The following is a 124,850-nucleotide window of genomic DNA, read 5'->3' on the forward strand; positions in this document are numbered from 1 at the left end:
CCCCATCAAGATTCCAATTAACAGGATTTTCCTTAATTTGGCTGTCTAATCCATCTTAAATTAGGTATGAAAGAAAATTTTTTGCTCGAATTCTAGAAAATTAAAGCAAGAAATGAAAGGAAATTTTGGCCCGAAGTGCTCCGATCGACCAAACAAGTCCCGCACCTTAAGCTGGTCAAGACATCTCAATCTCAATCTACTTTTTTCTGTCCAAATTTCATTATATTTGAAAGAGAAAATTTGGAGAATCCATCCACTCCAAACACAAGGCAATAAATGGAGACAGTTTGTGAAGCTCGTGGACGTCAAATCAAATTAGTTATCTAAAGGATTGTATTCCAAGGGTACGTACACAATTTCTTCTCATAATTATAAGCTATGTTTGGCAAGAGTCGGGCCCGGTACTGTAGCTGGAACGGCACCGTTCCAACTACAGTGCCAACTGACACGTGGTAGTAGAAATTGATTTTTTTATCTTAATTTTTTTTAAAAAAATCAAAATATTAAAAAAAAAAAAAAAAAAAAAGGAGAACGCTGGGGTGGCTCTAGCCACCCCTGGCCGATCTGGGGGTGGTCGAACCACCCCCGTGGCCAAGGGGGTGGCCGGACCACCCCCAGATCAGTCAGGGGGTGGCTCCAGCCACCCCCTTGGCCACAAATAGGGTGGTCCGGCCACCCCATTTTGGCCAAGGGGTGGCTGGAACCACCCAGCGTTCTCCTCCTCTTTTTCTTTTTTTTTTTTAATATTTTGATTTAAAAAAAAAATTAAGATAAAAAAATTAATTTCTACTGCCTACTGCCACGTGTCAGTTGACACTGTAGCTAGAGCAGTGCCGTTCTAATTACAGTGCCGGGCCTGGCTCTTGCCAAACATAGCTATAAAGAGAGTTAGGTGATGCTTAGACTCTGTGGAAAAGTCGCCTTCTTTTCCACAAAGGAAATTAATTTACGTCGCTTTCTTTCTATATCGTTGCATGAGATTGGGGAACTGGGCCGGTTCTACCGGCCGTTGCCCAGTCAAAGACGGCAATGTTAAAATAAAGTTGACTCAATGCTTTTTTTATTTACATTGTTTTGCCTTATCCCTTGATCTTAATTTGTTGAATATACAATTTGGTGAGCGTAAAATATTAATTAATTTGAAAATGTGTTTAGTCAAACAAAAAAAAAAAAAAAAAACTTCATAATGAGTAAAATTGTTTATACTTTTCATCTACGTAACTCATTTTTTACCGCTCTCCAGACAAGGCATACTATCCAAACATGTCTCGAGTTGCCCAAAACACATATCCGGTAATATAAAAAAAAAAAAGAGTAATATTATTGAGTAGACTGTTATATATATGACTATCATACAATTGGGATGACATAACTAGCTATAAAAATCTGCCTTTATTTGTCTTTTTAATTTTTTGTAAGTGTTGATCTAATTAATGACTAATTTTTACTACTACATCATCAAATTGTATCACAATCGTATAACCATGCATTACTCTAAAGTAAAAGTAAATTTTATGGACCTGTGGTATGATAATTGACAGGAATTATTAAAGATTATCTTCAATTCGGCTGCTTGGAAGTGATGTGCAGGCATGAATATCATATGCATAACGAAAAAGATGTTGCATGCTTTTTCAACAACATCGCTCTAGAAGATCTCTTACTGATCAACTACTTTAATTGACTTGAAATATAGCCATGCAGTAGGATGAAATCAGACTTTTTTATTGGGACCAAAATATGAATGAGATCGACCTTAATTAAATTTAATTTTGATAGGGTCAAGTTTAATTTTTAAGGCGTAAAGGAAAAGAAAAGAGATATAGACAGCATAATGGAGCTGGTTGCAAATATTGACTAGTAACAGATATACATCGGTGTCTCATCCAATCATTTAAGAAATAAAAAGATGATTCACATAAAAATAAATAAATAAATAAAAAGATGGTTAAATCTTGAATAGAAGTAATTTATTATGGCATGAGTCATTTGCAAATGACTCAACTACTTCACACAACTTTCACCAATGGCCGGGATGGCTTGTTGCTTAATTAGTTAATTAAACATCACATCAGGTTTTCTCAATCAGTGGCCGGTCGCCTCTCTCTCTCAAGGTATACTTTCTTGAGTAATGTTAAGGAACATCTTTTTATCCTCGACCCTAAAGTTGATGTGGCTTTCAAAATCACCATTGGATCAAAATTCAAGTGTGATTCATCTAAAATTTAATGATGATTTTAAAAGCTACATCAGCTTTTAGAGGATAAAAAGATGATAAAAAGATGGTCCATAACATTACTTTACTTTCTTAAAAAGAAAATGATAGATTTCTAATTATTTTACAATTTTGGACATATTTTAGTGAATTACGACGTTTCTCTAACCACATTCTTACACGTGTCAAAAGTTAGTACTGTTACTCATTCGGCTAGGATGTAAATCTTCTATACATGCATGTGATGATACTCTATATATATAGTCTTAACCATCAATCATTTTTTTGGTCTATTCCATAAGAGAAAATGTTATAAAGATGGTCTTTCTCGCTCATTCATTTGAATAGAAGAAAAAATGATAAACTAATTGAAAATGCTTTTAAACACAAAGCGTGAGTAGCCCACTTAATTAACAAATTAGTTCAAAACTTTCAATGTTTGAAGAGAAAAAGTAAGTAAAAATATAAATCAGCTATAATGTTGGGAAAATTCCAATCAGCGAAGAGACTGGGGCTGGTGATCATGGCCAAAATGATAGTTAGAGGATGATCACCTCAATAACCAGACAAGAGGGGGCAAATGATCGATTCCTCTCACCATCTAAATTTTAATGAGCCGAACTTTTAAAGTAGAGTGGCTTTCACTTGACCGCTATAAATTATGGAAATCCAACATAAATTATTTAACCAAACAATGCGTAAGTAGGGGCGGGTCTTTCGATTGATTGGGAGCTATAGGTTGTTTGCAATTAATTTGATTAGAGGTTGCTTACTAGATTTCTTTTTTAACATTATTGGCCCTTTTAAAATCAGATTGAATTTACTTTAGGGAAGCTATCGCAGGATTACAATAGATTTGATGGGATTGTGTGAAAAGAATCTTTTGTCCAACTATTCAACGATTTAGCTTCTGTACTGCAAAAAACAACTACAGATCGAACACGTAACAACTTGACCGCTCCTAGCTAGGATAGAAACCGCGTTTGTTTGATACTCGTACAATGAATTTACCAAACAAATTAAAGGTACTAAAGTTGTACTACTTTCAATTAAAAGTGAAAAAAACATGGAAATACTTTTGTAGATCTATCCCATGCATGCATGCATGTTCTTCTTGTTCAAATCAAATTATACAGTAAAGATTCTCTAATGGGACCTCAGTTTTGACAATTAGTGTTGCAATCACTAAACAAATTGAATAATTATCTCTTAATTAACAAAAAATTGTTGCCGGCGGCCACCCCAAGTCTTTGCGACACTTATTCAAAAGCACAAAATGTCAAAAACGGGTTCTCATTAATGATTTAATTATCTCTATCTTTGATTTTTCACTTCCTATGTTTTTTCCTCTAATTATGCGATTCCCATGCATTAAGAGTCTACGTGTTAGGTGACCTGTCGAGCCTCATCACCTCGAGAAGCTGTTTATATAAATCCCACTTCATTACATCTTCTTCGCAGTACTACTACACAACAATCATATTGCTGACGTATATATACACAATTCCTGCTGTTACAACAATGGCCGCTTCCTCTTCTTCTTTCGTAGCCGTACTTACTTTGGCTTTCTTTTTGGCCTTTTCTGGGAGCGTCAATGCTCAACTTTCCACTAATTACTATTCGAAATCTTGTCCAAAGCTCTTTTCCACTGTGAAATCCACCGTGCAATCCGCAATATCAAAGGAAGCCCGCATGGGGGCTTCTCTCCTCCGCTTGTTTTTCCACGACTGCTTTGTCAATGTAATTTTTCTTTTCCTTTCTTTTTCTCTTTGAATGTTTCCAGAGTGAATTTTTTGGACCTTAATTATATAACTTATATATCTATACTACATGAATCATGATGATCATAGGGATGTGACGGCTCCATTCTCCTGGATGACACATCCAACTTCATTGGTGAGAAGAATGCAGCTCCCAATCGGAACTCTGCCAGAGGATTCGATGTCATTGACAATATCAAGTCGGCAGTGGAGAATGTGTGTCCGGGTGTGGTCTCATGTGCTGATATAGTTGCTATTGCTGCTCGAGATTCCGCTGTCACCGTAAGTTCTTAATACCACGAGATTAACTATTCGAGTAATCACTTAATTAACATATATATAATTGTGGGCAAAGTCGTGGATTGATTAGTCATGATATGTAGTTGAGAAATTGACATGTTTTTTTGTTTTCTTTCTTTCTCATTTTTTTGGTTTTGTTGTAATTTTGCAGCTTGGAGGACCCAATTGGAATGTGAAACTTGGAAGAAGAGACGCTAGGACTGCAAGCCAAGCTGCAGCCAATACCAGCATTCCACCACCAACTTCTAACCTAAACCAACTCGTCTCTAGCTTTAGTAAAGTGGGGCTTTCCACTCGGGACATGGTTGCTCTATCTGGTTTGATCTCTCTCTTATTATCTTAAAAAGTAATTTTGTCTTTCCATTTTTGACTTAGGAATATTAATTTGGCTAATTCAAATCATGTCTTTTTTGTGATAATTCTAGGGGCCCACACAATTGGCCAAGCCAGGTGCACAAGCTTCAGAGCTCGCATATACAATGAGACCAACATCGACAGCTCGTTTGCTCAAACAAGACGATCAAATTGTCCGAGGACGACCGGGTCAGGGGACAACAATTTGGCACCTCTTGATATTCAAACCCCCACAGGCTTCGACAATAACTACTACAAGAACCTCCTCCAAAAGAAAGGACTTCTCCACTCCGACCAACAATTGTTCAATGGTGGTTCCACCGACTCGATAGTGCGTAGCTACAGCAATAGTCAGACTAATTTCAATTCTGATTTTGTGGCTGCAATCATCAAGATGGGAGATAACAAACCACTCACTGGATCACAGGGAGAGATTAGAAAGAACTGTAGGAAAAGAAACTAAGAGTTTTTTTTTTTTTTTTTAAATTATCGTTGGATTCAGAATAAACTGTCTAGCAGTTTTGCTTTAAGCATATATTATGTGCTATATTGTGATCAGGGGCGGAACTATGTACTCACACGCCTTCGGTCCATATATAGCCTCCTGAATTTTTCAAGTTGTCTTTAAATTTTATACTTTTTATAATATGAACCCTTTAAAATTAGTTTTTGCTTCTGATTATGTTAGTAGAAAGTTACACTGATGTGATCAATTGTGGGATTGAAAATGAAATTTGGTACTTTTCCTCATAATTTATATATATGGAGATCAAGTCTTTAGGCCTACAGACACTTCTCATTGTATTGTATGTCAAAGTAGCTCGCACTATATATGTGAGAGGTTTATATATATATATATATATATAATTGAATTTAAAAAATGAAAAATATAACATTCTATATATCACTATATCTAGCATATATAAATCCTTAACATACTCATGGGTCTATTTAAATGCTCTTAAAAAGAAAGTTATCAAAGAAAAATTTAAAGTGTAAACCAAACTAGGACATTAAATGCTCAATCTACAACTAAAAGGTTAGACTAATGAAAATGGAACTAAATAGTAACTAACCAAATGCATAACATGCTAATATTGGTACTAAAAATGAGATTAAGCTAAAGGTTTACCTCTCATTGAAGACAACCCACAAAAGAATTCATTCTCTCTCCTAAACTCACTCTCTCTCTCTCACACACACACTATAGGGTTTACTCAGCAGTGGCAAAAATGGAGCTTAAGGGCGTAAAGGTGATGTTTATTAAATGCTCCTAGACTATCATCGAATGTTCACTATCAATTATTTAGGATTCAACTTCGAACGATTACAAGAAATTCTTAAAAGTCCAAAATTTCAAATCCAACCACTTTGGAACAAATCCTGATTAATGTCTTATTCTGTTTCATTAAGAGGGGTGTTACACTCACCAACCAAACAAAACCCCAAGTTTTAACTCATTGGAAAGATAGCCGGCCTTCAAGAGACCCACATGCAATCAAGCGTCAAGGTCATTTTTAATAGGACACAACACAAATTTTCTTCAAATAGGTTTGGAGAAAAAAATTTACGATCTATTTTAATAAATGCAAAGTGTCCCCCAACATGTGAGAGACATATATTTTTTTTAACATTCTCAATAGTCATTGATTACCGTTAATTCTACTAATCTCTAAGAACTCAAATATTGATTTTCAAAAAACTCAAACATATTAAATGACACTTAACATTTATTAGAGTGATCATTTCCTCCAAAATAATTTTTTTTTAAATTGTGTTCTGTAGAAAATTTGGGAGAATTGCACCCACTACAAACGCAAGGCAATAAATGAACACGGCTTTCAGTGCAGAGACGAGTTGTACGTGAAGCTCGTGGACATGGCGGAAAATAAGTTATCTTATCAATTCATTTCAAGTATTCCAAGGATACGTACACAATTTCTTAAAGACAGTTAGGTGATGCTTAGACTTTGTGGTGGAAAAGTATATATGATTGCTTCAAAACGAAACATCACCTTAACTACTCATGTCGGCTATACAACCATTGGCCAGTCAAATATAATGGAAATGTAAAAAGAAGAAATTTGACTCAATCTTTTTTATTTACATTGTTTTCCCATATCCCATCACTTCATGAGTACAACTACGACCATATCTTTGTTGGTCGGATATAAAGATTTCGATTCGTGTTTATATGTTGATTATATAATTTAATCTTAATATATTTAATTAAATGGGTTAAATGACATTTTAACCTTAACTCATTAATTTTATGTAATTTGTGTACACTTAATCCTATATGAGATTATTGTTCCTAATTAACACCGATAATATAAAATAAAAGTAAATATTTAAGTTTATGGACTTGTGGTGTGGTATTTGACAGGGTGATACTTAATTAGAAGTGATGTGGAGGAATGAATATGAGATACATGCATAACGAAATTAAAAGATGCTGCATGCCTATTCAACGACAGCATAGTACTGGAAGATCTCTTACTGATGAACTACTCGATCTAATTGACTTGAAATATAGACATCATATATAACGGAGGTTGCAAATATTGACTATTAACAGATATACATCATAACATCAATGTCTCCACTCCACTCATTTTAAAGAGAAAAAATGGTTAATTCTTGAATATTAGTTATTTATATATAATGGAACAAATCTTTTGCAAATTACTCAAATACTTCATCTGACTAGCTAGTCACCAGTCACCACTGGGCTGGCTTGTTGCTTAATTAGTCAGACATCACCATCAGGTTTTCTTAGTGTGCATTACTTGGGATGCAATCCTTGTTAATACCTTTTAAGTGGGTGTGCATGATTCGTTGGATTAAGATCCCCTACAATTTCTTTAAAATTATAGAGTTTTAAATTACATAATTTATATCATCATGCATTAAAACGGTTGAAAAACGCTACCTATTAAAAATGTGACATGTTATCGAGGTAATTAAAAAGAATTTTCCTCAAAAAAAACTTCCTTCTTCATTTTTGTAGAGATGTTTATTCTTCATAAAATCAAAAGATAATTTTTTGCGCAGTTTTTTTACAAAATCGAGAGCAAGAACTTGATAAAAATATATTCAATTTTTAACTGTAATATACTACATTTTTAATATGTGGCATTTTTCAATCTTTCGATTTCTAAGAATAAGCAAAATTACGTAATTTAAGAATCTACCATTTTTAATAAATTGTAAGAAATCCTAATTATGGTTCGTCCACTCTATAAAAAAATACAATTTGGAAATAGCCGAACTATTATCAAAGCTATCTAGAGTAGTTTGGCCACCTGACAAACACCAAGCCACGGTAGCCAGTAGCCACCCTCTTTATTTTCTTTTCTTTTTCCTTTTATAAATTTATTGTTAGAATATTATGAGCCCTTCATTTTGAATGAAGGGCCCAGATCAAATTTACCAAAACAAAGGTACTAAAGTTGTACTTTCAAAAGTCAAATATCTTTATGAAGTGAAAAAGTACTGTGTTCGGGAACTATCGCTTCTCCTTATTTTTATTTCTCCCAAAAAGAGTTAACCTTTTTTCTTTTTTTTCTTTTTTTTTTTTTTTTTTTTTTTTTCTATTTCCAATCAATATTTTTTTCTTTTTCTCTCACAATAAATTTAAATTTTTTCTCTCCTTTATATTGCATCAATTACTTCTTATTATTATTCAAGTAAAATTATTTGCAAAACTTTTTGTAGATATATTCCATGCATGTTATAGTACTTGTTGAAACCAAATTATATATATACAGTAAAGATTCTCTAATGGCACAGTTTTGAAAAATTGTGTTGCAGACCATAAGTCTTTGCGACACTTTTTCTAAAGCACAAGAACACGCGTACGTTCTTGAAATATCTATCTTTGATTTTTCTTCACTTTGTTTTTCCTTCAAATTTCAATTATGAGACTCCAAATTTCCACATATACAATGACACCAACATCGACAGTTGATTAGTTTGCTAAAACAAGGCAATCAAATTGTCCGAAAGAGGAGAGGGGACAACTAACTCAGGGGACAACAATTTGGTACCTCTTGATATTCAAACCGCCACAGGTTTTGACAAAAACTACTACCTCCAGAAGAGAGGACGTCTCCACTCTGACCAACAATTGTTCAATGGTGGTTCCACGGACTCGATAGTGCGTATCTACAGCAATAGTCAAAGCAGTTTCTATTCTGATTTTGTGGCTGCACTGATCAAGATGGGAGATATCAAGCCACTCACTGGATCAAAGGGAGAGATTAGAAAAAACTATAGGAAGATTAACTAAGTTTTTTTTTTTTTTTTTTTTTTTCCCTTGGACCGCGAATAAATTGTTAGGCAGTGTTAATAATATTTTATTCTCTAGTTTATTTCCTTTCCATTCTAGAGTTTATTTTATTTCCTTAGTTTACTACTCATATATATATATATATATATATATATATATATATATATATATATAAGAGTTAATCTCTCTCTCTTTCTCTTCCCTGTCTCCTTTATCTATTCTATATTTTATTCTTCAGTATATATATTCAATATGGTATGAGAGTTACTTTCTTGTGGCTTCAATATTCTTCACGTTTTTCGGGCATCCTTTATGTGTTTTATGATTGTCTCATAATTCCAGTAGTCCACACGCTACATCATACCTCTAAAGTTGTTGCCCGTCTCTTCCACGCCTTCATCGCAGTTCAATATGTTGAAAAAATAATCTAATAATCAAGCTTGTTTTAATATGTAGAAAATCTACCGCCAACGCGTCTAGACGTGCAGCCATGCTCCGCCCAAACTTTATGCCCATGCATCCACGTGCTGCCAAAGTCTTCCAATTGCCTTGGTCGTAACTCCACTCGACAAATTGGTGGCCAGTGAATACATTACTGCCGAGAACAGCCTCAGTAGCGCTCCCACGGGCCTTTCCTATGTTCGACAACTGTCCTTCACTCGCCCACGCGCCTTCATCACAGCCAATGCGTCATCCAACGCGCATGCCTTTCTCACGCGCATGCCACGTGCTCCAATGGATCCGATGGCCAAGTCAACTGGGTCCAGGCCTAATCAATCCCAATCATCAGATTCAATTCCTCAAGCTTCAGACCGGTTCAGGCCAGCCTGTCAACCAAGTTTGTTGGGTTAGACCCGGTCCATCCAGACTAAGGCTGACCGGCTCCATTCATAGATCAGCCCATTAGGCCCAATCCACAACGCGCTCCAGCCGGTTCAGCCCCGTTTTCAGAGAAGGATGAGATCTACAATATGTGATTGTGATTGTGATTGTGATCTTTAATTGTGTAGAGCCTGCACAATGAATTTACCAAACAAATTAATGCAGGTGCGCTAGCTAAAGTTGTACTTCCAATTAAAAGTCAGATATTTTCGTGAAGTGAAAAACCAGATTTTAGTTTTTGTAGATCTATATCATACATACATGTTCGATCAACTTGTTCAAACCAAATTATACAGTAAAGATTCTCTAATCTGATGTTATCACTTAATTAATTCACAACAAAGATATATCTACAATATTATCAAGAGAACAAATATGCTTCTTGCTAAACCAATCACTTCCCCTAGCTATGTCAGCCACCCATTCGATCTCTCTCATGTACATATGTTTTGAAGGTGATCCAATGTATGATTCAACACTTTACAAAAGTACAGTTGTTGCATTGCAATATATCTCTATCACTTGCCCTGACATTGTCTTTGCAGTTAACAAGATCTGTCAATTCATACACATGTCTACTAATATTTACTAGAATTTTTAGATATCTAAAACATACAATATCTCATGGTCCCCTCATTTAAAAGAGTCGTTCAATTCTCTCCCACTCATAACTTATTATGACGTGGATTGGATGAGCAATCCAGAGATCATCGCTCTATAAGTGAATACTGTATTTTTCTCGTTCCTAATCTAATTTCTTGGAGCTCGCACAAACAATCTACAGTTCCACTAAAATCTACTCCAATTTTGTATTGCCATAATGTTGGCTTGGGATACTTATTTGACTTCGAATGAGAATTTCATGCATGCTCGAAACACATAAAAATTGATTATCATTTTGTTCGGAACAAAGTTGCCTCTAATAGTCTGGTTCCTCCAGTTTCTCTCAAGTGAAGATCAAATTGCAAACATTTTAACTAATCTTGTACTACATTAAGTTCAAACAACCTCAAGAGCACAAGTCTTATTAAGTCTCTTTACAAATTAAAGAAGCCACCAGATAACGTAGGTGACGAGTGGGTGACGAGTAAATGACGTAGTGATTGATCAGATCAGTGAAAAACTTTTTATAAATAAATTGAAGTAAAGCTCGATCGCCCAGAATATTCACGGGAGTTAGCATCAATTCAATGACAGTATACGCTTTTCACGGCATCAAGTCGAAGGAAGACAAATAATGTGCATCCAAAACCTTTTATTGCTGTGGACCTGCCACTCAAATTATTTATCAGCTTATAATAAATGCTTCTGCAGACTGCAGGCAGTTTTAGTCGGGATTTAGGAGGGCAAAATTGTAAATAACTGTTTGAACTTTGAAAGCCCATGCTTCCATAAATTTGATCAATTCCAACAGCGGCCAGTGACGCCATGCCACATCACATTGCACTCAGTCAAACCAAAGCAGCATGAAACGTTTCCTCATGCATGATGCAGCTAGGCTCTTCTATTACTCATTTCCAACAATTACGGAGAAATAACTATATATATATATATATATATATATATATATATATCTTGGACCACATAAAAATGTTCCTTGATAAAAAGGAAAAGAGAGAAAGTTCCATATATTCCAAGGTCCTTTGATTATGAGATTCCACACGTACGTAGAAATTCCATGCCATGCATGCATGAAGTGATGAACATAAGTCAGTGTTAGGTGACCGACGGAGCCTCGTCACCTTGAGAAGCTCTTTATAAATACTACTTCATTCCATCCATTGGTCACATACACTTCAACTCCTACTCTTATACCAATGGCTGCTTCCTCTTCCTCTTTCGTAGCCATACTCACTATGGCTTTCTTTTTGCTCTTTTCTGGGAGCGTCAATGCCCAACTTTCCACTAATTATTATTCGAAATCTTGTCCGAAGCTCTTGTCCACTGTGAAATCCACCGTGCAATCTGCAATAGCAAAGGAAGCCCGCATGGGTGCCTCTCTCCTCCGCTTGTTTTTCCATGACTGCTTTGTCAATGTAATTTTCTCTTTCTCTTTTAACGTTAATTTCCAGAGGGACTTTAATTTTTTGGGACCTTATATATATGAGTGCATCATGAATCATGATGACAGGGATGTGACGGCTCCATTCTCCTTGATGACACATCCAACTTCATTGGTGAGAAGAATGCAGGTCCAAATCGGAACTCTGTCAGAGGATACGAGGTGATTGACCATATCAAGTCGGCAGTGGAGAATGTGTGTCCGGGTGTGGTCTCGTGTGCTGATATAGTGGCTATTGCTGCTCGAGATTCCGTTGTCATTGTAAGTTCTTAATTAATATTGCATGCAATATCTTGATAATTAATTGACATGTTTTTTTTTCCTTCATTTTTTTTGGTTTTGTTGTAATTTTTCAGCTTGGAGGACCCAATTGGTATATAAAACTTGGAAGAAGAGACGCTAGGTTTGCAAGCCAAGCTGCTGCCAATAACAGCATTCCTTCTCCAGCTTCCAGCCTGAACCAACTCATCTCTAGATTTAGTCAAGTGGGGCTTTCCACTAGGGACATGGTTGCTCTATCTGGTTTGATCTCTCTCTTCTTATCTTAAAACTACTCTCATATTTAGACTGATCATTTCTTTTAATTTTATATTTTTATTTCTTTTAATTTTATTTATTTTTTCTGCATTTTATACCATGCATTTGCACTTATATTGTAATGATCATATAAGTACGTCATGTAACGCACTCCAATATTACATGCATGTTAGAAAAAGTACACCGAGACAAGTGAAGTACTACATTACTAGCTAGGGCAATACCTATTATACCCCCAACATGCATTTACTACATTAATTACATGTATGGTTATATATATATGTTAAGGAGAACCATTGGGATTATAGAGACATTAATTTGATTTTGGCTAAGTCAAATCTCATGGCTTTGTGATAACTGTAGGTGCCCACACAATTGGACAAGCAAGGTGCACAACCTTCAGAGCTCGCGTGCACAATGAGACCAACATCGACAGGTTGTTTGCTCCATCAAGGCGATCAACTTGTCCAAGGACAACCGGCTCAGGGGACAACAATCTGGCACCTCTTGATATTCAAACCCCCACACGTTTCGACAATACCTACTACAAGAACCTCCTCCAAAGGAGAGGACTTCTCCACTCTGACCAACAATTGTTTAATGGTGGTTCTACGGACTCCATAGTGCGTGGCTATAGCAATTGTCAGTCTACTTTCAATTCTGATTTTGCGGCTGCATTGATCAGGATGGGAGATATCAACCCACTCACTGGATCAAAGGGAGAGATTAGAAAGAACTGTAGGAAGGGAAACTAATTAGAGTTTTTTTTATTATTTATCAATCCTTGAAATATATATATATATATATATATATATATATATATATATATATATATATTTTGTTAAGAATATTATGTTATGGTTATTTATTTCTTTATGTATTATAGGTCTACTAGATTTACTTTTCCCTAGTCTATTAGGTTAATTACTTGCTTATTACTTATAACCTCTCTATAAATAGAGGTCTCTGTAATCATTCATAATCAATTAATATTAATATAATATAGTCCATTATGCGCTTCCAATCTTTCTATTATTCTTCTGCTCTTCTATATTTCTCCATTATTCTAACATGATATTAGAACTATTCTAAGATGGTATCAGAGCATATTTAACACACACACATGTATATATATATATATATATATATATTGCGAATAAACTGTTTAATTAGCAGTGTTGCTTTAAGCATAAATTATGTGATTAATTATGATCTTTAATTGTAGAAACAATCTCTTTATGAAATTTGTGACTTTTCTTTAATTAATCGTGACTCTTTACATTGGGTCTGTGTCGGTAAAGTTCAGGATGAAAAATAATCCGTTTTCAATTATGCCCAATTTTGAGATATATATTGGTGTCGGTTATAGTTTCGCCACGTGAATATGAAGCTTCAATTAATTTGTCAAAAATATTAATCAGAAGACATGGTACGTAAGAGCAAAGTGGGACACTGTACAAGATATGACGAGACGAACGTAGGGATCACTTGGGCTACATCCCTGATCCCTGGCCCAGTTTCAACTTTTATCATTTTTTTCTTATTATATTCCGTCTTCTGTCTGCCATGCAATTATTACGTGAACAATAATTGCTCATTTTGGTTTCACAAAATCAGAAAGAAAGAAAAATGATATTAATATCTTCATATATATATATATATATATATATATAACTACAAGAAACAAACAAACAAGAACAAAATATAAAGCTAAAAGGGGTGGATCTTTTTCACTATAAATGGGAAAAGAGAAAAGATAGGGTAGCTTAGTGAAAATGTACCAAAAAAAAACTTTTGCTCCGACTCAATAAACAACATGGTAGGCATAGAAGTTTGCCCTCTAAGAAGAAGAGGAAGGAACGAAGGAAATGGAGTCCAAGATGAGATTCATATATTTTTGATTCAATACGTTTGTGTCCATACAAATATATTTGTATAAATTAAAAAACATCTAGCTACCACATGATCGCATCAATATTAATTGTCATTTAATGTCAAAAGATTTCTCAAGCTTCAATTACGAGATTACACTCAGCCCGCTTCTGAGCCCATGGGCTCAGCCAGCGAGTCCAAAACTCATTCTTTTCTGCACACGAAGCCCAAACGTTGGCACAATATGACAAAGAAGTTGAACCCAAATGATTTGCCAAAGTATTTTAAACGGCCCTTTTGAACACATGTCGGTCTAGAAATCATAATGAAATAAATAAGCAGTAGATGGAACCGAATTTTATTATAAGATTGATTAATGGTTTCAGACCATATAGTATAGTTGGAGGGTTAATATTTTTATTGGCTTGACTTTATATACACTTTCGCAGCAACATTTGCGCTTGCTTCATGATTTATATATATATATATCATTCTGTAATGATATATATTAATAAAAACCAATTTGAGAATCTTTCATAAATACGTGGGGTCTAGCTAGAATTAATACTTCTAAAAAATAACAAAAACAAAAATTAATTATTGCATGAAAAGCCGTAGAGAGAAGTTTTATAATCCTGTTGCTGACATGCATGGTATTGTAGCAGATGCAAGATGTGAAGGAAGCCACATAAATGCCACGCGATGTGAACAACTTTTATATATATCTTCTTCAACTTCGCATGCATGCTCATGCATGTGTTCCTGCTTGTTTCATATTCGATCAATGTACAATACAAGGCCTTAATTAGTAATTACCCAAACTAATTTTATTTATTTTCCTTAGAATAATGTTAAACATTAATTTGTACGAAATATTCCTGGACATTAATTACAACCAATATTAATTTCCCTTTCCCCTCGAGATTCGAGTGCAAACATATGATCATATGAGAGAGAGAGAGAGAGAGAGAGAGATGCTTAGACATTGGTCAACTGGGTATGAGTTCTAAATTTTAAGGCTCAGAAAAATTAATTTGTTTAATTACCATTAATTATAAGCTGAAACCTTCTTTTCCTTCCTTCTAGGATTAACCATATGAATTTGAGCTGAGGATGAAACTTATATTAGTTTGTTTAATCAAATGATCAGCCAAGCTTGAATCGAGCTTAAACTTGGTTGATTTATCATGTCGAGTCTAATTCGAACATGGTCTTAAAGCTCGATTCGAGCTTAGCCTAGGTATAGCTTTTTAAGCCAAACTTGAACAATTAATCAATACTCTTGATTATAGCCTTAATTAAACAAAGTCATATTATATTCATTGGGCAGGAGGTATTCTCTATTGGATCTGGCATGCATGATGTTATTAAAATAACAGCATGTATACTGTATTGTAAGCAACGATTAAGATTGAATCTCAAAATTGACTTAATTTTAGAAACTTTTAATAAAAGAGCGAAAATGAAAAAATATTTTGAAAGATTCAATCTTGACCAAATCATTCTCTGTTATATATACATTCAGACTAAAAAAAAAAAACACCTATTTTAATGCTTTGATGAAGAAGACTACGTTTACTATCAATTATGTGTCATATTCATCGTCTCTTTTAAATGAAAGTAATTGTCAAGTTTGCCGACAGCTTAAGAAGGTAAAAAGAAAATGTATCTGGCTGGAATGGAGTGAATTAGGTCAATGACCATTAGAAATTTACCTTGACCCCCTTCCCCCCTGTCACTAACTTTTTTCACTTGGTGCCTTATAAATCAATTGATCATTCAATTAACACAAAACTGACTAATTCTAAGATATATATATATATATATATATATATGTTCTGCATGTGCAAAATTATTATTTTTTTAATCGAATTGAGCTAGTGGACCATCTATAGTAATTTTTTTAATTAACAAATGGATTGACATAAGATTAACATATTTCTTCTTCTTCTTCTTCTTCTTCTTTTTGGTGGTTATTGTTGTTTGTAAACTTGGATGTTTGCAAGGAGTTGAGTAATTTAAACATAATGGTCGGTGAATAGTTAAGACATTGGAAATCCTCGCTAGCCTCACATGCAACAAGAAGTTCGAGATTGGAAATAAATGAAGCTTGTGGTTGTGATAAACCAAAACCTAATAAAGTGAATGTTCCCAGCAATTAATAATTGCCTTAATTACTTAATTGACTCTATCTACCTAGTATACATATATATATATATATATATGTACAATTAATGTTCCCATTGCATAAAGGTGGGCCAAAATATAATCTTTTGGGAAACAAAGAGAAGGAAGATAAAATTGTGTACATGTTGATGATTTTAAATAAGGAAAATTGAGGGAACATGTAAAGAGATCGACAAGGAAAGATGCGACTAGCTTAAGCAACCATGACCCAAGACCAAATTCCATCACATCTATGATATAGCTAGCTCTTATATATGGTTTCTAGAGAGACTTGAATGAGAGAGAGAGAGAGAGAGAGAGAGAGAGAGAGAGATAAATAAATAAATAAAATTTTAAAAAGCAAATAAATAAAAGAGCTAGAAATAGTGAAGGCCAGCAATGAAGTTCCTCATTATATAGCTTTCTTGCTTATATATCCCACTCAGGCTGAAATCCACACGCCAAGGAAACCCAGCAATATTGAGAAAATAATAGCTGGCTGGACCATTCACCACCCAACAAATACATACGTCTACTTCATTAAGTGCTGTAGCTAGCTTCAATTATTTATATATATAAAATATATTCTGAAAAATCGTGCCAAACTTATAGTAAAAGTTTTCGTCTGGCTAAGAAACACGATCGAATTCGTCCATGAATCCTAATTAATTGTTTGAAGGGTATTCATGTATTGATCAAGATTCTTAAATATCTGGAGCAATTCCTAGACAAACAAGTTTTTCTTTCTTAACGCATTAACAGTACTCAAATATATCTGGATTAATTATATCGTTGAATTATTTTAATAACCAACTTAATTAATTTAATTGGATTGCTTCACGGAGTATATTGATTTACAACGTAGGTTCAATTACATTTAGATAACAAGATTTTGCTCTTGGGTATTGCCATAAGTGCTTAAATTATTTACTTAATATTCAATAAATTTCCAATAAAAAAAAAAAGGTACTTAAAAAGGTTATATACACACACACATGCATATACTAATTACCAATATATAATTGTTATAATCGCTAGCTAGCTACTATCAAGCTGTTTAGTCATTCCATAAATAATCTTACTCGGCAACCTCCAGCTAGCTATAGCTTCTATATTATTCAAAAAAAAAATTAAACCGACATAATTAAAGTAGTCAATTTTAATCAATTTTAATTTTAATATTTTAATATTCTCCCTTTGCAAAAATATTTTAATGGAAATGGAAGTAGACTGTATTGTCAATGTTTTAACTCAGAACTCATAGTCTAATATTATATTAAATTATTAATTATTTTAACATTTAGATTGCCGCATTTCAAACTGATTAGTCATTCTTGAGAATATGGTTCAATGGAAAGGAGAAATAAACAAGGTGTGAACAACCAAAATAAAAATTATTACTTCTAACGTGCTCTAATAAGATCAGAAGGATGTTAATATATACACAGCCAACAAAATAGAAAAATGAAAGTGTTGAAACAAAGTGGAACAAATGGCATATGTTGCATATGATGTTCACCTATGAAACCAGAATCAAAGAAGCTTCTGGCCTACACCTACATTAATTGGGAGGATCACAACTATACCTTCTGTCTCCCCCAACTTCAAACAACAACACATATATTATTCCCTCAAATGGCATGGGCTAACATGTGCAAACAATATATGTACTGAACTCATCATCCTGCATCTGCAGTTACTCTCTACTTTTTAATCCATAATTCCCACCTATGAACTAATGTCGATGTCTAAACCCTCAAATGAATTCATTTTCCTAGGTTTTTCTTATGCTTAATTATTTTCATAAAATGTGAACAATCAACAAAGAGAAGTGGAAAACGACCGGGAGATCGATTCAATATGAAATATAATTAATATATTGCATGATGAATATTAGAACAGTAAGTAAACGACCAGAAACATCAAATAATAAATTTCTCTTCCTCATTTTATTCGACTTAATTGATTCATAATAAAGGGGAGAAAAAATGGGATTCTTTGCATGTAGTAGTCTAGGAAATTAACCAAAATAGGAAACAATATTATCATTTGAAAGGGTGCTATAGTCGGAAGCACTGGCTTGTTGGGTGTACATAGAAGAAGAGGAGGAAGCAGGAGGAAGAGGAGGAGGCGGCGGTGGAGGCGGAGTTGGCGGAGGTGCAGCAACCGAAACAGCCCCGGAAGCAGCGAGCAAAGCCACATGATGATGATGATGAGAAGATGGCATGATATTAGCTTCCCGATATTTATGCTTAAGTATCTCAGCCCTCACTGCATTGAGTTCAGCTTGTAGAGATTGAACTTGCTGCTGCAAAGCTGAGATGGCTCCCATGCAGCCGTAGACCGGGTCTCTTAGCCTCACGTTCGCCTCATAAACAAGACTATTTGCCGCGTCGGCTCTTTGACTCTCCGGCACCTCCTGAGTCATACCATAACGAAATTGTTAAATTTGATCAACACTTTTTTCTTTTTTTAATTCATCCAAATTAAGAAAAGGGGATTAGGATAATCACCATTAGCATCTTGGAGACGTTGCTAGCACCAAAGACTTTATGAACAGAAGCGAACTTGTGGGGTTCATGGGGAGAGAAGTATGGAGAAAAGGGGCATTCTTGAGCACACCTTCGTCTCAAGAGCTTACAAGCAGCGCATGGAGTAATGGTGTTTAGGGTTCCAGGAGGACCTAACATGTGTCTTCTTCCCATATGAGAAGAAGAAGCATCGGTCTCTCTCTTTATCCTCTTCCCTATCTCATCAAATCTCTCCCTAGTAGAACAAAATAAAAAACCATATATATCAAAATTATGATTCAAAAAAAAAAAAAAAAAAGAGAGAAAAAGAAAAAGGAATTAAACAACTGTGCTGATGATGTGATGGAAGATATATATTTCTTACCTGAAAATGGCAAAAAAAGATCAGAGAGATATTTCTTACCTTTCTCTGGACATTCAGGCATGCTCTCTGGTGTGGACGTGGACTTGCTCAGAAAGAGAGAGAGAGATGAGGGTGAGGGCTTGAAGGGAAGAAGAAAGGACAGTAAGGGAAGGATAGAGTGTGCTTAAAAGGCAAGGAAAGTGGTCCACTTGTGTTGTTTATTAAAGAAATTGAGGCTGAAATGGGAAAGAAGCTAAGAAGCTAATAAAAACAATATGTTAGTTTTTTGGTGATCGATCGATGTTTATGAAGCCCTCTGCTGGATAGATGTACGAGGAGGATTTCAGAAATTATACTGTGTTTTCCAGAGAAACAGACCACTTTGACATGCATTGAGCATCAATGGAGAGAGAGAGAGAGAAAATGTATAAATGCCAGCTGCTGTGTGACCGCCATGCTCACGTGTGAGTCCTTAAATGTGTTTTGACTTTTTGAATCAACCTCTGAGTTGCTGCATGTGGGTCTTGCTTCTTTCTCAGGGGAGACCTAAATAAATACTAGCTAGTGTTTTATAATCATCAGAGATTTGAACATGTTTCTGTTAATTAATCACTTTAAATTAACAAAGCATTAGAATTTAATGGGTACTGTTGAAGAGAAAAATTAAGATGATCAACTGTACTTTACTTGGCATGTTAGTTTCTTGTCAAAATCAAGACCCACCTTGATTAAAAAGACCATATCTGGGATCTAGTCACGAAAATGATGTTTGATATCACCATCATATCGCCGTGCAGAAACCGCAATCCTTTCTGTGAAAGGCTATGACTAAATGCACACCCAGTGACTCTCACAGCCATCATTTAAAACATCTTGGAACTCTTAATTTACCATGCGTGGATTTCTTTTTTTCTATTAATTAGTTCCGTTTGATTCGACATTTTTTTTTTTTTTAATATTTTTGGTGTTTGGTTTGACAAAACACGTGATGAAACCGAAAACATTTTTTGTTGAAATTTTTTATTATTATTATTATTTTAATTTCTGTAAAATGGTTTTCTTTTTAAAAAAATAATAAATCATTTTTTGAGTTTGAACTTTTTGTTCTCATACATTTTTATTATGAGCCAAACACCAAAAAATATTTTCCGACAGAAAACATTTTACATCGAAATAAATAGACCCTTAACATGTATTGAAACACAAGTCTTTTATGTTTGTTAATGTGTTAAGGTTTCTTTTATTTTTTATTTGAAGACTGTTCTATGTGGCATGGTGAGAACTAGCTAGTTATTTTTGTGTTTTTAGGAGTATTTTTGTGATTGAGTTATTTGTTAATGTTTTTTATTTTGGTAAGAGAAGACAAAACAAAAAAGAGAACAATAATTTTAACACTGATTGATCCTTTAATGAAGTACCACCCTGAAATCTTTGAAGTTTACTGGCACTTGAAAGAGCTTAGTTTATAAACTACACTAGGCTTTCACATGATGTTAAGAGAAAAAGATTGAACACCCTTCAGGATAAGTTAACCATCTTTAGTGTTTATTAGGGATAAATTGATAGATACAGCTGCTGATTTTAAGACATCTCACCCACATTATCATGTAATGAAATCATCGTGGTTACAGAATCTTGAATAGTAATTTTTATTCCAACCACTTGGATTTCGCACCTCTGCGCCGTGCATAGAGCTGTCAACTTCTTCCAACTGTTTCCTCTTCATTCTCTTTTCTTTCCTCTTTTTCCTTTTTCTTTTCATCAACTCAATGAATCAATTGACTTCTAATAACAGGAACATTAACATGGCGCACGCATGCTTTGATATTTTACACCAAACAGATTCAAGAAGACAACTTCTCTAAGCAATGGACTCTTCTTCTAAAGCCGAATCTGTCAGTAACCACTAATACATATTGTAGCTTCTTGATCAGCCTGTGAGGTTTAGCTTGAATGGTTGATTCGTTTAGTTAATATCACGAAATCGGTTGTTTGAGTCATCATTTAACCGATGACGGGCATATTCAGATGCAAAGTGAACTTATCTTAAAAGGGTTTTACCTCATTAAAAAAATAAAATTTTAAAGAAAGTTGTAGTGAGGTAAGGGGGAAAGAATCTAGCTAGTACTTAATGTGGGGCTAATTTTTTATAGAGAAGACAGAAAAATTTTCTCTTGGCTGTGATGTTGTGGAGTGTTATATCAAAGTGGGTGATGAAAAGGAGGGAAAAGGAAGAGAAGGAGGACTACTTGGAGGGCATTAAATTAAGTGAAATCCGATTTTTTTTTTTTATTATTATTATTATGGGCAAGGCGAAATTTGCTTAGAATGCAAGGAAATGGCACCATCGGTTCTTGTTTGACCCGTATTTTAAGGCTAGCACGTCGCCCCGTTGTTCTCTCATCTCCAACCTAACTTTTTTCTCACTCTTTCACTCCCTCTCTTCCAATTGCACCAAATCCAAAACCACCACCCACCCACTTCCACCATATTTGTTCATATTTACAGTCAATTGCTTGACCTTCTCTTAACCTTAAACAATTAAATCCTCAAAAAAGGACCTCCAAATTCATTCATTCACGGTCTATCTTCAAAAGTCTTATTAGATCCAAGACAGACGTGTCAACTTTTTTAATACCAAACAAACATTCGTTTCAAATTTCCAATGGTCAAAATTCATGGGAGCCATGTCAAAGACCGATTAAACCTTTATTTGCGCATGAACCTGGGGCCTAGCTATTTCTAACTATCTTCTACTGCAGCCTTCCCGCCCCATCAATAGTTTACCAACCCCCTTCCCATTTGCAGGTGTAAGCTGCTGAGGCATATATGACGGCAGTTGGGACAAGTTAGGACTCTTATTGGTAGAATATTTCTATTTGATTGGCCTGGATTTAGCTAGGGTTGATAGTATTTTTCAAAAGGTTGAATTAATTAGTTGGATTTTATAAATAACAGATTTTTGGTGGGACAACCGTCGTAGAGACTTTTAGCAATTTTTTTCCTTGAATTGTTAGTGAGGGAGTCCTTATGATACCGAAACAAACAACAAATTATTGAGGATCCAAATTCGGACAACAAAGCCGCCAACAATATTAATGCATAGTGTATCCATCTATGCATAAATAATATAAATAATAACAGTAAGTTTGAGTTTTATGCTTTGTGATGTAAGAACTTTATAGTTTAGGGCTGGCAAAGCAGGTACCTGATACATATCTGTTTATTCTATGCATACTTTTTTATAATAAGATTTTAGATTAGATGCATGAATTATTTAAAACCTTATTATAAAAAAACATGCATAGGATAAACGGGTACTTGTTTTGTTAGCCCTGTTTATACTCGTAATCCTTCTTCTATTAATGAGACCGGAATGATTTCCCTTAAAAAATTTTTTTTTTTTTTTTTTTTAAAAAAAAGGTTAGAGTCTAATTAAATATGATTAGCCAAAGGAGTGCAATAACATAATATAATTAATTAATTTGCCACAGTCGTCTATGCCTTTGATAAGACACATGCCCAAAAGAGTGAGTGTCCAGAGAAGGAAGAGAGATTTACAAATTTCCATTTCACTAGATGAGGACATGTTTGTAATCTGCTTACCATAAAGTATGTTATCTTAGTGCTATGAAATCAAATTTATGCTTGAAAAATACGTAAAAATCTGTTTATTTAACTGCCACGTGTTTTGTTTCACAATTTCTTTTGTTGGGTTTTGTCATTTTGTGATAGCAGCATCACATGGAAGGCCCTCGGCCCATTAGGTCAATTGGGATCAATAAGGATGAGGCCAGGAAGAGGAGGTGCTTTTGAACAAAATGAGGCCCAATGGGATAGCATGGCCGCGCACAGTTGCAACCCAATCGATTGGTAATTCTATGGGGTGAGACTCCCTAAGACCACAAGCGGATGTATATATGCTCAAAACTATAAATAATATACATGTATTTCACTATATATATATATATATTCAAAACCCGGGGAAAGGAGAGAGGGGCCAAGTTTGTTATTATTAGAGCAATTAATATTTTACATTATATATAAGGAAGCGGTTTACGCACTGGAACCATTTCCCTTATACAAGCCCCAAACAATAATAAAAAAGGGCTGGCGGATAAAAAAAGAAGGGCTAACGGATCCAATATCAAAAAAGAAACAAAATTGCAAGAATAAACCACATTCAATATAGATCCTCATGGCCGTTGGTATTTGCCTTTTCAAGTCCATTTACCAATTATAGATTGAAAGCCCCTACAAAAGGTAAAACAAAACACGTCACATGTATGTTATTTCTTTTACATTTTCTTTCTTTAACTTTGCTCATATGCCCTACCAAATCCATTGTCACTAACTTAAAAGCATTATACGTGATTTCGTCATCACTCCCAACGTTCTACTATGACCCTTGGCCCTTTATATATCTCTCACTTTGAACGTTCGTTGTGATTAGTCACTATATCATCATTATGTCACGAGAAAAGCTACAACAATGACAAATTGTGATTAGAGGAATGTTGAAGAAATAAAATTTTGGTAATAATGCTTATGGCATAAGATATTATTTATAATTATAAAGAGTCTGGCTTTGATCAAGTTCTTCTTAGAAATGAACCAATGAAATTTGGACAAGTGTTGTAATTCCAACTAATTCCATTTCAATTGAAACAGTGTTGAGCTTTGTTGATCCAGACGATTATTTTACTGCAGAGTGTGAAGATGAATTGAGAGGTCGAAATTTTTTACAGCTTTAGCCGTTAACGATTAGATAAACGATTTGGCGTTTTGGCAATAGAAAATTTGACATTGGAATTCGTTCCAACTTTTTGCTATTTGGGGGCGCTTACAGTCTACAGACCATCCACCATTATAGTGAGAAAATGCGGGATGTCGTTTTATGAGGAAATACGGCACAGATGGGCCTACCAACATTTACTGTGTTTGCCCATAAAGCACGCACAGAAGCAATCATGACCATCAATGTTGGCTCGAGATTTGGCCCAAAACATGTTGAATTATTAAGTATAGGATAAGGCGGTGATCAATGATGAACGCTGGGCTCAAATCAACAAATAACCCATTTCAAGTGGGAATGGACCCTAATTATTTTATGGTTCAAACTTTATTTTATTGTATTGTGTGATATGACAATATATTGTACCTAGTAATATATATACTACTAAATATATGGAAATGGAATCTAATCTAGATGATGAAATTGTTTCATCTCCATATTTCATGCCAAAAACAATATCTAAAATAGCATTTAAAAAAGAAAATGTTATTCAATGAATATTCATAAATCTCTTGGATTTTAAAGCACTGAATGTTGTGTATAATGGAAATTAGCAATGACAGTTTTTAATGAGTAGCTCAATCAACTGTGTATTATATCTCATGAAGCAGAGGTTACTAGTTCAAATCTCTCCTCTCCTTTTTTTGTATGGACATAATTACAAAAAAAAAAAAAAATCATCCACAATGGCGGCCATTTAAATCTTTTGAGGCATGGATCAATTGATTCAATTAAAATGACCTCTCATACTGGAACAAGTACTGGGACATAGTACAATTAATGCTAACACATGCTCACACTAAATGAAAAGGGAATCAGTCTTCTTTTCTCTTCGATCCATTCTCAGTACTGCACATAGTTCAATTAATGTCTCTGTGTCTTCCAAATTTTAAAACCCAATTTCAAATTGAAGCTAGCTCCATCTCTTCAATTCAATTCAATACCCAGACGAACCATTATTTTAATATATTGACTTATAATCAATATAGTCAATATAGTAAATATATTCTACCACTTTAAAGCAGGAATATATATATATATATATATATATATATATATATATTTCGTGTGAAACTCCTCCAATGGGTAACATGCATGCATTGTCGAGACCCATGAGTTGAGCTCTCTATCTCCTATCTATCCTAATTAAGTATCCTTTCAGTCAATAATTTTAACAAAACATCTCCTACAAGCATTGTCTATGTAATTAATTAAGCACCTAAATGAAAGTTATTGAAAGTTGGTTTAACCTCATTATTATTTCCATTAATTCACCTTTAAAACTATTTATATATTACAAATCCAATCAAAGAATATATACATATACACACACGCTTGTTTTAAAAAGGAAACTAAACTAAGATATCAAAAACCAAGGAAAAGGATCTGCATCAGGTTTTGATAAACGACAAAGAAGCAAGCACTTTGTTTGTGCGTTTTTACAAGATCTTCCATTCACGTTTATTATTTAATGACAATGGTGGCCGGCGACACAGACGACGTAGAAAATTTGGAAATTAACATGAATAGTATCAAGGACATCATCGTTTCACACGATCATGAGAAATGACGTTGAACACAACAACGTACGTAGCCCACAAGAACCCAAAAAAAAAAAAAAAAAAATCATAATCATATATAAAATAAAAGTCACTGCTAATTAGATTTACCTTGGCCTGATCGATGACCTACAATCGCCAAGAATGCACTCTTCATGTTCCCCATTGAGTAGCAGCCTCGGAACCGATTCGAACCTTTACGCCTTGCACCAAACGACAACGTTGAAGTAGGCGATCTATGATATTTTGGCGATACTGAATATGCTGACGACGACCACGACGATAACGACGAAGACGAAACAGACGACAGCGACGACGACGGCGACACAAGAGCCTTCCTCGGAGACAGCTTGGGGAAAATGGCGTACAAGACGTTTGGCTTCGAGCTCTTTTTCATGGAGTTGGAGATGGAGTTAGAATAATAGGAAGGAGGGGGCGTGAGGGGAGGAAGAGACGCCGCAGAAAGGGTGTGCTTAGGTGTTCCCGGCTGTGACTCCCACGTGAAGGGAACCGCACCGGAAGCGCCTCCGTAGTAGAGCACCCTGCAAGAAGAGTTGGCCAGAGAGGTCTCCTTTGACAGAAGCCTTGGGAAGATCTTGCCAGCTTCCTCATTGGGAAAGTTATGGCTTCCACTGTGCATTTTGGATTGTGGGGGTTAATTTCTTGGATCGATCTTCTCAGTTTTTTTGGCAGATCTGAAAGATTCAAGATCCGAAAAATGGAGCTCTGTTTGAGAACAGGGGAATTAATATTAATTTGCGTACGTATATAGGTCTTCGGTAGCAGTTGTCTGGGGATGACTATTTTATTGTTCTGCAATAATCTGCACTGCACCTCATAAAAATACAATAATTAATAAAGCTTGCGCATTAACTATATATTAAAGAGGTGGGGACTTAATATTAATGGAGTTGGATTTCCTCATTTTAATTAGGAAAATATTAGGTGTTCTTCTAGTGTTTACCTGATGTGCTCTCAATTGTGATGTGACTTTTAAAATTATCAATAGATTAAAAGTCAATAATAAGAATCTCAAATTTAACAATAATTTTAAAAATCACATCATAATTAAGATAACACAAAAAAAAAACACTAGAAAAAATCTAGCATTTCCCTTTTAATTGATTGTGATGAAATTTATTATTATCCACTGAATTATGGGGTAGCTATAGATATTCTTTAAAAAAAAATTAATATGGTAGATGCGTGTAATTAATAATTATTGACGAATCTGGGTGATTGATGGGAAGATTGACGTGGACTTACTTGGACGGTCGATGATCACTGCGATGACGAAAAACAGTTGAGCAGCAGGGAGGGAATTTGGTGATGGAAGAGCAATGTTTAATAAATGAGAACCTGTCCGGGTGCATGACTCCATGAAAAGCTGTACGTATTAATGGTGGGGTTGTAACTGTAGGGGAAGGTAGACGATGCTGGCCCAGTAATTACGTTTTATTGCATCTTCTAATTGAGACCCTCTTTGCTTCTTATGAATGATTTAGAGCCATTATTAATGGGTTTTAATTTGGTACGTAGCAGCGAATTTTTAGGATAATCCACCGTGTAATTGTTTATGCCAACATGTTCTTGCTCATTAAAACCCTAGCAATTAATACATACCAATCTTTGACACCCACTTTAATTGGGAGGGTGGCAAATTGTACAATTATGATAATATAGTGTTGTAAGGGACCGCTTTTATTTGTCATATCAGTCACTAAATAATTAAATTTATTTGTCATATTTTATTATTTAAATTATAAGATAATTATAATAAGAGTTGTAGTATCCAAATATTTTCCATTATGATAACTAGCTCCTCAAGGAAAAAAAATTGTCATTATTAAATTTTTTAATTATGTGTATATAAATTCTTCAGCTCTCTTCTCCCCTTACAAGTTGGCCGTTTTCAACAGTGAATTCTATTGAATGTTTATATATATGACTAGACTTATCTCGTCGTCAAATATGGCCGACCGGGATTGAATGGGTTACCAAGATGATAATTTATAGGCTAGATTAAAATATCTTCATATATATATATATATATATATGTGTGTGTATGAATTTAATATGTAATTATTGAATATTGATAGGTGAGTGGAGACGTCAAAAAATAAATAACATTGAGTCCGTGTATATAAAGTGAGACACCGTGACCATCAATGGCAAAGCACGATGATATGTTATGTTACTATCCTAATTAAATAATATTCCACGTGGCTTTAACACCCAATTCCCTTACTAAGCCGTCATCAAAATTGATATCTATAAAACATTAATAAACAATATCTCGATCTCGTCTCATCTGTGGGTCGACCCCTACACTAGGAAATAGTGACAAAACTGTACAAGACTACAAGAAGAGACAACCACCCTTCCAGTTGGTGTATCCTAAATTCTAAGGTATTGCAGGGTGATGGCCCACGGGCCACGGCTCTAAAAGGCCGTGAGTCACGTTGCCCTGCAGCCCTAGTACTGTACAGCAACGTAAACTTAATGCAACAACTTTTCACTTCTTTATAGGACGGCATGCATTAATTTCTCGGCACACTTAATTAGATTAATTATAAAACTGAAGCATTTATTAATTAGTTATTGATTATGAAATGTGAACATTTGAGTGAGTAGTAATCCTGCGACCGTGTCGCATTGCGGATTCTACGGCAGGCAGCAGAGACCGAGACCACAAAATCATGTGCTTTTTCTCCGTTGATTAATTCGCTTGGATCTTTCTTTTTTTTTTTTTTTTTTGTTGTCTTCTCGATTAATATATATCTTCCTCCACCACAAGTGGGAAACTGTTGCTAGCAAAAGGTCGAGCAGATAAATTAATGTTGTTTAATATCCGCAAGTTTGACTGACCAATATTGTCGTTTAAAGCACCGGCATTATTTGCTCAAACAAATCTATGTATATTGTTCTACCGACTGAAGTGTAGGGAGGCCTTAACTTTTTGAGTTATATATTGAATAATATAAAGAGTAATATGTTACACCTACAAGATTTAATATAGGAATAGAAAAAAAGAATAACATATATAGGTTTTAAGTTACTCTTGGTCAACATTAATTTGACGTGCTGAATATGATCATCACCCGATATATATATATATATTATCATATTATATTATATTATATGAATTATATATAGCTTAATTACAAGATGATTGCAGGCCGGGGATTATTTGACTACTAATTTCTTAATTTGTTTTGGTTTCATCGCAAAATAGTCTCCTAAACGTTATCTTCCCTAATAGAGAATAACTTTAATTCGGTCAAGGCAAAACCCTTGTTTTTTGCCCACTACTCACAAGCTAACACCTCAACTTAATACACAAACTCAAAATGAGAACAAAACACCATATTATTTCTCGCACATTAACTTGCCGCCCACTGCCACCCAAAAACGCGGCTCGTTTTCGCATTTGTCTCCGTCAGCCATGTAGGGGTGGAGTGCGGCCACCCCAACCACCCCTGGGGTGGCTCGCCGACCACCCCAGCCAGATCTAGGTGCCGCATAGGCGACCCCATATAGCTTGGGGTGGTTGCACCGGCCACCCTGTGGCTTGGGAGTGACTGCACTAAAACACTCTCGTGGCCTGGGCGCGCCCACCCTATAAGGCTTGGGGTGGCCGTGTCAACCACCCCGTGGCCTAAGGGCGACTGGCGCGGCCACTCCAATTGGGGTTGCTCGCCGGCCACTCCAATTCCTCTCCTTGTGGCTGTTCTTGTGGCCCAACTCTTTTTCTTGGGCTACTCTCATATATGATTTGATGTTTTGTTCCTACTTTAATTTTTTACATTTTTTCTTGAGTTGATGACATGTGATATGTTGATTGGTGGGCAACAAACCCATGATTTTTGCCAAGATCCAATAGCTCCCCAATACATAAGTGAGTTGGTGATATTCACTTGGCACAACGCATATAAAATACATAGAATATCTAGGTTTTTGAAGTACGATTGTCAGAGGAGCATCCTATGCCATGCCCATGGCCCCATGGGACTGTCTTCCTTGTTTAGGGTTCATCGAATAGTCTAGAATACCCTCTTCAAATAAAAAATAAAAAATAAATTGAAAATAAATATTCACTTTATTAAATTTAGATATTCACCTTTAAAAGAAATTAAATATCAAACTTTCTACATGTTTATCTATTTTAATTAAATATTATTTTTTATTAGTGTTAAATCATTATATAATAAGTTGAAATGGGTCTTTCACTTTGTAACTATGAGAAAGTAAATAAATAATCTTAAAAACTTATATATATATATATATAAAGTAAATAAATAATCTTAAAAACTTATATATATATATATATATATATATATATATATATATATTTTCTAGGGAGTATATTGTCAATAGTTAAAAATAAAATAAGGAATGGAGCTTGTTAAAATTGGTCTTTTGATGAATGTTGTTAAATTTGTAAAGAAAAGCTAAATATAGATGCTCTAAATTGGTCAATTCAATTTAGCAACAAACAAAAAAAACCTCTCCTCCCTTGAAACCTTTTCCCGCATTTGATACAAAAAAAAACAAAAAAAACCTCACTTATTAACATTTATGGTGTAGTATTATTAGGTATTACAACTTTTATCACAAGTTTTTTACGAACTTGCTCAGAAAAAGGAAAAAAAAAAAAAACTTTACAAACTTACGTGATACTCCGCAATGACGTTTATCGTGTTAGCTACTAAATAATTTAATTTATTACCTATCAAATTTATTGTTTAATTTGTTCACTCAAATTACCTCGTAAATTTGTAACAAAGACTGTAGTTATCTAAACATTTTTTGATGGTCCATAAAACTTTTTCTTTTAATGGTCCACATAGTAAAGCAAGAATTAATGCAATCATGGCGAGATATGATAAAGGGATGCATAGATTGTAATCATGGTCACTTTAACTTTGGTCTAATTAATGTAGCTCTTTCAGTAAAGTTTAATTGTAGGTAAAGTTTGTCAGTCTTTTTTTTTCTTTTTGCTTTCCTTACTATAACTCTAGCATTGTAACAAAATATTTCTCGTTTGCCACCCACAATAATTCCATTTTCTAGTCCACATGCTTACAACCATCAAGAAGAAAATTCCATTTCAATTGATATTTGATTTTAAATTGTTCAATATTACACATAGTTTTGTTCATTACTCCTAATCCCCCCACTGATTCGTCTCTGCATAGATCTCTTAAAGATGGATGAAATAAAGAAATTACATCAATGCAAATTAATGGGGTAGGCAAATTGAGATAGTCGGGATATTACAATTTTTATTATAGGTCTTTTATAAAATGATGTGACAATTCATAATTGATGAAATGCTTAAGAAAAAAATTTGACTCATTAATTTAATTAGTGAGTAACTGATTTGTCAACAATACTTAATTATTATTTTTAAATTAAAAATAGTTAAAATTTTGTTACACTAGCATTTTATCAGTTTCGAAACATGATAAATAATATAATCTAAATTAACAAGTAATGATCTGACAAATTTAAAAATTATAATTAAATTTTACAAATCTATATAATAAAATCCCTAGAAAAATTAAATTTTGATGGACCATGGACCATCCATCATCCTCCGATTTCATAACGCATGTGGATAGGAAGGTTGCCTTTCCAAAAAATTACCCGGCAAAAAAGTCTATCATAACCGCAACCACCAGCGCGCTTTTCTGGTACCGCAATTCACGCTCAAATTAGCACACAAGCCCTCCTCGAGCTTACTGAGGCTCAGCACAGTGTCAAGCTTCCATTGGCCTAAACCCAAAATTCAACATTCCCTACCCTTGTCTTGACTTTACCTTAGCCAATAATACGGATCCACGTCATAAGTTTCCTGAATCTAGAAACCACCCAATCCAACCTCGAAATCAGAAAAGATGCGCGTGGACCCGGTTCGCACTCGCGCACTCAATCACTCTCTTTTCGCCGGACCACCGAGTCGTGACTCGGCACCAACACCATCATATCACACAAACTCCGGAATGCCTTTTTTCGCCGATGGGGCCGCCCCAAAAGTCCAAGCCTCTAGCCTTTAAAGACGCCCTCGTTTTGGAACATCTCGTCAGCTTTGTTTTCCGCAATGGCCGAAGCCTTAGACTCCGCCACCGACCAGGCGGTTCCGGGCACGCCTGGTATAAAAGAAATAAGATCCGACACAGGCCCGGAAAAGCTCTCGGCTCATGGAGCGGGTGGAACCCCGAGCCCGTGCATAAGGAGGTTTGGTTCGCGAGCTGTAATCGATACCTCTCCGCCATTTGGGTCGGTCAAGGAGGCCGTGACCCGGTTTGGCGGGAGCGGGCCTTGGTTGCCGCTTTACAAGCTCGGAGAAAACTATGTAAGCAGTTCTTTCATTCTCGTTGGTTGTCTTGTGATTATACTTGTTACAAAAAAGTCGTTCGATTTGAACATTTTGTCACATTTTTGTTGACATTTTGACGTATCCGATCACATAGTCACCCGCTTTGACTCGTTTTCTCTGTTTGTTTTTTTGGGTCGTTGATTCATGCCTAGGTGTTGATCTTTACACACTTGTTCTGAATATTATCAAAGAGAAAATATTTGCAACAAGAGAATAATGACACTTACTTCATATCACTTAAAACAGTTAAATTAACCGGTGTGAAATTGATCTTCAACAAACTTTTTAGAGTTACTGTGAAAACTGTCACTGTCACTATACTTGATCTCAGCAAAAAGGATTAGAAATGTACGTTTATGGCTCTACCAATAAATTCTCAGATAATTATGTTGAATAGTGCCTTAAACCTAGGTTGACGGAATTTTCTCGTGTTCAAAATATATGTGAGATCTTTGAAAGTCATGAGAATTACTTGCATTTTGAAGGGAATTTGTTCCCTAATAGCCATGTTTCTATTTGTAATCTTAAAATGGCATGAGCATGTTGTGCCACTATGCTTGTTGCTGAACCTTAAGACAATGACAAACTTTAGATAGGATGTTTTCCACTACAAACTTTTAGATCCAAATGAGAGTACTGTGTAGATTTTCAATTTTTTTATTTTATTTTTCATTTTGTCTATTCTTTTTGATTGCCAAAGGAAGCTTGGTAATTTCTTCAAAGATACAATTTTCCAGTTCAAATTTTTTTCTTAAAAGTTTACTATTTTGTCATTATTATTTCTCAAATTATTTAAATAAAAATGTTAAATCACCATTTATTCAAAAATTTAAGAATAAATTTAATTATTTAATCTATATTCTAACACTCACCTTCACATGTGAACTCAAACTTTCTCTTAATAAGTAAGGCTGAACACGTGGATATACGGAGATAAGATTTGAACTCGGAACATTTGTTTTGATATTATGTTAAATCACTATTTATCTCAAAAGCTTAAATTGTTATGATAAGATGAATTTAATCATTAATCAATATTCTAATATGAAAAGTAAATATTATAATAGGAAAAGTAATTTTCTCACTGCAAATTATGCTTAATTCTGATGGCATATCATTTGCGGAAATGCATTTGAAACCCCCCACACCATTTCTTTCCCCTGCCTCTTGTTAGTTAGTTGGCTTGTGATTTACGATAGGATTGTCATAAGCAGAATGGCATTGAGGAGTTTGACATAAAAAAAGTGGAGGAACAGGCAGCAGAGTTGGAAAAGGATCTGATTGTGAAAGAACTGGAAACACTGGATGTCCTTGAAGAACTGGGAACAACAAAAAGGATCGTGGAAGAGTTAAAGCGGCAGCTGCAGAAAGAAGCATTGAAATGCTTGACGGGCCATGACTTCCACTCAAATGAGCAGATGTCAACTCCTGCTATTAAGGAAATGAACAAAGAAAATCATAGAAATATGTTCAACAACTACGAGCAAATGGTGGGATGTTCAAGCCCATGCCCCACTTCGTCTCCTGATTTGATCTTGATGGAGTTGAAGCAAGCAAAAGTTAACCTTGGCAAAACCATAGATGATCTTGGGGTGATTCAAAATTCTGTTGAATGTCTAAATAAGAAAATGATGAAAGAGAAAATTTTACTCGAGAAGACTCGTGAGAGGCTGACGTCAAAGTTTGCAGGGGTGTCATCTCTGGAGGAGGAGCTTAAACAAATAAGAGTAATGCCACAAATAGCAGACAACAAAGAAGCTTATTGTGCATTTGAAAATCCTCCAAATATTATCAGGGACTTTAAATCCATGGCTGGGCAGCATAGGAGAATGGCTGAAGCTGCAAGATCTGAAGTTTCACTAATGGTGTCCATGAATGAGCAGACAAAGGCCAGTATGAAGACTGCTGAAATGAGGTGGGTTGCAGCCAAAAAGATGGAGGAAGCAGCTAAGGCAGCAGAAGCTGTTGCGCTTGCTGAAATCAAGGCCCTTTCAAGCAATGAGAGACCGCCGGAGTACATACTGCCAGAGCCGGAGAAAATTACCTTTTCTTTTGAAGAGCGATCTCCTTTAATCTCCAAAGCTCAAAAAGTTGAGGGGCTGTCCAAGCTCCAAACTGATGAAAGTAGTATCTCTAAACTGGCCATTTTGAAGAAGTTGAAGGAAGCAACAGAAGAAGTTAAACACAGTAAACACGCCTTGGAGGAGGCTTTGAACAGAGTAGAAAGTGCAAATCGAAAGCAAACGGACGTTGAAGAGGCTTTCCGGAGATGGATTCCAGAGGAACAGAAGGGACAGGGTCTGTATACCACTATCAAGCGCAATGATTTTCACCCATTAGATCACTGTCAGGTTTCTCCACTAAATGACGTGAACAAGCCAACAACCATTTTACATGATGATTCAAAGCCTGTTTTAAGGTCAACGGTTTCAATGCGAGATATACTAAGCAGGAAGCAAGCTCTGTCTGATGACTATAATATAGCAGGGAATGAAATGGAAGGCCACATTGAAGGAGGAAAGGTGGCTCTGAGTCAAATGCTTCATGCACTGAGGGGGGACCTGGAATTTTCTTCAAAACCTGAGAAAGATGGAAATACTCATAAGCAGTTCATGGCACAGCGAAAGAAGTTTGGGCTCATCCATATATCCTTCCCTCTGACAAAGCCAAGTAAGAAAAAAATGCAAGCTTTGAACGCAATGTGACTTACAAATACCCTCTTTTTACTGACGTCTCCTTCATTGTTACTCCATATTGGTCATGTGTGGTGCTTTCTTAGCCTATAAATTGTGAGAAATTGTGCTTTTTTTTTCTTCTTTCTTTTGAAAAAAAAATATATATGTCCATTATTCGTAAAGATGCTTCGAAATTTGATGATCTTTGTTTGCAATGAGCGTCAAACTAAAGCTGGGGTGGTGGGGTGGATCATGTATTGAAATGATGGTGAAGCTTTCACTGTTTGATGCTTGATGTTGTGATGGTTGGTGAAACAGCAGTTTTCAGCAAACTGGAGACATGTATGTAGTAATGTAAACTTGATTTGGTTCTTAATGCTTTCCATTATTGGTTTCAGACTCACTTAACTGTGTATTCTTTGAACTTGGAGCAAACGAGGAACCATCAACCCTTGTAATTCTTATGTTCACTCAGCTTACCAATTTGTTCGAAACCTTTGCTTTTGTTGCAGATGTGGTCTGCACATAAAAGATTCTAGTGCATCAAAGAGCAACCTCTGTGATTCCAGATGGAATTGGACCCTCAAAATCCGGGAGGGGGAGCATGGATTGGGGCCCATAATAATTAAATTTTGGACAATTAATGTAAGAAATTATATATGAGACCTAAATGAACAATTCAAATTATTAACGGATAGAAATTTTCTCCAAACCGGTATAGAGAAAATATCATCCAACCCATATAAAATAGTGCCAAGTGTCTATAAACATTTAAAAGACACATTAAATTTTTAACCTCATTAATAGCAGTTTACTAATTTAAACTAAATTTAATGTGCCTTTTAAATATTTATAGACACTTGACATTATTCTACATGGATTGAAGGATATTTTTTTCATACCAGTTTGGAGAAAATTTTTGTCCATTATTAACGATTTAGATAACTAATTACGGTGAATCTAAATTCGGAGAAATTGCCCTTTTTCCAAAGAAGGCAAATCCACCAAAGAAAGTGACATCACTTAATTTCCTTGCAAATTTTCCTGGTCCAGCACAAACCCAAGTCGTCGCCATTTCGAGTCAATCCAAATGCTTGATCCCTAAAATACCCCAATACTCCATTTTGGTCGTCACAATCGAAACTCAAACTGTCAACTGTCAAAAAAATTTAAAAAATAAAAAACATAAAAAATAAATAGCTACCTGAGTTTTTAGAAGTGTGAATTTTGTTACTTAAATTTTACAAAGGCTCTGATTATTAATATATTTTGGAGTGTAATTTTTTTTTTTAATTTAAAAAAAATGTTTTGACTAAAATTTATTTTTGTATGTTTGAAAAGTGTTTTTTATATTTTTGATTATTCGTTAATGTTTTTTTGTTTTCATAACAGAACATAGAAAAGAGAGAACAAATGTTATTTAGTTAATGTTTTTTTATTTTCATATTCCTTGGTTGGTTTAAAACCAATATAAAAAAAATAATATTTAACAAAAGTAGAAAAAAGTATAAAGAGTTTAATGTTTGATAATTTTTTTTTTCAAATTGAATTTTTATTTGAGAAACTCATTATGAATTCTCTCACGTGCCTACCAGGCTATCGACGAAAAGCCAAACAAAGAGCTTTAACCCCAAACAATTGGATACTAACATTAGGGGTGGGTATCGGTCAAAATGGTCCGATTTTAGCTTTTATCGGTTATTAACTGATAATTTTCGGTTAAACGATTTCTTAACCGATTCCGAGCCGATAAGGATTTTAACTGGAATTATCGATTATAACAGTATACGGTTAAACGGTTCAGTTAATTGGTTATAAATCTCACATTCTTCATTTTTCTCTACTTCTATAACCTCCAAGCATCAAAAGGCAAAAACTCTTACCTGAATTAAATCTTCGATGCTAAAAGAGAGGTTTATGACTGTGAGAGCAGATGTTGCGAGAACTGGAAAGAGAATAAAAAAAAAAAAAATGGAAGAAACCCATTCTCCTGCAATAGTGAGAAGGAAAATTGGAAAAGAAAGAAAAAAAAATGAGGAAGAAACTAGAAAGAGTCTGAAAGTGAAAGAGCTGCGTGCTTGCGTGGGAGGAGGAGAAAAAAAAAAAAAGAAAAAAGAAAAGAAATATGGAGTGTGTGTGAGCGGGATTGTCGGCCAAGTGGGAAAGAAAAGAGAGAGAAAAGAAAAAAAAAAAAAAAAAAAAAACAGAAAGGAAAAAGAAAGAAAAAAATGGCCACCGTAGCAGCTCAAATCCAACTAGATTGACTTTGTTAATAGCCTTCCTTCATACCAGTTATTATCGGTTAAAATGGTTAACCGATAACAAATAGTTTATCGAACTAGACTGGATCGATAAGAATTTTAGTACAAAATTTTTAACCGATAAGAATATTGGTTAAACGGTTACGGTTAATATTGGTTCGATCGAAATCGGTAGACGATCAGTAATTGGTAACCGGTTAATTTGCACACTTCTAACCAAAATGGCAAGATAGCAACTATGGTTTGGTTAAGGTTACATGTGACAATTTTATAGTCGAAGATGTGGCCACGTATGCATATAGGAAAATAAGACCGTTAATTAATTTACCAATAAGGCTCGGTAACTATTTGATAAAATTGCAAATCACATAAAATGTTATTAACCCTAACCAAAATCCAAAAAGGTACTCAGTTCAACTCCAATTTAAGGGTTTTTTTTTTTTCTTCTTTGCCCATCAAGGGTGATTTAGTCATTAGAGCCAGCACCTTTACCGTACAAACACCGATTAATTAAGGAAAGGATGTCTGTTTAGTTTAGTGCTGTTTACCTTTGACACGTGCCCCGCACTTCGAAAATCAACTTTTACGTGTAAACACTTTATTGGCTCAGTTTGTCTTTGATACTGTAAAATCGATCATTGTGCGCAATTTGCAAAAAAAAAACTATGCGCAATTTGGGCTCCCGCGGGAAATTTTTTTTTTTTTTTTTTTTTTTTTTTTTTTCATTTTTACCCTCCCGACTACTCCCGCGCAGGAAATTGTTAGACCTCTAGTTAGCTTTTTGGTAATTTAGCATTATAATTTATAATTAAAGTTTTCTTTCAATTAGTTGGAAGATTTATTTTTAATTCAATTTATAAAATTAAAATTTATCATTAAAGCATATATATATATATATATATATATATATTCAGTTTCTGAAATTTCAATCATTTTATATTCAGATTTTTTTTTTTTTGGTCTTATTATTTATCACACATGAAAAATATAAGGTATTATTTATTATTAAGCAAAATCTTAAGATTTTTATTAAAAAAATTAGAAAAAATATTATTTCTCATTAATCCTGATCGTATCAAAATAAATGATGGTATTGGCACGATTAACTTTTGGCGTAAGTTAGCAAGACCCAGAAAAAGCAAAATCGAGGAATTAATTAAAGTGAGGTAGCCTTTTGAATAAAGCCCCAATTAGAAGAAAACGCACGGAGAAGCTAAAAAGTTGCAGGGCAGAGCTTGAAGTAAATGCTCTAATGGCGAATCCACCTAGGACCCGGAAGAGGGTCCTCGCAGTTCTCCGTGCCTCCGATGGAAGCGCCTATCAGAAATGGTAAATACCCATGTTCGCGTACATACTTATATACATTTACGTAGCATGCTATTTCGTTTTTTATTTCGTTTTCCTTTTGGTTTTTGTTACTCTGTTTTATTCTGAACGTTGCAGCAACAACTGTGGGGTTTCGATGGCGGTCGCTTTGGCTGATATGCACGAGTGTGAAACCAAGAAGGAGGTGGTGGTAAAGAGGTTCAGAGGTGTGTGTGGGAAGCAAAGCGTTGTGAAACAGAGCTTTGGGGACCAACCCAGATCGCCTTTTCGGATTTTCATGTGAGAATTCTTGTCTTTGATTACTTTATGGGGTTCCATTGTTTTTCTGTTCTCGTTATTCTTTTGTGAGTTCAATTGGACTTTAAGATTGATTTTTGTTGTGCTTTATGGATGTGCATAAATTCATGCATTTAATCATGTAGAGTGGGGAAAAAAAAAATCATGTAGAGTGGCATTTATGCGTATAGAAACTAGAAAGTGTTAAATCACTATTAGAAGAGATACATTTAATCATTTAATCAATACTTTAACACTTGTTCGAATCCCCAAGAGGTAGTTATATCGGATGGGACCACGCTTAATGAAGCGGAGGTCATTAGTTCAAATCTCCCTCCCTCTCCCTCTTGTGTAGACATGTAAATAAAAAAATAAAAAATAAAAAACATTTGTCCTCACATGTATAGTCAAACTTCTTTTTAGTAGGTGAGAAATATTTAAATGAAATTGGATGAATTGATGAGAATCAAGATTTGACCTCAGGATTTTTGGTAAAGGATCCTCTCCATTTCAAATCCCTTCAATTTTCTCCGGTTAGTGCATTTAGAAGGGTAGTGTTGTCTAAAAATTTTAACTCCAAAAAAATTTGGACAATTTTGCCCTTCTAAATGCACTAACCGGTGGAAATGGAGAGAATTTGAAATGAAGATGATCATTTTTCAGGACCTTTGGCTCTAATATCATGTTAAATTATCACTTGTTCCAAAAGGTTAAGCTGAAAGGAAGATATAAATTTAATAATTTAATCAATACTTTAATAGAAATGATGTATTTGCACGTTGAAGAACCCTAATGTAGATGTTTGTTAAAAGTTTTGATTATGTTTGGTTGCTGGGAAAATGGAAGATTAAGAAAAATAAAAATAATATTTGGAGTTTAAAGTTTTAAATGGAATTTATTTCCAGATGTGGAAGTGCAGCTCAACATAAAAGGTTTGGAGTTTCTTTGAAAGATATAGCGCATATTCATGTTTGGAGTTAATGAATAATTTCATATCTTTTTTTGGGTGGGTTTTCTAGGGAAAGCTTTGTGAAGACCTGCGAGACTAGAAATTCAATTAGCATTGATCAAGAGGGGTTTGACACTTGGAAAAACATGTCCAAGGAGGTAAAGGTCTTAGGGATTTCTGATTAACCCTACTTAATTATATATTTTAATGTGATTGTCATAGTTCCTTGACTTTTCTTCAGGAGAGGAAACCATACATCAGTGAAGCGGAAAGGGTCAACACTTCTTTCTTCAAAACTTTGCTTGAAGAAATAAAGACTATGCAAAAGGTAATTCAATAAATCCAGGTGTTGGTGTCATTAATTGATAGACTCCTATATCACCTATTCCCTGCTTGCTGGACGGAAATAATCTGTTGGAAAAATCATACAATCAGTTCAGATCAAGGCTTCAAAAATGTCATTTACAAGTCATATGCTCACATTTTATATACCTTAGGCCCTTGGTTCAGAACTTGAGAATTCATGGCCTTGGTAACTGTTGTTTTCATTCTTTATTAATTCTTCTGTTTTCTGTTGAGGCAAGTGATTTGTTCTTTGCATTGTTCTCTGGTACGCAGGTTTTAAAATTTCATCTGCAATGTTGCTTAGTTTATAATTCTGTCTGTTTCTAGTACTTTAGCAGGGGATTATGTTTCGTTTGTTCCATTTCATTCTAAATTTTCTTGATTACAATAACTAGAAGGCCATGCCACTATATATGATACTGTCTATGTATAGCTAAGAGACATTCTTTGGAAAACCTTGACCTGTCAAGCTTCCCTCCACAGAATTGTGTTATTTATAATGTCCTAACATTATTCCAATATATTGTTATCTGGTTTCGATTGTTAGAAGTTAGTAATTTCATAAAGGTAGCTTATTTTTTTTTATATCAAGCTTAATTCCTCCTATTTCTTATATCCTCAACTTGTCATTCCTTGTATCCTATTATCTTCAATAAGAAAAGCTGGCTTTCTTTCTTCCAAAGTCGAGGTTTTCTGGACTTGAATGATAAGAGATTGATTGTAGGTCGATGACGAGGCAGATTCAGTTACGGTTGGGAAGTTTGATCAGGTTTGTCTACTTTGGAGGCTCAGAGTGGGATGATTATCTTTATGACTTTTAGTTAGCTTACACTTTTGAGACAAGTCATGCTTTTAACATTGCTTTATAATAGTCTACACAAATTTTCCTATATTTATTATTTGGGGGCAATCACAGTTATATGAAGACTATGAAGACAGTGAAGACTACGAGAACTCTTATAGCTATGACAGTTCTCAGTGTGGAGAAACTGAGAGTTTAGACACTTATGGTGGTACCTCTCTCTCTCTGTCTCTGTACATGTGTTTTTGACTAGATTTTTCACTGGTGTGCAAGGATTGAGTCAGATGGCCTCTACCTCTATCTACTAATGGTGCTAACTTTTTTGTTCTGCAGGCACTACCGATTCCTGAAATTCATGAAATCAGAAATGGTGCAATCATGGATTGTTAAGAAATCTGGCTGAAGTTGAAGTTTTGCAAGTGAAGGCCCCCTTCCTTGTCAATTTTGGGTTGAAGGGGGCCAATCAATTTGGCAATGGCAGAAATCTAGATCCTTACAGGATTTGTGCCATTACCTATTTTCTCAAGGCAAGTCCATTTGGCTATTGTAGAGTGCGTTAGGGGTTTTTGATTGTAGCCAGTAGATATCTATTTTCCTTCATAGTGTTTGGAAGGTTTCGCATTTGCAGTTTTTTTTTTGGCTCTATTTGAGATAGAAAGAGCTTGGTACTTCAGTGGAAACGTTTTGTCATGTTTTTGTTTTGAAATGTTCCCTTCATATGCAATGCGATGCACCGAAGGTATTCTGTTGTGAGTTCATATTTTCTCTCTGGCTGAGAAGAAACCAATGTCATCATCAACAATTAATTATTATGTTTTGCAAACCGACTTTCTCTTCCTCCTTGGTCATATCACGCAGCTCATCCATTCAGATCTTCAGGCAACCAACCAACCAACTACCGACCATGATAAACAAGTTGATCAACGCACCCACACTAGCAAGCCTAAATTTAAGTGTAACCAACCTGGTATTAAAGAGACATATTTATATATAATTTCATATTGGGTTTGTGGGTGGTGTAAAAAATTGCAAGCTTTACCTGTCGGCATGTGATTGGAGTCAAGTCAACTTTTAACTATTTTTTAAAAACTCTCTAATCATATGTTGACACATGTCAATAATTTATAAAAGAGTTTGCAAGTCAAATGCTTTGAATACTATTTTGTTCTTCTTCTTAGGCAACATTCCATTTCCATATGTGGAAAAATTAAGCAATAAATTTTAATAGAAAATGCTTGGGAGTTGGGATATAACTTTTATTATAAAGTCAATTATCATAATTAATGAAATAATTAAGAATATACGAGAAGCAATATTTTGTACTTAGTTATTTTTATCAAATTATGGTTTGTAACAAAAGTTATAGAACATTAGCATATAAATTTAATTAGGTAATGACTTGCGTGATATAGTGTCACACTGTCACATGTTTATATCAGATTATAATACTCCGTACGTGCATGGTCGCCAGTGGACCACGAGTCACACACGTGGTACGTAGCAATAGAATAAAAACAAAAAGACGTAATTGAACTCCAAAATAAATTAAAAATAAAAGCAGCTTCTTTCTACGGGCTTCGGAGCCAAAACTGAAAGTATATTCCGCTGGTTGTATCCTAATGGGCTGTGCCACTTGCGGCAATTTCAGAACCTCTTCTCTACTACTTCCATGGAGGCCCTCTTCGCGGATTCCACCGTCTTCGTTCCCTTCGAACATCAGATTAATGGTCTGCCTTTATTTATTTATTTATTTTTGTGCTGCTATCATTTAATTCGATTATTAATTGCTTTGTATTTGACAGAAATTCAGGCGTTTGAACCTGGTTAAGCATAACCTGGTGGTCAGGAACGCTTTTGGGTTCGACGAAAATGGCTCCTTTAATGGGTTTCCCATCACACCCAACAAGCTTTTCATGCAAGAGGTACTGATTCTCATGCCCCTTTTTAACATTTTATTTATTAGGAATATCTGTTTTTGTTTAATCAGTCTGTTTGTTTCTTTAATATTATTTACCGGAGCTCTAAAAAAGATCAATTTATCGTTTCTGGGTTTGCCTTAATTTGCATTTTTGTGCATGGGAGATGTATTGGTGAACCTATTTATGTTCGAGAGAGTAGAGCCTCTGGGTTTAGCTCTTATTTGCTAGTTTTTATGTTTGGGGGTAGTAATTTGGATGAATTGGATATTTGTGTTCACCTTCGTTTGTGTTTCAGACGATTGGAGCTGAATATGGAGAAGGTTTTGAGACTTTTAGACCAGATGGGCCTCTAAAGGTTGATGTGGTAAGGAATTTGGCTCATCTTATATGCGTGTTTCAGTTGTTTTCTCATATATTTGTTGAATTTGGTTACCATGTTATTCTTGTTGAAGCGGGATGAGGGGTAGTGCATTGTATACGACTCACGGTTGTTAAATTCTTATTGCAAATAGGATTTTTTGAACGACAGATTGCAAGAAGGTTTTCTTAAGCGAATACGCTATGCAATGAAGCCAGATGAAGCATATGGTCTTATTTTCTCTTGGGACAATGTGGTGGTAAAATTCCAAACTTTGGCAGTGTGTTTCATGGACTCATATGGTGGTGCTGGATATATTTGTCACTGGATTTGTCAATTTTTTTTGGTAGTATGGAACTAGAGTGATATTCAGATGGAGTGAACCAGTTAATGATGCAAATCTTGAATACACATGATTTGACAAGGCTCAACATCATAATTAAACATAATTTTTGCAACAGTCTGCAAGAGGCCATAAAATGCCCAAGTGCTTTCCATATCTATTGTTAGTCTTCACGCACAGAAGCACACTATTCCTAAAATGCAGTAGATTTATTTTCCCCATGCAATTGCATGTATAATGTGTTTCAGGCAGATACTCGAAGTCTAAAGTTGAATGCTTGGAAGCAGCTTGCCTACGAAGAGGGTATGTGACAACTTTTTCTAATGGCATTTTTCCTTTCCTATTCCCTTTTTGGGGATTTTATTTGCTCTTTTCTTTTCTTTTTTTTTGGGGGGGGGGGGGGGGGGGGGACGGGGGGGGAGGGATCTGGATAGTAAATATATATTATTGGGTGTAATTCAGCTGATTTGCAAAACCAATGTGAAGATAAATAACACTACTGGTTAAGTTGTATATCTTGTTGAGTTGAATAAAAAATGAGCAAGCGTATGCAGACATGTAAGAGCGACATATATGCAGATAAAGAAATTGGTTTTTTTGGAGATGTTGGGTGAAATTTTCTTTTTTGCTTCTTTTGTGTTTGGACTCAATGAGATTGATTCAAAATGTTCTGGCACTATGATTATGTATTTGGTTTTTGAATTGTCATGCAGGAAAGGAAATTCCTGAAGATGGTGATTTGCAAAGATTGATGCTTTATGCAGCTGCTGATCATGTACTGCATAAGGTTTGGAAATTTATGGTCATTTTAGGATTTTTGAATACTTTTTTTTTTTTTTTCTGGTCAGGATTTTTTCATACTTAACCTGCGGTATCCGTTACAATTATGACATAGTGTTGTCTCAAGAATGTGTCTCTTACTATATTAGAAAGAAATTGGTTTTCAGAGATGTTGTTTCTTATCAACGGTGTTCCTTATTTTTTTATATCAAATGTCTCTAACAAGTTTCCTAAAACTTTCAGTTTTTACTACTATGGGATGAATCAGAAACAGAACTGGAGAGATTGAAGTTTAGGTTTTCGGAGTTGTATTTTGGGAATCTTCTCGAAGTAAGCACTTGCTTCAGTTGATTCTACTGGTCTTATGTTTGTGCCTCAGGTGCAAGAACTCATATCACCTCCCTTTTCTTTTTCAGATTAAAGAACCCGTGGAGGGTCTCAAAGAATGGCTGGATGCAGTATCTACAGCTCGCATCCCTTGTGCTGTTGTTTCAAATTTTGATAGGAGAAACATGGTACAGGCCCTAGAGAGAATGGGGCTCAAGAAGTATTTCCAGGTTGGTGATATTTTTTCTGCCATTCGATACAATGAAACTGCATTGTTATTGGGAACCATTATCCTATCAAAGATCTGGTTGCATATTTCTTTTGATTCTGTTTGTAGGGATATGCTGGTTTTTTTAAAAAAAAAATCATGAAAATTTTCTTTTTTTTTTTTGACAAATATCTAATGAGAAACTTTGGTGGATTATACAGTATGCCCCTGTCACTTGTGATGAAAATGCATGAAAAGTGAGCTTGAGATATATTTATTTTGATCAGATGGCAAGAAATTCTTTTAGGTTACATTAAATAGTAACTCCTCTTAAATTCACTAGAGTGAATGGTCGACCGGCATTTATCTCAGCTAATTGTTATCTTCTTGGAGTTGCAGGCAATTGTGACCGAAGAAGATGGTATGGAATCAATAGCTCACAGGTTTCTTTCTGCAGCTGTGAAGGTATAGTTTGTAAGACATGCTTAAGATCGCTGTATTACAATTATCATCATTCGTTCAGAGCATATTTTTCTCAGTTAAATTACCACGTATCCCAAAAGCTTAAGTGAATAGGAAAGCTTTGATTTAATTATTTAATTAATACTTTAATACTTTCCTTACGTGTAGGACTAGACAATACATAAGACTATTTTAATTGAAATGGGGGTAAATGATGGAGAAACAATTCAAATTCAGGACCTTTGCTCTGATACTATTTTAAATCACTAATTATCCTAGAAGTTTAAGTTGATCGAAAATGGTTGATTTAATTATTTAATTAATACTTTAACAATAATCCTCTTTATCTTTTTCTTTTTTCTTTGCCTTAAATTTTCACTTAATTATGAAATGGCTAGTCTGGAGTCATTTTATTACTAAAACTGTGCGACACAATGCAACTTTTGATTTTCTTAAATGTAAATTTTAAATTTCGATGCTGGGTCTCTCATATTTTTGTTATAGCTGGAAGTTATTGCAAGTGAAGGTTGGTTGCATAGCATATGAACAGACAAGATTTTAATGTCTGTTTTCCTAAGATATGGTATTTGTGACATGACTGCTGCTCTATAGTCCTGCTATTGTTTTTGACATAGTTGCATATATTCCTTGCAGCTTGATCGGAAACCATCCAAGTGTGTGGTGTTTGAGGATGACCCTAGAGGCGTAACTGCCGCTCACAACTGTACAATGATGGCCGTGGCACTAATCGGTGCTCACCCAGCGTACGTACCCATACTTTTACGTAGGGAGTCTTAAGACGACTCTAATAAAATCGGCATGATTCCAGTCTGTTGTTCATTGATTATACACATGAAAACATGCAACACTTTTTTTCCGGTAGATATAAAGATGCATAGAAGTTTAATAGCATTCAGAGGAGTCTATATCCAAATGTTTTGAGAAACAAATGACTCTAATTTCACAGTTTATCAATGTTTCACTTTTCTAGTCTTCTCTGTGAATCTTGAAAAATATGTCAAAACCCTCACACTCTCGATTTTGGAGCATGCAGGTACGATCTGGTGCAGGCTGATCTTGCAGTTGCTGGGTTTAATGAGCTTTCGGTTATCAACCTGAGAAGATTATTTGCTAATAATGGTTCCACGTTCATGGACCTGCAGAAGCAGATTGTAGAGAAGTCTCCTCCGAAAAGGAAGCTTACCATTGATACCATTTTTTGATTCACTTCTACTTCCCACATATTTCTCCTTGTGATTAAGTAGCTGATCATCAACATGGTTTTATATTTTTTTGATGTCCTGTGGAATTTCTTAATTTATTTCATATTTGATATGATTACAATTTTGCGCTCAAGCTCTTCAACTCAAATGTTAACCCCTATAGTCTGGCGTTTGTTCTTTCCATGTGTCTTTAATCATTGTACCATGCATTAACACTTTACCAGTTAGTTTGTAAATCTACATGTTATTTACTACGTTAGTCATTGTTTCTTAATTTTTTTAGGTGCCACGTGATATTCATAAAAATTGTCACGTGTTTTTATAAGGGATTGTAATAAAAGGTGAAGTATTCTAAGCATTTTACTTTATGTCATTAGAAGGTGAGAGGGTAAGGTATTCCATTTTTGGCTTTAACACAAGAGGGATCGTGTTTTGTCTATTGTCGGCTGGAAATCTTGTTGTGGATCAGGTGGGGCACAGCTTATTTGTCATGTTCTTGTATATATTTTTTTGAAATGGCTTCTTCTATGGTCGCTTAATTTTATTTTTTTTAAAAATGCTTCGTTAATATAAGACAAACCAAAAATAAGATAACTTTAGAATGGTTTTTATGAATTGTTTCTACTTAAACAAGTCAGTTAAAATGGTTAGAGCTTCAGAAATTGTATTGCTAATATATATATATATATATATATATATATATATATATTTACATGTCCACACAAGAGAAGGGAGAGGGGGGATTCAAACTAGTGACCTCTGCTTCATTAGACGTGGTCTACAGCCGATTGAACTACCCCTTTGGGACTAAATTGTATTGCTAATATTGATTATGGTCATAAATTCAATCAAATCAAGAAGAGTTTACAAACACACACACACATATATATATATGGCAAAAAAAATCATTTAAAAAAAAAAATAGATAAGAGGGAGAAAATGAGTGAGAATTTTATTGCTATCTATCATGCTCTTTTCTTCGTAAGATATGGTAACAAAATTAATAACAGTCTCTCTCTCTCTTTTTTTTTTCTTTTTTTTTTGTGTATGTTTATTGGAGTGATTTTTTTTAATATTATTTACCCAATAAATTAAATAATCTCTTTATTTTTTTTATAAAAAAAAATGCACAAGTATTTCTAACCGTGCCATATCTAATTAGGAGCAGTCTAGATCATAAAGTTTTAGATTTTTAAAACAACTCTATATTGGAATTATTAAAATTATAATGTTTTTTATGGGCTAAAATTTGTAATATTTATTTGCAGATGAAAAAAAATGATTAAAAAAAAAAATGCACAAGAATAAACAACCATACCCATAAAAATGTTCTGATTAATGACTTCACTGGTTTTAAAAAGCTCAGCTTAGCTTAGGAAAAAATAAAAATAAAAAAAAAAGCTTAGAGAAAAAAGAAAAGCTGAGCTGGAGCTAACCTGCTCTGACATGGCGAAAGATCGGTGGCCACTGCCCACAAATGAATTGTTAGGTACCGTAGAAGCTCTTATCTTCTGGTGTCCCCACTTCCCCTTTCGCATCCATTCCAATTTCCCATTATCTTCACCTCCGAGTCGGACTTTTTTACTTGTCTCCTCTTCAGACCTTCGATACATATGAGAAGTAGCTTTTGAGTCTTTGAGCTTCTGATTTCTCAAACAATGTCTTGCTGCTTCTATAGTTGTGCCTCCGTACCTTCTTTCTCTGCTCCCTCGGCTTCCTTTAGAAGCTCCAGATTCGCTCTCTCCTCCAGTTCAAGGCCCCGTGTCCATTGTGCCCTTCGAGGTAATTTCCCACCCATTGGATATCTCTATTATTCTTATTATGATTATCCCATTTGGTAATTTTTAATGTTTCTTCTGGTTGCTGCGAGAATTTGTTGGAAAAGTTTTGATTTTTGTCGAAATTTTTCTGGGAAAGCAAACGGTGGGGAATGTTCAATTTAGATTCTCAGTCTTGTAATTATTTTGACTCAATTCTTGGGCATGGAATGGGATATATGTTGAAATTGAGATGTCAGGACTGTTAACAAGTTAGCACCCAAAAAGCTCAGATTTTTTTTTTTTTTTTTTCTAATTATAATTGGAATATAAATGTAAATGGTAATAATACATTGCTAGTGCTGTATAATGTCTGAATTTCGGACCATTTGTGCATGTGGGTCCCTCGTGTAATGGACAATCTTTGAGTTTATTTAGGAAATGTTTTGTCTTCTGTTGCAAGAGATTTGATCCCTTGACAACAACCATGTCTTTCTTTCTTTTTTTGGTATATTTAGTATAGTTGGTTAAATTTTGCATAAAACACCAAGTATGTTTGGAGTCCATGAGTATATTCCTGATTGATGAACATCATATCCAGGGACTGTGGCTGAACCAAAAGTGACTGCTGCTACCGAGCCGCTGTTGCTTAATGCTATTCGTGGGGAGGATGTTGAGAGACCCCCGGTTTGGCTCATGAGGCAAGCAGGGAGGTACATGAAGGCAGGTTTATGCAGCTACAGCTTTTGTATATCATTTCTCATGTTCACTGCCGATGTTCAATAAAATTTGTTTATAATTCATGCCTTATTGAGGATTGTTGTTAAAGGATAATACCAAAATCTGTAACTTCAGAATGTCTGAGTATCTTATGTTTGGTGTTTTCTGCTTGTTAAACCCTGTTTTGGAATAAGTTGTTGGTATCGTTCATATCCTTTTATTGCTAAAATAAACCTCTTTTACCACTGGATGAGGATCATGTCACTACTTGGAAGACTAGGCATGGAACTTTCTAGGTTTTTTAGGTGCTCTGAATACTTCAAATGTCACAGTTCTATATTCCTTAGTATGTTTTTTCTTTTTCTGTTGGCATTATGCTTTGTTGTTCATTCTGGTCAGATACATGTCTTGTTTTGTAAGCTTCTTTTCTACATAATTTTGGATGTTAATATTGTCTTTTAAATATTAAATACACCCTGAGAAAGTTAACTGTTGTGCCTGTTTTATAGATGCACATAATAAAGTACAATGTTCTGCTTTACAAGATCAGCTATTTTAGAACTTTTCATAATTTCCTTGCAGTATCTGTTTCTTTTAAATCTTTTGTAGCTAAAAAGGTATCTCATGGTTATCTGCTGTAATCTTGCATTTCCTATTTCATAGTGATGCAAATGTCATTTTCGTTTTTTTTCCTACATAACTTGGATCGCATTTATCGACAATTTCTTGTGACAGAGTTACCAAATTATCTGTGAGAAGTATCCTTCGTTTCGGGAAAGATCAGAAAATGTTGATCTTGTTGTGGAAATTTCACTACAACCGTGGAAGGTTTTTAAGCCTGATGGGGTAAGATTGAATCATTGTTAGATTCTTGTTATTTAGGCAATTTCATGTTATACTTATCTTATCCTTCTGAGTTAGTTGGCTGTTATTATTTCTCTGATTTCTCTCACATTGATTATGATAGGTCATTTTATTCTCGGACATTCTTACCCCTCTATCTGGGATGAACATACCTTTTGACATTGTGAAAGGTAAGGGTCCTGTCATACCCAATCCTCTATGCACGGCTGTTGATGTCGAACAAGTGAGAGAATTCATTCCTGAAGATTCAGTCCCATATGTTGGGGAAGCCTTGACAATCTTGCGGAAAGAGGTCCTTGGCATGTTTCCTTTTCATTTTCCACCTAAAACTGTCTTTTATTCATTATTTCTAGGACCATTTCTCCTCTTCATTCATTTTAGTATTTTACAACTAATGCCTCCCAGTTCTGTTATGTACCATAAGGCAAGGTATTCTTCATTTACCTCATTTCAAGAGAGGGACATTCTATCTTCCCTGTTTATACCATACATGGATCATTACTAGTTCAATCTAAAAGGTGTGGGTTTGATATTTTCTGGAGAAATAATCAACAGGCTTCCTCATTAGGTACCCCAAGAAATGGAATTACCAAATAGTGTAGGAATCCCTTGCTTGTGGCAATTTTGAATAAGCATTTTCAGTTTTGAGTTGGACTCCATAACAATGACTCCAACATTTTAATTTATTTGCTAAAGGATGATTAATTCTAAATGCCCATAGTATGAACTTAAAATAAACCTTTGCATTATCTCATTTCTCTGTACAAATGAATGCTGTTATGTATTTTCGCGTTGCTTTACCTTAACCAATACTAAAAGTTGTGTTATGCTCATCTATGATGTCTTTATTTCCAGGTAGATAATAAAGCAGCAGTCTTAGGTTTTGTTGGGGCTCCATTTACCCTGGCGTCTTATGTGGTTGAAGGTGGTTCATCGAAGCACTTCTCAAAAATAAAGAGATTAGCTTTCTCACAACCCAAGGTAATTTTGTGCTTGTTGCCTTTTAGTATTCTGGAACCTAACGAGGTCCATAATGATTGCATACCAGCTGGAATAATACTTGCAATATTTGTTTCAGTGGGATGCCATTTTGATTTGGGTTTATTTCTGAAGTAGGTCTCAGTTATCAAAAAAAAAAAAAAATGTTTAGGTGCTCAAAAGATATCATGGGTAGGCTGGAGACTTGGGTGTTATTCTCTTTTTAGTATAGACAGGTATACAGAATTGGTGTATGAATAATGCCTCTTTGTATCATTGATCTGATCTCTTTCAATCAGTATAGTAATATTTGACTCTCGTGATCTGGAGCTAGTTTACTTAACCAAGAAAAAAAAAAAAAAATTCTAAAAACTCTACTATATTTGGATCATCTAGGAAAACATATGGATAAAAGACCAGTATGAATATCTATTTAGGTAATCCATTCTTATCATATTGAAGGGACAGTTGTAATTTTGTCCTTTTCCTACTGAAGTTTAAGTCTTTATTTGATCTCTGTTACTTGTACAGGTCCTCCATGCATTACTTGAGAAATTTGCAACGTCAATGGCAAAGTACATTAAATACCAAGCTGACAGTGGAGCTCAAGCTGTTCAGATCTTTGACTCATGGGCCACAGAGCTTAGCCCCGTAGATTTCGAAGAGTTCAGTCTGCCTTACTTGAAGCAGATTGTGGATTCTGTAAAACAAACCCATCCAGATCTCCCTCTAATCCTTTATGCAAGCGGATCCGGGGGCTTACTTGAGAGGCTAGCTTTGACTGGTGTTGATGTAGTTAGCCTGGATTGGACTGTTGATATTGCTGAAGGTAGGAGACGACTGGGATCAAATGTAGCAGTTCAGGGGAATGTGGATCCTGGTGTTCTGTTTGGTTCAAAGGAGTTCATCACCAACCGTATCAATGATACTGTGAGGAAAGCAGGGAGAGGGAAACATATTTTGAATCTTGGCCATGGCATTGTTGTAGGTACACCTGAAGAGAATGTTGCTCATTTCTTTGAGGTTTCTAAAGGACTCAGATACTAAAAAGCAGTCTGGGATAGGTTACAGTTTCCTCTTGCTTTTTGGAGTTTTGTAACATTAGCCTCCTTTCCAGCCAGTGATCATTCTTCACTTGAATTTCATAGTGCCCAGATGGTGGAGAAAAAGTATTTGTAAGCAATTATTTTAGCAGGCATAATAATTCCATTCCATATGAACAAGTTAAGGCTTGGATAATCTTGTGATGAAGCTGGGTCTCTGAATATATAATTAATAAAGGTATTAATATTCGTCGAACTAAAAATCCAAAACCATTTTGTGTGTTCTGCTCACGTGGGGCTTATGTGGATTCCAAGTGTAAAGTTTACATGCATAATTGGTATCTAACTCTAATATTATATTAAAAAGTTAAGTTAATAAAAAATAATTTATTTAACTATTTGTTTAATATTCTAACATGTTGCTTTATCATCATCAATTATATATGTATAACTCTAGTAATAAGTGTGCCTCAATAAATGACTAGCTACTTACTTGCAATGACAATGAAAACGTTGTAGACGATGATGAGCCCACATGTCCCATCTTGATGTTGGAGGCTGTGAGCCCACATTGTCCACGTAACGATAAAATACCCAGAGAATAAACAAAAATTGTTCTTCCAGTGTCTCATTCAAGAAAAAAGAAGAAGACACAGGAAAGAGATATAGATCATCTTGAATGGTCTCCAACCCAGATTGGGTTCCCCACTCGCTAAAGCATCAATTGAGTCTCCCACTCTTTGGAATTTGGATAACGTTATCCCTATTGTAATATCCCATGTGCTGTACCTCTTTACTTTCAATTTGCGCCTACCATCTTCTGCCTTTTGCAACATGTCCAGCGCCCAAAGTCTCGAGCAGGTAGACCTTATAAGAATTTATTTATATTTGCTGTTTGAATTGTTAAATAATACGTTTCGGAGAGGACTATGGCCCTTCGGCCCCTTTTTCATTCCAATTATTATCTTGTAAGAGTAGTAAAAGCTATGATTGTGAAGCAAAATTGATGAGTTAGAAATGGATATGTTAGGTCGTGAAGCACCCCAAGGGGCAAGTTAGCTTTATGGAAGATAAGAAAGTTGTTAAAAAGTGAAGAAAACCTCACATGATGCGTGTCAAGCATTTGTGAAAAGTGGTGAAGGGAGATCCTGACATCTAGAGAAAAAAAGAAAAAAAAAAGAAAGTAGTTTTTATGTCTTTTTGATTCCCTAAAACAACAAATGAGATAGAGAATTGGGAAATGAGAGACAATTTGAAGCAACTTGTACTTTCACCTCAAATCACCTTCCACTAACTCATATAATTCATACTCCCAAAAGGATCTCTCACCAGTACTTGGGAGGCCATTCAAGTCTCAGAGCATGATGAGAAAAGGGTTACAATTAAGAAAACATAAAATAAGAGAGGGCCCCTAGAACAACGTACACCCAAATAGCTGAAAATTAAATGGTCATAAATGATCCGGGTCCAATGTTTGTTGAATAGAATTCCAAGAAAATGGTGGTCTTGAGACTTGAGAGAGTTGTTGCTGTTGTTGAAGCAAGCCATTGAAGAGCTTGCTTAATTGCTATTGCAATTTGCAACGGCAACAAAGAAAGAGCGTGAGGGAATAAATAATTAATACTACCAAAAAAAAAAACTAGATTTAGATCCGTTGAAGAAGAGCTTACTTGGCTTATTGTGTCTTGACGACAAAATAAGGAGCGCACTCAACAAGGGAAATAGAGACGCCAACAAATACTCCACTTCTTTTTTCCTTTTGTGTAAAGTTGGGGTAGGATTCAGTGAAACCCATATGATTAAGGCATAAGAAACCAATTAATAATGCATTATGGGTGTCAAATTGGTATTTTAGCTCATTGATTTTATCATGTAAATGATTGCACAAGTGGGCAATAAATGGGGTCCGACTAATTGCATCTACTGTTGTGCCTCCCAACTCCTCCATATCTCCATCCGTTGCTAGCTATCGCTTTCCTTACAGATTGTAAAGCCCATTTTAGAAGGAAACATGTGCCCCAAAAATAATTAAATGAACAGAAAAGTTGTATCCATTTTTTTTGAATATTGTATTTTTTTTATGTAGAGATATATCTAAGATTGTAGAGGTTGTTGATTGGGTGATTGCCCGTCTGTTTAATCTACAAAAAATATTCAATGCCTTGTGACAAATTCCACCAAATACATTCCCTAGTGCTTGTCATAATCATCCAAAGGAAAATATCACATCACCCTCTTTTTTCTTTTTTTCTTTTTTTCTAATTAAAGTATCACATCACCTATTTATAATCTCACGTCGAGTGCCCAATGATGTTATTGATATCCAATTAAAGAAGTGACTCCTAACTAAACTTCTTACATTGTTATTTTCGTTAGATATTTTTTATAATAAAAAATAATAAGTCGAAGAGACCCATTATGATTATCCTATGGGAGGAGCCTAATCACTATGTCAACCCATCACAACAAATTTGTGTATTTTTTTTTTCTTTTACTTCCAATAAGATAAAATGGTATAGGCCATTGCACATGCAGGATGTGAATGCATTATGCATGCATGGGAAAATGAACTCGAATTATTACCGTTGATTTTATTTCATTTTTTTTTTCAAGTGGTAATTAAAAAGAAAATTGACAGCTGGGTTCAATGGTTGCCAACTTGGAAGTCGGAACTAACTCTTGCCATAAGAAAAACGTGGAGTATATTGTCAGATCCTTGAAAGGTGGAGATTCACTTTGATCCTCAGCTCACAAATAAATAGGATCATCTCCCGTTCAAATCAGTCAGATAATATCTAGTTAGTTATAGTGAAAAAATATTTTTGTCCTCATCAAAAAGTTAAAAGACAAAAATATATTTTCACTATAACTAACAGGATTATTTCCAGTTCAAACCAATAACCACTCAAATGAGCTATATATATATATATATATATATATATATATTAGGTGTTCTTCTAGTATTTTTTTAGTGTTATCTCAACTGTGATATAGCTTTTAAATCACCAATAGATTAAAAGTTAATAATGATAACTTCAAATTCAATAATAATTTTAAAAGTTATATCACAGTTGGAAGGACACTAAAAAAACTCTAGAATAAAACTTAATATTTTTCATATATATATATATATATATATATATATATATTGAAGAATTCATTGCATATAATTTGGTGGGCAGGGGAGAAACTGTTCTCAATTGGGAGGGTTTGACTTTCATATTATTAAACAAATACAAATAAAGCATCGAAATTTAAGAAATCAAAAGATTCTTTATACTGGTAGTAATCTAAAAAAATTCAACTTGTATTTTGAGAGAGGGTATTGTTAAGGGTTTGTTGCATCCAAGCCATGTGTGAAACCAAGTAGACTGCCCGCTGTTTCCTTCCAACGTGGGACACGCATCTTTTTGTAGAAAATAAATATATTTATATATGTTGAAAAAATTAAGGAAACGTAAGCATTGTTTGCTAATATTTTTGTTAATTCAACCGGTTGATTCGGTTGTGAATCATGCCTTATGAAGTGGAGGTTATTAATTTGAATTTTTCTTCTTTCTTTTTTTATGTAGACATGTCAAAAAAAAAAAAAAATAAATACTTTTGTACAAAAAGACTTGTTATTCTTTTATTTTTTTTTAAAAAAAATATGTAGAAAATTTTTTAAAAATATATAAATTAAATGAAGAATAGAAAAATAGCTATTCTCATGTGTGAACATTTTGAATAAATTTCCAAAGAGGAAGTCAACTCGATGCATTCCTATATGAGTTGTCTCCATCTCAGCCTTCGCAGTCAAAGTTGGAAGCTAATTTCAAGTTGGGAGTTGGAACCAAGCAAGCAAAACAATGCCACGTGTTCCACACGAAAGCTCTCTAGTTTCTGGAATCGAAAGCAATCATGTAACTTGCTATTTACAATTTTGCATCTTCAGCCACCCACTCAAATCCATCATATTCTCAAAACTCGGAAGAAAAGTAAATAAAAAAGTCATATTTATGGAGCTACTTAAAAAAGTCATTGGCGTTATAAGTTTGGACTCCTGCCTCCTCCTGTGATGTAAGTTGTTCCACGTGACACGTGATTAAGGAACAGTTACCATCCCCTCCCCCACTTTCAGATTGAGACTGGATTTTTGAGTAATTTTTTGCCCAAATTATAAATAAATTTATACAGAAGGGAACTAAAAATTTATTTCAACAAATAAATATCAAATGAAAATCTTAGAATTTACTAAGATGAAAATTTTTTGGAAATCCTTATTTGATAATTTACCTCACATAATCACATTAGTTATTAAATAATTAAATTTAATTATAACTAACAAATCAGAAAAATGCTAAATAAAAATAGTAGAATTTTCCTTGCCTATTAATTGGATGAGTTTTCTCGTTATTCGTCATTCAACGGTTTATTATTGAAAAAAAAAAAAAAAAAAAAAAAAGAGAAGAAAAAGAAAATGATCTTATATTCTTATCATTTCAAACCTGGCTGGTCGTTGTTCACATTTGACTTGGATAATTAGAAAAGGTGAAAAAAAAAAAGAAAAAAAAAATAATAAATAGAATCATAACCCAATTGGAATCCTTGAGATACCTTGCCTTATAAAAATAAAATAAAAAATAAATTCCCTTCCTCGGTAGAATCTAAAACTCTCCCCTTATTAATACTAATCATATTTACGCCATTATTTTTGCATCTCCCCTCCGCGTCAAACTGTTTTTTAATTCCGCTCCTTATATTCAACAGAACAGAACAGAGTATACACAAAGCATAACGCTTGATTCTTGAACAAAAGCTAAGAGAACAGAGTTTGTTGTACGTGGTGATGGAGGTTCAAACGCCACCGCCGCCACCTTCCCAGCGCTCAAACCCAAAGCCGCTGACCCGGCTGAACACGCACGTGGGCAACAGTTGGGTGGGCAAGCGCTTCAAGCTATCCGAGCGCAACACCACCTTCACCACCGAGCTCCGAGCCGGCACCGCCACCTTCCTCACCATGGCCTACATCCTCGCCGTGAACGCCTCCATCCTCACCGACTCCGGCGGAACCTGCTCTGTCTCCGATTGCGTCCCCCTCTGCTCCGACTCCTCGGTCTCAATCTCCAACTGCAACGGCTCCAACCTCCAGGTCATCCAGCCCGACGAGTCCTGCAAGTTCAACCCGGTCAATCCGGGCTACGAGGCCTGCCTCGAGAGAATACGCAAGGATCTGATAGTAGCCACCGTGGCATCGTCTCTCATCGGCTGTGTGATAATGGGTGCCTTTGCAAACCTTCCTCTGGCCTTGGCTCCGGGTATGGGTACCAACGCCTATTTCGCCTACACCGTCGTCGGTTTTCACGGGTCGGGTAATGTCTCCTACCAGAGCGCCTTAGCGGCCGTGTTCATCGAAGGCCTAATCTTCTTGGCCATTTCCGCAATTGGGTTTCGTGCCAAACTCGCGAAACTCGTCCCCAAACCCGTCCGAATCAGCTCCTCCGCCGGTATCGGTCTCTTCTTAGCCTTTATCGGGTTACAGAACAACGAAGGAATCGGGCTGATCGGGTACAGTTCGTCGACTCTGGTGACACTCGGAGCCTGCCCCGCTAGCTCTAGGGCGTCGCTAGCCCCTGTCATAACCGCTGCTAACGGAACCGTCAGTTTAATCCCGGGAGGCACCGTCTCGGGCGGTATTTACTGCCTCCAAGACACCATGGAAAGCCCGACATTTTGGCTCGGTATCGTCGGTTTCGTAATTATCGCTTACTGCCTCGTGAAAGACGTGAAGGGTGCTATGATTTACGGCATAATATTCGTAACGGCCGTCTCGTGGTTCCGTAACAGCAAGGTAACGGTGTTTCCGAATACCGATACCGGCAACTCGGCGTACCAGTATTTCAAGAAGGTAGTTGATGTGCATGCGATAAAGAGTACAGCTGGGGCGCTAAGCTTTAAGAATATCAGTAAAGGTTCTTTTTGGCAAGCCTTGATCACGTTTTTGTACGTTGACATACTCGATACAACCGGTACCCTGTATTCGATGGCCCGGTTTGCCGGTTTCGTTGACCAAAACGGAGACTTCGAGGGCCAATACTTCGCTTTCATGTCGGACGCCACGTCAATTGTGGTGGGATCGTTGCTGGGCACCTCGCCGGTGACGGCGTTTATCGAATCGTCAACGGGGATCAGGGAGGGTGGAAGGACAGGGCTGACGGCGCTAACTGTGGCGGGATACTTCTTCTTGGCGTTTTTCTTCACGCCGCTGCTGGCGTCAATTCCAGCGTGGGCGGTGGGCCCGCCGTTGATCTTAGTAGGCGTGATGATGATGAAATCAGTAGTGGAGATCGACTGGAACGATATGCGGCAGGCGATCCCAGCCTTCTTGACGATGATTTTGATGCCTTTGACTTATTCCATTGCTTATGGGCTTATCGGTGGGATTGGGAGTTACATTGTTTTGCACCTATGGGATTGGGGGCATGAACTTTTGGTGAAACTTGGAATGGTAAAAGGCGTGAGCCAGAGCCGTGAAGTCAATGACGCACATGATAATAGCAATGGAAAAGCGCTTGAAGTTTAGGAATCTAGGATTGTGACTGTGTCTACTTTTCTTATTTTCGTTTTTGTTCATTTTTCAATTGTTGTGGTAGCTAGGAGATTTGGAAGAAATGGATTCATATGAATAGTCAGATTATGTAAATATCATTTATATAGCTTTCGGTGCTTCTTTATAGTTTCCCATTTTTACTTTTTGTCTTCTTTTTGCTACCATTTGATTTTAAATTTGACTAAGCAATAGAAAGGTTGGCCAGTCTTGGACTATTGGTTTCTAATTTTGTTTTATTTATGTATCATGGTTTGACAATTAAATTTACTAACTAAAGTGGATGGTGATGGATTTTCAAGTTATATCAATTATATATGAACTTTAAAATTTGTTCTACAATTATGTCGTGGGCAGTTTATATATGGCAAGACAGATCGAGTTTAGAGGGATTCATGCTTAGCTTGGTGCTTTTTACCTAGGGGTGAAAATGCGCCTTTTTAAAGAAAAAATTTTAAAAGTTAAAAAACAAAACTATGGCGATTAATAACTGCCCACATTTTCATATTTTGCATAAAATATGTATATATGTTGTGTATTTGCTTCTTAATTGAAAATGACAAATATTATAAATGTTTGAAAACTTAAGGTTGTGGTGATCTTAGTAGATCTTTATTTGCGCCAGTCGCTTTTTCTTCTCAATATGGTAGGTAAGTGAAGCAATATTTTTCCAGCTGTTTTTCTAGGTACTTTGTCCTTAGTCAAGATGAGTTTTGAGTCTCTTTTGTATAATTATTATATATTTTAGCGGGGGAGAACTTTTCCCAACCTGACCATATTCAAAGATTTATATTTGTTTTGCACAAATTTTTCCTCAAGTGCTTCCTTTTATTTATAATTAGGCAGACAGTTACGAGAAACTTTTGAGCATTTGTTTGAACACGTAAAATTCACCAAGAACTTCTCACGATTACAATTAAACATACTGTAATTTAGACAAACAATTAGCCCCGTGGTGGGGGTGGGTTGAGAGGACCACAATCTAATTTGGCACCTAATGGATTTGGGAGTGCAACGAGTAACAAACATCGTATCAAAGAAGGCAATGTTTAGTGGGGAATTAGTGGGGAATTAAGTTTAGCCAATAGCAAATTGAAACATCTCAACAGGTACGGGAGAACATTAAACTTTGCAAGAAGCTTGGGTGGCTACCTCATATTTGCCACATACAACTTTCGGACATGAATGATTATTCTGTTTAATAGATGATAACATTTTAATTTGGCCAGAGAAAGATAAAGGATAAAGGAGGGTGGGTTAGAGAACAAATTCTTGCCTGCTTTTGATCTGACAAGAAACATGCTGCTGTGTCATTTTAAAGGAACATTTTCTGAGCTTCTTTATAACATCAATGTAACATTAGATCCACCAAAGACAACATAAACATTGTGCACTTGTCATATTTTTATGGATGATAGGACAGATCTTAACAATAATGGAGCACGTAGTGTCAAGTCGTGTTCATATGTCGGGTTTATATTATGTCGAGCTATGAGTATTAAATTATATAGGTCAATTATAAATACTTTATGTCGGGTTCAGATAATATTAAGACATTGGTATAATTGAAAGAGAACTCCGATATGATTCATTTGCCCGAATAAATGAGCCCCATCAAAACCCTATTTTCTATTACACGAGTCAAACGAACTGCTTGACAAATTTGAGCAATTCAAATCCAATGAAAATACGAGAAATTAAAAAGGATTTTTTGTTGAACCAAAAATATTTTTTGTTGATTATTTATTTTCTGTTGTACCTAATACCAAAAAATACGAAAAATATCTTACGCCAAAATAAACGAACCGTAGTCTGAAAAATCCACAGCTAATGTTTCTCTTTTGTAGTAGATTGTATCCTGGAGACAACCCAAAGGGAAAAAGGTTCTGCTCACTGTTTTGGCCCACAAATTTGATGCTGGTCTATGATGCGGCCCAACGGGCCTAAAAGGTTCGTCTCCTTTACATAATATCTAACCAGGCACCCAATCTCCAGAGTCGACGAAACAACGTTAAGAAAGTAGCTTAGAAGACGAGGTGTAAGCTCCAATGGGAAGTGTCAGTAACGCTTGGTTTTGTTCTTCTTCAGTCCTCATAGCTCCTATTGAGAACAAGAGGGTGTGCAATTTTGTAATGTCTACTTCGAGGAATGCCTTGAAATCGAGCAAGATTTATTGCAAGCTACCTGGGACTGAGAGTAGTGGGATTGAGCAGAACGCCACAAGCCGTAGACCCTACAGTTCCGAGACCAAGATGGACGAGTACAACATTGCGATGAAGAAGATGATGAGGAACCCTTATGAGTATCACCATGATCTTGGTCAGCTCTCTTTTACTCCCTAGTATTTATTCTGAATAAGTCATATCTAATTGGCATTCAGGATTTTGGTCTATTATGGCAGATTGGGTTTTGGGATTTTGTTCACATTGTTTAGTTTCATCGGTTTTTTTTTTTGTAAAGGTGTTTGATTCGTGTCTTTTTTAGTATCCCAATTCGAATCTGCATGACTGAAAATCTTTTTCTTGTTTCTTTTTCCCCTTTTCGGATCCTCGGATGTTCGGGGCACTTGTGATCTTAACTTGAGTCATAAAATATGATTGTGCCTTAAGATAACGATGCCTTTTAGAGAAGTGAATAAAAATAATGGGTGTTAATTATCTTTTTCAAAAAAAAAAAAAAAAAAAAAAAAAAAAAAAGGTTTGGTTAACCAATGAAAAATGCAGGAGATGCTAGAAGAGCAACTGCTTTAGTACATGTCGCGCCAGTTTTACAAGATAATGTATTTTTATTTATCCTTGAAAAATTTTTGGAAAGGTGCCAATGAAAAAGTACCGCATTGAGCATTCCTTTTGGTTTTCTTTTTCCTTGTTTAACAAAGAATTAATTCTTCTTTCTCTTTTCTTTCTTTTGAGAAAGGGTTTTCGACTGTTTGAACAAATTAGGATTGGATCGTATTTATCCAAAAGAAAGGGTTTTTGACTGTTTGAACAACTTAGGATAGGATCGTATTTATTCATATATAAAGTAATCATATGATTCATATATGTCTCAACAAGCATTGCCATTTTGCTGAACTTTGTTGATAGAAGAGATTCTGGGATCTATTTGTGGGAGCTAACTGGACAAGGATTTGGGGAAAAGGGGAATTATGGGATATGGATTATGCCTTTGATATAAATGGTAATGTGGATAGATTATTCAAAGTAACATTTCAAATAAAGAAAGGAAGTACCACATTATTTACTCAGACTTCCTAACTGGTTTATGTGCAGGCATGAACTATACTCTGATAACTAATAATCTGATAGTGGGCTCCCAGCCTCAGAAACCTGAAGATATAGATCACCTAAAAAAGGAAGAGAATGTGGCATATATTCTGAACTTGCAGCAGGACAAGGACGTTGAATATTGGGGAATTGACTTGCAATCAATAATTAAAAGATGTCGAGAACTTGGAATCCGTCACATGAGGAGGCCTGTGAGTAAAATTTTCTTTTAGCACTGCTATTTAACATACAATAGATCCAATTTGTTTTGGTATAACCTGTAGAAGGTCCCACCTTGCTGACTAACATCCATTATTTCTTGATCGACTTCGATGTGTGATGATTAGTTTCTACTTTCCATCAACAATTTCTATGCACTAGATGTAATTGTGAATATGAAGTTTGGAGAAAATTTGTGCTTGAAACTGGAAAATCTTCCAGGCAAGTGGTTTGTTAGGTTTTTCAAGTATAAGCTGAAGTAAATATATTGATTAATCAATTACATTGAGAGATTTCTGGTCCTTTTGGGTATTTGCCTTGGAGCATTTGTCTATGAATTGTAGGCAAGAGATTTTGATCCGGATTCGTTGCGAAGTGGATTACCTAAAGCTGTTTCATCATTGGAATGGGCCATTTCTGAGGGAAAAGGAAAAGTTTATGTGCACTGCACAGCTGGATTAGGAAGGGCCCCGGCTGTTGCAATTGCTTACATGTTCTGGTTCTGTGGCATGAATGTGAGTCCTTAACTCTTTAAGTCTTTTGTATGTCATTATACCTTTCCTTGAAAAATCCACGCATAATCTCCATATCCATTCCTTTACAATTTTTGGAAAAACCAGCAATTTCTAAACTTTTGACAACTTAGCATTTAGATGGGTTAAGTTTAAACTGTTGCATATACTGCTTTGAATTTTGAAGCAGGACTGTTTAACCGAGTTACTGAAATGTTCCACTGGTTTCTTAGATAAACAATTTGAATTTTGCAACATTCTTTGATTTGTGGTTATGTGACAGCTGAATAAAGCATATGATACGCTAACTTCAAAGAGACCTTGTGGACCCAATAGAAGTGCAATACGTGGAGCTACTTATGATCTGGCTAAGAATGATCCATGGAAAGAGCCCTTTGAGAACCTTACAGAAAATGCGTTTGAGGGTATAGCAGATTGGGAGAGGAATTTGATACAAGACCGTGTTCGTTCCCTACGTGGAAGTTGAGCACCTAGGTAAGTATTCCTTCTTTTGAAATTCAAATTGCTCTGAGCCTAATCTGAAATTTAGTTAAGTTGCTAAAAGCCTTGGGCCTCGGATATTGAACAAGCTTCATGGATGTCAAGATACCCTGTAAATCATGCAAACAGTTACGTAACAGTATTCAGCAAAGTGTTAGTAATGGATGAGGAATCTTCCAGGCAAGCATGCAACGGCCAACATCAATTAGGATTCTAAGTAAGGATGAACAATAGCAAATAAGGGGATATTATCCTCATTAGTATCAGTATTCAAACTAAGATGATTATTATTATTGTTATTTAAGATTAAGTGCAGTAGTAGTTCATCTTTATCTTGGAGACGTTATAAGGCTATCTAGCCTGTTGCTTGAAGAAATAAAGGATCAGAGAATTATTCTACACTCTTTTTAGTTTGCTTGGAGGCTCAAGGTTCCTCGAATCACCCTCCCATTCTTATTTTTTATTCAATTCACGACCACCATAGGAAATATTAGGAAGAAGGACCCTGCTTCCCAGTCAGTCCAACCCCCTAATTTAATTACAGAGACCCACGCAAAACTCCTAGTTTAATTCCAGAGGGACTTTCTCAAATATTAAGCATGACTGACTGCACATGACCCAGTTGTCAAGCCAATATTTAGGCTCATAATTCCAGATGGGATGCCTTTCTGCTCTCTTAGCTTAGTCTTAGAATCTCTTGGAATGTGCATCGTTGCTAGATCTTATATATGCCAACAATAGTATATCTTGGCTATAACAAGTACAAAAGCCAATGTAAAGAGTATGGTCTCTACACTATTCATTGCACAAACTTGAGAAAGAAATGTTCTTCTACTTCTTTTCATCTTTTGAGTTAACTGAGTCATCTTTCTACCAGATGCCAAGCCAAATGAAGTAGTTATTTTCATTCAAAAACATAGTCATGAGCTTGGCATACAATTTCCAACCATATGGGTTGTTGATATTTTTGAAACCATTTTGATGCAGGTATCCATGTCATTAGAAATTCCAGACGTTTCAACGATTATGAACCATCAAGCTGGTACAGCCGTACAGGGAATAGGAGGGTATGCAACTTCATGGCTGTGCTCAGAGCTGGGGGCCTGACAAGAATGCTTTACTATCCTTCTTGAAAAAGAACTTAGAATATAGCCTAGAAGTTGTATATATGATTTAAAAGTAATATATCTATTCGTAGCAAATAAATTTGTAGTATAAACTTTTCCAGTTTTATGAGATTTTATCATCAGACTGGAAATCATAGCGCCTATACCTGTGAATCTGAACAGTTTGATGCATTGCTACAATGAGTTTAACCAGAATACATTTCAACTTTTCTTGAAAAGCTCATATATAGGAAATCGCATGTCATTACAATTGATAGGTGCTGTATGTAGAAGAGGAATATCGGGTGGTTTGTAGATCATTTTCTTCTTCATTGCAAGGTTTGGTATGGAAGTTAATGCCTTCTTACCTCATGTACTTGGGTCCGCTTATATATTAAAAAAAAAAATTGTTATTTCTTCATAATCTTGAAAGGGTTTTTTCACCGTGTTAATGTGAAACTAAACTTGGTAAACTTATCAATATTCAGGTCATTAGTTTTGATTTAACAGTTAACCCAATCACCGGTTTTATTATTTGACCAAATTCCGTCGTATTAAAGCACAAGTGGATGCATGAATGGAGAGTGCATTAGATGGTGCAAATCAGCAGTATCGTACACGCATGGCATGTCTTGGAGTGGCGACCATCACAATTCTGCAACCAACATATGTTTTATATTTACAAAATTTTAGGAAGTCGAGACTGTCCGGAGCTTGGCAAGCTGTTGTTGGCGACGTCCTAAATGGAATGCTGTGACTATCCACAATAAACATACCTGGTGTAGTTCATACGAAGTAGCATAGCATCAAAATTCTTGCTGAAAATAAAAATTCATGAAAGAAGCATATGCATTACATATAAAGAAGTCCGTTTTGCACTGCAATTTCGTAGGCCAAAAGTCCGCTTTTAAACAAAATCGCAAAAAGTGTCTCGTTAGGAGTGTCTTTTTTTTTAAAATGTCAACACAATTTTGAAGGGCAAATTGTGATTTTACACAAAAGTTCAACTGCATTTTTAAATTGCACGTTTTGAAATCGTTATTTTTTAAACCTCACATTTTGAGCTAAACAAGAGCCAAATATATAGGAAGTGACACCATTTAGTAAGGACAAAAACAAGGTTCAAAACAGTGACCGCAGGTCTCTTGTATCAATAACCAACGAATTAGGGTTTGTTTTATCCAAACCAAAAGGCAAAGAGGAACACAGAAGAAAAAGGGGAAGTCATATATATACATACAGGCAGGGCAAAGATTGAGACAGTGGATGTTCTGCCATTGAGAGTGCTGAAAAGTAGCTTGTACATCCCTGCTGCTGTAGCATCTCCAAGTCTTTGAATGAATACATCTATGCATACCTGCAGTAGCATGAATTATCAGAGAAGTGTTCTAATGAGTTTTTGGATTCACCTTATTTGTGTGTGGTACCCAATTATTGCAGTAGAAAATAGCCAATGAAACATTGTGTGTGTGTGAGTGCATGCACATGCTTGTATATATATTGCTTAAGATCAAAGCCCTATCTCAACTTGAGGAAGAGTTTGAAATTTGAACATTCATAACCAGCTGCAACTGCATTTCTGTGCAAAAAATTAAAACATACATTAAAATATATTCAGGAAAAAAAGGGAGTCATGCCTTAGCTTTGTATTTCTCATCCTGTGAGACAACAGTAAATAGGAGTTCTCTTCCGGGCCTGGTCACAACATAAGTAACAACCTGCACAATATTATCGTTGCAAACTATAAAACCCACTTCACAATCTTATAAGACTAATGCTATTTAGCATATTGTTATACAACTGCCATTTACCTAGAATGACTGGCAACGAAAATTAACTCTTACTTTTTTTTTACAAGGGTTGTGTGGCAGTCGTATAACAGTTTCCTAAATAGCATTACTTATCCTATATCAACCTTCAACTTCAGCTGTCTTTCTTCCTAAGCCCAACAGAATTCCACTTTGCGAAGGTAAAAGTGGAAAGTAAATTTAATCATCAGTAAAACAAAGGGATGCCTGCATGATGAGCAAAACATGGTATAAGAAGAATGACACAGATCTGGCATTTATAGGAAACAAACCTTTCGCAAGGTCTCGGAAACAGCAATGACTACCCAAGTTGGCCAAACAGCAATAGCAACCAAATTCAAGAAGGAAACAAATGGAGCAGAGCAAATAGCTGTAGTAACCCCAGCAACAGTAAGAATGCGCCCCTGTACTTGACCAGTAAAAGCAACTTAAACACAAGTTACTAAAAATGAATTACATTGAATAAACAAAATTACTATAATGTCAGAAAATTTTCCCATGCTTAAATATTCAATGAAAAAGACCAACTTAATTATGTTTATCATCACTGCAAAATTTGCAAAGGAAGTGGATACATGAAACTACAAGGTTTCCAAGTATGCTGCTCTTGATTCAAAACTAACAGCAGGGACTCAAGAATGCATTAACCCAGAAGAATTCAAACTGCAGCAGAATACAGGGACCATCTAGATTTTACCATACAAAATATTTTGGTTAGAATCATTAGCGGAAATCATCTAGAGAGTCAAGGATCTACACGCTCTAGACAGTATATATCATTTTCTTTGTTGTAACAACATGATATAACATCAAACAGACTGCAAAAAGTCAATCTTTGACATAGCATACCGTCAAGGTTAGTTGTCCAGCAAGGATAAAAACAGCAATGAAGCTATTTATCTGGGCAAACAATCTTCTTCTGCCAACAGAGCTAGTAACAGTTGTGGCAATTACAGTCACTTTCTGCAGTAGCCGAAAAAGGCAAACTTCAGCTTAAAGAGGATACAAAATTGAATTAATAACACACAGGAACAATGATGATTGATGAAACTAAGCACAGCAAACTAACTCAACCAAGCCATAATTCCCAAGTACAAATTAAGCACTGCAAATAAAACCTCTACAATACATGCTAGCTTTTATAATTTTTGGGAATGAATACCAATTATTTTTTGGATAAGTAATTGGTATTCAAGGAACTTAAGCTTTATTGATTAATATAAATGGAAATGAGGAGATCAATCTGCGTGGTCCCTAAAAGAATGAGAAGATTACAAAGTTGGCTTAAATAGAATTACATGAAAAAAGCCATTCTTCTTGAGAATTGGAGGGAGGTAAAGAAGGCAAAAATAAAAATATTATTATACATAGGCTTCATAAGCACATGCATGACTTTCCCTGTTAGTCAAATCGTACAAAATATATTGAGAGGCTGATTTTGAAATAAAAGTGCATGTCTTCGAAAGAGGATTAACTTACTTGAAAATAGAAGAATGAAGAGACAACTGCACTCAGCCACAGGAACAAAGACATGTACAACAAATAAGTTGATGACAAAATAAGCCGGAATCCATCTAAGGCAGCCCAAAGCTGAGGCTTTGCCATGGAAGTAGACGACTTGGGAGAACAACTTTTGAGAGTGCTTGCAGTCTGCCCATCAGACTGACTTTGTTGATCAGGATCAGTTTCTCTAGAAATCAAAAGAAACCAAGTCAATAAATATGAGGTTTGCCCCTACATCCCAAATCCCACCCGTAGTGCTTCCGAGTTAAAGGGTTTTTTTACACAGTTATGATCAACATGATTACATAAAGCTTACGTAAACTACACATTGGCAAATAGATTTTCAAGATTGTTAAACTCTTATTAAGTGATTTTTTCGAAGTTTGAACCAAATCAGATATATTTTTGACATCACATTTCAAAATCTAAGTTTGTTATTATTTATTGGCTTTTCTCATGACAAGTTGGAAATGATACACCCTGCAAAGACATGAAATTACATCAAATATATGACAATGTAGGACCTTAAGATCCAGAAGCTTATAGCTCATTAATGCGCATGACTACACATTTATCACAAAGTTGCAACAGAATTTATGGATTTGTTTGCAATTCCCAAAGCATTTAGTTTCAGCATGCAACTGCTCTGAAGATCAGTAAACTGATCCACACACACCCCCCCCACCCAAAAAAAAAAAAAAGAAGCAAATAAATGAAAAAGGAAAGAAGAAAAGAACAAGGATGAATACAACCATGAGAATTTCACTATTATCTCCAAGTTCCAATAAAGCATTATTTATAGAGACTTATGCCTATAAAAATATGAAAATGTGGCTAACCTGATGGGAGATAATTCCTCAGGAAGACTGGAGTCATGGGTCACATCCTGGTTTATCCCTTTTGATGACTGTGCAGCAAATTCCATTAACAAAGCAGCAAATAAAAGTAGAACTGCAAGAAATCAATCCATGGGTTAGAAACCCACCACTTAAAAAAAAAAAAAAAAAAAAAAAAAAAAAGGAAAAATAAGAAAAATGCAATTTACAATATCCAAGCAACTGAACAAAAAAACTTACATGGCCCCAAACGAGCCATTCCTGTGGCAAACAATGACCCAAAAAGCTGGCCAAGTGTGGCACCAGCACCAATGAACCCAAACAATCTTGAACCTGACTGAATACAGACAAGTCAAATATGTACCTAAAATCTGTACTCGTTATCATATATCATATGAAAGAAAACGGACCTCACTGTCCATCACATCAATTACTCTTGCCCAAGTTGAAGAAATTGTAATTAGATTAAGCAGAGCAACCTTCAAAGAAGCAAAAATTCCTATCACAACGTAAATTTTGGAAATAATGACATTTGATAGTAAAACAAATCACAAATAAACCTTAAAAAAAATAATAAGATAAGTTCATACCCAAAGGAAGAATCCAATCCTCACTAACATATAACACCATCCGTGGTTATCCCAATCTACAGAATATGTAGAACTGGCTTGGTTAATGTCAACCTTTTGATCCTCTTTTGTAGTGGAGGATGTAGCCATTGAATCCTGTACAAGGAAAAAGGGACCAATTTAACATAAATGAATTAAATTTTTTGAGTCAATAGCAGCCCAAATCAGAAGCATTTATCTACTCATGAGATTCTCATTTTACCTTCAATGTGGATACTGAATATTCAGCCGACGATGAAAGCCACAGAATGAAGAATACAACAAGTGATACACTAAAAAACCTGTGTATCAAAACCAAAGCCTGAAATTTCAAGAAGCACCATTACAGGACGATACGTAAAGGAGCATAACATAAAATTACAAAAAAAAAAAAAAAACAACAACAACAACAACATTGTAGGTTGTAGGTGAATTTGATTAAGCATTAGTTGAACCCCTAAAAAAATGAGTGTCGCTCAAGTACCATTGTGAAACAAATGCGCAAGTATTCTAGGTAATCAATGAATTAACCAGACTACATGCCCTTACAATCAGGATTCAAGATGAACACACCAAAGAAGATAAGAGCAGTGACTGACTAATTCATCCCACGTAATATACCTACCTATACATGTCAACAGAGCTTAAGTCACTTTCTTGTAGTTTACCGATCAAGAAAAAAAAGGTCACTTTCTCGTAGTTAAGAGGTTGAGGTAGGTAAATCACTCATTGTTTATCAGTTTTGGAAAGCCCTGAAATTGACTTGAAATAGCCCAAATGCAGTAAAGATAAACATATAAGCATAGTTAATCCTCAGAAAAACCAAAATATATATATTATAGACATTGCAATCACCAGTTTTACCCATTGAAACCACAACATTGCGCATGAGAATGCTAGTCGTGTTCTGCTATAATACTTTGCATTGCCCACGACATAACTCATAATTACTTGAATATGACAATACCAAAAAAGTATCATTTGACCATTCCCAAGCTAACATTATTATAGCCCACCAAATATCATAGTCCCCTTCTTCATCATCAACCTCAGGATAATCAATGTACATCCCATATTCACTCACCGACATCATATATAAGTAACATAAAAAGATATACAGAACCATATAATTCATTCCAAACTGAACCTGAGGTCAATTTATGGCAAAACATCAGTAGTCAATCAAAAGACTAAGCTAAGAACTTCATACACATGAAAAAACGAATCTGGGTATCTCATATACAGTGAATTCATACATACCTTGCCTTTGGAAAGGTGAGGCAAAGAGAAAATGAGAGTGGAAAGAGGCGCAGCAATCAAAGTTAGCACCAAGGAACCCACAAAGAGACCCGGTAGGTTCGATAGGCCCAAAGAGATGGCACCCTCATCCCGCAATGGAAGCACCACGAAATACGCGCTCAAGATCTAACGGTTGAAAAAAAAAAAAAAAAAACAGACCCAGTTGAGTGAAATAAGAAAAATGAAATCTTGATAAAGCTAAAATCGGTGAGAGGAAGAATCAGTGTGGAGGTCGGGCTTACGAAGAAGAAGCAGGAGGAGGAGTGGAGCAACGCGGAGGTCTCGTGAGGGTGCACTGTAACGAAAGTGGAGAGGATCGCATCCAAGCGAGGCCTACTTATCAGGTTCATCATCGTCTTTGTTTGTCACTGATCTATCCAAACCTCAAAGGGAGGAAGGGAGGATTTTTGAGTTCTGTTGCTCACAGAGTCACAGTATACGAGAACTCGCCAATTCTCCAGCTCCAAGGTCAAAGGTTGGCTTTTTTTTTTTTTTTTTTTTAATTCACTCTCTACAAATAAGCGTCTCACACGTAGACATCACACGCACAAGCCACAAACCATCCATTCCTGCCCGTCACATTTTCTCCTACTGTGACCAAACCAACCATCGATGATTGGCACGTGCTGCAGAGGAGCTAAAGCGCTAGTCTTAGCTCGTTCTGAAGTCCTCATCAGACAATCTGCCACTTGGATTCCAAACCCTGTCCCTAGAAGAAGACTCCACTATCATCGTCATCTTGGAACCCTCCTGAAACTTTCTTCTCCGCCTTCACCGCCATCAATGGCTAGTGCTAGTGGGGTTTCAACAATATCCAATGGAGGAGACGGCGTGATTCGCTTCCCGCTGTCTCCTTCCAGCTCGCTCGTTATCCAGAAGGGGGACATCACCCGGTGGTTCGTCGACGGCTCCACCGATGCCATAGTCAGTGCCTCTCTCTCTCTCTCTCTGCGTGTGTTTTCTTTTGGGTATTTTCTTTGTGTCGTGGAAATGATAATCATCTTTTCTTAATGATCTCAAGAGTAAGACGACCTAATGGAGGATTTCTAGGGACTTTTTATTTATGATTCTATTATATGAAAATGAGCCTCGGTGGGGATTTTGATTAAATTAATATTTGGTTAGCTGATTGATTCAGTTCAGATTATGTGTACCCCATCATCCAGTGTAGGTCAGTGTACCTCACTGGGTGCTGTTGTTTGCTAATTCAATAATTCGGGGTTCTGAAAGTTTTTAACTTTATTTTGATATAGTTTCTTGTTTGTAATGAATTATCAACTAGTATGAGTTCCAGGGCATATTCTTCCTTTTGATGGACTTATTCTGCAGGTTAATCCAGCAAATGAGCGAATGCTTGGAGGTGGTGGTGCAGATGGAGGTAATTCACACGATCTCATCTGTTATTTGTTGTATGTAACAATCCTTAGCTAGCACTCACCTTGAAAACCGATTTGTAAGGGGAGGATCCCCTAGAGCTTATATACACATGGGTAAGATTGTATTTAACCAATATGAGATATTTGTGATCAAAACCGTTCACAACGCTTCCAAATCTGACATCCACGATGGCTCATTCTATCAATATTGATCTGGTGGTAGCCTTCTTCTTTTTGGCAAATTCACTTATTTATCAATATTTAATAACTTAATACTATGTTCATACATCATGTTAAGACATGTTAATCCAGCTTATAGGTTGCCTACTTAGCGACTTGAACCCGTAACATGGTGTCTGCTTTGATAACAATTGTAATAAACCTTAGTTAGAACTCATCCTTGAAAACCGCTTGTAAGGAGATGGTGCTCACGAGCTTATTTACACATGATTAATATTCCACTTAACCAATATGAAACACTTGAGATCGTAGTATTGTAGTAAAAGTAACCGTAACTTTGATCTTTTCATTTCCTTTTCTTTTCAGCTATACATAAGGCTGCTGGGCCAGACCTCCTACAAGCCTGTTATAATGTTCCAGAAGTCAGGCCTGGAGTTCGTTGCCCCACGGGAGAAGCAAGGATTACTCCGTAAGCTGTTCTAGTTTAAGATTTGCTTTTGACTTATGGTATAATTCAATTATCTTAGAAAGTTGGATGTAATTTCACTCTTGAAATATTGAAAGTGTCAATTTAGTTAAGAAAAAGGCAACCATGTTAACCTTATTAGGTGGGATAATTTCGCATAGTGTGTTTTCTTCTGAAAAAACGCAGCCATGTGATAATCCCATCATTGTGGTTATTATATTGATGAATCGTGTATGTGTTTCTATAAGGAAATAAAAAGAAATTTGTCATTTCTTGGGGTCTTGAAAGGACAGGGAAACATATAAGGACTTTTGAACGGACATTGAAAAGGGATATAGCTCTAGTTACTTAAATAAATGGTATGATCTTTGGCACAAGAAGAAGAGGTTGATCTGTATCATCTTCATCTGGTTCTCATCTGGTACATAGTTTAGAGATCAAAATCATATTTTAACCTTTAACATTAGCAGCAAGCATCAATATACTGACATCTTGTTACTATGCAGAGGTTTTAACTTGCCTGCGTCTCATGTAATCCACACTGTCGGGCCCATCTACAATGGTGATAGCAACCCTCAAGCCTCTCTGAGAAGTGCATACAGGTAGTTATGGTGTATTTTGCTGCAATTTTAGTTAGAAGTTTTATATTTCGTTTCTAAATGTGATTTCTTCTTGCCAAAACGATACAGGAACAGCTTGATTGTTGCCAAAGACCATAACATTCAATATATTGCATTTACTGCCATATCTTGTGGTGTATATGGGTAAGTTGAAAACTGAACTTAACATGGTGTTCCTTTCCTTGGATTGCACATATTTTGTATAAATTACATGGACACCTTATCTTCTTGGTTGCTTGTATCGAATTGTAACATATGTTGCCCAATGGAGAATTCATTCACCTGCGTGATATGGGCTGACTCATAAAATTACGGCCTTTCAAAGTGACTACAATCATAGTTTAATGTGCTTTTAATTGATTTCTAACCAGTCACATTAGGAAAACTCCCATGTTCTTCATAATTTTGACGACACAAACATTATGACAATTATTTGCTCTACAGAATTTATAAATGACTGAGGTCTTTTATATATTCTAATTTTCCTTGTTAAATGTCCTTAAGAAATGTATGACAAGTTCATCTTATCTTTCTATTCCTTATGATATTCTTGCAGATACCCCTATGATGAAGCCGCAATGATCGCTATATCTACAGTTAAAGAGTTTCGAACTGACTTTAAAGAGGTATTCAATGTTTATTTTTTGCCTCATGTTTCCAATTTCTTTACTTTGTTTTATGTGGAAAAAGTTTGTTGCTCCTTACAAATATATCATTCTTATGAATAGAACCTTCTTGGATACTTGGTGCCATTTATATGATGCATTCTTTGCAGGTTCACTTTGTTCTGTTCTCGCCAGATGTTTACAATGAGTGGTTGAACAAGGCAAATGAAGCATTGAAAGATTAGTCTATTCTACCAGCTAGCTATGGGAAAATTAAGTGTATATCTATATGCACCACTGTTCTAATTTGAAGTTGATGGTGGCTTGTGTGTGGAAGTATTACTTTAGAGAAGGTGACCTTTCTTTGGGAAATATGGATTATGCTGGTGCTTGCTATTCTGTTATGTATCATTTGTCCTGTCCCTGTAAATGAAACCCGTTTGAATGCTAGTTGAACTTCCATGACCATAATGCGCCTGTTATGTGCATCTAATACTAGGAAAACATGCTTTTTATGCTTTTATGTATCATTGTGTAACTTTTCTTCCCTAGCATAAGTGCAGATTCAGTTCTGAAATGTTCAGTACAATCTATAATTTGACCTGGACAATTCAATCTGCGACATGTGGTGTCATATATAAAATCTTTCCAGGCATTGACCTTGGCATTTTGAAAACAAGCACCAAATGCATACAGCTATTAAAAAATCCGAAAAGAGTAGTACAATATCAATATCATATAGACATGACTGGCATAGCTTCCTTTCATGTAAAACATCCTTTTCACGGCCATAAACAGTCACAACCAACTATAAAGTTCCCATTTGACTATGAACTTGAAATACTAATCAATCCCTTTCTGGCTTCAGAATTCCGTATTCTTGCCTACTCAACTGTTAAAGGGTTGGCAGCCCTTCTCTTTGGTCTTGCCTTCAGATTTCTGTGGTCTTGCCTATTCAATCTGTGACTTTCTGTCATTGAATTTGAACCCAATACATACCCCTTTGCAGGGTATTTCCTTCCATCTCACCATTTTGTGCATAAATGCCCATATCTCTTAAATTTCTTCTTCTTCCATCATTGTTGTGTAAATGAATGGCTTCCCACTAAACAAGAAATTATTCAATACACCCGATATAGTATTTCATACTATGTAAATGAATGGCACCGTTTGGTTTGCGTAAAAAAAAGCCACCCTATGCGGCCTCCTTCTTAACTTCCAGTTCTAGCATAAGAAATATTGGACTGGGTCATTTTTTTTTGACACATTTATAATTATCGTAGTTCTTCATCTTGCATAATGTGTTTCGTAATTAACATCCACACAGTTCACTCGAAAAAAGGAGAGAAAAGATAATAGCCACTGAATTTTCTAGTCTACCGTTTGCTTTTGAGATAATGTGTCCATTTAGTTTAGCTATTTCAAAACATGTTTGAAAAAATAGTAATCTTAAAATGTAGTTAATAAAAAAACAATTTTTAACAACACATTCAAGAATTTTTATAAAATCAGCAAAAGAGTGTTGTTTCTGTCAAATGCAGTTAATGAAATCGTGGGTTTTTTAAAACGTACTCCTTTCAAACCACCCAATCAGAACACTGCAAATTTATTTAAAACTACACGTTTGGCCATCTTCATCATTGTCAAGGAATTAGTTCTATACATTACAGTGCTGAATGCACCAGCTCTCTCTCATACTCTGCCGCTATGCCACTTCAAGAACCGATAAGAGAAGAAAAGCCGCCTAGTCAAAACTTCCAAATCAACTTACAAGAAACAACAAGAAAATCCTTCCAAATCTACACGTCTATGTACCATGTACACAAACATTTTCTTTTTTCCCTTCTAAATTCTAATGAAAGAAAGGAGGATTTCAGACAAATCCTCCTTTGTCTGTGAAAGAAAGAAAGGAGGATTTCCCTTCTAAAAAGTCCACCAATAATGCACAGACAAATCCAGGGATTTCATTATGGTACAACAAACAGAAAACAACAAAGATACAGGTTGCTTGAGAACAGCATCTGAAACTCCAAAACAGTCCATCGCACACTGTCACACTCATGACTGAAACTAGAATATCAGAGCTATGAATCCTTGTCCTTTGATAAATTCCGGGGGAGTCTGCCAATAACACTTTCATCCACTATTTTATAGTGCTTTGAAAATTGTTGTTGGATCATTCCGCAATACCTATCCACATGCTCTTCATATTTGCTGTAGAAAGCAGGAACTGTTATCGATATGATGGTTCCTGCCACCATCAAATTAGAGAGAAGCTCAAGTCAGGAAAAGAGAGTATAGTTAGTTAAGCGGGACCACGTTCTTGTCGATCTAGGTATGATGGGCATGCAAGAAATGTTAATTGTGTGTTTGGAAGAAAAATATGGATTGTTACACTTGACTCATACTAGCACACAAGCAGGGCCACACAAAACATCCCATGGGGTTCATCACAAAACAGATTTATTGCAATGAAGGTTGAAAATAAGCTCTAAAATCTTGTCCAATGGACAGTACATATGACAAAAGGCCTCAGAGCCATAGCGTGGGGGTGGGAGTGAGGGCACACAATTTGTCTTACTTGTGACATTGTAAAGAAGTGTGCACAGTATGTACATACATATAATGACTTAGAAATGAAAACGTTAGGTTAAAAAAAAAACGTGAGTAGAAGAAACACGCATGAAGAAAGAGTTCACAATTCTAAAAACACTACACAGCACTAGTTTTACAGGTTCAGGATGAACGTGCATACCAATATATGCAAGCGTGAAGAAGGAGAAGAAGCTACCAATGACAGACAAGAGCCACAGACACACAACCACCTGTCAAAAGCATAATAGCATGTGAGAGAATTTCTTAAATCAATCAGTTAAAGACACAATGTAGAATCAAAAGAGAATTTCCATAGTTTCAGTGGGATAAGGATCCCAAGAACTTATTTGAATAGCAGAGAGCTCCATAAGGCATGCAGGGGGTTGGACCCAAATACAGTGGTTTGCAGTACCTGCCCTGCAAACCAAATAGAACAATGTTGAGAGGCGGAGCAGTTTTCCAAATGGAAAATGCTAGTCATTATTTGGGTTTAGGCTCTAGCAAACATTCATGGTCACCCCTGCACTTTGGAAATTTTCCCCACGTCTCTGCTCCCCCTTGGCATCAGTAAACCATTTTAATGGATTCTGACACACAGATCAACTCTCATTTTTACAATAGAAGAATATCCATTATCTATAAATCTTGATTGTCCCAAATTAGCCCCACTAGGTTTGCAACACCTCAGCATCTTTGAATTAGTATTTTGTTAACATAGACTGACCTTGAAAAAAAGTCTAAAATCTTTGCCAAGAGTGATATCGTGAGCCATAAGCAGCACATTATTGATTTTAACACGAAATGATGCTGCAGCATTGTTAACCATTTCCTCCGACAATACTAGCTCCGGTAATGTTTGTAATTGTCTGCTCAAGAATAAAAACAGTTCTCGTGATGAAAATAGTTTCAGTGCTACAATAGCAAAAGGATGTCATCAATATGTAGACCAAGGGTAGATTACTCATTACCTATCTCTAAAAACAGCATAGTTGGCACGAAGAAACAACAGTACAATTAAAATCAGTAACACGTCCGAACACATTGATAAGAACGATAATCCAGACCGCTCAAGGACGATCCAAGCAGCTGTAGCAACAACAATGATGCCAAAAGAAACATTCCGCCGCTTCCACAATAGAATATCAGCAGCTAAAAGGGAAAAACAGAGAAGTAGAGAATAAAGTGCAAGTAAAGCAATATCAACTGGAGGACATATGTAAATATGCAAGAAGGCTGTACCTGGTGAGAAATGACATGACAATTTTTATGACAAGAATGCTGCAAATTTATATATACTAGTTACATAATTTTATGGCAAATTGCATTTCGCTCATTAAAAAAAAATAAAATAAAAAAAAAAAAAAATGGTTCACTACCATTTAAATGCTCAACAAAAGTCTTAATCCAGCTACTTAGAGTAGGTTACAACATCAAACAGACAGAAAGGGCAGGGGGAAGAGAAACCAAAGGATAAACAAGGTCACAGCTTAATAATAGAAGAGTACCAGAAAAACAAAAAAGTTGGGCTGCAAAGGATACTATAATCCATCAAGTGAATCCTCAACAAAGGATTCATTCTCATCTCAGATCACGTGACTTCAACATATCTAAAGTACATCCACCTACTTTTGCATTTACATAAATTGAAAATGTAGCAGACTGATCAATCCATCTAAAAAGGCTGGTCTCAGCAAGCAAATGCAAACTTTCAATCAGAGAAGAGGGAAAAATTTCACCCGTACAATGATAAAAATCCAAAAACAACAATTTTAATTGCATAGAAGGAAGCAACAAAAATCTTAATGCCACTAAAACTTAGATCCAAAATATAGAAATTCTGTATATAACACTTGCATTGCTATAGTGACATTCACTCTGCATTGTCAATACTAACACTCCTGGAAAGTATACACCATAAAAGTCTTTGCAAGGCAAATGAATGCTCAAAGAAACAAAAGCAGACAGCCAACGCTTCAGCCAAACCTAGTCCAACATATAGACAGTGAGTCAACCTGTAAGGCAAACTTTGTGATTTAATCCACTCCTATGACAAGATGTAAATGGTAGCTGCTCCTGCAATATCATCTATAACTAGGATTCACATTGTATCTTGTTTCTTTTTCTGTACCGTTCTTTTTTCTAATTTTTTCAAATAATAAGTATTTCACCGTCCTCTTTGAGTTCAGCCAGTCTTGGGTTGCTTAATTTTTGAGTATCACATAACCGAGTGCCATAACAATAATCAACCAAATCAAGACCTCTCCTCTTTAACTTAATTTTCACATAATCCGATTCTTTTCTATTCATCCGTTTATTCTAGTAGTCTAACATCAAGTATAATTTCACAAATTGGAGTTGAAATTTTGAACCTTCGCAAAATAAGAAACCAAGAAAGATATCCAACTTTGGTAACTAGACGACAAAAGAAAAAAGCTCTCTTCTCTCTCTTCTTTCCCTCATCGGAGGAAGTGTTGAGGAGTGGTTTTTTAGTCTAAGGTGGGTGGCCGGAGGTGGTTAGAATGGGCTTATCAAGGAGATGGTCTATTGAAGCTAAGGATTTTGAGATGCTGGTGAAGGATGGGGAAGCTGGTTTAGAGATTAAGGAAAGAAGCAAAAGGTTGGTGAGGTCAGTGAAGTTGGAAAGTAATGAAGCTGTTTGGTTATCACATATTTTTGAAGAGCTGATCAAAGTGAAGGATTCCAGGGTCTTTCATGATCATTCTAAGCCGGGCTATCCTAGAATACTAGCTCAGAAGTGTTCTAACAGATATGGAAGTTTCTTGGTGATTGAAGAATGTGAGGGAAAGGAGAGGCGCAGGTCAGTTATGATACCGGAAGGGAAGAATCAGAAAGGATGGAGCAAGCTGGAGGCTGAGATTCAGATTGCTATTAGATTCTTTCAACCATTCCTGATGGCTCCAGAAAAGGATGATATGAAGAAAAGAAGGAGCTTTTCTGAGGTGTTACAGGCCACGGTACGTCCGTCGGAGGAACTATTTCTACCTTCGACAGAAACCATCGCTAGAGTTCCGAAATGGTTGTCGGGGGAAACTGGAAAAAATGCTGCGCCAAAGAAGAAGATGAATGTGAACGTTACTGGTCCAGAATCAGGTTCGATAACCATACTTAAACGCACAGATGGTTTACTTCCGGCGACTGCTAAGGGCAAGGAACTGATTGAAGGGGGATGCAAGGAAGTCTCAGGGAGTCAGCGATACATGTTGGAATTTCCGGCCATTCCTTCGCCGGTGCAACCTGTGCCTCCGGTGAAGATTTCTCCGGTGATTCCTGGATTGTTGGGCAGTGGCAATTTGTCGCATGCAGCGCTGGCTGTGCAAGGACGCAACGTACCTGGAGGGACGCACAATTCTGACAATGGACACGTGGAGTTTGGAGGTTTCGAATGCGTCAAATTAAGGAACACTCTGGAAAAGATTCAGCAAGAGATACAAGAATGTCTGAAGCGCATGGCGAAGGGGAAATGTGGGCATTGCGCTTGTGGGCTTTCGGGCCTTGGGCCTGAGCCAACCAACCAAATTGCAATGGAGGGTGTTACTATACAGCCCAAGCAGGTGTTGAGCGGTGGAGAAAGGAATAAGATAAGAGGGAGACAGAAAAAGAAAAAAAGGCCGGTCAGGGTGAAAAAAGTTCAAGTGGGCTGGATGAAGAACGGCGATCCAGGAGCTTCATCGTCCACTGCTGGCCATCAAACAACGATGGGTCAGGCGCCGGGAGGTCCATCGGCGATATCTGCGCGGGGCTTACTAGGAAAAACACCCCCTAATGGTGTGTTGGGGTTGTCCGGCATGAGGGATGGTTTATTACAAGTGGGTCGGCGACAGACAGTGCCGATGGGGAGAGACAAAGCGCCGGAGGTGGTATTGGGCGACGGCAGAGGCTACGAAGCCCAAGAAGATTGGAGGATAGCAGTTCCGGCAGGTAAGGAGTCTCGGGCTTTGGTGGCGGGGGGTGGGTCTGGGTCTCTGGTAGTCCAAGCGGGTTGGGCGACTGGTTCAGACCTCCCGGAAGGGTCTGGGTCAGACCTCCCGGCAGTCACTGCTTCTCCGGAAATGTCGCCTAGACCGAGGACTCCACCCAGTTCTAAGATTGCGGAAGTCTGGGAACAAACAACAGAAAAAGGGGAATTAATTTCTCCCAGGGCAGGATTGGAGGTTGGGTTAGTAGGAGGAAGGGAAGGTTTGGAGGAGGATTGTGAGGGAACTTTGTTGGAATCAAGGAATGAAATGGATAGGGGACCAACTCAAACCAGCTTGGAACTATATAACTCTCCACGTATTGTGGAGAAATCTGCTCCAACTCAGGAAATTCCAGTGGTAGGATTGGAATTAGAGGTATATGAAGGGGAGAATCTTATTCCATTAATGAGTTGCTCAGCTCCGGGAAATAAGGGGAAGAAGGGATCTAAGTCAACAGACAGGGTTTTGAAGCTTGTCAAGGAATTTAGCCAATTCGTGGGAATTACGTGCGATGGGTATGAAGGAAAACTATTGGAGCTGTTTGCGGATATCATTGCAGAAAATGAAAGGAAGGGGGCAGGTGTAGCATCTAATGCGGGAAAGAAAGGATTGAGGGAACTCAATAATTTGGTAAGTTATATCAATTATGAAGGGAGTTCTAGTCGGGTTAGGGCTAAAGGAAGGGCACAAAGAGATAACCCATGAAGCCAAGAATTATTTCTTGGAACGTGAGGGGACTAAATGAGGGCAATAAATGTTTGAAGGTAAGAAATTTACTTAGACAATGGAAGGGGGATATTGTTTGCCTTCAAGAGACGAAAATGAAGTATATTTCCAATGAATTTGTGAGAAATTTATGGGGATGTGTTTATGCGGACTGGGTTTTTGTTGCATCAAAAGGAGCATCGGGTGGAATCTTATTGATGTGGGATAGAAGGGTGGTCACAAAGATTGAGGATTATGTGGGAGAGTTTGTTGCAGCCTGTTCTTTCAAGAACGTAGAAGATGATTTTGTTTGGGCTTTTGCGGGGGTCTATGGCCCGAATTTTGATCACATCAGGCACCGGCTATGGGAGGAGTTGGCTGGTCTTACCAGCTGGTGGAATATGCCTTGGTGTATCGGCGGCGATTTTAATGTGACTCATTTTCCTAGCGAAAGGGCGGAGGGAGCACGCCGTACTCGTGCAATGTCAGACTTTTCAGACTTCATAGCTGAGCAGGGGCTTATGGATCTCCCATTAGCCGGAGGGATGGTCACATGGTCAAATTCTTATTCTCGGTCTAGGATCGATCGATTCTTAGTCTCTCCAGAATGGGAAACTAAGTATCCTAGTTTGATCCAGAAAAGGATGCTTAGACTGTGCTCGGATCATTTTCCCATCTTGCTCGATTGTGACGGCATGACAAGAGGTAAGAGGCCTTTTAAATTTGAGAACATGTGGTTGAAATATGAGGGGTTCGTGGACAAGGTACGGGCTTGGTGGTCCTCTTATAATTTTTCTGGCTCTTCAAGTTTCATCTTGGCTAAAAAACTTAAGGCGTTAAAGGGGGACCTTAAAAGCTGGAACGAGGTGGAATTTGGCAATGTGAGTGCTAGATGCCTAGAAAAAGCGGAAGAATTGAAGGCTATGGAGAATTTGGAGGAAGAGAGGGAGCTCGATGAAGAAGAAAAGGAAAGAAAAAGGGTGATTTCTAGGGAGTTGGAGATTGCTCTTTTACAAGAGGAGATCAGTTGGAAACAAAAGTCCAGAATTAGGTGGCTCAAGGAGGGGGATAAATGTACTAAATTTTTTCATCGAATTGCCAATTCGAACCGGAGGTATAATTCCATTGATTCCATAACCATTAATGGAGCTACTAATTCCAACCAAGACATCATCAAGCAACAAGCGGTGCAATTCTACGAGTCTTTGCTCTCTGAACGTTGCAATTGGAGGCCTAGGGTGGACAATCTTGCGTTTGACTTGCTGGAGGCGGATGAGGCCACTCATATAGAATCTCCTTTCGAGGAAAGGGAGGTGTTGGAGGCGGTAAAAGGTATGGATAGAGATAAGGCCCCAGGTCCGGATGGTTTCTCCATGGCTTTTTTCCAAGATTGCTGGGAGGTGATAAAGGAAGATATTATGGCGGTTTTTTCAGACTTTTATGCTCATGGTAAGTTTGAAAAAAGTCTTAATGCTACTTTCATTTCCCTTATTCCAAAGGTGTCTGGGGCTACTGAATTTAAGGATTTTCGTCCTATTAGCCTTATAAGTGGAACTTACAAGATTATTGCCAAAGGTCTTGCTAATAGGATGAAGAGGGTTGTAGCAAGGGTGATATCAAAGCCTCAAAATGCTTTCGTGAAGGGAAGGCAAATTACGGATTCGGTACTTATTGCAAGTGAATGTCTTGACAGCCGGATTAATTCGGGGGAAACGGGGCTGCTTTGTAAACTGGATATGGAGAAGGCTTACGATCACATAAATTGGGATTTTTTATTATATCTTCTTAGGAGATGTGGCTTCGGCGAAAAATGGTGTTCTTGGATTGAGCGTTGTATTTCAACTGCTTGTTTCTCGGTGTTGATCAATGGCACCCCGTCCGGCTTTTTTAGAAGCTCACGAGGGGTGAGGCAGGGGGATCCCTTATCTCCTTTTTTGTTTGTCATAGTTATGGAGGCGTTTAGCAGGATGATTGGTGCTGCCATTGATTCTGGTTTTATCTCGGGTTTCCCAGTGGGAGGTAACTTGTCTGAGAGGATCATCATCTCTCATCTTCTATTTGCAGATGATACGTTGGTTTTCTGTGGGGCGAATAGTAATCAAATCCGCTCCATTAAAGCATTACTTATTTGCTTTGAAGCCGTTTCTGGTCTGAAGGTAAATATGGCTAAATCAGCTTTGATACCGGTAGGGGATGTGGAAAATGTGGGAGACTTGGCTGGGATTTTGGGCTGTGGTGTAGCTACTCTACCTTTGAAATATTTGGGACTCCCTTTGGGTGCGTGCTTCAAGGCCAAAAACATTTGGGATGATACTTTGGAAAAGATTGAGCGCAGGTTAGCAAGTTGGAAAAGGTTGTATCTTTCCAAGGGAGGAAGGGTCACTTTGATCAAGAGCACACTTTCTAATCTTCCCACTTATTTATTATCCCTCTTTCCATTACCTGCTTCTGTGGCCAAGCGAATAGAGAAGCTCCAACGTGATTTTCTTTGGGGTGGTTTAAACGAAGAATTCAAATATCACTTGGTTAGTTGGGATAAGGTATGCTCTCCTATCAACAAAGGTGGCTTAGGGATCAGGAAGTTGAGAGTCTTCAATCAAGCCTTATTAGGAAAATGGCTATGGCGTTATGCGCACGAGAGAGAGGCTTGGTGGAGAATTGTGGTGGATGCCAAGTTTGGTTCCGCATGGGGTGGATGGCATTCTATTGACAACACCGGGTCTCATGGGGTGGGTCTTTGGAGGCATATTAGAAGAGGGTGGCGAGTGTTTTCTAAATATACTAAATTCGACCCAGGAGACGGATCCCAAATCAGATTTTGGGATGATGTTTGGTGTGGGGAAATGACCCTCAAGGAAGCATATCCAGGCCTATATAACATAGCTAATGCAAAAGATGCATCCATTGCCGATAATTTGGAGTTTATGGGTGGAAATCGTCAATGGAATGTTAGCTTCCTTCGATCGATCCATGATTGGGAAGTGGAAGTGCTAGCATCGTTCTACTCTACGTTATATTCTCACAAGTGGAGTAGGGGGGGGGGGGGGTGGACAAAATTTGGTGGATCCCGTCGAGAAAAGGGAAGTTCGATGTTAAATCATTCTACAATATCTTGGTAAGCAAAGAAGCAAGTCCGTTTCCTTGGAAGAGTATATGGCGCACCAAGGCTCCTTCGAGAGTGGCTTTCTTTACTTGGACAGCGGTGTTAGGGAAGATTCTCACACTTGATAATCTCAGGAAAAGGAATATCATAGTGATTAATAGATGTTGCTTATGCAAAGGTGATGGGGAGTCTATTGATCATATTTTCCTTCATTGTGAGATTGCTCGTTCCTTATGGCAGGCCATCTTCAGTCGTTTTGGGTTGTCTTGGGTAATGCCTAGTAAGGTGGCTGGCCAGCTTGCTTGTTGGCGGACGGGAGGTCGATCTAGGAGTGCTGTCGTGTGGAAAATGGTCCCTCTATGCATTATGTGGTGCCTTTGGTTAGAAAGGAACGAGAGATGCTTTGAGGATGCTGAGAGGTCTTTGGAGGAGATCACGGCTTTCTTTTTCCATACTCTTTACACTTGGACAGCGGCTTGGCTCGCTCCTATAGTTATTAGCTATCTTGATTTCCTTGTTCTTTTTTCTTCTAGCTAGTCGTTTCCCTTGTATACTCCCTGTGTACTAGGGTTGCGCCCCTCTGCGCTTTTGATATATAAACATTACTTATCAAAAAAAAAGAAACCAAGAAAGACCCTTTGAACAAAGTAATATATTTTGCCACTACCTTCTCCATTCATGATTGCTCCATTCAATTGTACCTCACGGCTGTCAACTTTCGAATTATCTAAATTTTTTGAAAAAAAAAAACTTACATCATCCTGAATGACAATTGACAAACCAAGGAAAGACATATGATTTCTCAAATAAATTACGTGAACATAGTACCCAAAGTCAGAGTGGCATAATACCCAACTTTGTACTTCTTTCAGCCCAAAATCCCCTTGATCTCTAAAACCCAGATGTATGGGAAGCTAAGGGTCATCAACTAGTGCTGATCGCACCTAAGTGGTGTCCTAGGAATGTAAGGGACGCTATTAAACACGAATAAGGAAAGAAAAAGAAACAAATGAAAAACATACAGAAGAAAGATATCAATGTATACAGCTATATACGAACAACGATAATCTACCCATGAAAGCCCACTTCACCTGACACCCAACTCTATTCTTCATTAGAAGTAAGTCAAAACTCCCATCAATCAAACAATCAGAAAGAAGACCCGCAATTGTTTCAAATTAAACTTCAGAAATGAAAGAAATAAGTGAGAAAAATCTTACCTTTACCTCCACCCATACACTGGTGGACTGAGGCTTGTCGACCAAACAATCGGAACCCTGACCCTCCTGAGCTAACTGACGACGCTGATGATGTGCTAGCCGTGGCCTTCCTTGCATCCCCGTCACCCTCTACGTTACATAAATCCTGTGAATTTTCCATGAAACCCAAAACCAAGACAACCCAGAGAAATTGCAAATTCAGCCCCAAAGGGAACCCAAAAAAAAAACAGTTCCAAACTTTTTCAGAGAATGTTCTCGAAATTGGGCAATTAAAAGCTGGGCAACTTTTTCTTTTCCCGAGAGAAAATGACCCAAGATAGGTTCTGTTCTGCAGTCTGGAGTCTCTGGACTTTGTAGTCTTCAACTTTCGCTGTTTTAACTTTTAATATGACGTGTGAAATTGCTGAAAAAGAAAAGAATTTTCTAACAGCAAAACGACGTCGTGGAGAGACCGACACAAACCCACTAGGGCCACTACCACTCGCCCTCTGGTTATACGGAAAGCGCGTTAGTTTTATCTTTGCCTACAGTGGCGTATATCTTTGCATAATGCATTATTTGCCTGATTGGTCTCCCATATATACAGCTTTCAAAGCCAACCGTCAGTACGCCCACCTGGAAAAGAAAGGCTACGAAGTCCAACACCACGACGCAAGCGCATCGATCCAAACCCAAAGATTAGTTTTCAGATTTGGGATTGTATAATATAATGCTTGTTCGTTAGGTTGGGTGTGTTTGTACCGCCAATTGCGCAATTTATACAGAGTCTCCTATAGTCCCAAGTTTTAACTTATTACCAAAGTGACTGGCTGACCGCCTAACAAAGTTTATCACAAGCGTTCCCTTTTCATCACATTCTTTTCCTTACATACCCATCAGATCTAAAGCTTTTAATTTTCCCAAACACTGGTTGATTCTTGTTTTTTTTTGTGTGTGTTGTGGTTTGTTAGAGTGAAATCTGGAGGGGAAAGGATTGGTTTTACTGATTGAAGGAATAATAGAAAAGAAAAAAGAGATGGGTGAGGGTGAGCGGTTTCAGCTGGGGACAGTTGGGGCGTTGACCCTGTCGGTAGTTTCATCAGTGTCCATCGTGATCTGCAACAAGGCTTTAATCAGCTCATTGGGTTTCCATTTCGGTATGTTTTTTCCATTTTTTCCATTTTACAACCTCTTCCTCTGCTAATTATGTTGGCCAAACATAATTGGTCTTTCAATTCTTTGCCAAGTGACAACCCGTTAATGGATTATAGTCAAATATATATAGCTGTCTGTTTCATTCAAAGATTGTGACTTTATTGGATTTGCTTCTTTGTTTGTACCGCGATTGTTATTGATATGGTTAAAGGTTAAGGCTCTAAGTGGCTTGATGAGGTTGGCGAGGCATGACTTGTTTATGTACTAAACAAGGGGGACTGATTTATGTTATTGGATTGCAAATTAGGCATTAAATTTGTCTAGATCTGCTCTGAGTTTTTTCTTTTTTTCTTTTTTTCTTTTTTTAGAGGAGATCTGCTCTAAGTTGCCCTAGGAAGCACTGATAATGCTATGGGATATGCATACGATAAGAGATGGACATCTTGATACCGTATTTATTAGAAAAAAAACAGTATATGCTACAATTGGGACACTCTAATTAATGAATAATTAAAATATATGTTTTTGGATTTGACCCCAACGTATTATAGCTCAAATTTGGGATATTCAATGGCAGCTTCGGTTCTTAAGTCTCTTTATTTTTTTCCTTTTAACTTAATAATAAGGCAAAAGAAATGCTAGATATTATAATTCTATCGAAAAATTTATCTAATAAGGCTGACGTGACAATTCCAACTAACCCGTAAATTAATCCTTGTTAAATAATAAAAAAAGATCCAACGGTCGATTTGAAGTGTTACGTCAACATTGTTGGACAATTATAGAATAAAAATATGGTATCTAACATTATTCATACAACAAAGTTAATTGAAAGTTATTAAACAACTCATGAGAAGTCTCGCCTATAGGTAACAATTACTACTTATGGATAAGGGCACTTAATGATATTTTGACTTTACTTATTGATACATAAGTTCGCTCTTGATTTGCTAGGTGTTTCCTCTTGTATATTCTTTGTGTGCTTGGATTGCGCCCCTTGCGCTTTTAATGAACCTGCTTTTACTTATCGAAAAAAAAAAAACTTATTGATAAATAAGGGTTCTTACTAACCAAGCTATGGCGACCGAGGATTTTTTACTGATGAGCATGGAAATTTTTTCTACCAAGTATCCTTAGAAGAACCCCTCACATTTTTAATAAGAAAATTTCATGCTGGACCCAAGCATCCTGCACGTTTTGGAGGTGTAATCTGGCATATCCAAACTAAATTCAGTCCTTTAATCCTGGAACAGATATCAGATGCATAACCTATTGTTTCCTGACAATCCATGTCCTATATCTATCAGTATATCTTCCTAGGCATAGTCTAATAAATTCATTTTTGATATTTATGATAGCATATTAGCTTGACTAGTTCCAGTAGATACGAAAATAAGATTATTGAGTGGTAGATACTTATTCTCATAACTGGAATACTTTGGAATCCCACTACTACAATGAAAGACATAAGAGGGTAACCAGTTTCTTTCTATCTAAATATGAAGAAATCGCAAGGTTCATATCCGTAGTTTCTTGTGAAAGTAAGAGTCTACTCATCCAGTAATCACTGCAGGTTTTGAGTTTTCTCAATTTGTTCCCTAGGATTGTCCTCTCCTGATGAATTTACGATATCACTTTGCTGGTCTAGATCCCTGCCGCCTGTATCAGGTCAAATGTGGGGGAGTTATGGTAGGCAATGACAAGGCAACGCCTTGATACCAACCAATCAGTAAGCACAAATGTGGTTGCCTAGGTGTTTTGCTAGGAGCGCATGAGTTTGACTGTGGTTAAAGCCCAAAACTAGATTTTCCTTTCCAGAAGAATGTTTGGAAAGATTTAGTCTCATTCTGATTGGATTATCATAGTTGTGATGATGATATTTACTTTGTTCAACCTTACTTTTTAAGGTGTAATAAGATCTTGTGTCCTCATTTTCGTGCAGCTACAACTTTGACAAGCTGGCATCTTCTAGTCACCTTTTGTTCTCTTCATGTGGCTTTAAAGGTGAAATTGTTTGAACACAAACCTTTTGATCGAAAAGCTGTAATGGGCTTTGGTATTCTAAATGGGATCTCCATTGGACTTTTGAATTTGAGCCTAGGTTTCAATTCTGTTGGATTTTATCAGGTACTATTGTTATTTTTTGCTCTATTTTGACACTTGATTTTCATATCCTTTGTTCTTTCAGCATTTTTCCCAAGATTCTGAACTACTCTTGCTGTTTTTTCTCAATCCAGATGACCAAGCTGGCAATCATCCCTTGCACTGTTTTCTTGGAGACCCTTTTCTTTGGGAAGAGATTCAGGTTTTTCTTGAGACACTTTTTCCCTCCTATGACTATGATGCTGACAACGGATGTTCTCATACTTATCTATAATAATTATTAGTTCATCATGAAGTTGGCCATTACTCCCTGTCAGCTACATTGTCTTCACTTGAATCTGAAATTTCCCTTACTTTGGGCTACATTTGTTGAGACTGTGTGCTAGTAAGTAGTAACCTTTTTAGGGTACTCTCCAAAATTTGATGATTTAGTTGCAAGTATCATCTCAAACTATAGCAGCCTCCTGTTTATGATTGTATATCCCAAGGAATGGGGTTGAAAACCATTGCAACCTCCTATTTTGTTTTTAATGCACGTCATGGTATCTTCGGTTATTATATTATTGATATTTGTTACCATCGCAGCCTCCTGTTTATGATTGTATATCCCAAGGAATGGGATTGAAAACCATCACAGCCTCCTATTTTGTTTTTAATGCATGTCTTGGTTATCTTCGGTTATTATATAACTGATATTTGTTACTAATTTTTCATGGTCACTCGTTTGTTCAACTTTGATATATAATTGTCTCTGGATTGTCTTGTGCAGTTACAACCAAAAAGTAGTTCTTTGTTTGTGATAAAAATTAATTATTATGATTCATGGACATCAAATATTTGTCTCCCCCCCAAAACTTTTATGGAGTTACAATGCATTTCTTCAATACATAATACCAACTATTTTCTGTATTTATTTAAACCCTTCTTTAGCATTTAGTGCTATCTAGGGTCATGCAATCATAGGCTGTCATGTATTTTCTTTTCCCTTAACTCACATGTGGTTCAGCCGTTTTTGTCACTGTAATGCTTTCCTACCTGAATTAGAATGTTTTTTGGTAATGACCAGTCTTTGCTGCTCTCAGCTGGCAAACATTTACCAAAGCTATCTATACTTTAGTAATTGTTGCAGTAGGATTTCCTATCCTCGTTATAGATATCATGATTGCTGCTGTTTCTGACCTGCATTTCAATGCTTCAAGCTCTTCTTGTCTAGCCTTTTAATTAGTAGAGCATGGATTGCTCAAATTGTCTCCTCAACTGCAGCTGTCTTTAATTACGTCCACATACATGTTATCTATTGTCTGAACCATGTTAGATTCATTTTTGGTTTATTCAACTCTGAAATAATCTGGTTTCTGATTTCTTTATCTAAGTAAAATTGTACTGACACGTTCTTTACTCTCATTACTATTGCAGTAGGAGTATTCAATTTTCACTCATTATCCTCCTTCTGGGTGTTGGGATTGCAACAGTCACTGATTTGCAACTCAATGCTCTGGGTTCTGTCTTATCTCTCCTTGCAATTGTTACAACATGTGTGGCTCAAATTGTATCCTCAATGAAGTCACCTTAATTGAAGATTTATCTAAACACTCTCACCTTTTATCATTAATCATTGAGACGTGCATCGTGTTAAATTAAAATAATTTAATCTTTCAAGGTACAGGAATTGATGCTATAGTCTCTTAACCTTTGCTAGCAATATTCTTGCATGGAGACCACACTTGTATTATATCTTGTTTAAGATCTTAATTAGTCCATTTCAGATGACCAATACCATCCAGAAGAATTTTAAGGTTTCTTCAACCCAACTTCTATATCAATCTTCTCCATATCAAGCAGGCACCTTGTTGATCTCTGGCCCATTTTTGGATGCGTTTTTGACTAATCAAAATGTATTTGCATTCAAATATACAACTCAAGTACTGGTGAGAATAAAAAAATTCTGAAGCACCAAACCTTTTTTTTTCTTTTCCTTTTCTCCTTATCTTTCAATCTATTCTCAAATATTCACTTCCTCTATTACAGGTGTTCATCATTCTATCTTGCCTGATATCTGTCTCTGTAAATTTTAGCACATTTCTCGTAATTGGAAAGACATCTCCAGTCACCTATCAGGTTCTTGGACATTTGAAGACATGCCTGGTGTTGGCATTTGGTTATGTCTTGCTTCATGACCCATTTAGCTGGAGGAATATTTTAGGGATTTTGATTGCATTAATTGGGATGGTCCTATATTCTTATTTTTGCACTCGTGAGAGTCAGCAAAAAACTACTGAAGCAGCAGCACAATCAATTCAGGTTCTAGCCACTTTATTAATTCTTTTGTCTAATTCTAATAATATTTCATGCTTTGCTTCCTAGACATTTCATCCACCATTTGTTAAAATTTGTGCCAGCGTGCTTTATGAAACCTTTTCCTTTATGTTCTGAATGATGCCAGATAGTGGAAGGTGAATCTGATCCTCTGCTGAATGCTGAAAATGGTAAAGGTGGATCAACTGATGCTGTTGTCCCAAAAGCCCCTGTATGGAAGTCAAACAAAGATTTGGATGCATGAAGGATTTTCATACACCTAAGAGAAGCAGTTGAAACTTGAGATTAATGATGATATCTGTGGCATAAAAGGTTTTCCATGACTTCTCAAATTTGCACAGGTGTGAGCCCTTCTTTTCCTTACGCGTGGTTTAGTGGTATATTAAGTTGATATTCCGATAATTAGATCAAATGAGGAATGAATATAGTGGGTATTGTTGTTTTTCCTGACAAACAAATACGGTTCAGCTTTGTAATCAATTTTTAATGAAATTTTATCATCTGTTATATGAAAAATTGAATTCTCTGCATTCTTTAATGAAATATAAGTTTTGCATTGGGTTGTTTATTATTATTCATTTATAGACGAGGATATTAGCCTTATTTTTTTGGGTCCATGGAGGCCACTTGGACCTATGGGCTAAAAAATAGGAAGTAGCCTTCTCCCACACTTGGATTTGATCCAGGGTCTATGGTATGATCTTGTTCCATATCTGCTTTACTATATTTAATACCCTTATCTTCTCTTCAAATAAAAATCTGACAATAAAGTAGACAAGAAAAAAAAAAAGGAAAAAAAAAAAAAAAAAAAAAGAGAGGAAGGGGGAAGGAGGAGGGGGGTAACAATAAGAGGATATTTATGGCTTTAGAAAGTCTACAACTATCTCATCTCATGATACAAGGAGTTTATTTTTGCAACCTGTAGAGACCGAAAATCAGCTAAGGAGATTGGCTTCCAAATCATTATGGTCACTTTCAGTGGCCTGAGTGAGTTCCTTGGCCCTCTTAGCTTGGTGCTTCCAATCAGTTGAAACCAAAGTATAGATCATCATGCACAAGCATGAAATCTGAGCTGCTGCAAGACCAAACCACAACCCCATAAAGCCCATCTTGAGTCTAAAACTCATGAGAGCTGCAACTGGCAAACCAATTAGGTAGAAAGAGCCAAAATTAATACAAGCACCCACCTTTGCCCGTGCAGAGCCTATGAGGATTCCACATGCAGCTGTCTGGGGACAATTACCTAGCTCACAAAAGCCTAATATGGGAAGGGCGATTGATGTTAAAGCAAGTACATGTGGTTCACGTGTAAACAGCTTGCCCCACTCATCCCTCACTGCAACTGTGAAAGCGAAAGCCAGAAGGCTGCAGACAACTGCCACAATGAGTCCAATTATGGTTGTCCGCCGCGCCCGTGCAGGCTGCCCAGCCCCCAACTCGTGGCCAACACACGTTGTTAAACCCAAGCTAAGAGAGTGCGGAAACACATAGATCAATCCTGTTGTTTGTATCAGGACTCCCATTGCAGCCACGCTTGCCTGTGGATCACTAAGTAGGCCACACAGTAGCAGCATTATTTCATACCACCACCACTCCAAACAGACAGCGAGTACACTTGGCACCGCAAGGGCTAGCAATGGTTGCCAGCCTTGAGAGCATAAACTTTTTGCTTTCCCATCCCAAGGTTTTAGTGCTGTCCTTGATTGGAAAAGGTATACTAGCAAACCAACGTACAAGTTTAAGGTAGTCCAGGCTGAGGCTAGAGCAACACCCTTCGTCCCCATATTTAGATATGTTACAAGGCAGTAATTGATAGGGAGATGGAGAATCATGGCACAAACAGCAGATACAGTGAGGGGTTTGGTTAGACTTTGTGTCCTTAAGAAGATCCTTAAGGGATGGAGGAGAGCTTGGGCTAGCAAATCAGGAAGGGAATATGTTATATAAACCTTGGCCACAGATGTAATGTTTCGATCCTGACCTAACCATATAAGGATGGGCTCCATGTTTAACCACAATAGAGAAATCGGAATCACTGCAAGAAAGAGGAGACAGAGAGTCCTTTTATATGTTTGGCAGAGAACTTCCCATTTTTTGGCTCCATAAGCTTGACAACATATTGGTTCCATCCCCATGGCCAGGCCTTTCAGAACAGAGTAGCCTGTGATATTGGCAAATCCAATTGAAAGTGAGCCCCCAGCTAACTCAGTGTTCCCAAGATGTCCCAAGAATAACATAGAGATGATCGACTTGGGGTATAAAAGCAGGCTTGATACTACTATGGGGCATGCAATTTTACAAAGTGATATCAGCTCCTCTGCTACCTGCATTAAGTCAATCACAATATTAGGTAACTCAAAAATGTTGACATGTGAGCACTCTTGGATTAAAGTTTGCAAAATGCGATGGGTTGTAAGGCATTTGTTCAAAATTGACATACCATAATGCTAAGAAAACTGATAACCATGCAGAAAAATGCACTTCTTTTCTCAAATATTCCTGTCGGTGGGATGAACACGCTTTTTACTGTTTTGAAATAATTAGGGTTTTCTTGGATTCTCCCTTAACACCTCCTTCAGATTAGGATACTCTTGTAACCCCAGAACCATCCCTTACTGGACCATTATTGCCTATAACATGAATACCTTGAAATACGCCTCCATAAGTCAATGTACTCTGTTCCAGCCTCAAAATAGATGATACTCACCATAAAAGTATCAAAAGAAAAATTGGTTCTGTATTATCAATGGAGAAGCACACCGCCAAGCACGTGGTAGGCAGTTGCAGAAGCTGACAAATGTGGGTAGTTGGAATTTATTCATTCAATGAAATTTGTGGCAATACAATCACGTGTCAAACGCATCCTAGTCAAGCTTAGGAGGGCTTTTTGGTGAGATGAAATAGTGATTTTGCTTCATCTGTTTGGAAAGATATCGCATCTATATTTGCCAACCTGGTCACAAGCAAGTGATTGGAATTGTTGCCATTTATTGTCCTAGATTTTACTTTTGTATAATTGCACCATCTTTATTCCTACCTTCCCTCTTTGGCATCTTGCAGTTTACTAATTATGGCTTTCAATGGGTTGAAATCCTTGTTTATGTTGGTGAATGGATATCCAGGCTGTGAATCATACCATACAATAGTTTGATCATGGAATTAACCATTGGTGTGGACAGCGGCTCTCTGAATTGTTTTGAGATATTCTATTGGAAGTCTAATACACCATTGCATGTAAATTAGTGTTTGGACCCTGGAAATTTTTTGTAGAACTCTTGATGGTTGATTTTTGGTGTATTTGGATGATTTTGTGTATCAATGTTTTCAGTAAGCTTCAAATAGGCTTTGATAAGAATGCTTTGCGCTTGTTTATCATGTTATAGGGATAGTCTGATTCTCTTGAAACTTACTCAAGATGGGGAAATCATAAGTTGGTGTTAGGTGAGGAAAAAGACTATTGCCAAAAGATGGCAATTTTGAGTAGTTTCATTGAAGTTGGACAGCTTTCAGTTGAAATGCCGCAGACGCCAAGTAACTTTGATAATAATGTGGTCCGTCCTATAGTTGACTTCTCTCTTGCTGAATCTGTCAAGATTTGGTTTTTGGTCCTGTGATGATTTTACTAAATTTTGCATTGCATTTACTCATCTGCCATCAGCAAATTAGATCTATAGTGCTGGACCACAAATTATGTGCTTTGCATCGTTTGGGTTGTCTCCAGATTTTGCAACACAAATTCTAAAGGGAAGCTAAACAAAGGGGACTGCTTTGTTTTGGTCCCAATTACTAACTGCAAAAACCTTTTTGTGGTGTACATCAGACTGATACTCCTTGGGTCACGTGAGAGAATTTTTACTTTCATATATATGTTTCTTACCATGTAATTGTTATTCTTTGGGAAGAAGCTGTTCACATTAAATACGATGGCTTGGGGTGGCAGCATTTGTGGTGATTAATCCACATATAAAGGAACACAAGGTGAATGGGGAATTGAGAGATACCCCAGTTGAGGTTGCTAGAATGCTAGTATACCTGCTACGCTTTTGCTGGAAACTGAGGGGAAAATCAAGGCAAGAATTGCTTGGAAGTTGGTTGCAAAGCCAGAGAGGGAGAGAATCCGGCTCAGAGGGAGCAAGCTCAAATAGGAATTCCCAGACCTGGAAAAGAAAAGACATTTAGCCTAGGAAATTTAATTACACACAACAAATATTATTAACTTGATGGCATAAATAGGAAACTTTATATTTGCATAATACGATGGTGACCTTTTTGGCCCTTATGATTTTTAGTCAAATGTATGTGTGTCCATATATGCATGCGCGTGCGAACGAGATACGAGATGACGAGCCAAGTTCCTTGTCCTTGTCTATCTCAATTGAGTTCTACTTGCCCATGCCATGCCCCTTTGACTTAAAGAAGAAATAGAATACCCAAATATAATATGATTGAAAATAACTTTGTTTATGTTTGTTAATATTGTATTGGGGAGCTTTCTTTTTCTTTTTTCTTTTTTTTTTTCTTGGGAAAAAGTGGGTCTAACGTGACATAGAAGTGAATTTTTTTTTTTTTTTTGGGTGTGTTCTAAAGAATGATTTGTGTTTTTGGTTGTTTGAGTAGAGGTATTAATTCGTATTCGCATGTCAGGTTCAAGCCGCTTTAATGCATTGATATAGTACTATATATGTCAATTTTAACTTGACCCATTTAATTAAACGGGTTTGACCATTCAACTCTAATCTACTAATTTCGTGTTGGGTTTCACGGGTAGTGTAAAAAATTGGCAGTCCTTATGTTGGTTGTTGGGTTTGAGTCGTGCTAAGATATTGGTATAAGATTATAGTCAATTTTAACTAAATCCATTTAATTAAATAGGTTCAATTCATCAACCATAACCCATTAATTCTTTGTTGGGTCTCTGTTGAGTTTGCAAGTCGAATCAAAAATTGTCAAACCTTTTCTTTGAGTTAAGAACAGATAATAAAGTAATCAACATAAGAGAAAATAAGTGGAGATGAAGTGGTACCTTGATCTTGAGCTGCCACCTAAAGATTTTTCCTTCTGCTCTTTCTATGTTGTCACCGCCACTTTTATCCCCATTTTTTGAAAGGTTATTATGTGACACTGCTTGGGATTCGGTTGAAGTGTCCATTGTCAAAGATGTTGCTATGGAAGAGACTAACACAATGAAGTCTAGCTTGTTCCCATGCCATTTTATATACAGTTGCGCATGCTTGTGGAAAGCAGAGTCCACTATAGAGCAACCTAAATGTTCTCGAATGAGTATTGTCGCCTTCGATACAAAATGACAGTCTGTCTCTGGTTCGTGTCTATGCAAAAATATTTGAAGCATTAGTAGAAAAAGATTGGAGTAGGGGCGTTGGGAGACGAAAACAAAGGTGAAAGGGTCAAGAAATATGTCTCCCTCTGCTATGAAAACTCTGTTTTATGGTAAAGTACAGAAATGGGATGTTATTTTAGAAGCAGTGAGAAGATCACATACTTTAATAATTAGCTAGACCCGAAGTTGGCTACAAACTTAGAACTATATAGATGCCAATAGATTGCCATTGGCGTACTCCCTTGTTCATACCGGTCTGGTTGAGTGTTTGCGCGGCCATCTTGGGTTGGTCAAATAGTCAATCTCTTTTTTAAAAAAAAATAATTAATTAATTTTATTTTTATTTTTTATATAAGTAAAGCTCTACATTTATGATGTCAGTGATGATGCCAACCCACTTATTCTTAAATTGAGCCTCTAAGGCTCTGGGCTGGGCCCGTTATTTATGGCTTGGCTTGTTTGAAGATGAGCCTGAATTGAAAAGCCTTCAAGAAGATCTTGTTTAGCTTTCAGAATATTAAGGCCCAGTCTTATTTTCTTTTCTCTAAGCAAAAGAAAAAAATCTTTTTTTTCTTTCTTTTCTCTAAGCAGAGAGAGATACATAATAGGAAAAAAAAAAGGGCAAAAAGAGATACAAAATAACGAATTTTAAAGTTTCTTAAATTTTATTAAAAGTTCATAGATAAGCCATGATAATGCAGTTGATCGCACCATAAATTTTAGGCAACAAATGCCTAAAAGAAAGAGTAAGAACGGTCGAAACTTTGCTAAGGTGTTAGGGGAAAAAATCCTTGATACTTAAGTTAATAAGGATAAAATTGTTAAGAGAGTAGGAACTCGACTGATTATAATAAAAATGTACTTGAAATTATTGTATGCCTTCCATATATGTGAAGTGTCTACTAACAGGTACTGCCTTAACCGAAATCTGTGTTCTTGTTGATGGGCTACAACACTACTCGAACATGGCAATTTTTTTGCTTGCTAGTAAGTTGCAACCGTTGTCAGTTGTATCACATTACATGTTTATAGTCATACTAAACACATTATCAAGTTTCTTGCCACGAATAATGGGACTTTAAAGATAAAATAGCAAGGCAATTATCCTTTGAGCCACATTCGTCGTTTTTGTTTTTCTTTTGGTAGGCACTTTCTTTGTTGTTTTTAAAGCAATTATTATGTTGGCACATTAACTTCTATTGCCCGATCAAGATCCACAATGAACTTGATTATCTCGGGCCAAATCATGAGCTCTCGAGCCTTTATTTTAAAAATGAGCTGATCAAATGAATATTTAGTATATCAAGCAAAAAATATATATTAAATTATTAATGTCGTGCGCCAAATTTCCGAATTTTTGTGATTTTTTTTTTTAATAAAATGAATTTTTATTAACCACTTGACAATTTATGTGCCAAAAAAAAAACACAAGACTAAAATTGCCCTTTCCAACTTTGGAAAGAGAACACAGGAAAAATAACAAAAATAAGAGTAATAAGGCTCTTCATGTCTATTTATCTTACTCATTTTACACGGCGTTTTCTTTAAGTATGACATATCATATTTTAAGTGGCTTTTCATATCAACCACCTTAAAAATAATCACTTAAAATGCGTTACATCAGCCGTTGTGATATGAATGTAATAAATAAGTGTGAAAAGTAATATTACTCAAAAATGAAATATCGACTCGTTGATATACTAAAAAGTGAAAACTGATAAATCTTATTGTTGTATATTTGTTTGCAATTTTATAAAATATTTAAAAGTAAATACTTTTAAATTATGGACCCTTAAATGTTTTAGGAAAGTCGTAAAAATTATCTTCATAGTGATATTTATGTGCCTAATCTATGGTCGCATTTCCGAGTTCCGCACCCAGAGTGGATCAGTCTGTGTCTTGTTCAACCGTATTTCTATTTTATGTTTATATAAGTAATCCCCACTGCTTCTCCTCTCATTTGTCACTACCATTTTTCATTTTCCTTCGGCGCTCTTTGATTTCCCAATGGCTCTCCGACCGCTACTCAGCAGAAAAAGCCTGGGGCTAGGGTTCGCTCAGCTCCGCGGCCTGCAGACCTTTTCGCTGCCCGATCTTCCGTACGACTATGGGGCGCTGGAGCCGGCGATCAGCGGCGAGATCATGCAGCTCCATCACCAGAAGCACCACCAGGCTTACATTACCAACTACAACAAGGCTCTCGAACAGCTACAAGACGCCGTGGCCAAGGGCGACTCCGCCGCCGTCGTCAAATTGCAGAGCGCCATTAAGTTTAATGGCGGAGGTCCGTTTCCAGCTCTCTCGCTTATTTTGTTGACATTCATCTGAGTTAATCTATGTGCGATTGGAGGTTCTTTTCTTTATGATAGTTGGCAGAACAGAATGGATTTTGGTATAATATGTTTGGTTCATTTTGTACGATTTATTTTGCTAATTTTGACTGATTTAATTCTGTTTCAAAGTTATGGTGTATTTTTGGTGTGATATTTTGGAATTCTCTACTCGCTATACTTTGTGAAACAATTCATCCTTATTAATTGGACTGGTATCAAGAAACTTGGAATTGTTAAGACTTTTATCAGTTTCTGAAAAGCAGTTAACGGGTTTTCAAGAGTGGTGAGTAGAATTAGAGATAATAATCAGTTTATAGAGTAAAATTATTGATAAATGTAAAATTTTGCATCTCATGAACCTAGTTGTTGAGTGTTTTTTTCACGATTTTGCTGTACCTAACGGCCCAAGATTTTTATACGGGGGGATAGTTTTTGCTGCTTCTTTTTTTTTTAAAAAAAAAAAAAGAAGAAGAAAAAAACTATAGAAGGAATTTACCTGCTAGCCTGCTGCATACCACACTGTGTTTCTAGTCCTTTTCATGTCTGTAGATGATCCTCATAGGTAGTCCTTTTTCAGCTTCTAGCCAGGAATTTATATATGGTCAAAACTTCACAAAAGTAAGCAGTGATTCTATTTTCTCACTCTTTTGTTGGTTTTCATTCTCTATATATTGGAAAAAAAATCCTCATCTTTGTTGTTATTTTCTTAATCATCCTTAACTTTGCTTTATCTTGCAGGTCATATCAACCACTCGATCTTCTGGAAGAATCTCACTCCTGTTCATGTAAGTTTATATTCTTTAGCTCTTTTGTCAAGTCATTGTTTTTTTCCCTTTCATTTTTTCTTAAAGAAACTTCTTTTAACTAGTGATTTATGAATGTCAGGAAGGGGGCGGTGAGCCCCCAAAGGGTTCCCTAGGTTGGGCTATTGACACTCATTTTGGTTCACTGGAAACACTCGTGCAAAAGATCAACTCAGAAGGTGCTGCTTTACAGGGCTCTGGATGGGTGGTAGGTTTTGCAGCTTGTGAAATTCCCAACATCCATTTTATGTCCCTGGTCATTGACTGGTTGTTCCAGTCGACGCTCATTTTTGCTGGTTTTGTATGGCTCTTTTCACTTATCTCTGCCTTGGCAGTGGCTTGGTCTGGACAAGGATTTGAAGAAGCTTGTGGTTGAAACCACCGCAAATCAGGTATTTTGAAAAGATATCCAAGGGGAAATTCATTTAACAATGATCATTCCTATTTCCAGTTTCTCTTTGATTGACCCTAAACTTTAGCCACGTTCTTGTTAAATGTTGTAATCCATATTGCTTCAGAAGTCATGGTCATTTGATGAAACTGATGCCCTCTTTTTGAACCGACATTTTTGTTTCCTCATAATAATTGAAGTATTAGATCTACGATATTCAGGGCTTTTGATTCTACACTTCCATTCTTTGCACTGATTACATTGGCTTAGGAATATTAGGCTGTTTAACTTTGTTACTGTCAGGTTTTGGGTTTGTTCTTAAAGCTGGTTACCATTAGTATAATTTTTTTATGCCGGATATATGCTCTTGCTATCTTAACCCTCGTTTTAGGAGTTCTGAAATTATGAAGAATTCCCAATTGAAAAAAAAAAAAAAAAAAAAAAAAATGATGTTGAAGATAGTGCAACTACTCTTTGTAATTATTTCTGTGAAAACATCTCTGATTGTCTTAACATACAGAAAAAAACTGCATTACAACTATGTTAAAATACATTTATAATTCTGACTCTTTTTTTTCAGGACCCACTGGTAACCAAAGGACCAAATTTAGTTCCATTGCTTGGTATTGATGTTTGGGAGCACGCGTACTACTTGCAGGTATATTAGTATTTACTTTAAATAGCTATTGATATCTCAAATGTGGTTGCTTGATAAATTAATGCCCAAGATGGAAATAATCGAAGATAGTAATTCAAGAAAATGATTATCAAGTGTCATCATAAAACACTCTGCTTTTGCCTATACTCCTAGCCATCATGCAGAAGATGGAGTTAATCTCTGCAACTGCAAAAACTAAGAGTAAAGTGGTATATAGGATTTGGTTTCGTGAAATCTAGTCCTATGATTGCCTTTTGCAACATAACAGAAATTAATGTCATTACTTCCATGCTACCTTGATCTACTTTATCTTATGGTGATTGTTCGTTGAAAGATTGCTTCATATTTGTTCTAGCATTTGGTAAAACGATTTTATTTTTTCAAATTGTCGATTGGTTCTTTGTCCACAAATTATGGATGCAAAATTTACCCTGATTTGCTTCTTTATTATCATATGACATTCCTTTTGTTGTCATGTTGCAGTACAAGAATGTAAGACCAGATTATCTAAAGAACATATGGAAAGTTATCAATTGGCACTATGCCAATGAAGTTTATGAGAAAGAATCCGAGTGAGGTGTATGAGAAAGATGGGCTTCGAGAAGCGGCTTTGTGGTTTGTTCGGCTAGTGGAATAAAATTGATAATGTCACAACAGTGAGGAACCCTGTCCTGTTGAGGTGTTTGATTTCTGGTGTATCTCATGTATGAGAATCGAATTAAATTGAGCTATATACTCTTTGTAGCTTTATGCATGTTTGGGAATATGAAAACTTGCCCCCGCTACTTTTGTAGACAATGTTGCATTTGTTTTTAATTGAATGAGAGGTGTTACCTTCTGTTTGTTGGGCACTATTTGTTCAGCCGATGATCACTTATTTTAAAATTTTAAATTAATAAAAATTTGTAAATTTAAAAATCATTTAATTAATATTCAGTACATTATATATGCTAATTTTTGAGAAAAATTGAGACATGGCGTGGGTTGCGAGATTTGATTGCCCTCTTATTATTTAGAAGTGGTTTGGCTTGCTTCTGGTGAAAAAATTACCGGAGATGTTTAGCTTGCTTCCGGTTAAAAAATGAAGATTTTTTTGAAAAATATAAACTATCAAGATAGCTTTCAGTAAAAAAAGTATATGAAGATCTCTCTTAATTTACAATTTTGACCATTTATTTTTTTAACGAAAAAAATAACAATATTATATATATATTCAAAAAAATTATCAAAAAAAAAACTACCTATTTAATTAATGTTAGGAAAAAGTTCACATAATTCCCTCAAACTCAAACTACCACTCAATTGACAATGTCCTCCCAAACTTTCAATTGTGACAATGTCTCCCCTAAACTACCAAAAATTGTCAATGTTCCTCCCAATGACGAAATTACCCTTAGTAAAATAAAACCAAAAATACTAAAACTTCTAGAAAAAACCTAAAACTAATTACCAAAAAAAAAAAATCCAAACGTTGGCCGATTATTTTATTTTTTTAAAAAAAAATCAATTTTATAAGAAAAAAATTAAAAAAAATTCAATTTTTTTTTTATAAAAATTGAAAATTTTCGTTTTTTTTTTATATTTTATTTTCGTTTTATAATTTTATTTAAATAAAAATTTACGTTTTAAAAAATAAAATTTTCGTTTAGTAAAATGATTTTTTTTTTTGTTTTTTAAAACTAAATAAAAAAATAGTTTTTTTAAAAAATAAAAATTTCCGTTTTAAAAAAAAATTAAAAATTTTCTTTTAAAAAATTATTTTTAAATTAAAATTTTTCGTTTTTTAAAAAAATCAATTTTTTTTTTTGAATTTATAGGAGTGTTTTTGTCTTATTGAGAAATTTATAGGGGCATTTTTGTCTTATTATTAGTCTTGGGGGGACATTGACAATATTTTAATAATTTGGATGAAACATTATCACAATTGAAAGTTTGAGAAAAAAGTTTAAAAGAACTATGGGAACTTTACCCTTAATGTTATTTTTGTCAAACATGAAAGAAGACATTGGGATTGGTAATTTCAATTCGTTCTTGAGTCATTTTGCTAAATGGTTAAAAAGAAAAACCATTTGGGGGCTTAATTGCATATATCAGAGAAAATGAGGGGGGAAATTAACAATATATCAAAAAAGGAGGGTTTTTCTCATTTTGATCGCTAGGGCGCGCCGTGGCACTACGCAATATAAAGGCGCACTTTCTTTTGGTAGCCCTAGCCCACCCCATCAGTTTCCAGAGAGGGCGATTCCTACGACTCAGATCTCCTCCGTCTCTTTGCCCACGCAACCATGGTCAGATCGATATTCAGAAACCCTACTGTATTCATCGTTTTATTCTTCTTCTTCTTCCTGTTTCTCCTAATATCTTTCTCTCTCTGGTTTTATTTCTGCAGACTTTCAAGCGCAGGAACGGTGGACGCAACAAGCACGGCCGTGGACACGTCAAGTTCATCCGCTGCTCCAACTGCGGTAAATGCTGCCCCAAGGTATTTCTCTCAATTTCTCTTTCCTGGATTTGTAAAGTTTTTGGTATAGATAAATCTGCATATAAGCGTTTTCTGTATATAAAAGTGGGAATTCGTATATTATTTGGGATGTATATGAGTTAAACTATAGATCTTGACCTGTGATTTGGTGTTTGTGTGGAAAAAAAAAGGACAAGGCCATCAAGAGGTTCCTTGTGAGGAACATTGTTGAACAGGCTGCTGTTAGGGATGTTCAAGAAGCTTGCGTCTATGATCGTAATACACTTTTTCTCGCATCCTATTCTTTTTTAGTCCCTCTATCTGTCATTTATGTTGCTGAAATGTACTGTTGTTTTATACAGAGTATGTGCTTCCAAAGCTGTACGCGAAGATGCTGTACTGTGTTTCCTGTGCAATTCACTCGCACGTTGTGAGGGTTCGTTCTCGCACTGATAGGAGGAACCGTGCGCCACCACAGCGCTTCATCAGGCGTAGGGTATGCATTTACATTACTTGCTCTGTTTTTATGGCTTTTTGGTTTTCTGCAATGCTTCTGCTTGCTTATGGATGATCATATTATTGCTAGTGAGGGATTCTGATTAAAAATTACATTTTTCCATTGACTTCATGTGCTTAGAGAGATTCGAGTAAAAAAATATGCAATTGTGGATGTCGTATTTATTGTTCTTGTCCTTAAATGTCCAATTTATCAAAAAAATTACTGAATAAATCAGTCGATGTTAATTCCTTAGGCAAACCCCTAAAGTAGCGAACATAATCTCAAGCATGTCCCCCTAATGTTAATGTTGCAATCCTAAGGTTTAAGGAATTAACCAAATTGGTATCCTAATGGCTAAGAGATTAACCAAATTAGTATCCTAAGGGTTAAGTGATAAACCAAATTGGTATCCCACAGTTTAGGGCTTTTAAATCAATGGTTAGACTCTTAACAATTGAGAGCAAGCAACCCATCACGGGCTTGAGTCACAGAGTAGGTACCTATAGTTTAGATTAAAATGTCTTGGTATTATGTATGGGTTTAGTATTAAGTCATTAAATACTGATAGGTGAGTGGAACAAAGGCTACCATCTAGTCGGTGCTAATAGAGTGGGATGTCGTTGATGCCAAATTTAGAAACTTTAGCTTAGCAAATTTGCTCTATTTAACTAGAAACTCACCTTTCTCTATTTTCGCTACCCACTTTTTCGAAGCACTTACATCCAGCTTAGCATTTTAGCTAATCCATTTTATTTAAATATTATTTTTTCAAGAATTTCTTTATTCTTTCTTTATTCATTCTTATAAAAAGACAAGCGAAAACAAGATTGGTAAGTAAACAATTTGATGAGCACTGTTCAAGCTCACCAAATTTTTCTACAATTTGGTGAGCCCAAGCCGGATGTGGAGCGTTTTAGTCGCATTTTAGTATTTTGGCTAGCTGGATGTGAGTGCCTTTAAGGGTTTAATCAAATCTGTATCCAATTGTTCTATGGCTTTTGGATGGCAGTCAAACACGACTTCATCCTGCTATCTAGCCCATAATCTTCGTTCTTCTATCAGAGTTACTTTTGGACTACTATTGCATGTTAAATACTTTATGTAGCATTTGAAGTTCGAGAACCGTAATCTATTATGGTGGTTGTCTTTTTGTGGTTATGTATACGAGCCCTTTGAATGTGAACTGATTGTTTGGTAGATGGATGTTGCAATTGTCTGCATATTTAGTTTGACAAGCTTTCCCAAACATCTGTTTCTGTGATATTTCAGGATGATCAGCCAAGGCCTGGCCAGCCTGGTCAACCACCTCGTCCTGCTGGGACTGCGAATCCTGTTCGTGCATAAGATGCAAATCTATTTCCTCCAATTGCCATACTATTCGTTAATGGTGTTTGAGTTTCTTGAACTTCTCAGTTGTGTAGGAATTCTCTATGGTTTACAATACTGTTATCTTTATGGATAATTTGATTTGATAAGAACCTGAAAATCCAGAAATTTTGTTTTCAAAATATGGATATTTGATTTGGTTTTTTATCAGCTTGACGAAATAATCACCCGCTTCTCACCCTCTTCTTTGTCCACTCCAATGCGCTTGTTGCTTGGTTGATGTGTGCTCTTGATTGCCCTGTTATATTACAGACCGTGAGAACAAAGTCTTCTCATTTCATGTAGTAGTTTTTTGGTTTAGAGGCACCAAGGCCTAGGGTTGGTGCATCAAATCTTATTAAGTTGATTTTAGTAATGTTTCACACATTCTCAATTCCTCACGCCCATTTCCTTGCTCTCTTAGTTGACTTCTAAAACTAGTATTGAATTTAATCTTTATTATATTCTAATCTAATAGAAATTTTAAAAGCTACAAATGGGTGTGAGAAAGTGAAAATATGTGTAGCATTACTCTTTCACAAAATACAATACAGCTACTTGGGTTTGAGCCGTCTCATGCTTCGGAAGTGAGATAATTGAAGTCACGCTCGTCAAACTTCTAAATAATTTTTGTCCACTCATTCCCTTTTAATCTAACGAATCTCAAACAACCCCCACTTCCATCGAGCGTTGCACTTCTTGGTGCAGGCTGCAACAGAATTAGATGCAGCTATGACATCGGGTATGTTGAGCGCTAACACTGTAGAGAGTGGCGTAGATTCTTGGCAATTCTCATGCAGTCTGCCATGGGGCAGTTTGTCTTGATCGCGTTGGAAGCAATGTGAGACCTACTAGCGGCATACCCCTCCTGCAATTTTAGAACACATGAAGCAAGTGGGATAATTCTCCTTTTGCAATAAACATGTACAGCGCCCAAATGCTTGTCGAAGAGACTAGAGAGTGCTAGTGTGGACGTAAAGCCAGGTCATTACCTTATGCAAGGTGTCCATCATGATCCTTAGCGGAGGAGAATTTATTTTGGCACGGCTTGCCACCTGGGACATATTACATATAAGTTGCAATTGTATGGCACAAGAGTAATTTTCTGGATGAAAAGATATTGCGAGAAAACCTCATCCAACTTGATGTACCCAAATGGCAATTTGGGGTCACTTTCATCTATCATCTGCTTCAAAAGTTTCTCAAGATCAGCTCCTGTGCCACTACCCACCCACGCCCATTGCTCTGCCAAATTCAACATTTCTGTGAGGTAGGCAGCATCATGAAGAGGCCCCGCCCAAAGGGGCCCCGAAACCACATAGCGGGGCCCCGAAACCTGGAAAGAAGTCGAAGAAAAAACAACCAACACGTACATAATGTTAAATTTGGGCCCCTCCCAACAGCGAGTTCTAGAGGAACAAACATATCATACCTTTGAATCAGTGCAGGAGCACCTGATACGACCAAGTTCGTTCCATGAAAATGCTTGAGAATTTCCACACTGGTGGCAGTAGCCAATGAAACCGTAATGCCTGTCGTAAATGATAATCAGAGGCTCAATCACGAAGCCTTACACAGAAGACAATCATATACGCACCTGTCATCGACAAGCTTCCCACGATTCAACTGGAGCATGACTCGAAAAACAGGTCCATGGAACGAATAGTAGGAAAAGAGGGGAGTAACACGATAGCCCAACACCGAGGCTTCCCTTACAGCCCCGCCTATAAGCATTCGCAAACCAATCTCATTCGAATATGGCATTGGACGAACATAAGCTCCATATGCAGCTAAAGATCTGCAAACAACATAACAAACTGATTTTTCAATTTTTCAAGAGGATCCAATTGCATTGCTACAGAAATGAGAAGAAGAAAAAAAAACTCACTGGTGAGGCCTGTGACCACCGGAGGTGTACCCATCAGTAGAAGTAGCGTAAATCAACCCATCCAATTTCAAAGCGTTCATCGCTGACCTCAGAAACGAAGAGTCGCTACCAAACGAATCGACGTCAATGAAATCGAAGAACTCTCTTTGTACGTAGCACTCCGCCATGGCGCGGTTCGCATCGAAGTGCGTCACCGACCATCTCCGCTCGTCCCCGAAACCCCTCGGGACTGCCCGAGACAGATTCTCCGAGATGATACTCCGGTACTCGTCGTTTGCGTCGTTTGCCAATACGAAATCGGCCTCGGCCCCGACAAGGTACCGGAGAGACCGAATCCCGCAACCGCACAATGCGTCGAGGACTCGCAACTGGCCTTTGGATTTCTTGTAGAGCGAGGCGGCGAGCACACCGAGGTCTCGGCCGGTGGCGCTCTCGTGGCGGAAGAAGGTCTCGCCGGTCTCGAATTCAAGGCCCCTTTCGGTCCTGTACTCGGATTTGCAATTCTGGTGTGGGAATTGGTTTGGGATGGCGGTGAGTCGAGTGTTAGGGTTAGGGTTTTGGGATTTGGGTAATATGGGGTTGAAGAGAAATGGTGAAGGGGATAGGGTTTTAGGAGTGAGGTTTAACATGGCGGGAAATAGCTGGGTTTGGGTTGGGCTAATCTTTGCGGGTGTTCTTAAATATGGGTTAAATTCAGTGCACTGTGTGGCACACGTGTATGATCATCCTAGAATAAACGACCCAGATGTGTTCGATGCAGTCTTAATCGTTGTTTAAAATCTGGCCATGTCAGCATATGGTTCCACCGAATTTTAAGGAATTAGACATCTTGGGAACAAGAATGATATGTGCTTTCCAAACTTCTTGGGCGTCTACAGAAGTGGTTGCTTTTCATTAGGAAGACAAGTGACTCGAAAGAATGAACAGCATTAGAGATACTTTTTATTCGAAAGCATTACAAATTTACAATATTATTCTCAAAAGTTTTGCACTTCAGACTTAACAGTATTTAACTTTCATTACTCATTAGTCCGAGAAATACATTACAGATACAACTCGGCAAGTCTTTTATGTTACCAATGAAAAGCTTATAGACAACCGGCAACACAACTTGGAGATACTAACTGCCATGCATTGGCATTTTGTTTTTAACTTTACAAAGGGATCCCAATCTTATGAGCTTCAGCCCCACTGATTGTTTGATGGCTTAAACCACCGTCCGAGACACCGTCTGGGGAGTGAAAGTATACATCTTACAGTCATGGGCATCCACTCGGGCACTGAATGATGACACTGCATCTCCCGAAACATCTTTGTGCTGCAAGCAATCACGATATTAAGTAAGCATAGAAAAAATAATAATATTGGAAGGTCAACAACTCAAACCAATTCAAAAGGTAACCTAAAGGTTTTTAACTCCTAAGCTTGACCCGTCAAGCAGGGACGAAAGTCGGCCTTAGCGATCCTAAGTTGTATAAATTGATTTGCTTGGATGAAAAATGCTTCGCTTTGTCACAAGTTAGGCATACTTGAAGAGAAAAGGTGGGGAGCGGTTCTTGATGTACCACCTCAAGGACTATCTCAAACGAGTAGTGATAATGGAGACGCCGGCGTGAGTGAACAGTCACTCACGCCGGTTTATTATAAATATAAAATATTATTAAAAAAAATTATGAACAGTAATATTTTTTAAAAAAATTATATTATAAAATAAATTGGCGTGACTGTTCACTCATCACTACTCATCTCAAACATGTCCCTGAAGCAAGCATTCAGACCATCATCAAAACTGCCTAAATGTCCGTGCAGGTCAATTTCCTCACCTGCCACAAATCTCTAATTGAGACACTCGTGCTGGACTCAAGCCCAAGTTTTTCCCATGCAGCTGTGACAGTTGCCGCTTTCGAACAGCGATTCCAAAGAGCAACAACCAAGCGATGTTCAGATAAAGGACCCGCCCAAACCTGAAAGAATCATTATTAACAAACCAAGTTTCACAACAGACAGCAACAAACATTTCTACTCTGATTATTGCTCAGAAAATTGTGCGCACAAAATACACTTATATCAGGTTAGCCTCACATTTTATGCACCTGGGACATTTTATGGTTTTTTTTTTCCCCCTCAATAAAGACAACAGAAGCATGTGTACATGCACACAGCTTCACACGACCCAAGGTTTAATGGAGTTATTTGATCGTGATAACAAGGTAATAAAAAATTCCTCTTCCATTAAAGCACCGTGCGAGAGGGTGGTGAAGTTTTTCCAAATTTCAGTTAGAGAACATTTGGAGCAAAACTACATTTTGCTTGGAGAAGATTCAAAAGTGTATATATATGTTTTCTTTTTTAGATTGCTAAGTTGCAAAGCGCACCCAGTGGGTTTTGAATCTAAGACTGCACCCTCCATCCAGTGTTACAAGGGGGAAGAGATGTCTTTTGACCCAAAACTCATTGGCTTCAACAGCATTTACATTCTGATATCACATACAATAACATCATTTAAATATGCTACAAAGGGGTGCAAAAGGGGAAAACCTGAAGGCAGTCATCTGTTCCTGAAACATAAACTTTCCTTCCCTGAACCCCAAGTGGGTCTGCAAAAAGAAAATTCTTGCTCGCTTAGATTTGTTACAATGATTTGAAAAGATCATGACATGCAAACGAAGATAGATGCAGTATACTTAAAACTGTTAAAGAAAGAGCATGTTTCACCTTGGTTTATAGCAATAACCTCCTTATTGGTTAGAAGCTCAAAAGTTTCCGTAGTCATGTTTCTTACATCACAACCGACCAAAAGAGGGGCCTGCACAGTTTTGTGTTTGTGAAAGGTGAAAAAGGTCAAATTAATGTAGTGTAAAGAAGTTAAAAGGTCAAATGGAGCATATATGTCCTATGCTATCCCAAATGAAGGTTCACTCGACACGAGTACTAAAAAAAATACCCATAACTGCAGAATTTTTAGCCATACTAGTTAACATTATAGGATACAAATAATTTAAAAATTCAGGATGGGAAGAAGGTTGGAATACTGATGTCTGAATATCATAGAGGCATCACAAGACAAAATACAAGTACTTTCTATGAACTATTAAAATAAGATCGTTTACTATGAACTAAACACACACATGCACACTCACATACGTAAAAGGAAAAAAGAAAAAGAAAAAAAGAAAGCCACGTTTCAAGTAGACACTGTTAGAGCATCCAATCCCAAAGCTTAAGAAATAAGGTGGAGAGGCCAAACTAGTGCAAAAACCCATATGAAAGCCCACATCTAACCAATGTGGGACTCTCCAACACCCTCCTTCACATCTAACCTTAACTAAATATGCAAATGGGATTGGCAAGTGGACCAACAAACAAACAAACTGGGCTCTGCAACCACGTTAGAGCACTTAACCAAAAACTTAAGCTATTAGGATAAGCACAGCTAGTGCATAAACCCATACAAAAGTCCACATATAACTAATATAAAACTCTCTAACACCACAAAGCCAAACCAGGAAGAAAGTAGAAAAAATTTGAAAGAAACCTTCATCAAAGCCCAGATGCTAAAATGAGCACGGTACTCTTGGAATGTCATGCCTCCATTGCCAACTTCCAACATATCTGGATCTGCCCAGACATAAAAAATATGGAGAATAACTCTGAATAAGAAAACTAGTTCACAGTTGGATTTGATTGCTGCATTTTCATGGACTATTTTGTTTTACAAAGTTCAAATTTTTACCATTCCATCCACCAGGACCCGCATAGGCTGCCCATTTGTCATTCAGATCGGCAATAGTAGTCATGCTTAACAACAAAAGAACAAACACTCGATCAGTGTGACAACCAATGTCCTAAGTGGAAAATATACATTTTTGCCCCTGGTGTATTTCATTTTGAACTATGACACGACAGAGGCAGCATTCACTCATTGTACCACTCAAGGGCTAGAGTCCAGAATCTTAACCTTGCCCATGAATCATTGATGTCGTCAGTAGTCCGCCAGCTGTTTCCAACCTTGTCTGCCCATAAGGCTGGGTTATCCACACCCCTGTAAAACCATTACATAAGGTCAAAAATTGCAGTCAAGTTACATGTATACTAATCTGGGTATCTAAAAAAAGAAATCAATTAACTGCATTACCATTCACAAAGTGAATAGAAAATTGTGCGTCCAGTTGCATTTAGAGCATTCCGCATTGGTGGGTATCTGGAAATTATTGAACCACATCAAGTCAATGGGAAGCTACTTGATAATGATTATTTGACAACTTAAATGAGACTAAGACGAGGTTATACCTTTCTTTTGGTTCGATACCCAGATTGAAGCAGTTGTCATATTTCAAATAATCTACACCCTGTTAAGACAAACATAAGAAAGGAAAAAGTAGTTAGAAGTGACGACTAAGTTAAAAGGCCATGGCAATCCTAACAGAATTCCACATCCAAATTCAAGCATCCTAATTTCTGATTTCAAATTATATTACCAAAATTGTTTACTCACTTAGAAAGGGAAAAGTGAATTAGCTTCTTTCAAGTGACACTTGAAGCATTCCCATATTTCATTTTTGTTTTAACATCTATCAAGATAATCTAATTTCATAGTATGCACCAGATCATGTAATATTTAAGAACTGAATCATTTGGAGGTTGAGTTGATGAATAATTTTTAGATATAGCTCCTATTTGCACAGAGGAAATCCATTATCAAGATATGGACTTGACGCTAAATATGCCAGAAACTAAAAACATAGAAGGGCAATGTAATGACCCAAGGGGTAGTTTAATCAGCTAGGGACCATGCCTCATGAAGCGAAGGTCACTAGTTTGAATCTCCCATTCCCCCTCCTCTTGGGGCCTAAAAAATAATTATAAAAAAAAAATAAATAAATAAATAAGAAAAGGCAATTTAAAACAGTCCCAAACACCCTGCAAGTCAATTGAGAATATTTGATATAGTTTATGCACTATCCAGAAAGTGATGGTAGAAACTAACCCAAGAAGCAAATAGTTCTGCATCATCATTTTCATGATAAAGCGATCCTGGTCGAACTTCACATGTAAAAACCCTATGAGATGCAATTAGATCAGTTAGATGAGTGAGAAGGAAATAAAAGAAGCAGTTTAGGACATTTAACAGGAATGAATAATCAATTAAAATAAATAAATAACTTATAAGCTTCTGGACTGGAGTAAGAAAGTTGACCTACCCAGCATCAGAATAAATTCCAAGCTTGAGGCCCTTCGTGTGTACATAATCAGCAAGAGCTTTAATTCCAGATGGAAAAGCTTTTGGATCTGGGACCAATTGACCCTGCAGAATTAAGAAAGCCACAATAGGAAATTGAAATCTTAGTGCAGCTACACATTATTTACTAGTGTATGCTAAAAGGTTTCTTCATTGGGGAAATGAAAGTGTGCAAACAATTTGCTCCACAATTAAACCCTAGAAAGCTATATAACTAGAGTGCAAGACAGATGAGAGTACAGTTATTAGAATAAGACACAATTTTGATCTGTCCCACTTAAAATAGGTAACTCAAATGAATTGAAAATTAAGAAAAGTAACCTTTAGAACTAATTTTGACTAAAGAAAACCACTTAGGAAATATATGGCATTCCCTAGAGGCTGCATGATCTACTATTGATGTTATAGAGTATAAAGTTAGTGAGAGGTATGACTAGGTGAAAGTTATAGGATTCAATTGACCTCTGAATTCCGCTTCTTGGAAGACCAGCAATCATCTGCAGTCCATGAAAATAAATAAGTCCACAATAGACAATAAGCGAAGTTAAACCACATACTTGAGATAAGCCATAGCAATACCTATATTGAGATACACATAACCTAGCTCAGCCAAACCCGTTGAGATAAGTGCATCAGCTGCCAAAGACCAAAACAGAAATTAGTACTTTAATGGAGTCTCATCAATGTATACACACATACATATACATATGCATATAGATATATATCAACAAACACACAAATATTTTTTTCGAACTTCACTTAACCCCACAGCTCCCTTGTTCTTTTTCTCAATATATGCCAATTGCTAATAGTCATGTTTCAATTGACATCCCAAAACGAGAGAAAAAGAAAGAGGATTCTGTCCATTTGATTAAAAACCATAAAAGTAACTGATCAAAGTGCAGTTGCAGATGCATCTAAAGATTGCCTTGCAGATGCAGGCATCAATTCTTCTAGAGTATGTATTCACAAGTTGACATAACAAGGTACGCAGCAGTTTGAATGCATGCTAAGCCTGTTCAGAATTCTTGATTGATTAGCTGGCAGAACTCTACCAAAATTTTACAGTCTTCATCCCAAATTTCAAATTCCTCAGGACCCCAAATAAGAAATGCACCTCTAATTACTCATCGTTAAGAACATAATAATGCCACAGATGCAAGTAATACGTGTAAAAAACATAAAGAGACTTAGCATATGCCTACAAAGGCAAATGAACCATGATAGCAAGAATAATATACCTGTTTCCTTGATAACTGTCTCATTGATATTGCAGGCAAAGAAATTCCAGCTATTCCATCTGTCCACACATGTTAAAAAATAAATTTTTCATTAGCCCTCATTATGCATTACAAACAATTTTGAATTTATCCTAAAGATTTTCTTTTTCCAAAAAAATGACACGCTGAATCAGCAACAGTGCCCCATAAACTATATCAAATTCCGAACCATATGCAAGAGCAAGAACCAACACTTTAACCACCTCAATTTAGAATCCTAGACATACCCACCTCCTAAAACTTTCAAAAAAAATAAATAAATACACAAACTTTACAATCCCCTGCCAAAAAATAATGGAGCTCACTTCTTTTTCTCATAAAGCCCGTTTTCCCTCTGAAATTCCCACCGATATTAAGAAGAAAAAAAAAAAAAAGACTTTTCGAACGAAAAACTAAATTTCAGATAACCCAAATAGCATAACATGAAGAAAGATATGCTAAAACGAGAGAGAGACAAACCCCATCTGAGGCGTCTCAGCCAAGCCGTTGCTGAGTTGGAGAATACCATACTTAGAAGTATCATAAATCGCACTAAAGGTCGATCGAAAACCGGATTTCTCGTAGCTCTGCAATAGAGGCACTACTCTCCCTTCGATCGCCACCGCAAATACCACCAAACATAGCCACACAACTGCAAAGCAAACAGAGACAACGCTGCTTTTCCTCTTCTCCGCCATCAGTGAGTGAGCGAGTGAATGCTCCGTTTCTTCGACAAAACGTTAGGAAATGAAAGAACCAACGGATTATTTTGTTGTCGTATTTCAGATAATTGGAGCCAATCGCATTTGGCAGATCATTTGTTCTTTCTATGTTTCTTCATACTAGACGTCATTGCAATTTGCGTATGACAAGTTAGCTTCCTTCTTTTCTTTTCTAGGCCTTACTTGTCGGAGCGGAAATACATTTATTACCTGGAATGAGAAGACTCTGCCCCCACGGCCCAATGCCCAGGTGGCCCATACCTCGGCCTCAAGACCACCAGGCCCACCCAAGCGGCCTTGACAATTTGCAATATTCCTCTAAACTTTGTGTGAATTAAAACAGCACACGTGGCACGCCGTGTGCAAAAAAAAAAAATTAAAATTATAAAAATAAATAAATAAATTGCACAGGCATGCCACGCACGCTGTGTGCTGTGTATTAGTACTCCTAAACTTTTAATTAAAGTAATATCTCTTCAAACTATTAGAAAATTGAAACTTTTTGTCCTAAAAAAAAAGAAAAAATACTCCTAAAAATTATCAAAAAACGTAAATACCCTTATAAATTGGGAAGAAAACCAAGGGTCGTGTTTGGGTCTAGTGAAGATCTACTGCTGCTGTAGTGGGTCACCAATTTTTGACATTTTTGGTACAAAGGGGGTACATTGTAATTTTCTTGTAGTTTGAGAGATATGCTTCAATTGAAAGTGTGGGGGAGACAACTTTACAAAGAGTAATGCTAGGTACTATCTTTTTATCCTCTTAAAATTCTCATAAAGTTGATGTGACTTTTAAAATTACCATTAGATCAAAATTTAAATATGATTCATCTAAAATTTAATGGTGCTTTTAAAAGCTACATCAGCTTTAGGAGGATAAAAAGATGGTACCTAGCATTACTCATTTTGATGTGGCTTTCAAAATTTTCATTGGATCAAAATTCAAGTATGATTCATCTAAAATTTAATGGTGATTTTAAAAGTTACATCAGTTTTAAGAGAATTGTAGAAGGATAAAAATATGGTACTTAGAATTACTCATTTACAAATTACATATGGTTTGAGAGAGTGTGTAATTTTCCCTTAATTATTTATTACATGTGAGTTCATTTAGATTTTACAATATTTAATGGTGTACATAGTGCCACATCATTTAAAAATTTTAAATAACATTAAACACGTATACATTTAGATAATATGAAATTTAATTTGAACCATAAAATGAATCTTCTCTATTTATTATGTTCCACGTAAGCATTGGTGGAGAACGTAAGGTGAAAGACGGCAGAACTGACAAAAGCATTGACGTGAAAGAAAGGATTATAATTGTACGAGTGATGTGCCGACACCACATGGTCACGCCAATTTGTAACGAAAGACGATAAAATTAGTAGCATCCCTAACAATACTCTTTGTTTATTTGCTGTTTATTTAAAGCAAATTTTATCTTCAAAATCTTCTAGTGTTTGATAGTCATGACTAAATGAAAGAAACCCTTTTGAATTTGTAATAAATGATTAAATTAAAGAGGGCCAATGGGAGTGTACAAAAGGTGGATTGAACAAATGTATTAGCGTGTTTCCTAAGTTATCTCTTACGACCTTTTTCAATTGCTTGCCGTGAATGAAATATAATTGTGGACTGGAGCAAAGTTTCCTGCACATTTGCATTAGTTTCTAACACTATTGTCGGAGTAACTACCTATTTGATAGTTGACTGTTACGTTTTTTTTCGTTTTATTGGACTCATGTGTCAAATTTAAAGACTAATGGGTAATCACGCAGCCTCAGCTTTCAAAGTGGGTGTTTACTCACAACAAAGAGGAAGAATTGTATGCAGAATTTAACAAATTCAATGGACACTTTCCCTCGGACTTGGAAGCTAATTTTAACCGTATTGCTGTCAAGAATGGATTTTTATAAGACCCATTTGTCTAAATAAGTAGGCAAACTGTTTGAAATTGGATTTTTATAAGACCCATTTGTCTAAATAAGTAGGCGAACTGTTTGAAATTTATGAGGACAGATAAATTTACGGTCTGAATTACTACCCATCTAAATAATAAAATTGCTAGAGATATTAGAGTCCAATGTGAGGTTGCTTCCTTTCAAAAAGGTCTTTGACCAAATCTGATTCACGGATATTGAATGTAGAGGGTGCAAATGCACCTGCTTCAATAAACCCAAAAGCTAACGCTAATGTGAAAGAAAGGCTTTTTTTTGTTGAGTCACTTTGAGCAGTCAGTTCGGATCACAGCCCACTTTGATTGGTGCGAAGTTAGGGCAGACAGTAGAAATAATTAAAAACAAAAAAACAAAAAGAGAATCAATTGATTTAGCATTTGATTAAGTATTCAGTGGGAGATTAGTCAGAGGTGTTTAGGTGAGGTCTGATTCTTAACTTTCAAAGTATTGCCCTTAATTCATTTGATTATGAGTCACACAAGGTGGCGGAATAAAGTCAATACGAAGAATGTTTTGACCAGGGGAGGCCACCGTGTCCCATCTTTCCAATGCCAACGCAGATCACAAAACCAAATAAATAATTAAATACTAAAAAAAACAATCAAATTACCCATATATTGAGCCTAAGAGCCTCCTGCTTCTTCTTGACAATTCGCCTTTTTTTTTTTTTAATTAATTAAATAATTGGCCTAATTTATCAAAGCAGTTGGATGATGTTGACCCGATTAGAGAAAAAATAAAAAAAATTCAAAGAATTCGGCAATGTGGTAAAATTAGCAGTACCAGATTTTTGAATATTTTGATACTAGATGGAGAAGGCAGAATATTCAAATAAAGATGTGACTGAAAGATGCTATAATTGAAGAAAATCTAATCACACTATAAAGTTTTTCTTCAAATTGATTAGAGATTTTTTAAAACAAAGTTCATATTTATTCTTCGAACACGTGATTTTTCTCGTAAATCATTTTTTTGGGTGCAAAAATAGACATGGGTATTACATTAAACTCTTGAAATAAGCACATTTCACCAAATTGGATGTAAATTTCGGTTTGCCACACGTGATTTGTCTCGTAAATCATTGTTTTTGGTACAAAAATAGACATGGGTCTTTCATTAAACTCTCGAAATAAACACATTTCACGAAATTGGATGTGAATTTCAGTTGCCACATGAGTCTATGACATATACCAATCAGAAACAGGAAAAAAAAAAAAAAAAAAAAGGAAGAAATATAATCATAAGGGGCTAAACGATATTCTATTAATGAAATGATGGAAATCATATCATCTTTATAACCTTCTATAATACTTCAAAAAAAAAAAAAAAAAAAAACCTTCTATAACGTGTGTAATAAGTATTTACACATACAATTCAAACTAAAATTGTAACTATATATATGAAGAAGGAAAAAATAATTAAATAAGTTAAGAAGAAAAAAAAAGAACAAATATAACAAATAGCAAAACAGTCCAACGATTTCTTGATCGAGCTCTGCATGCAAATCTAGTTGTGGACGCTGTTTGTCCGCTTGCTCGGTCCAGATGACGGCCGCGGCCCCTTGGGGAGCATAGTCAGAACCATTGGCCCATATTTCCCGGCAAGTCTCGGAGATGCGGGGAAGGCCGGTTTGGGCTTGCCGGATTCTTCCATTTCACATGGGAAAACAGCCTGAGAGCCGTCTTCTTTTTCCAGCGGAAAAGCCACAACAACAGCACCGTCTGCAGGAAGCTCAAGATACAGAGCTGGTTGGTCCGCTGCAGGGTTCTGCGGCACATTCAAGCGCCGAGCTGATGAAGAGGACGGAAAGAAAATGATAAGACAAGCGAGCAATAGCACTGGTGCAAGATTGCGAGGTTTTAGCTGAGGTTTTTCCATCGGAGATCTGAGATGAATGGTGGGTGCGCCTGTTTTGATGAATTTGGAGGGTGAGGATGAAAGGAACTTTTTGGGCAGTTGTGTTTGTGTTTGTTGGTGAGGAGTTATGGAAAGTGGGGGGGTTTTATAGCAAATGGCAGTTGAAAAGGTCAGAGGCTGACGGAGAAATGACCGATGAGTTGTATGCATGTATCACACGCTCCGGTGACTTACTCGGAAGTTTGCTCCACACGCCTGACTTGTTTGACAATCTTTCGAGACTTTGGGTTTGACTTGTACTTTTTTAAAAATAAAAATGGAAAGTTTCGGTGAAAAAATAAACGGCAGAGATTGGATGATGAAGGGAAAAATCTATTTATTTTTTTTTTTACTAAAAGCAATTTTCATTATATAGTTTTCTACAAAAAAGAGTTTTAGTGAATTTTTTTACTAGAAGGAAGTCAATCTTGTTAACTTTTTTTCAACTTTAGAATAAGAACAATAGACAAAGATTATCTCCATTAAATGAAATAGAACATATTTATTTGATGGACATGATTTAAACTTGGGCAATAAATGAAATGTCACATTTTTAACTTTTTTTAAAAGAGGTGTTAACATTAATATTAACATTTTTTTATGAGAAATGTTAAGTATTCTTTTAGTGTTTTTTTTGGTGTTATTCCAACTGTGATGTGGTTTTTAAAATTACCAATAGATTAAAAGTCAATAATAATAATCTCAAATTAAACGGTAATTTTAAAAGTCACATCACAATTGGGAGAACACCAAAAAAATACTAAAAGAACACCTAACATTTTCCATTTTTTATACTGGTAAATATATCAATTTTAAAATTTAACCATCAAATAGAGATGATCTTAATTATTCCAATAACTATAGCGTGGTATATGAAGCACGGAAGATAGAAGAAGGGGTTTTGTTAAAAGTAAAAGCAAGAGGAACAAAAGAGAAGAAACAAGAAGAAACGTTGAGGGGAGAGTTTAGGGCAAAGGGTGGAGCGCTGGGTATGTCATCACCCATCGTGTCGCGAAGTGGTCATGTGCCATCGGATGTGGTCTAGGGTTGTATTAGCGTGGGAGGAACGCTGTGTTGAGAGAGAATTCAAAAGGAGAAGTAGGAGAGCAGAAAAGTGTGTTGGTGCCGCTACCACCACACATTAGTTGTGGCGTGGCTTGTGGTGTGAGTCCCCTGTGGTCGCCAACCCTTATAGGGGTTTTTGAAAACTATTTGTTGTGTGAGATAGAAAAGAATCGATAAAAGGGGGTAGGTAATGGCGTCTGTTTGGGGGGTGGTGGCTACTACCACCTCTGTCGATGGCTTTGCCTGCCATCTCAAACGGTCGTGTGACATCTAATGGCGTTGGTTGTTTCTTCAAATCTCTAGGTCCCAATTCAAGCAAGCGTAACGAGTTGTGGTGTTAAAAAAAAAAAAAAAATCTCAAATTCCATCGGTTTTGGTGTAGGAATTAGGTTTGTTGATGAATTCGAATATTGCGCGGTTTGGGAGTTGGAAAAAAGAAAAGAAAAGAGAAATGTTTTTTCAACAACTTTTATACACTGTTGTACTTCCTTATTTCCGTTTAGTTTTTTTTGCAAATTAACTATTATATTTGTGAGATCTATAGGTGAATCTCACAAATTTAATAGTTAATTTTCAAAAAAATGAACCGCAAATATGTAAAAGACGTACATGTAACTTGTCTCTCATAAAAAAATGGTGAAATCCAAACAAGCCCTCTCTTAGATTTAATAGGCTCTTGCAACGCGTGGACGTATTCGTGTTGAGCGTGAGGAGGGCGCTTAGGTGTAGACCGACCGTGGTGAGATGGCCAAATGGGAAAAGGATCAACAGTCCTGTCTGGGCAACACGTCAGGGATTTGACTTTGACCCTCTATGCTTTTGATCCTTCAATCTACGCGTAGGCGAAGACAAGACTTATTGCACACGTTTCACCTCTTCCTGATCCTCTTATTCTATTTTCTATTTCTATTTAAATTATATTTGTAAAATAAAAAATATAAATTAATTTGGTATTGTGATAGTAATACAAGGAGAAAATGCCACACCAATTTCAGTGGCGTGGCTTAACCGTCAAGCAAATTAGAAATGGGATTTACTTGGAAGACCCAACTGGAATTTCTGGAAATGCATGCATGTCTGATTGAATTCAATCTTCAAATAATACGAAATTCCACTTCACCAACCAAGATCGAACCATTTTAAATAGTGTTGACTTTTTTTTGTTAGCAGATTTATAAGATACCCAGTTCACCGTCCATATTAAACGTACACCTTCGGATCCGACACGGCCACACGGCTTTAACCGTGTTGATGTCACGTACATACAGCTTCTTGTTTATTTTCCAAGAAAGTGAGAAATTATAATAATAAAATGCACTCGACTCAATTGAAAGAAGAAAAAAAGGTGGAATTACATTTGACACGCATAGCATAGGTGTCGGTGAATAAATTTTGCAAAAAAATTAATTTGGATAATAAAAAAACATAAAAATACCTAAGTTCACTGTCCTTATAAATATAAACCCATCGATAATCTTTGAAATAGTTATACGTCAATAGCAATACGGCCTGGCTGATTTGATGAGCAATGAGCTACCTACCAATGCCTACTACTATTAATGGGGATCTTTTAAATATTAGGTGGCGTAAACAAATTTATATATATATATATATTGCAAAAAAAGGCCCAACACAAAAACCCACCAAACAAACCCCATCTTCATTTATCAACCTAATATAGCATATATAGATTGGAATTTCTTAACTATTGTGCCTAAATTTCAAGAAATTCGGACAAAATTTTGGAGAATTCCCGTTTCATGTAAGAATTGATGAGTTTAGAATAGGGGTGACAATTCATATTAATTTGCGTGTCCGGTTTGAATCGTGACGAGATATGTGTATAAGAGTCTGTTTGAGATTGCATTTGAGGGTCCTAAAAGTGTTTTTAAAACTCAAAAAGCCTGTTTGAAGAAAAAAGTACTCATTTAGTAAAAAAGTTTAAAATGTTTTTTAGGGTTCAAAAAGCCTAAAAATGGCCAACACACTTTTGACAAAAGCTTAAAAATGAAGCTTTTGGCTCAAAGCTATTTTTGACTTAAAAGCTCTATTTTTCAAACTCAATCTCAAACATGCCCTAAGACTATGTAAGTCAATCTCAATCCAATTCATTTAATTAAACAGCTTATATTCTTCAACTCTAACATTAACCTTTTAATTTGTGTTAAATTTATATCAAATTTGCGAGTCGTGTCAATTAGAGTGTCACTTGGACATTTGGTCATTTAAATACTTAATCATGACGTCCCTTGGACGAGGGATCCCTATTATTCCTCCCATAGGAAGGTAATTAATTAGATAATAACTTGACGATTAGTGGCTGCTTTTGGTATGCAGTAAAACTTTTTATGCTGGTGGTCAATAACCGAAAGTGCATAGTATGTAATATATAATTCCTTGTTTAGGAGGTGATCAAGAAGAAATTAAGAGACGAAGCAACACGTTTTAAGAGACAAACGAACATGGCGACCCCACTCAACCCTAGCTTCACTATTATCCTTCTCTATGCTTTGCCAAATCTTATCCACCAAGGCACAAATTTCCCATACATTTATTGTACCAAGTCCATTTTGTCAAATGGCAAATATTGGACATTTATTTGACAGGCTTACTGTCTCATCACATAAATGCACTTACTCCTTACTACATCAATAAAATCTTTTTAATTTTAAGTGAAATTGAGAGGATTCATTTTGTATATTATTTTGTCGCATTTAATGATGAATATGATCTTATGTCATTTAAATGACGTAACATGCTCATTATGTGAAAACATATATACCATTAAATCTGTAAAATATAATATAAATCATGAAATAATTCTGTACTTTCAATTTCATTTGAAATGAAAACGATGATAATCCCTCCTAATAAGCTAAGACACCCAATGTTCTTAATTTTTCAATTCTTATGTGTCAATATGATTAAACAACAACCTGATCATCATGCCCCAACTTAGTAGACATTGCTTTTATATTTTAAGGCATGCATTATCATCGGTGGTGTGTGTAATATCTTAATCGTATTAAAAATGTACGAGAGAATTATATGTCTTAAGAATATACATCAATTTAATCGACTGAGTTTGAAGAATTTTCTACTCAATCAAAGGAAAACCTTGTCCGCTTCATAAATATCCACCTAAGATTGGTTGAATTTTGAATCGATCTCCTCCCTTCTCAAGAAAGTGAGGCAGTTTTACACTAAAAAATAATTGGGAATTTGGAGGATAATAGATTACACTAGTTGGTAAAGTTTGTGTTTTCTTCGACAACATAATTCTTATAATTAGCTTTTGGCACAAGCTTTCTATATAGGGTGTGTTGTATTTTCGTATATTGCAAGTGTCTATACAAGCGTAAGCATAGGCCTTTAGATTTTACAAACAAAAAATAAAAAAGAAAAGAAAGCATAGGCTTTTAGTGAGCCTAATTTGACGCATGCATGATGCTCATGCCTAAGTAATAATGGATATATAAACAAGAAAAGGTAATGGGGGGCTTTGAAAAAATAAAAGGCAAATGGAGGGCATGGTATGGTCAAAGACTTTAAAATAATGAAAGTGATGAAAATGATTATTTCTCATAAATATCATTAGATCATTTCATGGTCGGCTAGATTTTATTGCTTCTAACAGTGTATATGATGCCATATCACTGAGAAATACATATATAGTTAAATGCTTAATTATAGACCATAAAATGGTTTCTCTCCATTTGGAGATAATCCCGTTACGAGATATTATAGCTTTTACTATAATTTTAATACAAACTATAGAACTTTTAGTAAAACTAAAAAAAAACCCTTGTAATATTCAATGGAGTGCTACGTGAATTCCATGTCATGCATGGCCCTCAGGCCCTACTTTTCAAAAAACTACTTTATCTTTTCGAAAATGGTAGCACCATGATGACGCCCTATAAATAATTCCCGACCTTTTGAGCTTGGTTTCTACTTAATCTGGGACTTTTTAGATCGCGAAATGGGAAGGAAGGAGTTGAAGAAGGCAAGTGTTGTTCTACTTGTAATTGTGCTGCTTATTTTGTCTTTGACAACCCAAAGGATTACAGCAGCAACAAGACACAGCAAAGTTCTGTGGAGTACTCCTCCAACGGACACAAGGAAGTCTCTAGAAATGGAGGATGATCCTGGAGATGATGCTGCAGCTGATGATTATGGTTTTTATAGGAATCATGGTGGTGTTCCTAGCCCTGGAGTTGGCCACTGATGTGAGTTCGATCTTGCTTTTCTTTTCTTTTTTTTATACATAATATAGCTTTCAATCTTTGGAATTATTTCCTTCTTGATTTTCTTCTCCGTCTAGCTATAAATCTGTTTTCCTTGTAAATTGTTCTTATGGCAGATGTTGTTTTGTTATTGGTTTTTTCTTCTTTTTCGGGGGAGGCTGCTCGGGAGAGATAGGCCTCACAACTGCATATGTCTCTTTATGAAAGTTGTTCGAATTGAATTATAGGGATCTGGATCCTTGTTATTGTGTAAGAGATTTATTTTGTTGATAAATAATATATAATACAGTGAATACACACAATCTAAAGCAATGTGATGCAGTTTTTGGTTGCAGTGTTAATTTCACCATGGTTTATGTGTACGTTTCCAATTTCAATAGCCAAGAAAATTGTAATTGTACCGGGTGTCTCCAATTTTTTATTTTTGGGGGGGGGGGGGGGGGGGTGTTGGGGTTCACCACAATCTTCAAGGAATGAGATAACTGTTTTACTTTTATATATTCTCTTTTTAAAAGTTTTATCTAATGAAGTATATATTGCCACGTTATTTAAAAATTTTAAACAACGTGAATGTTATCAGATTTGTGAAATCATCCACAGGTTAAGTTAATATGGATTTAATATTGCAGCACTGCTTAAATAACAAAAAAAAAAGGGGGAGTATTGATATGAAGTAAAGGTTAAAAAAAATAAAAAATAAAAAAATAAAAAATAAAAAAATAGAGCTTATACTGGTCTTGTTTATTTTGGTGAAATTGCATGCAGCAAGCTCTTCCGTTGTTGGACTTGGAAACATGACCCTGGCCAATTTGTACAAGTTGGGCTAAGCTTCTCTATTGGACACTATCGGGTTGTGTTGAGCCCACTCAGTTATTGGCCTCTGACTCTTTTCTCATCATGGGTTCCAACCACTACTAGCCCAGTAAATTGTTCGCAGGGCCTATGATGAAATTCTGACGATTGACTATTTAATCATGGGCCAGTAATTACTAACTTTGATGCTAATCATTTTTCGGAAACATTGATGCCATAGTTTTCAAAACCAAAAACACACTTGAAAGATCTGTAATTAGCCCAATAGGATCTCTCCCAAAATAGAGAGGATCTATTTAGTATAAAATGAGGAGTAATATTGTCTTAACAAAATTTACAATATTACTCATCATTTACACTAAATCACGTATTCCGCCAACTACATGATTGATTATCGCCAATGAGAGGTGGGAGATGAGAGATAATCCCAAATGTCATCCATGCATATATACCTCCTGACTATTGGTATTGGGTGCAAGCTGCCGCGCTCTGGTGAACTCGCTTGATCCACACAATAATGGAGTTATAAAATGCACATAATCATGTGAGCATTGGATACTTGTAACTTGTAAGTTTGATTGGGTGAAGGGGGCTCTAGTCTCTAGAGGTAGACGTGTGGAAGGCGTGGAGGCAGAAAGATGATAAAGAGGGCCAGAATGGGACATGGATGGGATTTAGGGTGTTGCTTGGGGGATAAACGGGAACGTGGAGGTGGAGTGCCTGAGAGAGTGGGTGGATTGATTGGGTGACAGAGATGCCTATAGGCATTTTTTCTTTCTTTCTTTCGAGGTGGGGAATTTATTTATCTTGGTTAGCATTGTTAGGTGCATCAAATCTTTTATCAAGATAGCGAGTTTTATTAAACTGATATGTAACTTATCTATTGAAGAAGAATAAAATAATTAATTAAGATAAATATAATGAATATTAATAAATAAGTTATACATCAATTTAATAAGATTTTTTCAGTAAAAGAGTTGGCACTCCTAATATTTCTCTTAATGCTTAACCTCTTTAAACTATCTTTCATGGTGTTTGACCCTCCCAACTACCATTTGTATGAGGAAGAAAAAAAAAAACTCACCGTTAGCTGAGGACATTAAATTAGACCAAAAAAAATGAACATGTCTCATGCATGTGTCAATTTCTAATGTGAAATGGTAAGTATACAATGACTTTGGATAATAAACTTACTTAAATGCTCTCAGATTTTTATTTTTTATTTTTTTAAATGCAAAAAAAAAAAAAAAAAAAAAAAAAAACCAAACAAACAAACAAATAATTGTGTGGTGGCAATACATTTGTAAGGATTGGTGGCTAGAATTTGAGAGGGACAAGTCACCCTCAACCCACTTATATGATTGAGGGGTGTTCTATCCATGTCTGAATTTCGCTCAGGAGCCACCCTCAAATCTCGATGATTTGAGATGATTGAACCTATAACATTCTCGAGGTGTTACACAACCCATTTGACCATCCCCAAATTCCCTTATGGTCATTCAATCACCTCACCTTTTTTTTTTTTTTAAAGAAGTAAATGCAAAATTGATAAGTGTATGGGATTATGACAAGTAGCTCCCGATGTTTTAAAAAGCAATTAA

The 124,850-nt window shown here is 36.3% G+C and overlaps 18 protein-coding genes and 1 pseudogene across 28 annotated transcripts; 12 read left to right on the forward strand and 7 right to left on the reverse strand.

Moving 5' to 3' along the window:
- Window positions 1-3,690: 3,690 nt before the first annotated feature.
- LOC132186851 (peroxidase P7) lies at window positions 3,691-5,306 on the forward strand. Its single transcript, XM_059600950.2, has 4 exons — window positions 3,691-3,955; window positions 4,066-4,257; window positions 4,427-4,592; window positions 4,701-5,306. Exons 1-4 carry the CDS (start codon window positions 3,737-3,739, stop codon window positions 5,090-5,092), a joined length of 969 nt encoding a protein of 322 aa, XP_059456933.1. The 5' UTR covers window positions 3,691-3,736; the 3' UTR covers window positions 5,093-5,306.
- A 6,305-nt stretch (window positions 5,307-11,611) lies between these two features.
- Window positions 11,612-13,412, forward strand: LOC132186979 (peroxidase P7). Its single transcript, XM_059601111.2, has 4 exons — window positions 11,612-11,838; window positions 11,934-12,125; window positions 12,221-12,386; window positions 12,765-13,412. Exons 1-4 carry the CDS (start codon window positions 11,620-11,622, stop codon window positions 13,154-13,156), a joined length of 969 nt encoding a protein of 322 aa, XP_059457094.2. The 5' UTR covers window positions 11,612-11,619; the 3' UTR covers window positions 13,157-13,412.
- A 4,985-nt stretch (window positions 13,413-18,397) lies between these two features.
- LBD15 (LOB domain-containing protein 15) lies at window positions 18,398-19,404 on the reverse strand. Its single transcript, XM_059601895.2, has 3 exons — window positions 19,374-19,404; window positions 18,953-19,205; window positions 18,398-18,858 (listed from the first exon to the last, which is right to left on the reverse strand). Exons 1-3 carry the CDS (start codon window positions 19,385-19,387, stop codon window positions 18,460-18,462), a joined length of 666 nt encoding a protein of 221 aa, XP_059457878.2. The 5' UTR covers window positions 19,388-19,404; the 3' UTR covers window positions 18,398-18,459.
- Window positions 19,405-25,486: 6,082 nt separating this feature from the next.
- On the reverse strand, window positions 25,487-26,468 carry LOC132187739 (uncharacterized). The gene has a single exon (XM_059602159.2). It carries the CDS (start codon window positions 26,305-26,307, stop codon window positions 25,765-25,767), a length of 543 nt encoding a protein of 180 aa, XP_059458142.2. The 5' UTR covers window positions 26,308-26,468; the 3' UTR covers window positions 25,487-25,764.
- A 5,223-nt stretch (window positions 26,469-31,691) lies between these two features.
- On the forward strand, window positions 31,692-34,862 carry LOC132187003 (WEB family protein (DUF827)). The gene is made up of 2 exons (XM_059601150.2): window positions 31,692-32,025; window positions 33,264-34,862. The coding sequence occupies exons 1-2, from the start codon at window positions 31,771-31,773 to the stop codon at window positions 34,752-34,754; spliced, it is 1,746 nt and encodes a 581-aa protein (XP_059457133.2). The 5' UTR covers window positions 31,692-31,770; the 3' UTR covers window positions 34,755-34,862.
- Window positions 34,863-38,164: 3,302 nt separating this feature from the next.
- On the forward strand, window positions 38,165-41,441 carry LOC132187401 (HMG-box (high mobility group) DNA-binding family protein). 5 transcript variants are annotated; one of them, XM_059601698.2, is made up of 8 exons: window positions 38,166-38,314; window positions 38,429-38,590; window positions 39,493-39,519; window positions 39,607-39,694; window positions 39,778-39,864; window positions 40,606-40,650; window positions 40,798-40,891; window positions 41,017-41,441. In XM_059601698.2, the coding sequence occupies exons 1-8, from the start codon at window positions 38,238-38,240 to the stop codon at window positions 41,031-41,033; spliced, it is 597 nt and encodes a 198-aa protein (XP_059457681.2). In that variant the 5' UTR covers window positions 38,166-38,237; the 3' UTR covers window positions 41,034-41,441. The 5 variants fall into 5 exon arrangements, 4 of the variants coding, with proteins under 4 accessions (XP_059457681.2, XP_059457683.2, XP_088373891.1 ...); XM_088517765.1 differs by having other exon boundaries at window positions 38,167-38,314; window positions 40,798-40,894; XR_009440830.2 differs by lacking the exon at window positions 41,017-41,441 and having other exon boundaries at window positions 38,165-38,314; window positions 40,544-40,650; window positions 40,798-40,851.
- An 808-nt stretch (window positions 41,442-42,249) lies between these two features.
- Window positions 42,250-46,482, forward strand: LOC132186974 (Haloacid dehalogenase-like hydrolase (HAD) superfamily protein). Its single transcript, XM_059601105.2, has 11 exons — window positions 42,250-42,410; window positions 42,486-42,605; window positions 42,898-42,966; window positions 43,115-43,219; window positions 43,552-43,606; window positions 44,017-44,090; window positions 44,327-44,413; window positions 44,500-44,640; window positions 45,018-45,083; window positions 45,735-45,844; window positions 46,135-46,482. The coding sequence occupies exons 1-11, from the start codon at window positions 42,303-42,305 to the stop codon at window positions 46,301-46,303; spliced, it is 1,104 nt and encodes a 367-aa protein (XP_059457088.1). The 5' UTR covers window positions 42,250-42,302; the 3' UTR covers window positions 46,304-46,482.
- Window positions 46,483-47,824: 1,342 nt separating this feature from the next.
- HEME2 (Uroporphyrinogen decarboxylase) lies at window positions 47,825-51,914 on the forward strand. The gene is made up of 6 exons (XM_059602791.2): window positions 47,825-48,085; window positions 48,662-48,783; window positions 49,516-49,626; window positions 49,748-49,936; window positions 50,500-50,625; window positions 51,154-51,914. The coding sequence occupies exons 1-6, from the start codon at window positions 47,962-47,964 to the stop codon at window positions 51,667-51,669; spliced, it is 1,188 nt and encodes a 395-aa protein (XP_059458774.1). The 5' UTR covers window positions 47,825-47,961; the 3' UTR covers window positions 51,670-51,914.
- A 4,366-nt stretch (window positions 51,915-56,280) lies between these two features.
- AZG1 (AZA-guanine resistant1) lies at window positions 56,281-58,448 on the forward strand. The gene has a single exon (XM_059601013.2). It carries the CDS (start codon window positions 56,494-56,496, stop codon window positions 58,225-58,227), a length of 1,734 nt encoding a protein of 577 aa, XP_059456996.2. The 5' UTR covers window positions 56,281-56,493; the 3' UTR covers window positions 58,228-58,448.
- A 1,813-nt stretch (window positions 58,449-60,261) lies between these two features.
- On the forward strand, window positions 60,262-64,099 carry LSF2 (dual specificity protein phosphatase (DsPTP1) family protein). 2 transcript variants are annotated; one of them, XR_009440800.2, is made up of 5 exons: window positions 60,262-60,570; window positions 61,524-61,729; window positions 62,081-62,251; window positions 62,532-62,966; window positions 63,737-64,099. XR_009440800.2 is itself a non-coding variant. In XM_059601347.2 (5 exons), exons 1-4 carry the CDS (start codon window positions 60,300-60,302, stop codon window positions 62,733-62,735), a joined length of 852 nt encoding a protein of 283 aa, XP_059457330.1. In that variant the 5' UTR covers window positions 60,262-60,299; the 3' UTR covers window positions 62,736-62,743; window positions 63,737-64,099. The 2 variants fall into 2 exon arrangements, 1 of the variants encoding a protein (XP_059457330.1); XM_059601347.2 differs by having other exon boundaries at window positions 62,532-62,743.
- Window positions 64,100-64,425: 326 nt separating this feature from the next.
- On the reverse strand, window positions 64,426-70,262 carry LOC132186596 (TLC ATP/ADP transporter). 4 transcript variants are annotated; one of them, XM_059600576.2, is made up of 13 exons: window positions 70,152-70,262; window positions 69,871-70,035; window positions 68,834-68,932; window positions 68,593-68,727; window positions 68,413-68,481; window positions 68,243-68,339; window positions 68,006-68,117; window positions 67,143-67,353; window positions 66,513-66,626; window positions 65,936-66,067; window positions 65,493-65,573; window positions 65,096-65,212; window positions 64,426-64,631 (listed from the first exon to the last, which is right to left on the reverse strand). In XM_059600576.2, the coding sequence occupies exons 1-13, from the start codon at window positions 70,260-70,262 to the stop codon at window positions 64,545-64,547; spliced, it is 1,530 nt and encodes a 509-aa protein (XP_059456559.2). In that variant the 3' UTR covers window positions 64,426-64,544. The 4 variants fall into 4 exon arrangements, 2 of the variants coding, with proteins under 2 accessions (XP_059456559.2, XP_088373518.1); XR_009440761.1 differs by lacking the exons at window positions 64,426-64,631; window positions 65,096-65,212 and adding an exon at window positions 65,700-65,870 and having other exon boundaries at window positions 65,969-66,067; XR_009440760.2 differs by lacking the exons at window positions 64,426-64,631; window positions 65,096-65,212 and adding an exon at window positions 65,700-65,814.
- A 52-nt stretch (window positions 70,263-70,314) lies between these two features.
- LOC132188147 (appr-1-p processing enzyme family protein) lies at window positions 70,315-73,679 on the forward strand. Of its 2 annotated transcripts, XM_059602548.2 has the most exons (8): window positions 70,315-70,384; window positions 70,542-70,833; window positions 71,239-71,287; window positions 71,832-71,934; window positions 72,438-72,533; window positions 72,621-72,695; window positions 73,108-73,177; window positions 73,327-73,679. In XM_059602548.2, the coding sequence occupies exons 2-8, from the start codon at window positions 70,693-70,695 to the stop codon at window positions 73,399-73,401; spliced, it is 609 nt and encodes a 202-aa protein (XP_059458531.2). In that variant the 5' UTR covers window positions 70,315-70,384; window positions 70,542-70,692; the 3' UTR covers window positions 73,402-73,679. The 2 variants fall into 2 exon arrangements, with proteins under 2 accessions (XP_059458531.2, XP_088373519.1); XM_088517393.1 differs by lacking the exon at window positions 70,315-70,384 and having other exon boundaries at window positions 70,402-70,833.
- A 1,082-nt stretch (window positions 73,680-74,761) lies between these two features.
- LOC132187472 (Reticulon family protein) lies at window positions 74,762-85,089 on the reverse strand. Of its 2 annotated transcripts, none has more exons than XM_059601791.2 (5): window positions 84,757-85,089; window positions 76,720-76,900; window positions 76,476-76,617; window positions 75,912-75,981; window positions 74,762-75,407 (listed from the first exon to the last, which is right to left on the reverse strand). In XM_059601791.2, the coding sequence occupies exons 1-5, from the start codon at window positions 84,914-84,916 to the stop codon at window positions 75,241-75,243; spliced, it is 720 nt and encodes a 239-aa protein (XP_059457774.1). In that variant the 5' UTR covers window positions 84,917-85,089; the 3' UTR covers window positions 74,762-75,240. The 2 variants fall into 2 exon arrangements, 1 of the variants encoding a protein (XP_059457774.1); XR_009440833.2 differs by having other exon boundaries at window positions 75,378-75,407; window positions 75,912-76,168.
- A 245-nt stretch (window positions 85,090-85,334) lies between these two features.
- LOC132187149 (UDP-xylose transporter 3) lies at window positions 85,335-90,865 on the forward strand. The gene is made up of 7 exons (XM_059601348.2): window positions 85,335-85,892; window positions 87,833-88,017; window positions 88,128-88,195; window positions 89,410-89,542; window positions 89,760-89,921; window positions 90,022-90,294; window positions 90,437-90,865. The coding sequence occupies exons 1-7, from the start codon at window positions 85,772-85,774 to the stop codon at window positions 90,551-90,553; spliced, it is 1,059 nt and encodes a 352-aa protein (XP_059457331.1). The 5' UTR covers window positions 85,335-85,771; the 3' UTR covers window positions 90,554-90,865.
- A 311-nt stretch (window positions 90,866-91,176) lies between these two features.
- On the reverse strand, window positions 91,177-94,703 carry LOC132187775 (protein DETOXIFICATION 53 pseudogene; annotated as a pseudogene).
- A 2,812-nt stretch (window positions 94,704-97,515) lies between these two features.
- On the forward strand, window positions 97,516-100,675 carry LOC132188723 (superoxide dismutase [Mn], mitochondrial). Its single transcript, XM_059603253.2, has 6 exons — window positions 97,516-97,931; window positions 98,719-98,765; window positions 98,866-98,991; window positions 99,119-99,175; window positions 99,755-99,832; window positions 100,316-100,675. Exons 1-6 carry the CDS (start codon window positions 97,655-97,657, stop codon window positions 100,406-100,408), a joined length of 678 nt encoding a protein of 225 aa, XP_059459236.1. The 5' UTR covers window positions 97,516-97,654; the 3' UTR covers window positions 100,409-100,675.
- Window positions 100,676-102,010: 1,335 nt separating this feature from the next.
- LOC132186056 (Ribosomal protein S26e family protein) lies at window positions 102,011-104,302 on the forward strand. Its single transcript, XM_059599834.1, has 5 exons — window positions 102,011-102,120; window positions 102,222-102,314; window positions 102,485-102,569; window positions 102,656-102,789; window positions 104,062-104,302. Exons 1-5 carry the CDS (start codon window positions 102,118-102,120, stop codon window positions 104,134-104,136), a joined length of 390 nt encoding a protein of 129 aa, XP_059455817.1. The 5' UTR covers window positions 102,011-102,117; the 3' UTR covers window positions 104,137-104,302.
- Window positions 104,303-104,660: 358 nt separating this feature from the next.
- LOC132186054 (N2,N2-dimethylguanosine tRNA methyltransferase) lies at window positions 104,661-106,887 on the reverse strand. Its single transcript, XM_059599831.2, has 6 exons — window positions 106,046-106,887; window positions 105,755-105,955; window positions 105,590-105,689; window positions 105,290-105,493; window positions 105,150-105,212; window positions 104,661-105,025 (listed from the first exon to the last, which is right to left on the reverse strand). Exons 1-6 carry the CDS (start codon window positions 106,672-106,674, stop codon window positions 104,912-104,914), a joined length of 1,311 nt encoding a protein of 436 aa, XP_059455814.2. The 5' UTR covers window positions 106,675-106,887; the 3' UTR covers window positions 104,661-104,911.
- Window positions 106,888-106,958: 71 nt separating this feature from the next.
- On the reverse strand, window positions 106,959-113,416 carry LOC132186055 (Melibiase family protein). The gene is made up of 15 exons (XM_059599832.2): window positions 113,024-113,416; window positions 112,526-112,584; window positions 111,864-111,920; window positions 111,747-111,781; window positions 111,247-111,350; window positions 111,033-111,105; window positions 110,336-110,394; window positions 110,181-110,246; window positions 110,004-110,087; window positions 109,779-109,843; window positions 109,581-109,663; window positions 108,761-108,851; window positions 108,584-108,642; window positions 107,869-108,009; window positions 106,959-107,363 (listed from the first exon to the last, which is right to left on the reverse strand). The coding sequence occupies exons 1-15, from the start codon at window positions 113,239-113,241 to the stop codon at window positions 107,253-107,255; spliced, it is 1,305 nt and encodes a 434-aa protein (XP_059455815.2). The 5' UTR covers window positions 113,242-113,416; the 3' UTR covers window positions 106,959-107,252.
- Window positions 113,417-124,850: the final 11,434 nt, after the last annotated feature.

Source organism: Corylus avellana, chromosome 6 (assembly GCF_965113065.1).
Source record: "Corylus avellana chromosome 6, dhCorAvel1.hap1.2, whole genome shotgun sequence".
Taxonomy (NCBI): domain Eukaryota; kingdom Viridiplantae; phylum Streptophyta; class Magnoliopsida; order Fagales; family Betulaceae; genus Corylus; species Corylus avellana.

Excerpts from the sequence above, each read along its gene's own strand:
- LOC132186851 (XM_059600950.2), top strand. The coding sequence starts at position 3,737 with ATGGCCGCTTCCTCTTCTTCTTTCGTAGCCGTACTTACTTTGGCTTTC. Across the intron at positions 3,956-4,065 it reads TCCACGACTGCTTTGTCAAT|GGATGTGACGGCTCCATTCT; the intron begins GTAATTTTTCTT and ends TGATGATCATAG. Across the intron at positions 4,593-4,700 it reads GGACATGGTTGCTCTATCTG|GGGCCCACACAATTGGCCAA; the intron begins GTTTGATCTCTC and ends TGATAATTCTAG.
- LOC132186979 (XM_059601111.2), top strand. The coding sequence starts at position 11,620 with ATGGCTGCTTCCTCTTCCTCTTTCGTAGCCATACTCACTATGGCTTTC. Across the intron at positions 12,126-12,220 it reads CTCGAGATTCCGTTGTCATT|CTTGGAGGACCCAATTGGTA; the intron begins GTAAGTTCTTAA and ends GTAATTTTTCAG. Across the intron at positions 12,387-12,764 it reads GGACATGGTTGCTCTATCTG|GTGCCCACACAATTGGACAA; the intron begins GTTTGATCTCTC and ends TGATAACTGTAG.
- LBD15 (XM_059601895.2), bottom strand. Across the intron at positions 18,859-18,952 it reads ACGTCTCCAAGATGCTAATG|GAGGTGCCGGAGAGTCAAAG; the intron begins GTGATTATCCTA and ends GGTATGACTCAG.
- LOC132187739 (XM_059602159.2), bottom strand. The coding sequence starts at position 26,307 with ATGCACAGTGGAAGCCATAACTTTCCCAATGAGGAAGCTGGCAAGATC.
- LOC132187003 (XM_059601150.2), top strand. The coding sequence starts at position 31,771 with ATGGCCGAAGCCTTAGACTCCGCCACCGACCAGGCGGTTCCGGGCACG. Across the intron at positions 32,026-33,263 it reads ACAAGCTCGGAGAAAACTAT|AATGGCATTGAGGAGTTTGA; the intron begins GTAAGCAGTTCT and ends TGTCATAAGCAG.
- LOC132187401 (XM_088517765.1), top strand. The coding sequence starts at position 38,238 with ATGGCGAATCCACCTAGGACCCGGAAGAGGGTCCTCGCAGTTCTCCGT. Across the intron at positions 38,315-38,428 it reads GGAAGCGCCTATCAGAAATG|CAACAACTGTGGGGTTTCGA; the intron begins GTAAATACCCAT and ends TGAACGTTGCAG. Across the intron at positions 40,651-40,797 it reads CGGTTGGGAAGTTTGATCAG|TTATATGAAGACTATGAAGA; the intron begins GTTTGTCTACTT and ends GGGCAATCACAG.
- LOC132186974 (XM_059601105.2), top strand. The coding sequence starts at position 42,303 with ATGGGCTGTGCCACTTGCGGCAATTTCAGAACCTCTTCTCTACTACTT. Across the intron at positions 44,091-44,326 it reads CTGATCATGTACTGCATAAG|TTTTTACTACTATGGGATGA; the intron begins GTTTGGAAATTT and ends TAAAACTTTCAG. Across the intron at positions 45,084-45,734 it reads TTCTTTCTGCAGCTGTGAAG|CTTGATCGGAAACCATCCAA; the intron begins GTATAGTTTGTA and ends TATTCCTTGCAG.
- HEME2 (XM_059602791.2), top strand. The coding sequence starts at position 47,962 with ATGTCTTGCTGCTTCTATAGTTGTGCCTCCGTACCTTCTTTCTCTGCT. Across the intron at positions 48,086-48,661 it reads TGTCCATTGTGCCCTTCGAG|GGACTGTGGCTGAACCAAAA; the intron begins GTAATTTCCCAC and ends CATCATATCCAG. Across the intron at positions 48,784-49,515 it reads AAGCAGGGAGGTACATGAAG|AGTTACCAAATTATCTGTGA; the intron begins GCAGGTTTATGC and ends TTCTTGTGACAG.
- AZG1 (XM_059601013.2), top strand. The coding sequence starts at position 56,494 with ATGGAGGTTCAAACGCCACCGCCGCCACCTTCCCAGCGCTCAAACCCA.
- LSF2 (XM_059601347.2), top strand. The coding sequence starts at position 60,300 with ATGGGAAGTGTCAGTAACGCTTGGTTTTGTTCTTCTTCAGTCCTCATA. Across the intron at positions 61,730-62,080 it reads TCCGTCACATGAGGAGGCCT|GCAAGAGATTTTGATCCGGA; the intron begins GTGAGTAAAATT and ends TATGAATTGTAG. Across the intron at positions 62,252-62,531 it reads TCTGGTTCTGTGGCATGAAT|CTGAATAAAGCATATGATAC; the intron begins GTGAGTCCTTAA and ends GTTATGTGACAG.
- LOC132186596 (XM_059600576.2), bottom strand. The coding sequence starts at position 70,262 with ATGATGAACCTGATAAGTAGGCCTCGCTTGGATGCGATCCTCTCCACT. Across the intron at positions 67,354-68,005 it reads GAGGAATTATCTCCCATCAG|AGAAACTGATCCTGATCAAC; the intron begins GTTAGCCACATT and ends TTTGATTTCTAG. Across the intron at positions 66,627-67,142 it reads CTTCATTCTTCTATTTTCAA|AAAGTGACTGTAATTGCCAC; the intron begins GTAAGTTAATCC and ends CGGCTACTGCAG.
- LOC132188147 (XM_088517393.1), top strand. The coding sequence starts at position 70,522 with ATGATTGGCACGTGCTGCAGAGGAGCTAAAGCGCTAGTCTTAGCTCGT. Across the intron at positions 72,534-72,620 it reads TCTCTGAGAAGTGCATACAG|GAACAGCTTGATTGTTGCCA; the intron begins GTAGTTATGGTG and ends AAAACGATACAG. Across the intron at positions 73,178-73,326 it reads TTCGAACTGACTTTAAAGAG|GTTCACTTTGTTCTGTTCTC; the intron begins GTATTCAATGTT and ends CATTCTTTGCAG.
- LOC132187472 (XM_059601791.2), bottom strand. The coding sequence starts at position 84,916 with ATGGAAAATTCACAGGATTTATGTAACGTAGAGGGTGACGGGGATGCA. Across the intron at positions 76,901-84,756 it reads GTGTATGGGTGGAGGTAAAG|CTGCTGATATTCTATTGTGG; the intron begins GTAAGATTTTTC and ends TTTCCCTTTTAG. Across the intron at positions 76,618-76,719 it reads TATGCTGTTTTTAGAGATAG|ACAATTACAAACATTACCGG; the intron begins GTAATGAGTAAT and ends ATTCTTGAGCAG.
- LOC132187149 (XM_059601348.2), top strand. The coding sequence starts at position 85,772 with ATGGGTGAGGGTGAGCGGTTTCAGCTGGGGACAGTTGGGGCGTTGACC. Across the intron at positions 85,893-87,832 it reads CTCATTGGGTTTCCATTTCG|CTACAACTTTGACAAGCTGG; the intron begins GTATGTTTTTTC and ends ATTTTCGTGCAG. Across the intron at positions 89,922-90,021 it reads AATATACAACTCAAGTACTG|GTGTTCATCATTCTATCTTG; the intron begins GTGAGAATAAAA and ends CCTCTATTACAG.
- LOC132188723 (XM_059603253.2), top strand. The coding sequence starts at position 97,655 with ATGGCTCTCCGACCGCTACTCAGCAGAAAAAGCCTGGGGCTAGGGTTC. Across the intron at positions 98,766-98,865 it reads AGAATCTCACTCCTGTTCAT|GAAGGGGGCGGTGAGCCCCC; the intron begins GTAAGTTTATAT and ends TATGAATGTCAG. Across the intron at positions 99,176-99,754 it reads TTGAAACCACCGCAAATCAG|GACCCACTGGTAACCAAAGG; the intron begins GTATTTTGAAAA and ends CTTTTTTTTCAG.
- LOC132186056 (XM_059599834.1), top strand. Across the intron at positions 102,570-102,655 it reads AGAAGCTTGCGTCTATGATC|AGTATGTGCTTCCAAAGCTG; the intron begins GTAATACACTTT and ends TGTTTTATACAG. Across the intron at positions 102,790-104,061 it reads AGCGCTTCATCAGGCGTAGG|GATGATCAGCCAAGGCCTGG; the intron begins GTATGCATTTAC and ends GTGATATTTCAG.
- LOC132186054 (XM_059599831.2), bottom strand. The coding sequence starts at position 106,674 with ATGTTAAACCTCACTCCTAAAACCCTATCCCCTTCACCATTTCTCTTC. Across the intron at positions 105,494-105,589 it reads GCTCCTGCACTGATTCAAAG|GTTTCGGGGCCCCGCTATGT; the intron begins GTATGATATGTT and ends ACTTCTTTCCAG. Across the intron at positions 105,026-105,149 it reads TGATGGACACCTTGCATAAG|GAGGGGTATGCCGCTAGTAG; the intron begins GTAATGACCTGG and ends CTAAAATTGCAG.
- LOC132186055 (XM_059599832.2), bottom strand. The coding sequence starts at position 113,241 with ATGGCGGAGAAGAGGAAAAGCAGCGTTGTCTCTGTTTGCTTTGCAGTT. Across the intron at positions 111,782-111,863 it reads TTATGTGTATCTCAATATAG|ATGATTGCTGGTCTTCCAAG; the intron begins GTATTGCTATGG and ends CATGGACTGCAG. Across the intron at positions 107,364-107,868 it reads CAATTAGAGATTTGTGGCAG|CACAAAGATGTTTCGGGAGA; the intron begins GTGAGGAAATTG and ends GATTGCTTGCAG.